This window comes from Zingiber officinale, chromosome 2B, assembly GCF_018446385.1.
Source record: "Zingiber officinale cultivar Zhangliang chromosome 2B, Zo_v1.1, whole genome shotgun sequence".
In the NCBI taxonomy this organism is placed as follows: domain Eukaryota; kingdom Viridiplantae; phylum Streptophyta; class Magnoliopsida; order Zingiberales; family Zingiberaceae; genus Zingiber; species Zingiber officinale.
In genome coordinates, this window is record NC_055989.1 from 142,581,079 (window position 1) to 142,725,257 (window position 144,179).

General features: G+C 37.3%; 5 protein-coding genes, 1 long non-coding RNA gene and 1 pseudogene across 36 annotated transcripts; 4 read left to right on the forward strand and 3 right to left on the reverse strand.

Annotated features, from left to right (window-relative positions):
• Window positions 1–8,800: 8,800 nt before the first annotated feature.
• Window positions 8,801–14,157, reverse strand: LOC122048796 (annotated as a pseudogene).
• A 7,658-nt stretch (window positions 14,158–21,815) lies between these two features.
• LOC122048797 (exopolygalacturonase-like) lies at window positions 21,816–31,064 on the reverse strand. The gene is made up of 7 exons (XM_042610321.1): window positions 30,981–31,064; window positions 28,137–28,264; window positions 26,674–26,859; window positions 23,161–23,239; window positions 22,792–23,097; window positions 22,193–22,711; window positions 21,816–22,052 (listed from the first exon to the last, which is right to left on the reverse strand). Exons 1-7 carry the CDS (start codon window positions 31,062–31,064, stop codon window positions 21,816–21,818), a joined length of 1,539 nt encoding a protein of 512 aa, XP_042466255.1.
• Window positions 31,065–31,207: 143 nt separating this feature from the next.
• On the forward strand, window positions 31,208–34,304 carry LOC122048798 (exopolygalacturonase-like). The gene is made up of 5 exons (XM_042610322.1): window positions 31,208–31,308; window positions 32,871–32,949; window positions 33,013–33,318; window positions 33,398–33,916; window positions 34,068–34,304. The coding sequence occupies exons 1-5, from the start codon at window positions 31,208–31,210 to the stop codon at window positions 34,302–34,304; spliced, it is 1,242 nt and encodes a 413-aa protein (XP_042466256.1).
• Window positions 34,305–34,880: 576 nt separating this feature from the next.
• LOC122047524 lies at window positions 34,881–36,456 on the reverse strand. Of its 2 annotated transcripts, XR_006130555.1 has the most exons (4): window positions 36,318–36,456; window positions 35,577–36,243; window positions 35,229–35,333; window positions 34,881–35,130 (listed from the first exon to the last, which is right to left on the reverse strand). It is a non-coding gene; the product is annotated as an uncharacterized LOC122047524 (long non-coding RNA). The 2 variants fall into 2 exon arrangements; XR_006130554.1 differs by having other exon boundaries at window positions 34,881–35,333.
• Window positions 35,305–36,942, forward strand: LOC122047522 (protein IQ-DOMAIN 13-like). The gene is made up of 5 exons (XM_042608872.1): window positions 35,305–35,438; window positions 35,515–35,724; window positions 35,809–35,997; window positions 36,096–36,230; window positions 36,331–36,942. The coding sequence occupies exons 1-5, from the start codon at window positions 35,370–35,372 to the stop codon at window positions 36,784–36,786; spliced, it is 1,059 nt and encodes a 352-aa protein (XP_042464806.1). The 5' UTR covers window positions 35,305–35,369; the 3' UTR covers window positions 36,787–36,942.
• A 3,943-nt stretch (window positions 36,943–40,885) lies between these two features.
• Window positions 40,886–81,887, forward strand: LOC122049618 (uridine kinase-like protein 3). Its single transcript, XM_042610984.1, has 16 exons — window positions 40,886–41,036; window positions 51,113–51,204; window positions 57,259–57,328; window positions 66,349–66,464; window positions 67,256–67,352; window positions 67,447–67,526; window positions 68,531–68,725; window positions 68,896–68,979; window positions 69,051–69,111; window positions 73,256–73,316; window positions 76,111–76,204; window positions 76,273–76,345; window positions 80,889–80,971; window positions 81,088–81,303; window positions 81,526–81,568; window positions 81,761–81,887. The coding sequence occupies exons 1-14, from the start codon at window positions 40,889–40,891 to the stop codon at window positions 81,235–81,237; spliced, it is 1,404 nt and encodes a 467-aa protein (XP_042466918.1). The 5' UTR covers window positions 40,886–40,888; the 3' UTR covers window positions 81,238–81,303; window positions 81,526–81,568; window positions 81,761–81,887.
• Window positions 81,888–82,877: 990 nt separating this feature from the next.
• LOC122047525 lies at window positions 82,878–106,899 on the forward strand. 30 transcript variants are annotated; one of them, XR_006130571.1, is made up of 7 exons: window positions 82,878–83,248; window positions 100,607–100,659; window positions 103,383–103,570; window positions 103,638–103,725; window positions 103,808–104,528; window positions 104,659–104,722; window positions 104,799–104,899. XR_006130571.1 is itself a non-coding variant. In XM_042608875.1 (3 exons), exons 1-3 carry the CDS (start codon window positions 83,173–83,175, stop codon window positions 106,756–106,758), a joined length of 231 nt encoding a protein of 76 aa, XP_042464809.1. In that variant the 5' UTR covers window positions 82,878–83,172; the 3' UTR covers window positions 106,759–106,899. The 30 variants fall into 30 exon arrangements, 3 of the variants coding, with proteins under 3 accessions (XP_042464809.1, XP_042464807.1, XP_042464808.1); XR_006130566.1 differs by having other exon boundaries at window positions 103,638–104,528; XR_006130569.1 differs by lacking the exon at window positions 103,383–103,570.
• Window positions 106,900–144,179: the final 37,280 nt, after the last annotated feature.

Sequence of the window (144,179 nt, forward strand, 5' to 3'; positions counted from 1 at the left end):
CTGAGTGGCTCTTCCCCGAGCGAAATGACCAACTTAATCTGACCGACTGGTTGAACCTCGTTACCCGTGAATCCGAACAAGGGTGTGGTCATCGGTAGTAGCTCCGCCCTGTCGATCTGGAGCTGGTCGAAAGCTTTCTTGAAGATGATGTTGACCGAACTCCCTGTGTCAATAAAGATGCGATGGATAGTGTAGTTTGCTATTACCACTTGGATGATGAGGGCATCATCGTGCGACACTTCGATTCCCTCGAGGTCGCCGGGACCAAAGCTGATCACCAGCCCGCTCGCCTTCTCTTGGCTGCATCCTACAGCATGTATCTCCAGTCGTCGGGCATACGACTTGCGGGCTCGGTTGGAGTCACCACTGGTTGGCCCACCTGCGATAATGTTGATTTCCCCCCAGCGGAATTACTTCTATTTTCTTCCTCCCGAGCAGATGGTCTGGCTTGCTCGCAGGAGACTCAAGGGTTGGCCCTTGGCTGGTGCTGTTGCTGCTGATGGAGGTGCTGCTCGGGTGAACGCCTAACTATTCGTCGCTCAGCGTGCTGATGATGAGCTCGCCTGTCCGGTGAAGGTGACCAGCGGCGATAGATCCTCGGCTCAGGTTGGCTGACCGGGGGGAGACTCCGACAGTCTCGAGTGTTATGGGTGGCTGATTGATGTATTTTGCAAAACATGGGCATCCATACCTTGCCTTTTTGTCAAGGCCGCTCAGCCGTAATGTGCTGAACGGCTGGTGCCCTGGAATCTTAAGGTGGTCTCATCCCCTCGGCATGCGGTCCTTTTGGCGGTTGCTGGTTGATGTGTGTTCTCCATTCGGTTTGGGCTGGCGGCTCGCCCGGCGCTTCCTTCTTTCGGGCCGCCTGCGCTTCCTCCATATTAATATACTCACTTGCCTTTTTCAGCATGTGGTCGTAATCGCGAGGCGGCTTCCTGATGAGCGAGCGGAAAAAGTCCCCGTCGACTAAGCCTTGTGTAAAAGCATGCATCATTGTCTCAGACGAGATCGAGGGGATGTCCATAGCTGCTTGGTTGAAGCGCTGGATGTAGGCTCGGAGAGTTTCTCTAGACCCTTGCTTCATGGAAAAGAGGTTGACACTAGTCTTCTGATAGCGTCGGCTGCTGGCAAAGTGATGGAGGAATGCCGTTCGGAAATCTCTTAAGCTCTTAATTGATCCGTCCGGCAACCTCCGGAACCAACGTTGAGCCAAACCGGACAATGTAGTAAGGAAGACTCTGCATTTGACTCCGTCGGTGTATTGATGAAGAGTGGCAGCATTATCGAATTTACCGAGATGGTCGTCTGGATCGGTTACACCACTATACTCCCTGATCGATATTGGAGCGTAATGCTTTGGGAGAGGGTCTTGCAAGATCGCCTCAGAGAACTGGCGATTGATCCGTTCGGGGGATGACTCCGCGCGTGGCGCTTTCCCCTTTCTGGCATCCCACACGGGTGCTTCATCGGACGATCCCTGGTTGGCTAGGGCCAGCTCCGACGGAGTCTGGAACAGTGCCCGATGGAATGGAATAGGGGCGGCCGACGCGTCTCCTAGTGTGTAGGTCTGCCCCTTGTTCTGAGCTCAGGTAGAATATTGTTCCGATCGGTCCTCCATTGCCGCTCGGCCTCCAGAAACTGAGGCGGCCTACTGCGCTATCCTTTCGTCTTGGGCCTTCTGCTGTTGCTCAACCATCTTTGCGGCTCGCGCTTGGATGAGTGCCTCGAGCTCCTCGGGAGAGAGCGTTATCATGAGTTGGCGCCCAGCTTCTTCCATCTTCTCGGCTCGGATTCAGGTGTGTTCCCACAGACGGAGCTAATTTGATCCTGTCCATGCACTGAGTCGATGGAAACTGGGGACGTGGCGCTCTCTACTGCTCCCAGGTGATCTTCACAGTGACGTAAGCCTTCGATGAACCTACAACAAAGTCGGGCCGGGAAAGGTTCCCGGCGACGACCCTCTGACGCTCAAGTCAGGCGATGGCGAGAAGAACCAAAGGCAGAATAGAGACTGCGGCTACAGTAGATCAGGTGAAAAATCATACCTCCGTCGAAGTCCGGGGGTCTTTATATAGGACCCCGGAGAGGCGCGTGCACGCTTCCCAAGGTGTGCACGTTCCTCCAAGCATACCTTAGAATGGTTGTATCAGAAAAGCGTGTCTGACGCCATACCGCAATTGTCCAAGCATATCTCTGTCATGGCAGCGGAAACTTCCTCCTTACGATCCTTGGTACGGTCCGGCCGCCGACCATGCTGCTTGTCGGCGGCAGACGTCTCGAGGATGATATCACTAGCTGCCCCTTTTGTCCTCTTCTAAGTCCTTTGTCTCTAATTGGGCCTGACGGGCTGATTGCTCATCCTCCAGGGCGCCCGGGTATACATGCACCCCAGACCGGGCGACACAGCCTCTCGATCACATACTCGGATGGGGCACCGACTAGTTATTCTACAGTTCGGCCAAGCAGCTTACCTACTCGGCCTAGCGGTTCCTCTATAAAGGAGCTTGTGAGTGTCGGAAGCTCAACCAGAGGTCGAGCTGTCTTCGTGCCGGCCCGGGGTCTACTCAGGCCGGTCGGCCAGGAGACTTCCTCCCTGCTCGACCGGACCTTTGACTCTCCCGTGTCATTGACCCCTTCCTCTGTGGGCCCCCGATCCTTACCACCGGATCAGTGCCAATTGAAATTAAGAATTAAATCCTCAAAATTTTGTTTGGCACATGTTACTCTCTCAAGGAATAATCTTCTTAGATTTAAGACTTAGGTTTGCTCTTAACTCTTAAAGAAGTTATCTAAGTCCTAACGTGATATTTCTTTTGCTTTCCCAAGTGTGCCAAATTAACATAATTTCAAATCCTCAAAACTTGACATCTTTTTACTCTTCGAGGCTTAATCACATTTGATTAAAGCATGGGTAATTCCTTAAGAAAGTATCAAAATTCTAACTCAATTTTTCTTATACTTTTCTTAAGTATGCCAATTTAGATTAAGTTCAACTCTTCAAATTTTGGCACATATATCACTCTTTCAAAGAGTAACCCAATAATCCTTTTCATTTTCAAAGGTTAACAATAACCTTGAAAATGCTCTCAAGTGTCAACTTTACCAAGGTTGGGTTAACTACCTTTCCAATTGGAGTTGATACTCTCTAAACTCATCTAGGGTGTAGAAAATATGCTTCTAGGAACCCAATACCTATTGGTGCTCCTTGGATGCTCTAGATACTCACTAGGGATAACTTCCTTAGATACCTTCCTAAGGACCTTTCTAGGCTTCTTAGAAGCCTTAGTCACTTCTACTAGGTCACTCCTAGGGATAACTTCCCTTGTAACATTCTTTGTGACTTTGTTAGACTTCTTAGAAGTCTTAGTCACATTGGTCTTGCCAAAAGAACCTTTAGGGATCCCTTCCCTAGTATCCTTGACTTGACCTTTACACCTAGGGTTGGTCTCATAGCTATATGGAACCCTATGAAAAGAAGTCACATCCTTCTTGACTTTAGGTTTGTATCCCTAACCTCTATAGCCATTGGATGACTCTTGTCTAGTTTTTCCTAGGTTATGCTCATTTTGACCCCTAAGCATGTTTTCCATTCTTGCTAGAGTCCTTTCTAAATTATCAAGTCTTGACCTCAAGACTTGGTTCTCCGTCATTAAATCCATAGATTTGGATTTTTCCATAAATTCTTGAGCATTTCTATTCTTAGGCATATATCTAAAGTCCTTGGTGTTATTGTCTAAGTTGTTATTTACCTTCATAATCTTAGGTGTGGTAAATCTAGCATGAGGAGGAATATATTTTCCCTTAACGCTATCATGCTTCCTATTCTCATGATAAATAGCATTAAGATGATAAGAATTATTTCTATCATGCTTTTTATCATGTGTCAAAGAAATAGATTCATTAAATGATACCTTGTTTTTTACCTTGGAAGCTCCCCCTAGACTTGTGCTTCCTCCTTTGACTTTAGTTGTTTTCTTTCCTTTTGGACATTGGCTTCGATAATGCCCATTTTGGTTGCACAAGAAACACACAATGTGTTCCTTGCTTTTCTTTGTTATGGAGATTGTCTCCTTGGGCTTCTCCTTGCCCTTGAGTACTACTTGGCTCTTCTTCTTGGCCAACTTGGGACACTTGCTCTTGTAGTGCCCATGCTCCCTACACTCAAAGAAAATGATATGATTTTTATTTTTTACAATTGAAGTTTCTATACCTTTGCTTGTAGGGATGATGTTTGATTCTCCATTTGATGTAGCTTGAATTGTGGAGGTTGCAACATCATCTTCTTCTTCTCCTTTTGAGGATGTGGGTGCTTCCACCTCTTCAACCCTTGAGGATGTGGATGCTTCCACCTCTTCCTCTCTTGAAGATGTGGATGATCTTTCCTCATCTTCCTTCTTCTCCTCTTCTTTTTCTTCCTTGAATGTTGCACTCTTGTCAACATCTGATTGGTCCTCCTCTTCTTAGACCAATGAGTCATTCTCCTTAGGCTCATCCACTCCTTGAAATTGAGTGGGGTTCTCATGATAGGCAATGACATTTTTCCAAAGATCACATGCACTTGTGCATTCACCTACACTCACAATGATATTAGAAGGTAATAAATTTAACAAGATTTTTGTTATCTCCTTATTCGTCTTCGCTTGCTCCCTTTGTTCCTCGGTCCAAAGTCGAGGTCGGAGGTGCTTCCCCTTTTTATCCTTTGGAGGCTCAAATGGATCTTCCAAAGCACCATTGGTTGCAATCCATTTGGAACCAAGTTTCCAATCTCGTCCTCCAATAGTTGAAGTCGTCTTTGTCATACGGAGGTGGACTTCGGATATCCCATCCGAGCGGTCCTTCGGACTCCATCTTCTTCCATTAGCTTCTTGCTCTCTTGGTGGTTAGTCCGTAGAAGAGCGACCTCACTCTGATACCAATTGTTGGGACCGATGTGCCCGCTTGAGGGGGGGTGGATAGTATTTCATCGCGCTTGCATCGGTTTGCTTCATCTTGTTGTTGTGCAGCGAAATACTCAAAGAAAAACACTCACAATGCTAACACCTAGGATTTACTTGGTATCTACCTCAAGAAGAGGTGACTAATCCAAGGATCCACACACGACACGCTATCTCCACTAATAACAACTCCTTCTCGGTCGCAGCCGGAGGCAAAGAAGCCTCGTACAAACTCACACACAACACAAACATAAATATAAGAAGAAACTCTAAGAATACAAGTGAATACACCTTTCTTCTTGCTACTTATTGTTGCCTTTTGAACCTTGAAGATGCTCCTCAAGTGCCTTCAAGAACTGGCGTGAGTGCTGAAGAAATCGCTGTGAAGATCGCTGTAAGCTCGCAGGAAAAGATCGTAAAGATCTGCGAAGAAATCGCTCTGCAACGGCTATATCCTATGCTCTCAATCGATTCAAACCATCCTCAATTGATTGCCACATCGGTACTGCTCCATCGCAGCTGTCCATCACCTGCATCCTGCGCAACGGTCGAATCCCAATCAATCGGCCAATCTATTGAGACAGTCTGAATCGATCCACCAATTAATTTAGATGCTTTCTGTGTTCTCGTGATCGCGCGAGAACTCCTAGCTCTAATCGATCGACCGATCGATTGGAGATTCCCAATCGATTGCCCGATCGTTTGGGAAGGCCTCTGTGCTCACGACTCATGCTCCCAATCGATTGGGCCATTTCTTCCTTCGCAGCACACTCCAATCGATCTACTGGTCATTTGGAACATGGTTCAATCGATTTCCCAATCGATTGACCATCCTGGACTTGACTCAATCTCAAGTCCAAAGCCTCCAACCCAACTCCCAGTCAACCGTGACATGTTGGGTCTCCATGCCTAGCATTTGGTCACACCCGACCAACCACGAACTAGCCTTCTAGCCTGCTCCATCAGCCTTGCGCCCCTCAGATATCTCCCCATCCTTCACACCTTGCTTTCAGGAGCTTCCTTCGGCCTCATCCTAGTTGTCGGATTCTCCTTGCCAAGTCACACTAGGACTTACTTTGCCAAGACCACATGCTTGGACTTACAACCTTTGTCAAGATCACACTTGGACTTTCCGTTGCCTGGCTGTTCACCAGGACTTCCCAATTGTCTGGCTCCTCACTAGGACTTTCTCCTTTGCAAAGATTACACTTGGACTTTCAGTTGCCTGACTCCTCACCAGGACTTCCCAAATGCCTGGCTCCTCACCAGGACTTCCCAAATGTCTGGCTCCTCACCAGGACCTTCTCCTTTGTCAAGATCACACTTGGACTTTCCAATTTGCCTAAGCTCCGGTTAGGACATCCACCACTGCCTAAACTCCAGTTAGGACTTCCATACGCCTAACCTCCAGTTAGGACTTTCCCAGTCAAGTCTCCTATCAATCTTGACCTACTTGACTTGTATTCTCATCAACCCTTTGACCATCTCCATAACCGGATGATTGCTCCAACAATCTCCTTATATTGTCAAACATCAAAACTCAAATCCCGACTCAAGCTTAGTCAAACTGGTCAAACTTGACCTAGGGAAATTGCCCCCAACAGCTTCCAATGTGCGAAGTCCCCCATGAATTTTGGTGGAACGATGCTTGGTCCGACCATCTCGTTGCTTCGATCGGCGGTTAGTCCTCCTGAAGCGTCCTTGCTCTGATACCACTTGTTGGTCCCTTTGGTGGCCAGCAAGAGGGGAGGGGTGAATTGCCCTACAAAATAAAATAACCCTTTCTTGAATTTTCAACTTAAATAAAAGCACTTGTAATTAAAATAAAGAGACTAAGTAAAAGAAAATAGACACAAGAAGGTTTACTTGGTTTGCAATCAGGAGATTGCTAATCCAAGGAAAATAGGGCGCACTATCTGATGTCTCCTTCGGGCGGAGTAGCCTCTTACAGCGTTAACAACACAGACAGAAGTATAAAGCACAGAGAAATGGATTACAAGTGAATTGAATAAACTGTGCAGAACAGTGCTATATTTATAGTACTGTTCGGGGTGCCCCGAAGGGTCCGAGTGCCCTTGGGGGGATAAACTTTATCCCCTAATGTTCAGATCGAGTCAAAACTCGATTCGGTCAAAAGTCCGGTCCGGGCGCCTGGACAAGGAAAGTCAACAGGATTGACTTTTCTCAGTCTGGGACCTCTGCTCCGGTTCAGCTCGTCTCGGTCTGGGCCTTGCGCTCCGGCCCCACTAGCTTGGGTGATCTTGGCCTTCCGGAATAGGGCTCACCTGAACCCAAGTTCCGGCCTTCTCCTCGAGCAGCCTTCCTCCCCAGTTTCTCATCCCTCGAACGTTGTGTACGTTCTTCTTGTCCACCGGTGTACTCTTCCGCGGTCACCTCCTCCCTCGGACGCACCGAGCCCGTCGGCTCTCTCCCGTGTTGTCCTTCTCATTAGCCGCGTCTTCCGCTCGACTTCCTGTGCTTCTAAGCTCCTGCACACTTAGACACAAGGGTTAAAATAAACAGGACCTAACTTAACTTGTTTTATCACATCAAAACACCTTGGGGTTCCAACATATATATATAAGGTTAAGTATCTCTAGGTCTATCCGAGCTTTACCCGGTCGGGGGTTCATAGAGAGAACTATATATATATATAAAGTTAAGTATCCATTACAACAAAAACTGCAAACGACAACGGATATTATCCGTTGTCGTAGGGTCAAAAAATCGTTGTAACTGAGGGCGTTGTAGAATGTATTGCCCTACGACAACGGTTTTAAATCCGTTGTCTTTGTAGATATTTGACAACGGTTTTTATCCGTTGTTGTTTATATGCTCAAAATGCGTTTACGAAGGATACGACAACGTTTTAAAACCGTTGTGGTAGATAATTTCAACAACAGAAATAAACCGTTGTGGTAGACTTTTTTTACAACAGATATAAACCGTTGTGGTAGATAATATTTACTCGTTTTACTTTTTTTAATATAAGCAAACCACCAATACAAAACTAAACATTTACTACATTAAATCCAAAATAAACATCCATATATAATTCATCTTGTAGCCACACATATACAAAAATATACAAAAATGAGTTGTTACTCATCAAAATACACATGTTTTCCATTACTGTTCTCTATATACATTAAATCACATGTTTTCCATTTGCTGTTCTCCATATGGATTTTAATTTACAAATTAGCAAGGCAAGCTACATCCTAACAAAGCTCACTTCTTGAATAAAAAAAAACTCAAGCCTCACGAATTGCCTGACCTGCAAGAGAAAAATTTAACAAAACTTATCAAATTTCAGAATTCCATATTATAGTCTACATGACAACACAAATTTCTGGAATTTCTGGATTTCCATATCAAATTTCAGAATTTCTGGAAAACAAGAAATACAAGATAGAACAGATATTAGGTGTTGTTTCATGCTACACAAGTCAAACAAAACGATACAAATCAGTGTGTATCAAGAAACAATCGGCAACATCCATTCACGCGGGACAAAATTCCATTATACTCAACACAAAAGAAGGAATGATCTTTTCTTCCTTGAGAATTATACCTCGTTGTCACTCATTTGACGAAACTAACATGCAGTATATAGAGCGAACTATTAAGAAATCAAACTGCAGTATATAGATGTTTTCTATATCAATATACTATGGATCATACACGAAATGCCTTTACAAGCTCTTCATTTCATTCTCAAGCAATCACTAACATGCATAGGGCAAGCTCATAGGGTAAATCAAGGTTTCACATCTGCCTCAGAACATGCTTGTTTAGTGAAAGGTATTTCATTTGGTAAAACATGCTTGCTATAAATCTCTGTGAACAATAATATTTTAATATTATCATGCAGAACACTGTGAAATGCAGATCTCAGTATTAGTGGAGAGAGAAAAATGGCAATCCAAGTCATATTCATGCCACATGAACAAAATGACATTTAGTATTATAACACTATGATTCTCTATATAAGTTCCATCGGATTTGAAATTCTTTGTTCAAATCAAAATATTTTTTAAAAAAATATTATTTGTCCTACATGGAGTATATATAATCAAATCCAGCATAAATATGCACAAGTATAGATAAGATCACCTTAAGAAGAAATGAATCAAGTTTAAATGACATCCAGATAAAAATGAAATAAACTTACCTGTGGGATTAGACTCTTAAGATGCACTTCCCAAATTTCTTCTCCTTGTGCAGTCCATGCTGCAACATTTCCATGAGTGTCAACTGTCACTATTTCAATTTTGCCATCATCATTAATATCAGCTGCCACAGCTGGTGCTTGAATCTCAGCCATCTCAAGAGAAAATTTGTTTCTCACTTGGCCTACACGAAATTGCTTTCAAAAATAAAATCAAGAAATCGAAGCTTTGTGCTCGGTTCTGATAATTTAAGATTACATAATTACATATTTGAGATAGAGAAAGAGCAAGAGACATGTAAATAATATCCTTTAAATTTACATTGTCTTCTCTTTTTGAAAATGAAATACAAGAGATATTAATGTCACATAAGTGTCACATATAGGAAAGTCTTAAGTAAATAAAGGCACGAGTTTGCCATTAGACCTAGTCCATTTCAGTTCAAGATTAGTGAAACTTGGTGAGGACCCTAATTCCCAAACATATACCACAAACTCTAATGTCAGCAACTAAACTAAATCCACCCTTAGGATACACAACCACAAAATTTGATCTCATGTCAAATTCCTATTTCTGCTAAATAATTCACTGGCTTCTATTAAGAGAGGTTTCAGTTTGTATTCTAAATTTCTACAAGTTCTAACAAAAAATCCTACTCAAACTACAAAATTTACCACAATAGTAAAGATGCAATTCCTCCAATATATATTGGGTAAATTGCAATATATAAACATGAAGATGTTGCAGTTAATAACATTACAAAGAACACATTGACTTACCAAAGATAATAATTACAACTATAAAATGAAACCAAAAAAAATTACCATGATGATCCAAAATATAAAACAAGCCATAGGAAGTGCCAACAAGAATGTCCAATTTTCCATCACCATCCAAGTCAACCACAGTAGGAGAAGAATAAACATATGCACGGAAATTCCCCGAATCGACACTTAAATCAAGATCTTGAATCCATTTGACTTGCTTTGTATCAAGGTTGAAAACTACAATCCCACTTGCTACATATTTTTCAATGTTGATACCCCCTAACTCAGCTGAATGCTCTGGATTATCATAATACCTTCCAACTTATCAACTATAATAAGAAAGAATTGAATGCACAAACAACCTTAGATATATATGACATTCACCAAAAAAACCAGTACAAATGCATTAAATATACAAGAACAAAATGATAGTAGTATCTCAGTTGAATACAACCATAGTTTGGGCAGATGAAGAATCAATTAGACAAGCCAACATTGTGAGAATCATGACCTAAGACTAAGACCGATAAGAATAATTACACACGGTTCGCATACAACCATTAAATTTCTGAAAATTGCATGAAAAGCAGTGTAAAAAAGTATGATGATTCTTCCTGTAATAAACTTCCATCAATATTGAGTTGTTATTGTAACATTGTAACCTACATAAGATTAATATATCATATATCAGATGTAGAAAGTATCAAATTAGTCTATGACTTTGGCACCAATTTTCATTTCAAGAAACAGAATGTCTAGGAAGATGATATCATCGTACAAGAAAACTTTTTAAACAAAAAACAGAGAAATTGCTTACCACAAACTTTTCCACAGAATAATTACATCCAAAAGAAAGTACCAGAAATAGTTTTCGTATCATTATGGGCAATTTTTCATGTAAAAAAACCACAAATGTATAAAGTAAAAAATTCTTACTCGCAGTCAAAGAAGTATGAAACAACCACAACCATTTCTTTAGTGCCATCATTATCTATGTCAGCAATTACCTTCATAGAATATTAAAAATGTGAGTCAAGCTTTTAGGAATTAAATTCCCTGATTTTTTCCTTTTTCTTTATGATCAACTCCAATGGAAGTTACTGGAGTGCAAAGTATGTGTGAATCTATGCTAACATAATCTTCTGCTGTCTCATGGCTCTCTTCTGTTCAATTTTCATCCCCCCACATTGATTCATCAATATAATCATCCTAGTCATAATTATACTCATCAGCTAACTCATCTGTATCTCTAAACAAATCAAAAGATGAATCAGCTTCTTCTTCCAGTTCTTAGTCATTTTCCACAGTTGCTCCTTGCACTCCATCACCAGTGTTATGGTCTTTCGAATGCCCATCGTGGGCCCCTTGATTATCAATTTCTTCAAGAAGCCTTCTTTACGTTTGTGTTTGATTTTCCTCTGTACCATTTTCCAATGAAGCGTCCCTTTTGATTGTGTCATTAAGATTGCTTGACACTCCATTGTATTGACTAGTTTGGGCAAAATCAAGTTTTCCTCTGTCCTCAAGCTTAGATGTATTCATTGAGAGGTTGTTCACAATGTTTGTAGAATCATAATTATTTGACCCATTCATGCTCCCATTTATATCTAGATAAAAAGCAACAGAATTTTCCTAATTTGATTCATAATCAGAATTTCAAAAAGGAATATGTGATACTTGGAATATTAGTTTATAAACCCATATGCTTATTTCTCAATCATCATATAACATACTTACAAAATTTGACATGTTAATCCTAATATATTTACCATAGCAAAGCTATTCAAGACATCTTAAATATGTTACAGGAGTTGCAAAACACAGTGTTTCACATTTAAATATGTATAAAAATGCAAACGCAAATGCAAAAGGTTCACGAACAACAACAATCAGCACAATTATAATATGGCTAATTGGCCAACATCCTCAGGAAAAAGAAATAAAAGCAAAGGTGATTGCAGTTGGGTTGTGATCACATACGAGATATTGAGTTCTTAGCAGAAGCCTCCTTGGAAATTGAATCATCATGGACATCTGGATGTGAACGATCCACTGGATCTGGATCCAAGCGAGCATACCAGTTTTTACGAACCTTTCTTCGAGGTACTTCTAGTTTATCCATCATCAGATAGCCAGAGACCCTATTATAGCCACCAGATTTATGTCAACGTGCAGCAATCCACCAAACAATTGTTGAAGCTACTTACCTGAAAAAATTTACAACTCCATCATAGGTAGCTAACGCTATTTCTCTTGTACCATCCTTGTCTATATCATATAAGAGAGGGCTGGAATGGACTGTCGACTGGTGAAAAGCAGGCCATCCTGATGAATTTGGAATTTTCACATCAATGGAAACTATATGCTATTATGTGTTGAGTAACTACAAAAAGCATGCAAAGGAGCTACCAACAAGATATTGAAATTTATAGATAAATGACTAGATAACAGAAATAACATTAAAGAGATACCTGACATTTTATCACCATCAGAACCCTCCAATACTTCGAGGTAATGGACAAATGATGGTACCACTATCTCTAGCTTGCCATCACTGGAGTTGCAAGAATACAACAATAAGTCAACCTCTCAGTTAGCACAGATACGATTGTGTCCACTATTCCAATAAAAGTGGCGAGCCGTGCAAGACCTAGAAAACCTATCCAAACACACTATTTCGACCAATAAAAGTGAATAATAAACAAAAATCGATGCTTAAAACCGACACCTTCAGAGATCAAACACCACAAACTTTGACATATGAGCAGGTAAAGGGCATGATGAAACAAATCAAAAGCTAAAAAGAAGAAGAAAAGAGAATGTTGCGCTTGCAAATATAAGCATAGTGGAATCAAAAGTAGGTTTCATTTTTTGAGACAAAATTTATGAACGGAGACAAGACCTAGGTTATAAATCTACCTTGACTATGGCTCTAGCACAAATCCAAAGAAGACAAGACCTAAGTTATGAATTGACGGAGTAGGAGTGCCACCTTTGGTGAAGAAATACACCTCGTCCGATCAAAAGGTTCCACGAGTGAAAGAAGCAGCAGTGGAAGGTCAGAGGGCCTTGTCGAACTCAGAAACTCGCTCACCAAGAAACGAGAGGAGCACATCGTCATGGAGGAAGATCCAGCGGAGGCTTGAAGAGATTGTATGAGGAGAGGGAAAGAAAATTGCCTTAGGTTCGGGAGCGCGAAGGAAAAACACGGCGCCGAAAAGAAAACAGCGAGGGAAAGGAAAACAGCGAGGGGGGAAAATGACCAAATTCAATTACAATGGTTTTTTCAAAACTGTTGTCATAGCCGTTAAAAATGCGGATAAACACAACGATTTATAAAACCATTGTAAAAAGTGTTGTCGTTTTAAAAAAAATCGCTCAATGACAACAATTTTTCCAAAACTGTTGTCTTTTATATTTAATGGGGAGCTCAAAGACAACGGTTTTGGCAAAAACCGTTGTCTTTGAGCAAATACGCAACGCTTTCTCTTAAAACCGTTGTCGTAGGGGTGTTGTCATTTGCAGTTTTTGTTGTAGTGATCTCTGGGTTCGTCTGGGCTTTGCCCGACCGGGCGTTCACAAAGTACCATATATTCGTTTAGCATTTACCTGGCTAAACGCGTATTGAGAACTATATATATGAGGTTAGGTATCTCTAGGTCCGTTTGAGCTTTGCCCGACCAGGTGTTCACAGAGAATCTTATATTTGTTCAGCCTTTACAAAGCCGAACACGTATCAAGAACTATATATATAAGGTTAAGTATCTCTGGGTCCGTCTGGACTTTGCTTGATTGGGCGTTTACAGGGAACCTTATGTTCATTCAGCTTTTACCCAACCGAACGTGTATGTTAAGAGTTTTATAGGGCCTTTTATATGACTAATTGCCTTTAGGCCTGCCTGGTCGAGCGCCCATATAAAGCCGTACATTCGATTGAGCTTTGCCCGACTAATTTCTTCTAAGTCTGACCGACCATTAGCTGACCAAGCACCCTATTTCTCTTTTTCATCATAAAACCTTACAATTCTTATATTCTATCAAGCTTACAACCGATCAACCCTATATAAGCGTTCCGCTTGGGAGCTAACCAGACAAGATTTAAGGACTTCGAGGTCGATCAATCAATAGAACCGAATACCACTCTATCTCCACTTTGACCCCCACTTCATCTTGACTTGACCTCCACGTCATCTCCTGAACTCACTCGTCATAACCCGTATCATCCTCCAATATGTCTTTTTCCATGTAGAGGATCACTAAGTCATTCAATCTCTCTTGACTCATTGTAGTTCTCAAATAAGATTTTAATAATTTTAATTTTGAAAAGCTTCTTTCAGATGATGATACAGTCACAGGAATAGTCAATAAAATTTGATAGGCAACCATAACCATAGGGAAAACATCCATTTTCAATGCAAACTCTAAAATTTTAATGGTTGTCCAAGATTTATTTATGTCATATGCTTCCAGAGGTAGCATCTCTTGTAACATTCATAATTCTAAAACTAGATCATCTACATCAATATCAGATACATCATTCTTTTTTAGAGCAGATTCAAGATTCACACAATATTTTCTTAAATCATCTTCATCCAATGTCATCAAGAATCCAAATATCTCTTCAAAAGTATTCAATTGCTCAACCTACTCCCAACTCCATAAGAACAATATCTACCACAACAAGAAAATAATTAGTCCTGAAGTGTAACGACCTGCCTCCTACTAACTAAGCTGCGAGGCTGGACCGTCACAATATTCTGTGCTAAGCTATATTTTAAGGTGCGGAACGTGAACTAATTTAAAATTTACTAAACTCATGCCAATTGCTACTAAATCTGAACTTATGCTTTAAAGTACCTTTTAAAAGTTGTACCTTTACTCAAAAGAGAAGATCTAGCCTTCACATATGATTAAGGACTGAACTTAAGGGTTTCCAGCTGAAACAGGCATTTCAATCGATCAGCTGATCGATTGGGATGTTCGGATCGATTCACTGATCGATTCAGATGGCTACTGTATACAAAAGCTTTGTTTGGATCGATCGGTTGATCGATCCAGCCTTGTTGATCGATCCAGTGATCGATTCAGCACGCTACTGTGCACGAAAAATTTATGGATCGATCGGCTGATTGATCCAGCTATGACTGATCGATCCAGTGATCGATTCAGAAGCTCTCTGTTCGCGAGGCTAATTCCCCAGTCGATCCAGTGATCGATTCCATAGCTTACTGTTCGCGGAAATCAGCTCTCAATCGATCAACCGATCGATTGAGGTTCCTCCAATCGATTGATCGATCGATTGGAGTTTCTGATTTCGCTGCTGAACTCTGATTTCAGCACTGTTTCGTGCCAAATCACATACATTAACTCTATAAACAAAAAAACAAGCTACTAGACCTACCAATACGTATGATTTACTGTCTAACATCGAGATACTAGTGGATTAACCATAATCTAGTGCATACTTCCATAACTCATAATATTAAACATTCTAAAGATATGAAGAAATAGGAACTATAAGAAACTCAATTCTTTAACACTTGCTAATCTCCAAGAATCTTTATTCCAAGTTCCTGCCACACACATCTTCACTGCATTGACCTCCAGCCTCCGCTAGTCCATCTTTCTTTTACCTTTATCTGCAGTATAAGGAAAAGAAGTATCTGTAAGCTTTCGCTTAGTAAGAAACCATCTACCTCACAAAACATGCATACGATGAAATCATGCTTTTTAAACATGCTATTTGATATACATGCTGACATGCTGAAATTTAAATACTGAAGTTACTAATCATGTATACTAAAACATGGCATCCAAACTAGTCATGGAATATCCGGAGTTAAGCATGAAACTATCACATGTATCAATGGAAAGAAGCTAAACTGATACAACACTGAGCTGAACTGAATTAAGCTAATACTGAATTTAAATCATGTTCACATAACTGATTGTGAGATTTTGAAAACTATTTATAATAATAGATCAAAATACTAATCATGCTGCTGATGGACCCGGCAACTGTACTTGCTATACGCGCGTTCCTAACTAAACCCGAGGTAGCTAGTCCCGAATCTAGTAGGGTTACTAGGTTATCTAAACCTAGGGACGACTATGGGAGCCCAGCCCAATGGACATCTAGTCCAGTACAGTGCCACTGCTGAAAATAAAATACTGGATATAGCTGAATTTTCTTATCTTGTTATTTCTAGGTTATCTGAACCTAGAGCTAGGTTGTCTGAACCTAGAGGCGACTGTGGGAGCCCACCCATTGGACTGTAGTCCCATAAAAGCTGTAATAAACTGGACATGTTGTAAAAATGCTTCTATTGCATTTACTGAGCTATTAAAATGCCTACGGTGGCATTTAACTGAGTTACACATTTCATCAAACATATGGTGTGCACTAGTTCACACCCTACATACCAAAATTCTGCATACAACTAAACTAATGCGTAAAACCTCGAAAAAACTACTTATACTGCAAGTGAGGGGTTTCTTACCTCCTGCTCGAAGTTTCTTACAAATCTAGATGCTAAGGTTCCGGTGGAGAGATCCCTTCGGCGATCTCCTTGTGTCTACGTTTTCCTCTCGTGGAGAGGAGCGTCCTCGTGCCTTTGATGTTGCCGGAAGATACTCCTATGGCCCTAGGGATGGAACCCTAGGTCTTCCTCGGCTTGGGCGCCGAGAGGATGAGGGAGAGAAGAGGGTTCGTCGGAATTAGGTTGAGGAGAGGAAAAGTCACGATCCAAAATAACTCCTCACTTAATTATTTTTCCCTGTTTATATTAAGTGGTTAATTTGCCCAACTTAAGTATAAATATAATTGATTCTCTTTTCTTTCAGCATGGCCTTGCTGGGTTCACTTGGTTATTAGAGCTCACTATAAGTCGTAGGACCCAATAGGTCTTGGGTTCAATACTCGCGTAGGCTATTTTACTTCCCTATTTATTTTTACTACTTCCGCTACTCTAAAAATTCTGTAAAAATATCCTAAAATTCCAGAAAAATCATAGAATATTTCTAATATAATTTTGAGAATTTTTTCCTACATGAAGCATTCTTCAGCTTTTTATGGTTCTCTTTTAGTATTAGCAATCTCATCAAATTATCTTTTTTTTTTTAGAAGTTTGTCGTCGCTCAGGAAATACAAGGTCAACTCCTATATAGGAAGCAATTTATTTAGCAGAATTTATAGCTGATGCAAATCCTTTTTCCCTATAATTCTCAAAAAAAAGAAACAAGCCCTTTCAATTGTTTCACCACAACATCAATTCACATCGTTTTAGATTTTCACTTCCCTATTTGTTTTTGCTACTTCCGCTACTCTAAAAATTCTGTAAAAATATCCTAAAATTCCAGAAAAATCATAAAATATTTCTAATATAATTTTGAGAATTTTTTTCCTACATGAAGCATTCTTCAGCTTTTTATGGTTCTCTTTTAGTATTAGCAATCTCATCAAATTATCTTTTTTTTTAGAAGTTTGTCGTCGCTCAGGAAATACAAGGTCAACTCCTATATAGGAAGCAATTTATTTAGCAGAATTTATAGCTGATGCAAATCCTTTTTCCCTATAATTCTCAAAAAAAGAAACAAGCCCTTTCAATTGTTTCACCACAACATCAATTCACATCGTTTTAGATTGTAAGCATTTACTGACCAAGTTGATGTTGTAGAGAATATCATATCAAATTACCAAGCTTAGCAAAAATTTAAAGCTGCTAAGTTCATGTGCTGCTAAGAATCTAGTATCCCTTGATAATCTTGCATCATCTGTTAAATCAGCTACCTTAAGTAAAGCTTCTCTAATTTTCTTGACTTGTGATTTAATGACTTTGACACTTTCGATATGACTTTCCCACCTCATGGTGCATAATGACTTAAATGTCAAATTATCCAAACAATCAAGTAGAATACTCCAACGTTTTGTAGAATTGGAGAACATTACATGCATGCATTGACATGCTCCAAAAAAAAAAGATTTTGCTTTAACACGGGAGTTTATCATATCACAAATCACCAAATTAAGACAATAACTATCACATGGCATGTAAAAGGCTCTTGGATTTATATCAAACAATCTTTTCTAAATGCCTTAGTGTTTGCCTTTCATGTTGGAGCCATTATCATAACCTTGTCCTTTGATATTATCAATATCAAGGCCAAGAGAGTCTAATGCATCACACAATTCATTGAAAAGACTCAAGTCACTCGTATTTCCAACATTTAAAAATTCTATAAAGTACTTCTCAATTTTTATAGGAACACATGACACATCAACACACTGTAATATTAAAGTCATTTGTTCCTTATGGCTTATATCAAGAGTACAATCAAGTATCACCGAATAATACTTTTCTTTCTTGACCTTTTCAATGATTACACTTTTCGCTTTCAATGACATATTTGTTATCAACTCATTTTGAATTTATGACTGAGGTAATGATGATGAATTTCTTTTCCTTTAATAAGTTGAAGATGTTCTTGCATTATATGATCAAACTCGGCAATCATCTCAATCAAACCCAGGAAATTATCTTTTGAATCATCTTCCAAGTTTTCATTCTCTCCATGGAATGCCCATATTTTTAGCCAAACATTTTACCACTACTACAATTTTTGTCAAAACCCCTCTCTAACGATATATTTCATTTTAATCTATTCTTACAATTCTTTGTCAATTGTTTCATTTTTCCTCAATCTCAACTATAACTCCACCATGGATCTTAAATTAGCAAGATGTTCATAACATTGTTCATGCTCTCTAAGCTTCTCACTTAGATGTTTCCAATTTCTAGATCCCTCTTTTGCTAATTGACTTCGTGATTGTAATATTTTGAAAAGCTTACAACAGAAACAAAATACTTTAACTAACTTTTTTGAATAAACTAGCCATTTTCTTCCATGATTGGTTTTTGGAATCACTCTATTATAATGCTTTGAGGAAAAATGTCTACCAAGTTCATCATGAGGGTATTCAAAATTCACCTCTCTAATTGGGTCTTTTTTAACGAGTAAATCCCTCATTTTTGTATCAAGATCATCCCAAACTCTTGGATCAAATATATTTAGAGAATGATCTATGTTTTCATTTCCCTCATTATTATTTTTGTCTTGATCCATATCCTTAGTATTTGCAACATACATATCTTTTATTTATTCTTCAGAATGATTTTGTTGTGTGCTTTGATTATTTAAATTGTTAATAAAATTTTCTTGCTCTGTTTTTGTTTCCTTTAAAATAAATTTATCCATAAAACCTTTCATTGATTGAATCATCTTCTCTTTTGTTCACTTTTTTTTTCCTTTTAACACTTCCAGAACAGTATTTTCTAGGCATCATTTTTCTTTAAGTTCTGCTACACCAAATACAAATACAATAAGACAAAATTGATAATTTAATTTCCAATATAATACAGAAGCAAAACAATACAAATAAATCGCTAAGGAATTTTAACACAGATAAAACTTAAAAGCAAGAGTAATCATGTAATTTCTAAAAATAATTAACAAGAAAAAGCATATACGAAACTATATCATAGATTAGCATTCATAGAGAATTGAAATTTGCAACAAACAATATAATCCAATCGAAAACAATAGAACCATGTTATCTGCTGGTATAATACAGATCCAAAAGACCAAAACAATAGAAAAAGCAAGAGTAATTTCTAAAACTAATCACTTTTGCTGGTAATGGAGCTTCGTCGCAGTGAGGGAGGACGCAACGGGGAAACCCTAGCTTCAGCGCGGTGTGTGAGGGTAGCTTGGAGTTCTGGTGTGACGAGGGAGGCCATGCTCGCACGACAAGAGAGGACTGAGATTCACAAGAGGGCGGAGAGAATGAGAGCTTATTTCACTGAGGGAGGGCACCGATAAGGGAGCTCGTGGTGAGGAGAATCACTGAATTTGCAATCGGTGAGAGAGGGTTGCGAAGAGGGGATTCGGCAAGAAAAAATAAAAAGGAAAAAATGTCCAGATTTTTTTATAGTATACTAAAATAATTTAATTGGGGCCCCACACAAAGTGGGGCCCTGAGCAGGTGCCCTGCCTGAGCGACACGCTTATGTGGTGTTGCAAACTCGATTTTTTTACATTATTAAATTTCTTCTATTATCTCTCCCCTTCCTCCCTCTATTCAAAACCTGTGGCTTGATTTTTTTCTAAATCTAAATTTCCCTCGCTCTTGCTCTCGCTCCTTCCTTCGTTGTCGTCTTCCACTCCTACCTGCAAGCAAACCAAAGGCGATGCAAGCTAAGCATAACTTATGGTCGCATGCTTGTTCTCGAGCTGGCTGGAAGCTCCCTAAATTGGCACTTCAAACAAAGTCGACGCTATTTTGCATAGCATCTCTCTCCATCATTGATCGTAAATCTTTCCACTTCACTATCTATTTTTCAGCTCTGTATAATATTTTTTTATTAAGATTTATGCTACAACGTATAAGTTCTAGCTGCTATAACATGTAGTAGCTACTTGGACAATTAACTGTTTCAACGTATAGCAGCTATAGTGTACGAGCCTTAGTTGCTACAACGTATAACAGCTACTTGCACAATCCAAAAAAACTTTTTTTAAAATAATAAAATAAAGAATTTTTCTTGATAAATCTTAAATTTTTTAGTTATAAAACTTGTAAGAAACTTGACAAATACCATTTCTCACATTTCATAACCAATAGAAAGTCATTTCATTTTAATTTGTAATTCCCTCTTATTCTAATATATTGCTTATAAGTGATTCTAAATAATCTATTTAATATAAGGGAAAACATATGTTGTATTTATTGGGCATCAGCTCGGTGTTTATGACACTTGAATAGAAGTATCTATACAAGTTAATCATTTTAACATCACTAAACACTAGTCCTTCGAGAGTAAAGAGCAAATAATAATAACTTTTGAAGCATACAACGTACAATTTTACAATATTAATAATCTTTTTTGATAATTTTTTTTACTTATATAATTTACAGAAAAATTGTCAAATATTATTTCCCATAATTGATTTGATGGCAAGTCATTTTAATTTAAGTTGTAATTCTTTTTAATCCTAATATATTATTAGGATTTATATTACAACATAAAAGCACTAGCTGCTACAACGTGTATGCACAGTCCAACAAATCTTTTCTTACAATTTTTAAATTATATAATTTATAGAAAATTTGTCAAACATCATTTCTTATAATTGATTCGATGATAAATCCTTTCAATTTGTAATTCCTTCTAATCTTAATATATTGTTTATATATGATTCTAAATAATCTATTTAATATAGGGGAAAACATACATTGTCATTATTGAGCGTCATCTAGGTGTTTATGATACTTGGATAAAAGCATCTATACAAGTTAATTATTTTAATTCAGCATGGTAGCATTGATCGATAGAATATTTATTGATTATAAATTCATTAAATCCAATTGGATTAAGAGTATAATCTCATTCTTTTATAGAATATAATGAGATTAATAAATTATTTTGATTAATTAGGAGTTGACTAAGTTAAAAATAATTTATTAGGGCTTGATTTGATTATGTTCTTTTGGTGGCGAGATTTGGATTAATTATAAATACGTTGGATTGATATTGATGCATGTGAGAGAACACCCATAAAGACTTGAGGTTTAGATGTTAAAAGTATGCTTTAAGGGTAACTTTAATTTTTTTTTTATATGTTTCATTAAATCAATCCGTATACATAGATAACTAATCAACATCTTGTAATGAGAGAGGTTCAAATTATAAAAATTAAAATTTTATAATTGAACTTTCTCATTGAGTCCCAACAAGAATCACCATTTCATTATTATAACAAAGTATCGAACAACAATCAGACTAAATTGAATTCAATGCAAACTCGGAATGAATAATCAATGCTTAATTAGTTACGAAAAATGTATACAAAAAATTTGGAGTATGTCGATTTTATGCTTGAACTTAAATGCAAGAGCTAGGTTTCACATTGCCATTCGATCTTCCTTGAATATTAAGGCAAGTTGATGTCGCAATTGCGTTCCCGGTCGCATCGCCAGTGTAATGCAGGTCGATGTCGTTTAACTCCACACTTGCACATGGAACCGAACGGCTGCATACAAATTTTATGGCTTCTCTTGAGGAAGAAGTTCCCCTCACATTTGTGAACTTGATATCGTGAATTTGAACCCGAGATGGATCCTACAAAGCACATATATAATAACAAGGATCTTAATTATCACAGTGAGCATTCAACAGCTTCAAATGACCCCAGTTTTATCGACTTGATATATAATTGTTATTCTTGGATCAATTAGTAATCTTAGTCTAAGAGGATTTACCTTTTCAACACATGAAACATAGGGGCAATACTCTTGGTCTATGATGATGGGGTTGTAGACATTGTGCATGATGATGTTCTCGTAGACAAAGTGAGCAGCCGTCAAAGGAACCGGAGAAGATTTCCATGTCTTGATCCTTAATCCATTGGTTGTGCCATTGAAAGCGCAATTTCTAACCGTCAAGCCAACCACGTCTTTCTCATTCGAGTTCTTGCCAAGACTTCCAACGCTGATGCCATGGCCAGGACCGCATAACACATTCAAGATTGTTAAATTGGTGTTTCCCGGTCCGATGGAGATGCAATCGTCGCCGGTGCCGATGATCGCATTCGCAATGGTGATATTGGTGGAATCAGCTATGTGGATGCCATCCGTGTTAGGGCTATTCCCCGGAGCACTAATCTTCAAGGACTGAAACTCCAAATTCTTCGATGAAAATATATGTATGTGGAAGAGCTTACTATCGATTGAAGAAATGTTCTTAACAACTGCATTCGAAACGAAACTAAACACCAACGACTGCAAATCGCAAGACGGACAAAATTAAGTAAAAAAAAAAGTTGAAGCCAAATAATAATTTAAAGAAAAAAGTTGTGTACCATAGGAAGGAGCTTGCAACTCCATTTCTTAGGGCATTCATTGTGAGGCCATGCCAAAGCTCCTTGCCCATTGAATATTCCACCTCCGTAGACGATTAGTCCATCTATATATTGGAAATCAATCCAATTATTTGTGTAAGCATTGAGGTTAGTCGATGCAAGTAGTTGTCCTCTCAATTCCAACCTCTTGACACCCTTGCAAGGCCCTTTAAAGGCCAGAGGACCAACCAAGTACGATCCCTCCGGAACTAGCATCGTCGACCACCCGTTAGCCGCGCACGAGGCATTCCATGCCGCTTGAAAAGCCTAAGATTATGCCAACACAATTTAGTATGTTTACAAGATAAGTTTACACGGAATCCTGCTCACCTTCGTGTCATCGGTTTGGCCATTTCCCGTCGCTCCATGATCCTTCACATTGTAAACACCGTTCGATTGAGCAACACACCTAATGTACCAAGTCGAGAATAATAAGGTGAATTTAAAGATAGCGTAAACGGAACCCATTTTTCTATAGGACTTTACAACTAATGGATGTTCCTATTGTTGTTTTCCTTCTCGATCTTTATACAGATAAACAGCTTGAATTCTCTCTCCATGTTTGTGGTCAATGGAGATCGAATCCATATTTAGTATATAGTTTACTTATTTGTCGTCTATTTTAAATAGAGAAATAACAAGCAAAGAAAAATTAGAAAATAAAGATTTCATGGTCTCCTAAGTGTTAATAATTGACATTTAAATAAATCAACCTGATATCTTAATCACCACTCACTAATATCAACAAACTAATCCCGATACATTTATAAGATTAAATTCAAATCATGTAACACTCATATTGGAATGAATGTCCGATCTCATAGAAAATTTTCATTAGTCATCAGAATAAATTGAGAAACGCTTATGGTGAGTGACTTAGAAGCCCAGTTTCTCATGGTTGTATATTCCATTTGGAGGAAAAATCTTGTAAATTTTTATATTTCGTTAATTCTCCCAAATATATATATATATATAAACTGCCGATGATTCACTGTGAAACGATCTGTGATTGTATTTTTAGGGTGCATGAATTGATCTAAGTATCCCAATTGAAATACATAGTTGCGTGTTTTTTTAACTTTAAGATTAAGCCAATTAGATTTTATCCTTAGTGTTTGGAGGTTAAGTTATAGTGTTTAAGCTAAAAAAAAATTAAGTGCTCATAAGGTATAATATATGTATTTAGGATGCCACTGTTTACGATTTAATAAATTTTTTATTTTTTAAAATTTTAAAAAATGGAGGTGCCTGGATCAATTCGAGGCACCCTGGCAACACAATCATGGACTGTTCTGCAGCGAATGGTCTGCAACATATCATGACTATATCTAGACTTTTTATCCTACATGCACAACATGAGCGACACTTAAGTGTCGTCCATGGTAATTTTTTTTTATTTTTTAAAAAAGTTTTTAATTATGTCGATAAGATTTTGCCTTTAGAGTTTAAGGGTTAGGTTATAGTATTAAGCATAAAAATATTTTCAAATTGAAAAAAAAATTGATGTGCACGAGATGTGTATGATATCAAAACCTTTTATATATATATAGGCTCGAGATACCCTGCTCATCCACATTGGGCGGCCAACGTGGGCGACCAATAAAAAGCTAGTATATATATACACACACATATAGAGAAATAATATGTTGTTCGACACCTCCTGCGTGATCGTGAGTGACGCACTTATGTGGCATTGCCAGCTTGATTTCTTTATATTATTAAATTCCTTTTATTTTCTCTCCCCTTTCGTCCTCTATTTAAAACATGTAGCTCGACTTTTTTCTAAATTTAAATTTCTTTCACTCTCGCTCCTTCCTTTGTCGTCATCTTCCACTCCTGTCGAGAAGCAAGGCCAATGCGTTGCAAGTTAAGCACAATTTACAACTGCATGCTTATTCTCATGCTGGCTGGAAGCTCTTTAAACTGTCATCGTAAATAAAGCCGACGTTGCTTTACTTAGCACTCCTCTCCATTCTCGATCATAAGTCTTTTTACTCCAATGTCTGTTTTTTAACTCTATATAATATTTTTTTCTTAAAATTTATGCTACAACATATAAGCCCTAGCTGCTACAATGTGCAGCAGTTGCTTGGACAGTTACTTGCTTCAACATGTAGCAACTACAACATACGAGTCATAGCTGCTACAATGTGTAGCATTTACTTGGACAGTCCAAAAAATCTTTTTTTTCAATGAAGTATGAATCTTTTTTGATAAATCTTAACTTTTTTAGTTATAAAATGTGCAGCAAACTTGCCCAACATCATTTCCCACATTTCATAATTAATGGTAAGTCGTTTCATTTTAAGTTATAATTCCCTCTAATCCTAATATATTATCTATACATGATTCTAAATAATCTATTTAATATAGGGAAAAACATATGTTGTCTTTATTGGATGTCAACCGAGTGTTTATAACACCTAGATAGAAGCATCTATATAAGTTAATCATTTTAAGAGTGTTATATACCAGTCCTTCGAAAGTAAAGAGGAAGTAATAAGAGCTTTTAAAGCCTACAACATACAATCTTACAATGTTAATAATATTTTTTGATAAAATTTATTTATTTTTGGTTATATACTTTGTAGGAAACTTTCCAAACATCATTTTCCACAATTGATTTGATGGTAAGTCGTTTCAATTTAAATTGTAACTCCTTCTAATCCTATTATATTATTAGAATTTATACTACCATGTAAAAGTCCTAGCTACTACAACGTGTAGTGGCCACTTGGATAGTCCAAACAATATTTTCTTACAAGTTTTTGGCTAAATAATTTATAGGAAACTTGTCAAACGCCATTCCCACAAATGATTCGATGGTATATTGTTTTGATTTAAGTTGTAATTCCTCCAATCTTAATATATTATTTATACATGATTCTAAATGATCTATTTAATATAGGAGAAATATATGTTGTCTTTATTGGTCGTTAGCTAGATGTTTATGATACATGAATAGTAGCATCTACATAAGTTAATTATTTTAAGAGTGCTATACACCAGTCCTTCGAAAGTAAAGAGGATGCAATAAGAGCTTTTAAAGCACACTTTGATAAAAATTTAGCATTTACCTCCTTTACATCGAGAGGAAAAGAAAGCTCATGTGCATCCTCAAATATAGTATCAAGTTCAAACTCAGAATGAAAACTATAGAACACTGAAAAATTTTAAAAACTAAAAGATGCATTGGAAGAGATAGAGCAACAGTTAGATTCTCTATAAATTGGTGATGAAAAATATATATCGTATTTGAAGTTGTAGTGTTTATAAGTATTTTGGCTTTAAATCTTCCACAATGTATTAATTCTTTAACAAATTAGTTACGATGATAGACATTTATATTTGTCTTGTTGTCATTTTTTATATCCAGTATTATAGTTCGCATGTTTGATATATTTTAATGTATTATGATTAAAGTTGTATTTGGCTTTCTTTCAAGTTGTAGCAGCTACTCAATAGTAGTTGCTATAACGTGAAAGTGAAAGTATATTCCATATTGTAGCAGCTACTAGACAATAACTACTGCAATATGTAGCAGTTAATCGCAAGTAGCTGCTATAATGTGAAAATCACTAGACTAGCCCGTTGTAGCAGCTATTAGACAATAGTTGCTACAATGTCAAACTTATGTTGCAGCAGCTATGTAATCGTGGATGCTATAACGTGTTTGTACAAGGCTGAGATAGATCAATCCACGGTTCAACATTAAAAGTAAAAGTTACTAATTCTATTAAACAGACAAAATATGGAAGATAGTCATTATAAGACACTAATAAAACAAAAGGAACACCAACACAACAAAAGGAAGAGCTACAAAATAACTCTTCTCTAGCCTACAGACTTATAAAGCGGGCCTCTAGCATTCTATGCTTTCCAACAGATCGATGACCACTTTCACAGTTGTCTCGATCTCCACTAGTGTTTGAAGGGCTCCGTTCGAGTAGCTCATCGTTTGATCCCGCTTTTACTGCAAGGTTGTCTGTGGCTTGGAAGGGAGGGAGGCCGAAGAGTATTCCTAAGACCCTAAAAAAGAGGGAAATATCGATTCATTGATCAGTATCATGGGACCAATATAAGGTATTATTTTCTTGGCTCCCAAAGGATAAGTCATTATCAAAAATTGAAGGGTTTAGTATAATGAAGGGTAAAAGCTTTAGGATGTTGCAAGTACCCCTGAGGTAGTTTTGATGTGGTCAACGAAGTTAAGTTAGGTTCTGTTATGTTTTGATCCTTGTGTCTAAGTGTGTATGAGCTTAGGAACATAAAAAAGTTGAGCGGAAGAAGCAGCTAGCGAGAAGGATGACACTGGAAGGGAGCTGACGGGCTCTGTGCATCCGAGGGATGAGGTGTCGCGGAAGAGTACACTGGTGGACGAGAAGGTCGTTCGTGACGTTTGAGGGATGAGAAGCCGGAGCGGAAGCTTGCTCGAGGAGAAGGCCGAAAAATGGGTTCGGGTGAGCCCTATTCCAGTTGGCCGAAATCACCCAGGTGATTGGAGCAGCAAAAGAGCAAAAGGTGGCTATAAGTGCTGTTAGAGGCGCCTTCAAAGGGAGTTGAAGGCACCCCCGCACCTCGCTATGGAAGGCGCCTTCGATGAACAGTATAGGAGATGCCTTCTTTGACTAGGTTGATGTTACTGGTGCCAAGGGATAAAGCTTTATCCCTTAGCACCTTGTTGAAGGCGTCTTTCAGCTCTGGATAAGTTTTCCTAGGGGCTATAAAAAGATCCTTGGACCTAGAAAATGGGGAACAACTCCTATATTCTTTTCCTAGCAATAGTTTGAGCAATTAATGAGTGTAAGAGGCTTCTCTGTCTTCACCGAAGGAGTTTTTTTGAGCTTTCATTTGTCCTTGGATTAACAACCACCTAGGTTGTAACCAAATAAATCATGCGCCTCTTCCTTTATGTTCTTATTGTTTATTTTAATTATACTATTGCTGTTAATCTAAGTTAAATGATCGAGAAAGGTGTCGCTTTACTTTTTGACATATAAACTCAACCCCCTCTTGCCGGCTCTGCTGCGCCAACAGATGTTATCTTTATAATGGCGTGATTTCTTTAATTCCATAGATAAAGAGCGAGGAGTGGTGAAATTTATTTGAGTGAGTTGAAATATCATTTCGAGATAGCACATTAAATGCAACGGGAGGAGTTGATGAAATTTAATTTTAATTAAGGTGATGGTGTAGCAGTTATGGGTCTGTAATTGCTACAGCACAGACTTTATGTTGTAGCAGCTACATAACTGTAGCTGTTCAACACAGAGGAAGCCTCCTCATTATTACTTCCATTTCATTACTCTTGTCCTGGACACCCGACCTTCACTGTCTTCGTCATTCCTTCCATTTCATAACTATATCGCAAAAACCATAATCGTTGTTGTTTGGTAAACGTCCATTCATTATTCAAAGGGCGTGTTGTTAGAATCTGTAACAATAAAGATAATTATAAACTTTAATTTCTCAAAGAACCAAATGATATTTGACAAGTTCCCTACAAATTATATAACAAAAATTAAAATTTATCAAAAGAAAAGATTATTCACCGCATTGTAAGAAAAGCTTATTGCATGTTTTTTTTATTAGGGGTTAAGGCTTGTTAGTAGCAACTGCACAGTTGCTGCTACAACGTGTAGCAGATTAAAATTTATCAAAATAAAATAATATTCACCTCATTGTAAGAAAAAATTGTTGCATACTTTTTTTATTAGAGTTTAGCGGTTGTAACCTTTTCTTTTTATAAATTTTAAGCTGCTACACATTGTAGCAACTAGGGATGCAAACGAACCGAATCGAGCCGAATATGTAGAAAAATTTAAGGCTCGAATTTGGCTCGAAATAAGTATATTCGAGTTCGAGCTCGATTCGAAGCTCGAAAAATTCAAAATATTTGATTCGAGTTCGGTTCGAATTAGGGTTCGAGTTCGGCTCGAAATATTCGAACATGTTCGCGAACTATTCGAATTATTGTTCAAAAATAGGTTCGAAAGGCTCGAAATTTATTTATTTAATATATATTTAACTTATATTAATAAATATTAAGGCTCGCGAGCGGCTCGAACAATATCATTTGGGCTCGAGTTCGGCGCGAAAAAAAGTTCGAACATGTTCGAATTCGGCTCAAATTCGATAAATTCGAATACGAATCGAATATTTTTCGAACTGGCTCGAAAAGCTCGCGAGCCGGCTCGATTCGTTTGCAGCCCTAGTAGCAACTATTATACAGTAGGTGTTGGTTATCCTTGTCTTTATTTTTTGTCCTATCTTTTCACAGATTTTGAGGAGTTGTAACAAGTCTTTTGATAACCTTTTTTATAGTTTTGAAAAGTTGCTTTAGTTTAAGTTGTCTTTTCTCAAGAGTTAATGTTGTTAGAACCATTTTTCCTATAAATCATTTATCAACCTAACTCACTCTTTCAAGCTGCCTAGCCCTTCTTCCTCTTATATAGTGGTTTTAGTTGAACTCTTCAACGATCATGTCTTTCTTTAGCAGGAAGATGAAACCCACTGAGGTTGGTGTTAAAGAACCCCTATCGATGATGATTCAAGCTCCATGTCTTTTGTCTTTGAAAGACTATCTCTATCAGTAAACTCGTTTGCTTCTCGGTATGTACTATCATTCTTCTCTTATATCTTTCTTTCCTTATGAATTTATGAATTTGATAAACTAATCCAAGCGGGTCTCAGTCAATCCATGGATCATCATATAACTCATGACCATATTAAGATTCTCATAGAATAATGGAACCAAGCAAGGAAGGAGTTGGATGTTGCCCTTTTATGAGAGAAAAAGAATTAAACTGAACTTGTGCAACTACGACGACAACTGTCCCAAGTTAATGTAGCATAGAGGATGTTATAAATCAAATGATTGAGTGAAACATCTTTCCTTGTGAAGTTCATTGATACTGTCCTTTTTAATAGGAAGAACTCCCTATCGATGCTGTCATTTTACGAGAGAAAAAGAATCAAACTAAACTTGTGCAACTGCGATGACAACTATCCCAAGTTAATATAGTATTAGAGAATGTTATAAATCAAATGAATGAAGTCTAGCTATAGCCCTTTCTAAACATTAGTGTTCGTATTAACTTTTTGTGTAAAGATCTTTTTCTTTGTCCTCTGTTATTATCTTTGTTTATTATATTAATATTATTCCCTTTATGTATCTCAACCCAGCAAAAGTTTTCAACTCTTTCTTTTTTTATGTTCAACAAGATGTTACTTTGTATTTTTACATGAGAATAGATCATATCAATCTCAGCTTTTTATCTAAATCAAATCAAGTAGTTGCTACATGTTATAGCAACTACTGTCCAAATAACTACTAGCTGTTATACGTTGTAAAATCTAGTAGCCCTAAAGATCATTTTAACATAGTCAAAATTATTTTAAAATTACTATATACAGTAGCTGCTGCAATGTGTACAAATATTTTTGATATTTTAAAAAAATTGGTAAAAAAATATTTAAAATCATTTTAAATTAGTCAAATATTTAACATGTAGCATTTATTGCAACACGTTGTAGTAACTAGTTGGTAGTAGTTGCTACAATGTGTAACAACTTCTCAAGAGCAGCTATTACAATGTGTAGTAGCTACTGTCGGTTAGCTACTACACATTATAACAGTTACTCCTGAGAAGCTGCTACATGTTGTAGTAACTACTGCCGATGTAGCTAACAAACCCTAAACTCTAATAATAATTTAATCGCCACTTATATAATTTGAAAATAATAAATTTATGGAGACTCATCAATTAATTTATGGTGACCTACCTAATCAGATTTATTGATCTGTGACTTCCATAGAATGACTACTTATAGCTCTCATAAACCATGGTCTGTGAATACCGACAAAATCCAACTTTGTTAGAAGTGCATGATATCCAAAGGTAAATGAGTAGCATAACTATGGATTGACGTCATCTTCCCGACACCACTTTTGTCATTTCTTTCATGTCATCCACTGTCTTTTTTTGAAATCTGGTAGTGTTTCTTCCTCCCAAAGTGGGAATGACAAAGTGGTCATGTTGTCTTCCGTGGCGTAGTGTAAGCTTCCATATGGAAGTAGGCAACTTATTTGGGGTTCAAAAAGGAATATCTTTAATACAGATACGAGCGTCTAGCCCCGATCAACATACGTTGATCAAGTTGGACCACTCATGGAGTGGACCCTGATCACTCAAACATCCTTTGGTCAGAATTAAGAGCCTCAGGAATACCATGACGAATGCTCATGGAGTAGCCAAAGGATGATCACTTCTACGAACGTCTCCTATCCATGACCAAAGTATGTGAGTGAGATGCAAAATAACAGATGTTGTTTGAGGTTTAGAATATTGTGTAAGTTGATCAAGGATGATCGCTCATGGAGAACACTGTGGATTTTGATCAGCTAAAATTCTCCTTTCCCAAACCAACATACGCGAGGGAGATGGAGAATAACAAGGGGCACAGACTCTACAAATGGTGTGATTATTATGTATTTGTGTTAAGCATGGCGCTTGAATTATATTCTCATAGTAGCTGATGTAAATGTTGTAGCAGCTACTAGACAGTAGCTGCTACAACATGAAACTAACATTGTAATCAAAATGTATGTAATAGAAATGTATTTTTATTGATAAATTTTTGTTAAGTTGGTTTAAATGTATTGTTAAACTGCTATAAAAACTGGTTAAATCCATTGTACAACACATGTAAATGTATTGGTAAGATGGCTAGTACACGTTGTAGCAGCTAGTCGGTAGTAGCTGCTATACCATGTATGCCAGAGTTTAATGTACCGAAGATTAACATATGGTATGATTATTATGTATTTATGTTAAATCTGATGCTTGAATCTCTTCTCCAATCTTTTTTATCATCTAATAAAATTAATTTTTGTATATATTATTTCTATTTTATTTCTTAAATTTGTTCTCCAATTGTGATGTGGTAAATTAAATAGGGCTCATGAGTCACGATCTAGCTCATGAACAACGAATGTGATTTTCATGTTGTAGCAACTACTGTGAGGTAACTACTACAATGGTGTAACGGCTACTGTGGGGTAGGTGCTACACCATTGTAGCAGCTACCCCACAGTAGCTGCTATAATGTGGACCTGACATTGTAGTAGCTACCGTCAACAGTATAATAGTAGCTAATATGATAACCTCACAAGTCCATAATATTTTATCTCTGAAAGTTTACAAGAATTTAAGTACAATGTAATAAACAAAAAATGTTACCGACAACAAGTAGAGTATAAGCTTGAGTATTGGTTATTAGAGTAGCTTTTCGTTATCGTTGAGAGCTTCTTGGAGTAGCACGTGAGAACAAAAGTCGGAGTGAATGCCCTTCTAAGGTTGTTGTTCAAAGTTTCTTTTATAGTAAACTTTGAGCGCCTAGACCACCCCCGGACGACTAGATTTATAACGTGGTAGTTCCTCAGCAAAACTTTATCTCTGAAAGTTTATCCTTCTTCTACACTCTACGTATTTGGAGAATTAACGAAATATAAAAATTTATAAGATTTTTCCTCCAAATGGAAGATACAACCATGGGATACTGGGCTTCTAAGCCACTCACCATGAACGTTTCTCAATTTACTCTGATGACTAATAAAAATTTTCTATGAGATCGAACAGTCATTCCAATATGAGTGTTACATGATTTGAATTTAATCTTATAAATGTATCGGGATTAGTTTGTTGATATTAGTGAGTGGTGATTAAGATATCAGGTTGATTTATTTAAATGTCAATTATTAACACTTAGGAGACTATGAAATCTTTATTTTCTAATTTTTCTTCGCTTGTTATTTCTCTATTGAAAATAGACGACAAATAAGTAAACTATATACTAAATATGGATTCGATCTCCATTGACCACAAACATGGAGAGAGAATTCATGTAGTTTATCTGTATAAAGATCGAGAAGGAAAACAACAATAGGAACATCCATTAGTTGTAAAGTCCTATAGAAAAATGGGTTCCGTTTACGCTATCTTTAAATTCACCTTATTATTCTCGACTTGGTACATTAGGTGTGTTGCTCAATCGAATGGTGTTTACAATGTGAAGGATCATGGAGCGACGGGAAATGGCCAAACCGATGACACGAAGGTGAGCAGGATTCCGTGTAAACTTATCTTGTAAACATACTAAATTGTGTTGGCATAATCTTAGGCTTTTCAAGCGGCATGGAATGCCTCGTGCGCGGCTAACGGATGGTCGACGATGCTAGTTCCGGAGGGATCGTACTTGGTTGGTCCTCTGGCCTTTAAAGGGCCTTGCAAGGGTGTCAAGAGGTTGGAATTGAGAGGACAACTACTTGCATCGACTAACCTCAATGCTTACACAAATAATTGGATTGATTTCCAATATATAGATGGACTAATCATCTACGGAGGTGGAATATTCAATGGGCAAGGAGCTTTGGCATGGCCTCACAATGAATGCCCTAAGAAATGGAGTTGCAAGCTCCTTCCTATGGTACACAACTTTTTTCTTTAAATTATTATTTGGCTTCAACTTTTTTTTTACTTAATTTTGTCCGTCTTGCGATTTGCAGTCGTTGGTGTTTAGTTTCGTTTCGAATGCAGTTGTTAAAAACATTTCTTCAATCGATAGTAAGCTCTTCCACATGCATATATTTTCATCGAAGAATTTGGAGTTTCAGTCCTTGAAGATTAGTGCTCCGGGGAATAGCCCTAACACGGATGGCATCCACATAGCCGATTCCACCAATATCACCATTGCGAATGCGATAATCGGCACCGGTGACGATTGCATCTCCATCGGACCGGGAAACACCAATTTAACAATCTTGAACGTGTTATGCGGTCCTGGCCATGGCATCAGCGTTGGAAGTCTTGGCAAGAACTCGAATGAGAAGGACGTGGTTGGCTTGACGGTTAGAAATTGCGCTTTCAATGGCACAACCAATGGATTAAGGATCAAGACATGGAAATCTTCTCCGGTTCCATTGACGGCCGCTCACTTTGTCTACGAGAACATCATCATGCACAATGTCTACAACCCCATCATCATAGACCAAGAGTATTGTCCCTATGTTTCATGTGTTGAAAAGGTAAATCCTCTTAGACTAAGATTACTAATTGATCCAAGAATAACAATTATATATCAAGTCGATCGATAAAACTGGGGTCATTTGAAGCTATTGAATGCTCACTGTGATAATTAAGATCCTTGTTATTATATATGTGCTTTTTACGTTGTAGGATCCATCTCGGGTTCAAATTCACGATATCAAGTTCACAAATGTGAAGGGAACTTCTTCCTCAAGAGAAGCCATAAAATTTGTATGCAGCCGTTCGGTTCCATGTGCAAGTGTGGAGTTAAACGACATCGACCTGCATTACACTGGCGATGCGACCGGGAACGCAACTGCGACATCAACTTGCCTTAATATTCAAGGAAGATCGAATGGCAATGTGAAACCTAGCTCGTGCATTTAAGTTCAAGCATAAAATCGGCATACTCCACATTTTTTGTATACATTTTTTGTAACTAATTAACCATTGATCATTCATTCCGAGTTTGCATTGAATTCAATTTAGTCTGATTGTTGTTCGATACTTTGTTATAATAATGAAATGGTGATTCTTGTTGGGACTCGATGAGAAAGTTCAATTATAAAATTTAAATTTTTATAATTTGAACCTCTCTCGTTGCAAGATGATGATTAGTTATCTATTTATACGGATTGATTTAATGAAACATATAAAGAAAAAAAAAACTAAAGTTACCCTTAAAGCATACTTTTAACATCCAAACCTCCAAGTCTTTATATGAGTGTTCTCTCACATGCATCAATATCAATCCAACGTATTTATAATTAATCCAAATCTTGCCACCAATAGAACATAATCAAATCAAGCTCTAATAGATTAATTTTAACTTAGTCAACTCCTAATTAATCAAAATAATTTATTAATCTCATTATATTCTATAAAAGAATGAGATTACACTCTTAATCCAATTGGATTTAATGAAATTTATAATCAATAAATATAACAAGAATAAGAAGTGAATTCTTTGGATCAATGCTACTATAACCGAAATAATGCTAAAGACAATTAGATTGTGAGAGAATTTCTCACTATTATATCGATGACATCAGTGGAGAATTTGACGAATCTAAAGGTTCGTAAACTAACCATACTTAGTCAAATCCGACACGATTTGGATAAGATAACCACCCTACTTTAGAGTAGCTTATAAGCAACTATCCATGCCACTTTCCAATTTGTTGGCCACTCTCTAGCTAAGAGTTGTTGAGCCCTATTATAAATCATTCAAATCAAATTAAATCAAATCAAAATCATATACAAAAAATACTTTTAAACATTGAAGAAAAAAAGAATCCAACTTAGATCTACTTTGATTCATCAGATACCAGCCACCAACCCACTGTTGCAATCTTCCCTAGGCTTTCTGCTGAAGCAAAGTTGAATTGAGACCATCACCATCCTCTTCCTGATCATCTACAATCAATCCAAAAGAGCTTGTTATAAACAGAAATGAATCTCATTTTCCCTAGTGATGACGAGGAGATGGGCGAGAAGGAGGAGGCTCCTGATCCTCCTCGAGTAAGTGAAACCCTAAAGTCCTAAACTCCTCTGACGTAGAGGAAGATTTCATGGTAGTTGACTGACATTATTGCAGGGCCGGAGAGTGATGAAGAAAAGATGGGGTTTTGGGATGTCGAAGCACGGCCAGATCAGTACCTTCATTCATGGAGAACCGAGCAGCATTGAGAAGATACTCGAAGATGCAGAAAGTGAATGCCGCCGTCGGAGAGTTCAGACAACGATCGAGCTCGACCATGCTCGCGTTTCAGCAATCAAGATTCAAGCGGCGTACAGAGGTTACAGGGTAACGATTAATCTGAATGTTCATTGTTCAGGAATGAAATTGAGAGGAGATTAATGGAACTGTACGGTGGTTCTCGTGAGGCAGGCGAGGCGGAGGTACAAGGCGCTAAGGGGGATGATGAGGCTTCAGAGGACGGTGAGGGGGCAGGAGGTGAAGCGGCAGATGGCCAACACCATGCGCCACATGCAGAGGCTCGTCCGGGCGCAGTCGCAGGTGCAGGCGTGGAGGTCGCGCATGGCGGAGACCAGACGCCTTCAGCTTCTCCGCCACGCGGAAAGAAACCTTCCTCCCCAAGCGATTTCTGTTCTAAAGATTGAATCTGGTTTTGCTTTAGGGTTTCTGATCCCCAAATTTGCGAATCTATGTTCCAGGAGGAAGCAGTGGGCGGCCATGGCGGATGGGACGACAGCTTGCTGGCGAAAGAGCAGCTGGAGGCGAGGATGCGTAGGAAGGTGGAGGCTGTCGCGAAGAGGGAAAGAGCGCTGGCCTACGCTTACTCCCCCCATGTACGACATATAACTGTTGATCTAGATTTAGGGAAATCCGTACAGATTTAGGGTTAAATTTCTGTGTTGATTCGGGTAAGAACTTACTTTGTCGTCGCAGCTGTTGGAGGCGACTCACGAATCGACCGAGGCCATGCTGACTGGGGCGGCGCCGCGGTGGTGGACGTGGCTTGAGCGGCAAGCACCGCCCTCCGAGCCACCGGCGGCGGGCCACTCGCGGCCGAAGCAGGCGGAGGCGGACGCGGCCAGCCTCACGAGTTGCCCGCCCTTCGCCGCCCCGAACTACATGACTCCGACTGCGTCGGCCAAGGCCAAGGCGAGGGCGGCCCCGAACCCGCAGCAGGAGCCCAGGAAGAAGAGGTTCTCGTTTGGGCTGAGCCAGAGCATCAGCTCTCTGTTCGCCGGCAAGGAAACCGCTGCCGCCGCCGCCGGAACAGAGAGGAGCGGAGGAAGGCAGAGGAGGCACAGGCCGACGCGCTCCGTGGGGAGCGTGAGCATGGACTCCGCCATGTCGGTGCCTGTGGGAGCTGTCGCAAGGAGGAGCTTCGTCAAGTAGTTTGGCTTGCTGGTTAACAATTGTAACGCACTAATTTCCCAACGTTCTTATTTCTTGCAAGGAGTGGGCTTCGTATGCTTGATGACTGTTGTAAATCAGACGTGTTGGATTGTTGGATAGTTCATTACGAGCACTTGTAAATTTAAATTTTGGTGAGACTCAGCTGGTCATTCCTATGTTCAATCGAATGTGAAGGAGCTGGATATCTACTCCTAGTTAAAAAAATTAAGGAAAAATGATGCTAACATTAAGATGTAACAAAAGTAAAAAAAAAAAAATTAAGCAGAAATAAGAAGGGTATTTTATTTATTGGAATGAGCTCCTCATTCATTTATTATCAAAAGAGCATTTTATTCCACAACTGTGCATTTTATTTTTCAAACGAAAAATGATATATCTAAAAAAAATATCAATGAAAAATTTAAGGATAGACACATAAAATGATGGAACCCATAAAAAATGAAATAATATGTCATAAATTTATGTATCTATTCTCAAATTTTTCCTTGAAAATTTTTACTTGAATATATCATTGCTTTTTTCAAAATTATTCTTACTTTTAGTATTGCTATAAGTAGTAACTATGAATTCATAATTACTATACAATTATGATAGTTACAATTTTATAAATACTACAACTAGGTAATAACTTTGTTTTAGTAACTATAGTATATAATTACTACGATATAAATACTTTATCTCTCTTAACATTAGGTTTAAGTATATTAATTATAACAATACTTTAATTCTTATCAATATTAATAACACTGTGATCTAATAATTATATAACTATCATAACTATCATAATATGAGAACTTTAATTATCTTGATCAATATTTGTTAATAATGCTTAACGTTGATCAATATTATATTATTATAATTATAAATCATAGTTGATACTTTATTTCTGATTAACATCCTTCAACATTGTATTATAGATGATGCGGATATGCTGAATGGCCCAAAGGAGGGATTAAGGGGAAGAAGAGGGGTGTTTTGGTCATTGCCCATGGGGTAGGGTTTTGCCTTAAAGGAGTGCACTGTTCATGGAAGAAAAATTTGTGGGGGAGGAGCCGTCGACACCCCTTTTTGAGGTTGATCCCGCCCTCGACACCTCTTCTCCTACTCCTCCATGGCGCCGATCACCTCCGGCCAACAGGGGATTATCCCTGCTCTTCTCATCCTTCTCCTCGTCCTCGATCCCGGCCACAGTCGGCTGAGGCATGTCGCCGCCGCGAGGGAGGCACGTACACCACCTCCTCCTCCCTCACTAGATGTACGGCACAACCGTCTCCTCCTCCTTCCCCCGACGCCGACACTGTCGAGGAGCATCGTCGTCACCTCTAGCAGTTGCTACAGCCACTTCCAGCAGCAGCCGCCTCCAGCGTCCAACGCCACTGCCTCCGATGTCTAGCTTCGCCACCTCCGGCGGCCAGCGGCACTGCCTTCGACGTCTAGCTTCGCCACCTCTGCCGGCCAGCGCCACTGCCTCCGGCGGCCAGCGCCACTGCCTCCACCATCTAGTTTCGCCACCTCCGGCGTCCAGCTTCGCCACCTCCCGCGTCCAACGCCATTGCCTCCCGCGTCCAGCGCCACTGCCTCCTGCGTCCAGCTTCGCCGCCTCTGGCGACTATTGTCGCCACTGCCTCCGGCGACAACGAATGCCGCTGCCGACATCTCCAGCAGTCGTCGACACTGCTTCCAGCGCGCGTCGCCTCCGGCGACAACCACCGTCACCCTTTGGGCACCCGTCGTCTGCATGCGCAAGTTTCGTACTATTTGTCTGCTCTTGCCTGCGAGCCGATAGAGTATTTGGCCTCCGTGCCATTATTGTATTCCGACCTTCATGCCCCTATTTTGGTCTGCGAGTCGACACTATAGTTAGACCACGTATTATCATACGGATCCATATCGCGTTCAGCTTGGAGCCACAGGAGCAGTTACTCATCTGGTGGGCGTCTATCTACTCTTCACGGCCGTGACGACTCGACCCGTGCCGCAGCCAGCTCATCCATCCATCCGAGGGCGCCCCCTCGGGGCCAGGATACGTCATCATATTCATCTTGTATTTGTTTAGTTGTCCTATCATTAGCCAGCTGCTTATACATTTATGGGACCCACCCCGAGCATCAGAGTCCCAGGGACCAAGGCAATCGGGTCGCTGGATACAGGTACTGTTAACTAGAGGACCTCGAACGACTTGGTCAACGCGGAGGACAGCTCACCATCCGGGTCATGGGGATGCGGTCAACCTTCCAGATACGTCATTCTGATAGGTTCATCTTCTCAGCTTTCCGACAGGATCAATAGAAATTACGATTCCGTAAGTACTATAATTATATAATTATAATAATTATAAAATCGTAATTATTATATTCATATAATAACTATGAACACGTAACTATAATAATAATAATAATAATAAAGAAATACAATTTACAAAAATAAAATATACAATGATGAAATGAGACGTTGTTTTAATATTAAATGGAAGAGTCATCCTTGGATGATTTTAATAAAAAATGACATCATTTCATTGTTTTTATCCAATAATTTCCCTCTGATTTATATATTAATAAAGCCAACCTCTAAAAAAAACATCCTATTTAAAATTCTCTTATTATTTTTCCAACTGTTTTACTATTCTATCATACCGATAGAAGGCCGCATCCTTAGTTTTTAAGTTATTGGAATGATTATTTTTTTTATGAGTTTGATTTTTTTTCAAGTTTAGTTTTAGTTTTAAATGTTATCGGTTTGAGAATTGAAAATTTGTATATATTTAAATTTATTCTATCGGTTGATGAATTTACCATTGTAAATTTATTTTTCCAGTTTATTATTTATGTTAATTAATGAACATGATTAATCACATTTTTAAAGACATTATTAATAAATAGAAAATTATGAAAGTCAGTCAATGAAATTTCTTCATTTAGTTTCCGGAAACAATCTTTTATAAAAAATAAAATAAAACTACGTACAATAAATTTTTTTGCAAGAACGCGCATAGCAATAGTTTCGTCGAACAATCCTTTTATTTAGTTTAATAAATTATTTAACTTTTTACAATTTAATTATTGTTTTTATATATTAAAGGAATATAAATAAATTTTCACTAAATAAATATTAAATTTATTCACAAATATACACCAAATATTTACAACTCGGAACGAGACCCTAGCTAGGTTAGGTTGACTAAGTTCAAATAATTTTAATATTTTTTTTACAAAAAAATAATACTTCTTATATAATAATTTTTATTTATATTAAAGTTGTCATGGCTATATAATATTAAAATATTTATATTCTTAGATAAAAATATTGTTTGAATGTTTTTTTTTTTAAAACATAACGGATGATGATGGCACAGGTATCGCAATTCACGCTCGACTCGTTGCTGGGGAGCAGGCAAGAGACTCTTTTCTTTCATCATCTCTCTACTCGAGTTTAGATGGAATTTCTAGGGTTTTGATCGGTTAGCGCCTCCCTGATCTGCTGTCGCTCCGCCGTAGGAGGCATTGCCGCTGGGATCCTCTTCGGTCCTTGCTTCGATCACCATGGTGATGCTAATCTGCTTTTGATTATCGACGCATTTGTTGTTTTTTTTTTCTTCTGGATTTGGTTGTTTGTGCCAAACAAAGAGTCGCTTTATTTATTTGTTATTCGATCCATTTGCTCCGTTCGTCTCCGTTTCAACAAACTCAAGTGATTTGGTTGAGAGTAAGTTAATTGAAGGTCATGAATAGGGCTCGGAGTTATTTCCTTTCATTTTGAAAACTGGATTGTTGGTTTTGACGATGTTCTGAAATCTATGGAACCCTTGAGCGCGAAGATGAATATGCCTATTGAAAGTGTTGGCGGTAACCAGTGTTCAGGATGCTCATGGTAGCACTATTTTATTTTTTTGTTTCAATTTCTATCGTTAGACTTACAGAATTTCGTTAGACACAAAGATAAGTATATTTTTTTGTACTTCTCCATACGGGATGTTTCAATTTTGTTTTATTGAATTAACATTGAAGCAAGTTTCTCTGATCTTTGAAATTCTGCTGATTAGTTCATCTCATTACACCCTTATGGTTGTTTATAGGCTGCCTACATGGGTTCTAATTCAGTCAAAGAAGTGCTTGAGAATTCTGATGAAATCCACTTCTATGGACACCACGTTGATGATGGAAAACTGGGAAATCGAATGTTGCAAGCAACTTCTGAAACAGAGAATGGCAACAGAGAACCATTCATAATAGGTGATTTAACTACAAAAGCTCATATTAACTTTTTATGGAGGGTTCTAGTGCGTCAGTCTTGCATCACATTTTTGCAATAACTATTGTTTAGCGCATATACATTTCTTAGTCCTTTCTTATCTACAAATCTTGCAACTCTATTTCTTTGATTCAGAGGCGTAAATTGTTTACTTTGAGTATTTATTCCTGTCTCGTTTGGACTTGACATTCAAAATTTAAATGACTAATTAATGATTATGTTAGTTGGGTAGCACTCTAGTAGATTATTTTTGTATCACCTCACCTTTTTAAAGTTCTAACAAACATTGTCAGGGTCTTTGAACTTTTGCTGGCCTAGACTAGGCAAATCTTATAAGAGCTTACTATTTGAGGTCTTCTTGAAAGCAATTATAGATACATAGAGCTTAATCAATCATGCATCAATCCAAGATCTAGCTATCATCAAGCGTTAAGGCAAAACTGAAATTCGAATACAACGGAAAGCGAATGTCTAACTTGAATCCATTGCATTAGCCATTGATTTTACTTGTCGTTGGAGTTCCTGCAAGCGCGGAATGATCTTCTATTGGAGTGGGCGGCAATCCGTAGTCCTCAAAGGGAAGAGAGGAGGAAGATGAAGAAGCTCTATTTAATCTCAGATTCAATATGATGCCCAAATCAAGAGACTTCTTCCCTTGTATACCTTGGTCCATCCTGTAAGGACCATTTACATAAAGCCCATACATCATTAACAACCCATTAATGTCAATGAACTGGTAATGGATCTAAACATTGAATTTACATCCAATATCTTAATACCCCTTTCATGTTACAAGCATTAGATCACTTAATTGATGTTTAATTTCCTTAATGACAATTAGTTGTGTGGGTGTGTTTCAAGTGTAAGCTCACCTTATGGAGATTAAGCTCACCCATGTGGACTTAATTGGATTAATGTGGACTTAATCGGATTAAGTCCATCCATGTGGACTTAATCTTTCAATCTTCTACTTGAGCTATACTTGATCCTTTATACACTACACAATCCTTAGTCGAGTTCAACATGCCCAAAAAATTTTATGGGTTAAATACCTCTTTAAACAATTTGGTCCATTAAATCAATTAATACATGACTAAAAAAGTTAAGAGTTACTATAACTATAACAAGAATCAACAGTAATAATAGTTTTAATATCATTAACGATTTATATTAAATGTGGATGGGTAGTATAAGAATGACATGAAATGTGATCCATAAATACTAATTCTCAATAAGTTCTCTTTATGACCAAACCGGGTCCAAATCATATTTACCAAAGTCCAAACCTTATGTTAAACCGCAGTGCTAAATCATGATTCAACCTTACGACTCAAAATTGAGTCCTACTTCACATTTACAAATATCGTATACAAAATCTCAATAGTAAATCATGATGTCCTCATGTTCAGAGAGTCACAATCATATACACATGTAAAACTTTAGTATGTACAATAAGTTGAAAATACATGTGTTCATTAATATAGAGCATTATACAAAATACAGATTCCTACGAAATGGTACTTCATCAAAAGAAAGAACCTCTATATTTAACACATGATGATAAAACACCTTGGGTGATAAGCCCTTGGTGAGCGGGTTTGCTAACATAGAATTTGATTTGACTAACCACTAGAAACTTTATGTCGATGTGTTTAGACTTCGACGAATTGTGATTATTCTTGTAATACAATTTTGCGGCTTTATTATCACAGTTGATACTCAATGATATGTCAATCCCCCCAATGATATGTGAACCGGTGATAAGGTTTCACATCCATATCCTATAATTGGATGCTTCATAGTATGCTATAAATTCTACCTCTATAGTGGGAAGTAGCTACTAGCGTCTGTTTGATGCTTTTCTATGATATACTTGATCGGATTAAGCCCACCCATGTAGACTTAATTGGATTAAGCCCACTCATGTGAACTTAATTTTTCAATCTCCCACTTGGGCTATACTTGATCCCTTATACACTACACAACCCTTAGTCGAGCTCAACATGTCTAAAAAAATTTTATGGGTTAAATACCTCGTTAAACAATCTAATTCATTAAATCAATTAATACAGGACTAAAAAAAGTTAGAGTTACTATAATTGTAACAAGAACCAACAGTAATCACACTATTAATATCATTAACGACATAGATTAAATGTGGATGTGTAGTATAAGAATGACATGAAATGTGATCTATAAGTGTCAATTCTCAATAAGTCCTCCTTATGACCTAAATCGGGTCAAAATCATATTTATCAAAGTCTAAAACCTTATGCTAAACTGCAGTGATAAATCATGATTCAACCTTACGACTCAAAATTGAGTCTTACATCACATTTACAAATACCATATACAAAATCACAATAGTAAATCGTGATGTCCTCATGTTCAGAGAGTTAAAATTATATACACATGTAAAACTTTAGTACGTACAATAAGTCAAAAAATACATGTGTTCATTAATATAGAGCATTATACAAAATATAAATTCTTACAAAATGGAACTTTATCAAAAGGAAGAACCCCTATATTCAGCACATGCCAATGAAATACCTTGGGTGACAAGCCTTTGGCATGTGGGTTTGCTAACATAAAATTTGTCCTTATATGTCTTATCATAATTTGACTAACTGCTAGAAACTTTATGTCGATGTGTTTAGACTTTGACGAACTGCGGTTATTTTTGTAATATAATTTTGCGACTTTATTATCACAATTGATACTCAATAGCATGCCAATGCCCCAATGATGTGTGAACATGTGATAAGGTTCCGTATCCATATCCTATGGTTGGAAGTTTCATAGCACGCTATAAAATTTACCTTTATAGTGGAACTGATTATTAGTGTCTGTTTGACGCTTTTCTATGATATGACCCCTCCCACTAGCATGAAGACATAACTTGAGGTGAACCTCCTGTTATCTAAGCATGCAATAAAATTGTAGTCTGAATATTCAATAATCTCCAGATAACCTGATCTCGCATATGTGAGCATGTAATAATTTGTTCTTTGCAAATACTGCATGACCCTTTTTACAGCTTTTCAATGCTCTACTCTAGGGTTACTCAAATATTTGGTCAACATCCCTACAATGTATGCAAGATTCAGACGCGTACATACTTGAGCATACATCAAACTTTCTACTGCTGATGCATAGGGGAATTGTTGCATTTCCTTAATCTCAAGTTCATGACGTGGACATTGTTGTAAGTTAAGTTTACCTCCCTTTGACATAGGTGTGTCGCTAGGAATCCAATTATGCATATCATACCAATGAGCATCTTTTTTATATAGGTCTTTTGTGATAGTTCAAGTGTGCACCTTGAACGGTTACGGACAATCTGTATGCCTAAGATAAAAGATGCATCACCAAGATCCTTCCCAAACGCCATTGCCCACCATAGATTTCATCTCTTTCCTCATGACTTTGATCCATTTTTTAGGAAGAGGGCATTCTTTGACTTCTTGAAAGGATGTGAGATCATCTTCCAACTATATGTCAAACTCATGCTCTTGGAGATATACATAATCACGAGACATCGTTGATCTTTTTTCTCTAATGGATCTCATTAAGGACACTTAATCTTGTGGTGGTTGGGAATAATGCTTAAATGTAGGAGGGAATACCTTAATTTGAGCTGATATACCTTCCAATTATATTGGAGGGGATATGGAAATATAGTAGTTAACTACCCCTTCCGGATGTGCAACTTCTACATCAATAGTTACTATATTAGGATCATCAATATTCTTCTTAAATAATATTTCCCTAACTTTATCACTCCCACCATTCTCAATAAATTTGACATTACCTGTAAAGAAAAATGATCTACTCAAGGGGTTGTAAAACTTGAAACTTCTTATCCTACAAAATGACAGCTAACGGTTCTTGAGTCCAATTTCCTTTGTTAGGCCTATAAGGCCTAGCCTCAGCCGGACAACCCCAGATATGTAGATGCCTAAGACTAGACGTTCTACTTGTCCACAACTTGTATGGGGTTTTTGTTACCACCTTACTATGAACTCTATTGAGTAGGTAAACCATAGTCTTAAGTGCCTCACCCTATAACGACTTCGACAGAGAAGAAAATGCAATCATACTTCTCATCATATCTTTTAGGGTTCGGTTTCATCGCTCTGCTACACCATTATGCTAAGGGTCCCAGGCATGGTGTATTGCGCCATGATTTTGCACTCTGTAAGCTGATATGCAAATGACCTAGGACGTTATTTATCTGATTTGTCAGATCTTCTATAGTATTCACCATCACGGCCTGATCTTATGACTTTAATCTTCTTACCATCTTGATTTTCAACTTTGGCTTTAAAAGTTTTGAACATGTTTAGGAATTGCTATTTCTCGTGAATAAGGTACAAGTATCCGTATTGGGAATAGTCGTCTGTAAAGCTTATAAAGTATGCTTGTTCATTCCAAGAAGCCTTATGGAACGATCCACATAGGTCCATATATATAAGCTCGAGACACCATTACTCCGCCTTAAACCTTTATTACTCTTGTTAGTCGTTTTCCCCTTGATACACTTAATGCAAATTCCAAAATCTGACATATTAAGGGAATCGAGAATTCCTAGTGACATTAACCTTTTTGGGCGTTATTTAGTGATACGTCCTAAACGCTTATGCCACAACATGGATGAATTTTCATTTGTCACACCACACTTCACACCTATACTATGCATCACAATATTATCTGTTTTAATGTCTAATTTGTATAGTTTATCAGTCAAGGGACCAATATCACACAAGATAGAATTTCGAAAAATAATTAACTTTCAATTTCTAAATGAACAAGTGTATCCAGATTTGCCTAAACATGAAATATAAATTAAGTTCCTTCTAAATGACATCGCTACAAATGTATTTTCCAATTAAAAAAGTACATTATTCCCTAAACAAATTCTAAAGACACCTATTGCCTCTAATTTCTCTTTCTTGCTAGTTTCTGTATAGATGAATCTTTTATCATTAATTGACATTCGGCTCATGAGGCAACTCTGCATAGTTACATTTCCGTGAGTAGTTGCACCAGTATTTATCCATAAGTGTTATTAGGTACAGTAGCTAGGTTGACTTCTAAACTAATAAGTTGAGAAATTTAACTTTCTTGACACGCTAGTTGATGTATCTTGGCAATCCTTCTTCAGATGACCTTTCTTTTACAAAGAAATAAGTTGGGTTCAAATCTTGTTGTTTTTGCTCCTTATGCACGTCACTGCAAGTTGTTTACCCTTACTTTTACTTTTATCCTTTTTCTTCTTCTTTTTCAAATACTGAGATGAGGATGCAAAATGAGCACAGTGAGATATGCCATGTCTTAATCTCTCTTCTTCCTATACACACTTCTCCTTTTGAGTGTTGTAGCTTATTTTAAAGATGTAGGTAGAGAGATTAGGATGAGGTTCACAAGGATGCTTGCAGACATATTTAACTTTAGTGTCTTAAGCCTTGTAACCAAGTTTGATATCTTCTATGTACTCCCTAATGCTATCATTCCTGTTATACCATATGGACACTAACTTCGTGAGAAGTGTAGTAGTTTTGACTTTTTCGTTTGAGGCGAATCGGTCTACTAACTCTCTAATGAAGGTTTTATCATCTTTATTTTTAGTAATCGAACCTCTAAGTGATTTTGGAATGGACATTTTTATGATACTCATGTGATTTGATCGCTCCCACTTGTCAAAGATTACCTTTTGACGGTCATGCCTAAATACAAAGTCTAGATCTATGTAGCTATTATATGCTCTTTTCATTGCCCAAAATTTATGCTAGTTAGCACAGGAATGTTGTTCAGATTAGTAAACATTGAGAGTACTACATAAACAAAAGCAAAGAATTTAGCTTAATTTATTTAAACAAACAAGGCATGTATCTTTATAGTTGTGCAATAACAAAATGCAACAATCAAACATGTAACTTTATGGGCATGAATTAAGATACCTAGTACAACATTATATTAAGTCTTTGAATAAATTGTCATTTGCCAGTGGTACTCTCCAAATAACTCATACCTACCTCTATCTGCCACACAACGCGCCTTCCTTTGGGCCGACACGCCATGCACTTGATTAACTTTATATGTGAGCTTCGAGTTAGCTTATGTTTTCTAGTATCTGTCACAATACCCTTGATCGACCACATAATGCCCCTTTGGATCGACGCACTACGGGCATGATCAAGAAGTTTAATTTAATTTGTGAGCTTCTTTAAATATATATCTGACATAAGAATTATTTTCCTTTAGCCAATCAGCCTTAGCATGAATATACATCCCTCTACGTTAATACTTCTAGTCTCCCCAATAGTTCTTGCTATGACGATGGTATATGTTTGACTAAGCAGCAAGAGCGAGAAAGAATACATGGAAAAATTGCTAAAAAATCGAGTTAATCAGATATCAATCGATCGGTGTCAGCTACCAATCGATTGACAGATATTTCGTATGTGTCAATTCTTGGACATGCCAAGGGCAATCAATTGGTACACAGTCGAGTTCCCAGATCGACTCGGAAACCTTATATGGACAACCCAATGAACTACAACCTTCTGTATTTGACCTAGGATTCTCTAATCGATTGATCTTTTAGCCAATCAATCGCCCAATCGACTTGGAGACCTTTTGTGCACTATCCTAAGTCGATTGGTCATCATGGCAATCAATTGGTGAACATCAATCGATCACCCAATTGATTCCAGAACTTTCTATGTGCAATTCTAGGTATCCCAATCGATTGGTCCTTATGACAATTGATTGGTGAATACTAATCGATCGCCCAATTGACTTGGGAACATTCTGAACGCACAGAAAGGAAAATCATTGATCTTCACCAATCAATTCTGAATGCAACATCAATTGATGAACATTAACTAATCTGGGCATCCCAAATTTGCACTTACCAATCAATTGGTGTTGATAGTTGAAAACTTGGTTTTCTAAACGCTATTTTTCAGCTGAAAAACGCTAATCGCTTAGTCGATCGCATTCTTCACTGATAATGTAAAAAATTTGATTCATAGGTTAAATCCTAACCTATACATGCTACATTTGATGGATATGCATCAATTTTGTTCATCCAAATGGAATCAAATGCAAAATTGATGTATATATGCCAAATCGTCTACGATCATCAAGCTTTAAGGCAAACGGAAATTTGAATACAACGAGAATCCATTGCATTAGCCATTAATCTTACTTGTCGCTAGAGTTCCTGAAGCGTGGAATGATCTACCGAAGTGAGCGGCAAGAGTCCTCAATGGGGAAGAGAGGAGGAAGATGAAGAAGCTCTATTGAATCTTAGATTCAATATGATGCCCAAATCAAGAGACTTCTTCCCTTATATAGTTATATACCTTGGTCCATCCTATAGGGACCATCCACATAAAACCCATACATTATTAAATTATTAATAGCCCATTAATGTTAATAAACTAGGTTAACGGATCTACACATTAAATTCACATCCAATATCTTAAAACCCTCCTTTCATGTTACAAGCATTAGATCGCTTTTCCTTAATGGCAATTAGTTGTGGGTGTGGTAATCAAGTGTAAGCCCACCTTATGGAGATTAATCCCACCCATGTGGATTTAATCCTTCACTTCTATCGTTATTAATTGTTGTCCAACTTGATTTGCTCAACCTTTCTGGAAAAACCTTATTTGTAGACAAATTTTAACCCCCCAGAATTTTCTTGCCAGCATCTTGCAAAATGTTATCCATCACGATTCTTCAGCACTTGAATAGGCTAAATACATTTGAGGCACACTTAACAATTCTCCCTTTTCTTGGCATATCTGTGTCTGATGTATAAATATCATCACTCTCTTGATAGCAGTTCCCCACGAGGCAATCTTCTACAACAAGCACTTGCTAATTATGAAACCTTGAACTTGAAACAACAAAGGATCTTCATAAACGCATGAGCACAATGTATGCCTATATAAGCAAGTAGATAATTTTGCAACCAACAACCCTCCAAGCATTCAATTGAACAAACATTTGGACATTTCATGGTTCTCTTAATTATCAGCAAAAACTGCTTCTTTAGGTTTATTAAATAGTTACCAATCGCTTGTGCAAATTAGGTTGACCACAAAACATGGCATGCCACACATACACAAAATATTCAATGAAAGGACATATGCTGTTTACTCAATCTCTTCTACAAAGTTGATTGGCATCTATCTGCTTTGTCTTTAAATTTCCAATAACTTCCACAATCAATAATACTATTAAAGTAATAAAAGATATATAAAAAAATTAAAAGTCACGTGTCTATATTTGATTAGATATGAATACTATAAAATATAAATTACAGAAATCTTATTTCGTTCTGAGTCACTTTAAAATTATCAATTTGATTCTATTTTAATCATTCAGTTCTGATTAAAACTTTAACAAATTTACTAAATTTTGATTAACTAAATCATCCAACTTAATTTTAATTATTTCTTGTTAATTTATTTTTAATTAGTCCTTATTAATTTAATTTAATTATTCCCATTAATTTAATTTAATTCTATTCAATTAAATTAATTTTAAAATATAATTAAAATAAATTTTAATCACTATATTAGTTATTTAAATTATATTAAAATAAAAATTAAATTAATTATATTAATTAATTAGATTAAGTAATTTAATTGTACTTAGATTTATTAAGTTTGCTGACTTAATTTAAATTAATTAACATAATTAAAGATAATTAAGATTAATTAAATCTAGCTATTTAAATTAAATCTAATTATTTCAAAAAAAATTTGAGTTGGGAATTTTTAGCTAATAATTAATTAATCAATAAAATTGCCTTTAGATCACAACTGAAACAATGACAAAGTACTGCAGATTTGTTGCATGCCTTCCTCCTCGAGAGAGCCTAACAAAGATGAGATGAAGACAAAGAAGACACCTCTCGTCGTCCTCCTCCTTGAGTGTGATCGAGAACAGAGGTGTCGACACTGGCCTATTTGTGTCTGGTCTCTCTCCTTGTGCATTACACTGAATCACTTTTACTTCTCTCAAAAATTCAAAATCATGGATAAGACTTCTCTAAATTTAGACCCACAGATCTATTCCCATCTCGTTGATTACTCAAGAAAGATTCTCGAGTGAGAAACGGAGGGTTGTCTTATTTTTTAGATGGAATTGGATTAGGTTCAGTCGATCCTGATCCCACTCAGTCAATTCTGTTCACCATGCTTGTAAGTGTATTATTAGTGAATATCTTATTTTAGCACTATGTGAAATATTGATCTAGACTACTCCCATTTGTAATATTTATATGAAACATTGCCAACCAACATGATATCACTATATTCAAAGAGCTCATAAGTACAGATCAACCTATATTCGGTGTCATGCAGAAAGTATACAAAATCAAAAATGTACTCACAACTGATACCATAACAATTCTGATAGATCAGCATGTTTTGGTTCTCAGCCAATGACAACATCTTCAAAGAAAATACAAACTTTCCTGTAAGCCAAATACTCCAACACTCAAACCCTTCTCTATATCTAGAGCATCTTTCAAACTAAATTACACAAAAATCTCTTTCATAACTGAATGTACATTTCGGCTCAACACTTCAAAAATAGTTCATTGTTTTTTTCTCAACATCTAAACACACATTTGATCACACTTGCAATTAATAGTCTCCCTTCAGCACAATTTCTTGAAAGTATATAAACTTTTGTATTTAACTTTTTATTCTGAAATTTGGATGGGACCCGTTTTGTCTTCCTTTAAAAATTAAAAACTCACATGTAAATAGAGTAATCAACAAATTCCAAAAATTAAGATAAGATGATGAATCAATAGTCTGGATGGGATCAATGTATCAGTAATCAATCTAAGGAAGATGCCTATGATGTAGTTCAGGCAGCAACATGTGACTCATTCTGCAACAAAGTTTACATTATGGTGTTTGCAAATGTTCTCCAGGCTCTAATAAGAAGTCATATTGATCAATCTGTATGCATAGACAAGTGCTTTCTAGTTACTTAACTAGATAGAGAGATGTTGTCGCTACAGGTGTTGCTGGAGGTGCAGCTTCTGGAAAAACTACTGTTTGCAATATGATTATTCAGCAACTCTGTGATCAACGGGTTGTCCTTGTGAATCAGGTAGGTCTTCAAACTTGCAAAATTTCTTTCAATTTGATTTTATTTGAAAAATCCCTTTACCGACTCATCTGGAACCAACCATATGGATTCCTATGCAGGAATTGGAGATATTTACAATCTTTTGTATTACTCATGTCTCCCACTTTTTAAACCTGAATAGGTAACAAAAGGAAAATAAAAAATTTGTTTCATAAAATTATGTCTACATAATATTCCCAGACCAATGGTATGTAGTATCTATGTTTATACTATTGTGGACTACATCTTAGCTAACAAATACAAATATAAATATTTTTGTGGAAGAAAAAGAAATCTTTCAATTATAGTGGCATCTCATCATTCTATGAAGCACAACCATAGTCCTAGTTCAGTTTTCCAGAAGAAAAAATATAGGTAGATTATCAAATAAAATTACAATGTTAGAAACATTAATTAGTGATTTTTAGTTGCCAGAAATTAAAATTCATTAGCATCCAATTTACTTGCATATAAACTTGGACAATAAACCATCCGTACGAGCTAGTAGTTCCCTGACTCACTTTGTGCCATCTGTTGAAGCAACCAAGTTCTCCATCAATAACCTTTTGCTGATAGCAATTTCTCGGGCACCTCTACTTTTGTTTTGCTGGGAACAAGGTTGCAGTTGATCTGCCACACGCCTCACACGAGCTAGGCTTGTCACGAGGTAGGATTGTTTACTATGCACGAAGTGCAATAATATCAAAGCAAAAATATAGACAAATGTCAACCAAACTAACTAAATGCATATCTCTCAAAAAACTCTACTAGTACTTTGTACAAAAGTCAACTGATAAAAAGTGTATATAAGAGAGAAGTAAATAATGTAAAATAATATTTCTCATGATAAAATCTAATGAGAAGTAAACAATCACATTATCGTTTTTAGCCAATTTAAGAACATTAGTCTCTTATCACAAATTTCTCTTAGACAATTTTTATTATTTCTTGTATTTCCTCTTCTATGCTCCTATTTAATTTAATTTATTAATGAATTCACATATATACCTATTATACAGGGGTAAATGACCCACAATCTGCTTACTAAAAAATACATCGTATATAGGGATGAATGACTATCAATCCATCTAGAACGAACTACACATCATAAACCTATATGAATATATAGGGTGAACAACCCACAATCTATCCGATAAAAATATATCGTATATACATGGGATCAATAATTCACAATCTACCAAATACAAAAATGTATCATATAAATTATATATATAAAGGGTGAACGTTCTACAATTCACCTAGAGATGCATCTCACAAAACAAAGGGTGAATGACTCACAATTCACCTAGTGAGAAAGTATCTCATGTAAAATAACTGAAGCCTACAAATGTATGAAAAACCCTTTTTGAGTGTGGCTCCATTACTATATAATATAAGTAGTTTATTCCATTTATTAATTTAGCATAAGTAATCACGCAACTCCTTTAGAGCGCGGAGTTGAAGCTCTATAGTATAAATGATGCACTCCTTATTTTGTAAATTTGTATAAATAATGCAGCTCCTATAGAGTGCGAAGACGAAACTCTCTAAGAAATAAGTAATGCATTCATTGTTTTGTTAATTTACTATAATTCAATCACATAACCCTTTTCAGAGCGTAGAGCTGAAGCTCTACAATGTAAGTGTTGCATTCATTATTTGTTAATTTAGTTTAAGTAATTACACCACTCATTATAAAGTGTGGAGCCAAACCTCTATGATATAAGTAACGGATTCATTGTTTCATTGTCACTATGTGAAGTTATTCTTAAATTCATAGATTTCCATTGTACATGTTATCTCTTGTTATTTAACTTATCATCAAAGGTGTTATTAAAACCTGCCAAGATAGATAAACAACTATGAATATCAAAGGGACAAGCAATGTGGAAGCATATATCAAGTAATAAGAATAGACACAATTATGAAAATGATTCTCTTTTTTAACAATTTTATAATTATATCATTTACTTTCATAAATTAATCATGCAAAAGCTAAATGTAATGAAACAAGTAGAAATCATCCACCTCAAAGAAAAAATCCTCATCTCATACAAGTTGACTCTAAACATGTTAGGTTACTCTAGCAATTGGATGCAGGATGTCAATGAGAACATATTATTTTTTTTAAAGCAATTATTATGATAAGGAAACTTACCTCACTTTGGATTAACATCAAAAGGGACAAACTACTCAAATTCTTAAGCTTTACAAAATACACAACGTTATGTAAAAAGAGTTGTCAATGCTAGGTTGTTTCCCGAAAGGAACGCGTTGCAAGGTCCGACTATAACGTCTCGGCAAGGACCGCTACATCTCCAGAACTCGGTGTAGTGCTAAATATACAAGAGTTGTAACGTATCAACAAGGACTGCTACATCTTCAAGAAAATTTGGGTGTAGTGTTAAATAGGTAAGAGTTCTCACACCATAGGTTGGATAAGAATAAATATGATAGGAAAACTAATAATCTAAGATTTGGAACATGGAACATAGGAACCCTCACTGGTAATTAATGGAGGTAGTAGATACGATGATTAGGAGAAGAATTAGTCTTTTGTGTGAACAAGAGACAAAATAGGTAGGCGAGAAGGCCAAGATGATGGAGAACTCAGATTTTAAGTTATGGTATACTGGAAAGAGTAAAACAAGAAATGAAGTGGGTATTATTGTAGATAATTCGTTAAAGGATGAAGTTGTAAGTGTAGTTAGAAAAGAGGATAGAATTATAGCCCTTGAGATAATAGTGACGAAAGAAACTATGAACATAATTAGCGTATATGCATCGCAAGTATGATTAGATGAAACTACCAAATCAAGGTTTTGGGATGACTTAGATGAAATGTTACAAAATATTCCACTAAATGAAATGATTTTAGTAGGAGGTGATCTAAATGGTATGTCAGAGTAAAAAAATGAGAAATATGAGAGGGTACATGGGAGTTATAGTAGCTAATACATTTTTTAAGAAAAGAGAAGAACACTTAGTCACGTTCAAAAGTGGGAATAATAAATCGCAAATTGACTTTCTTATGGTTAGGAAGAAGGATAGAAATATTTGTAAAGATTGCAAAGTCATCCCTGAGAAAGCTTAACTATCCAATATAGGTTAGTAGTGTTGGATATACGCCTCAAATATAATATTAACAGAAAGAACATATATACGACTTCTAGAATTAAGTGGTGGAAGTTAAAGGATGGAAAGCAAAATATATTTAAGAAGAATGTAGAAGTACAAGTATTAGGTGAAATATACGATGACTCTAATACAACCTGAGATAAGATGATATCAAAGTTGAAAATAGTAGCTAAGAGTGTACTCGGTGAGTCAAAGGGACATGCACCACTAAGTAAGGAATTTTGGTGGTAGAATGAGAAAGTACAAGAGAAAGTGAAGGAAAAACGAATAGCTTATAAGGAATTATATATTTGTAAGAACGAGGAAAACTTTAAAATATACAATAGCCCAGAAAGAAGCTAAGAAAGTAGTGAGTGAAGCAAAAAATGAAACTTTTGAATGATTATATCAAAAATTGAATAAAAAAAAGGGGAGAGAGACATTTATAGAATAGCTAAAGTGAGAGAAAGAAAACAAGAGATCTTATCCAAATAAAATGTATTAAAGATGAATGTAATAGGATATTAGTAAACGATGAGAAATAAAAGAACGGTGGAAGAGGTGTTTTCATCAAGTTTTAATAAAGGTTTAGGTGATGCAAATAATTTAAGTAGGTCAAATGAGCAGAGAAATTTCAATTTTTATTGTAGAATTCAAACTTCAGAAGTAGAACAAACTTTAAATGGGATGCATAATGGAAATGATAGAGGTATGGAAATGCCTAGAGAAACAAGGTATTTAATGACTTATAAAATTATTTAACATGATATTGAAAAAAATATCTGATTAATGGAGGATAAGTACTCTAGTTCCCTTATATAAGAATAAGGGAGACGTATAAAATTGTGCAAACTATAGGAGTATTAAACTAATGAGTCATACCATAAAACTTTGGAAAAAATAATAGAAAAAGGATTAAGGAAGGAGATCACAGTGATCGAAAATTAATTTGGATTTATTCATGAAAGGTCGACAATAAAAGCTATACATTTTAGATAATTAATTAACAAATATCGGGAGCAAAAATAAGATTTACACATGTTATTCATTGACTTAGAAAAAACTTATGATAGAGTCCTAAGAGAAATTATATGGAGAATTCTAGAAAGAGAGGTGTTAGCATAATATATATTGAACTAATTAAGGATATGTATGAGGATGTAACAACCAGAATAAAGACTTCAGGCGGAGTAATTAAAGCATTTCCAATAAAGATAGGATTACATCAAGAATCAACTTGTAGTTTCTATCTTTTTACATTAATTATGGACGAACTCACTGTGTACATTCAAGACATAGTACCGTGGTGCATGTTGTTTGCAGATGATATTATTTTAGTAGATGAAACACGTGAAAGAGTAATGCTAAACTAGAATCTTGATAACAAACACTAGAAGGGAAAGGTTTTAGACTTAGTAGATTAAAGACAGAATATATGAAATTTAAGTTTAATAATATTAGAAGTAATGAGACAATTGTTAAGATAGGAGAGGACGAGTTGCCCGGAACCGAGAGTTTTAAATATTTAGGATCATTTTTGCAAAACAATGGAGGAATTGAGAGAGGTGTCTTACATAGAATACAAGCAGGATGAGTTGAAATGGAGGGGAGCGTCGAGTGTTTTATGTGATCGTAAAGTACTTCTAAAATTTAAAGGAAAGTTCTATAAAACCGCAGTTAGACCTGCTATGTTATATGAAGCTGAATGTTGGACTATAACTTGAGCACATGAACAAAAGATGAGAGTTGCAGAGATGAGGTTGTTAAGGTGGATGTGTGGACATACGAGGATGGATAAAATAAGAAATGAGAGCATTAGAGAGAAAGTCGGAGTTGCATCTATTGAGGGAAAACTCCGAGAGACACGTTTGATGGTATGGACATCTATTGAGTGATTAGGATATTTATTTGCAAAAATTCATTTATTTTAAAGTTACAATTATGCCCCTGTAACAAAACAAATACTATAACATGATTACCTCTCAATTTTGTGTTCGCTGTAGTTGAGAAACCATCCACTAGAGTTTTCTTTTAAAAATAGAAATTTGGAAATCTCGCAATGTATTGCCATAAACTTGAGGTTGATGTTGCATTTTTAGGGCGCAATCTCCGCAAAGGTGTTCTGAAAGTCTAAAAGCATGTAGTAGAAGCATATGCTTTGTCCTCAATGATATTGTGTCTTTATGTCTAACCCCGATGCAAAAGAAACACCTACTCTGACCTCTTGTCAATGATGCAAGTGTCTGACTCATAGGGTTTGTCCGGTGGGAGGATCTTTGAAATGCGACAAATGAGCCTATATCCATCATTTTTGGTTGAGACTCCTCTAGTTTGAGAGTGAACCCCAAAACTTAATCCATAAAGCTAGCGTCAGTTACCTCAACAATTAGAATAAAGATTAAATTTTTTTTTTTTGGTATATTTTCTTAGTTTTCTCTATTTTATTTTATATTTAAATGTCAATTGCTTAGGCCCTAGTCTGCCACCTGTGTTATGTAGTAGCTCGACCATCTACTATCATGCACCTCCTTTTAAAACATTGGATATACTTTTATTGTGGATGCCCAAAATATTGTTCTTTTATCTATGGCGACCTTGTTGAGATGGTAAATATTGAGCAACTTCCGGGGATATATCACTAGTGGGATGATAAACTATGTCAATATACACACACATATAATTTTGGTTGGTAGGTAAGTTGACAATGCATGATTCCATAGCTTTATTGAACCCTTTTCAAACAATTTAAATTGTAAATAAGATAAATATGAATTATGGTCTTGTTAGTTGAAACTATATACTGCATTTTTTATGAATGATGTAGTGTTGTCGAATGGATGAAATATTTTTATTGCTGGGTTAAAGTAAATTATATTAAATTGTTATATTGTGTTGAATTAATTGGGCATGATTTGGCAGGATTCATTTTATTATGATCTGACTGAAGAGAAGATGAATCATGTGCATGAATATAACTTTGATCACCCAGGTACTTGCCTTTTATGTTGAAAGACTATTGAGAAAATGATTGTCAAATTATTGCTTAGCTCATTTATTGTAAATGAATGGGTTTGCTACTGTGATTTTTAGTCTATTAGTTTTGATAGTGTTTAGGCTTTAGATCTCATCACTCATTTACTTTTCTAAAGTTCTTCAAATATGTGGAGTATAATGATCCATCATAAAAGGTGAAAAAACTAAATTGCATCTTTTATAACTTGAAAAGGGAGGAGGTTGACACATATGCTATGTAGAATATTATAAGACGCACATAAAGATAATAGGTAAAAACCAATACAGAGAATGGTAAGTGAATATAGAAATTAATAATTCAACGCTCAGTGAGTGAAAGTATTTCCTTAATTACTCTTGGCAGAGAGCTATCAAAATGACATACAATTTAACCTATACATCTCCTGACAATGACTAGTAGAATTGGTAGTTTCCAGTTATTTTTATATGAAATACATGAACACTTTAGTTGATCAACTATATATATATTTTTTCATTCCTTGCTTTGGAATTCACATCAAGGTGGAGATTATTAGAGTTTGTGGTCCAAATTTTGTTAGGCTTCACCTAAAAAGTAATTATGATTTTGCGCGCACACACACGCATATGTAATTAGCCTTTTGTTGTGAGTGATGTTATGTCATGTAATGCGGTCGTAATAGGTCTCCTCTCTTGAATTAATTTCTATATAGTGAATTCTTCTCCTATACACGTAGGTTTCACTCGTCTAGGGTTTTCATATAAATCTGTGTTGTTCTTATTTTGTATTAATTGTCTATTTTATATCTTCTTTGATACCGGTTTGTAACAATAATATCAAAAATAGGCAACCAATACAAACCAAGTAACACAAATTTCTGTGGAAAAGCCTAGACAGAAATTAAGGAGAAGAATTCACTATATTGAAATTGGTATAAGAGACAAGAGTTGCGACGACTTCGCATTACATGATATAATATCACTTAACGATAAAACCCTAGTATATATGTGTATATGCCATGGCTTAAAGTGTCATGCCGAGACGGTCGAAACGTCTCGTTCCGCTTGACGACCGACACCGACATGAGCCCGACACCAGACCCTCAACAGCTGCGACAGGTTGCGCGACCCCGTGTCCATAACGGAGAGGTTGCTCGACCCCGCAATAGCAATGGAGGGGTCGCATAACCCTTCTGTCACTACAGAGGCATTGCGTGACCCTGTGGCCGCTGCAAGGGGGTCGCACAACCACCGCAGTTGCGCTTGAGGAGTCACACGATCCTCGCGGCTATGGCTGAGGGGTCGCGTAACCCCGTGACAGCGCCGAAGTCGCGCGAGCTCGCTGGTTGTGTCAGATTTTGAATTTTTTTTTAATTAAACTTAGGTTAATTATTTTAATCAACTCTTAACTATGATGGAGATAATCTAAAGAGACTTTATTAAACCTTAATAAAATTATCTAATTAATTTTATATTTAATTTATTTTAATTTAAAAAGTATAATAAAAATTTTATTTATTTATTTATTTATCTATTTTCATATCTTTTTCTTTTTTTAAGATTAGTTTTTATATTGTTTATTTTTAAAAATATTTATGTTAAATATTGTATTTTTTAATTAATATATTTTATATTTAAAAAATACCGAAACTATATCGGCACGGCACGATACGGTACCAAAATCGTATCGTTCCGATCTAGGACCGAAACCTCGGCATGGGTCGAAATTTTAAACCTTGGTATATGCAACCCCCTAATTACTTTTTAGGCTACACCTAATAGAAATCATTCCACAAATTCTAACTGTATATAAAAAAATTAACTACTAATTATTGAAGACGAACCACTTAATGTAATTAGCATAGTTATCAAAAGCGCTCGCTTTGCTCGCTTAAGCGCAAAGCGAAGCGAGGCGCAGACCTTGCGCTTCCGAGAACTTGGAACTTGGAAGCGCAACAGGTTTAAGAAGCGCGCGCGTCGCGCAGAAGCGAGCGAAGCGCAGCGACCTAAAAGATTCCTTTTTTGTTTTAAATTTTATTTAAAGCCCTAATTAATCTCTTTAAACCTGTCTCTTCGTCTCTCACTGCTGTTCGTTGCGTCTGCTGCTGCTGCAACTAGACGGATCTGCCGTGGCTGCTTCTTCACGTGTGCTGCTGCTTCTTCATGCGTCGCCTGCAGGTAAGTTTTCAATTTCTGTTACTTAAATTCAGTTTGAAGCATCCTGACCATTCTGCGATCACCTCCGGCGACGTCGCGGGATGCCTCCGGCGGCGTCGCGGGAGGCCTCCGACGCCTCCAGAGGCGTCGCGGGAGGGCCCCGACGCCTCTAGCGACGTCGCGGGAGGGACCCGACGCCTCCAGCAGGGTCGCCGGAGTTCTCCGATGCCGGAGGCTTCCCGCGACGCCTCCGGCGATGTCGGTGGCCTCCGGCGACGGCTCTGGCGGCGTCGCGGGCATCACGATGGCATCGCCGTGGTCGCGACTCGCGTGAAACAGTAAAAGGAGAAAAAGTTTGATTTTATTAAATCAAATTTAAATATAAAACAAAATTAAAAATATAAAAAAATTGATAAAGTTTATTAATTCATATAAATTTAATTTAAAGATATAAAAAATAAATTAAAATTTTAAAAAACTTAATAAATTGCATTAATTTATATAAATCAGATTTAAATATATAAATATTATTTAAAATAAACAAAAATCTAATAAATATTATTAATTCTAATTTCTAAATCAGATTTAAATTTTAATTAAATGTATCAAAAATATTTAAAAAATCTAATAATATTTAAACTAGATTTAATTATTTAAATTTTAAACATAATATTTTAAAAAGAATCTAATAAACTTTATTAATTATAAATCAGATTTAATTATTTAAACATATAAAAAATATATTTAAAATAAAAAATCTAATAAATTCTATTAATTCATATAAATCAGATTTAAATATATAAAATATATATAAAAAATAAAAATCTAATAAATATTATTAGCACATATACATCAGATTTAATCATTTAAATATATAAAAAATATATGTAAAATAAAAAATCTAATAAATTTTATTAATACATATAAATCAGATTTAAATATATAAAAATATATATATTTAAAATTAAAAATTGTAATTAATTCGTATAAATCAGATTTATATTTTGATATTTTTTTACTATTTTATATTGTTTTACTTATTGATTGTTTATTACTAATTGCAGCGCTCTTGACTCTTGATTCTTGAGTTAACCATGTCAAATATAACAATTTCATCCACTCGAAAAGATATTGCTTGGAATTATGCAACATGTTCAGATCCTAAAAATCCAAATATTGTCAGTTGTATTTTTTGTGGTAAAATAACAAATAGTGGAATTTATCGACACAAGTTACATTTAGTTGGGGGCAATAGAAATGTGAAAGCTTGCCCGAAATGTCCTGAGCATGTTAAAGAAGAAATTAGAGAGTTTATGCAAAAAAAGAATAATTTGAAGAATCAAATGGATGAAATTCCTCATTCTGATGATGTTGATAATTTGGAAGATTTGGAAGAAGATGAAGAAGATGATCATCAAACTAAAGAGAAAGGGAAACGACCAATATCATATTCAAGCAACCATCCTACGACCCAAGGTAAAAAGTGTAAACAAACTGGGCCTATTAATCTTTATTTTATGAAAGATGTCGATGAAATTGTCAAACAAAGACGTGCAAAAAGCAAAGGACAATTTGATGAAAATAAAAAGAAGTTAAGAGATATTGCAGTTGAGAAATTTGCAAGATGGATGTATGATGTTAAATATGATTCTTTTGAGCTTTGTATTGAAGCTATTGGACAATTTGGATCTGGGATGAAATCTCCATCATATCATGAAGTGAGGGTTAAGTATTTGAAGAAGGAGTTGGCAAATACGAACTTACTTCTCAAATCCCATGAAGAAGATCATGCTAAGTTTGGGTGCACAATCATGGCAGATGGATGGACAGATAAAAAGGGTAGGACTCTTATAAATTTTTTGGTAAATGGTCCCAAAGGAAGTGTATTTGTCGAATCAGTTGATCCTTCAGGCTATTCTCACACAGCGGACAAAATGTTTGAGTTGCTTTTTAAATTTGTGTATCGCATTGGAGAAAAAAATGTGGTTCAGATTGTAACAGATAATGCAAGTTGCAATGCCAGTGCAGGTAATATTTTAAATTTTTGTTAATATTAGCCTGTTATTTCCAAGTTCCAATTAATAATTGAATTATATTTTTAATTTTTTTGATTAAATGTTTTTGTTTTTTTAGGTCGTCTTTTGGAAAACCGATTTCCACACTTATACTGGACTCCCTGTGCAACTCATTGTTTAGATTTGTTGCTTGAGGATATATTCAAAATTCCTCATCTCAGAAAATTGCATGAACGGGCATTGATGGTGAATGGTTATATTTACAACAGACCGCAAGTATTGAGTATGATGAGAGAGTTTACTGGACAGAGAGACATGGTAAGAACCGCAAAGACACATTTTGCAACCGCTTTTTTGACTTTAAAGCGGTTTCATGTACAACAAGCAAATCTGAGAAAGATGTTTACATATGAAAAGTGGGCAAATAGTCGATTTTCCAAAGAGGCCGTAGGAAAACGTGTAGCAGAAGTGATATTGATGCCTTCTTTTTGGAAAAATATGGGTCTTGCATTAAAAGTTGGTGGTCCATTGGTGAAAGTATTACGGCTGGTAGACGGTGAAAAACGATCTCCTATGGGTTATATTTATGAGGCAATGGACAGGGCCAAAGAAGCTATCGCTGCGTCATTTAACAATAATGAAGAGAAATATCGTAACATTTTTGAATTCATTGACAAAAGATGGAACATTCCACTGCATCGACCTTTGCACGCAACCGGATATTTCTTGAATCCAGAGTGTTTTTACTCAAACCCTGATATAGAAAATGATATAGAAGTGATGGAGGGTTTGTACAAGTGCATATCTAGATTGGTGAGAGGTGAGAATTTACAAGATAAGATCACGAATCAATTGGAAAAATACAAGAAAGCAGAAGGACTTTTTGGTTTGCCAATGGCTATCCGACAAAGAACTTTAAAATCGCCAGGTAAATTTATAAATAATATATTGTGCAATAATCAATATCAATATTGGATGGTAATAAAGTTAATCTTATAATTTATATGTTTTTGTTTTTCAAGCTGATTGGTGGTCTTCTTATGGTGCATCAACGCCTGAATTAAAAACATTTGCAATGAAGATTTTAAACTTCACATGCTCTTCTTCATGCTGTGAACGTAATTGGAGTGTTTTTGAACATGTAAGTTGGATTTTTTTTAATACATATTAAAATTTATATTATGAACTTAACCTTTTACTTTTTAATTTTTTTGTAGATACATTCTAAGAAAAGAAATAGGTTATCTCAACAATGATTGAATGATTTGGTATATATCAAGTATAATAGAGTTTTGAAGAGAAGATATGACATGCGAGATAAGATTGATCCTATTACTTTGTCAGAGATAGATGATAGTAATGAATGATTGTTGGGAAAATTGGATGACAGTGATAAAGACAATGATAATGATTTTGTCTTTGAAGGTGAAGATTTGCGTTGGAGTGATGTAGCACAAGCATCTGGGGTTGGTGAAAGTGCATATGATTTTCGATCTCGAAATGCGTCTTCTTCAAAAGGGACATCATCATCTGCATTAGCAAAAAGAAAGCAGTCTTCAGCTCAAACTAGTCTTGTAAATGAAGAAGAAATTAATCTTGATAATGAAATTGAAGAAGAAGATATTGATGGATACAAATCAAGCGATGGAGCTGATGACATAGATTTGGACAATGAAGATGAAGAAGATGATTATTTTGATATTTGATATTTCATGTATCATATTTTCAAAGACTTTTAATTTTCAGTAATCTGCAACTTCATCAAAGAATATTTTGTTTATGGTTATTTTGGATTTTCAAAGACATTTTGAAAGTTTTTTTAATAGATATAATAGCCCTTTTGTTTATTATGTTCTTTTCCGTAAAGCCCGTGCTTCGCCTTGCGCTTTGCGCTTTAAGCCCCAAGACCCTTGAGCGCTTTTTTGCGCTTTGCGCTTTTGACAACTATGGTAATTAGTCAGGAATGCATAATGAAAAGAGGCAAAAAATTAAAATCATAGGAAATGAAAAACAAAAGGTTACATAGATCAACGTGTTGGTGGGATGAAACGTATTTTGTAATAATTAAAAGCAGATGAGCACTTAGTGAGACTAAATGTCCATCTAAATCATTAAAAGCACATAAGCACGAAGCATGAGTTACTACATATGTAGAATTTAAAAAAAACTAAAATATCCTAAAAAAGGAGAATGTAGAAAATTCCTCCATTTTAGTGTTATAGATAGTTCCCCTTCAACATTTATTTATAAAAATAAGACTAACAATTAATTTAAGTTTTATTATGTTATACAATATCTATACTTGATGTATTTGTGCATGTGTTAAGCATGTCGAGATGAAACCAAATGAGTTTATTCATTTATCTTTTGTTACTTAATTTTTAGTAATATATACCAATTAATAATTGAATTTAAAATAATTTTATTCATTGTTTGTTGTATGTTGAGATGAATTCATATAAGATTTACTCTTATAATCTTCTTCCACTCAACTTATTTATAGATAAGAATTAGATGATCAATTGATCTAGAATTTTAGAGAAATAAAGTAGAGAAAATAATAAAAATTACTTGAGTTTGTCTATACCTGTGTCTTAATGTGCCAATGCGTGTCATAATGTGTTAGCATGTGTCATAATGTGCTAACATGTTCTGAGTGTCAATATGGCATAATACCCATTAGCACGATCGATACAAGCAACAATCAACATAGCAGAGATTACATGTGCTGATCAAAATTAGGCTTCAATAAATTAGCACATGGTATATAGATAATTTACCGCATGGTATGAAATTCAAATTATGAAATTAAATATATGCCTCAATGTGACTTGTGATGATGTAATGTGGGTGCAACATCACCATCTATTTTACGTGCATGTATTGTGGATCATATCGCTCATATGTATTAGGGGTGAATCATCATTTGGTTCGCACAACTCTACCATTTGTTTTGTAAGGTGTTTCAATTTTTTTTTTCAAGATAACATTTCGCTAGATGCTATACTTAAATGATTTAATTTCCCTTCAAAAGCTAAATGTTAGACTAAAGTTGCCGCATAAGCTTCCCATGAGCTCTAAGAGCTCTTTTTTCTTCTTATCATTTCTCCATGTTGTGAAAATCTTTTTGGAAACCTTAATTTCTTGAAAACAAAATCCAATAATCCCCAATAATTTTCAAAATAAATATAATTTTAAAATGTTTGTCTGCCCTCTACGTAGACTTAATATCTCACAACTTGAATATACTTAGTGAGTAAATTTAAAGTTAGATGAAGTCTTATAGTGAACACATATCTTGAATTAGTTAGCTATTCCATATGTCTAACCGTAGAATACTTACTTTTGCACTGAATGATTCTCTAAATTTGATGTTTAAAATGCTACCCAATACTATTTTGGCCATTTGTTCATATCCATGAATGTTTAGGATTACATCCTTGAATCCTTGGAGCAACCAGTTCCTATATTCATATAAAGTAGAAGTATCTCTGTAAATGTATGCTTGAGATATACTCCAGATTGTTAAGTGCTATTTACTCAATTTCAGTTGCTCCTTTTTTCTCCTACGGATATCTAAGCACCTTTACCATGGGATAGTAATCATTAGATGCCTTTGTTTTAGAGTATTGTCACTCATTAAACTTAAGACATGAAGTCCTTTCAATGTCATTTCTTGCAAGACTCTTTGTTACTAGATTCAAAATTTTTAACTATATCTAACACAGTTATTGGTAATTGTATCCAATGTCTAAAATTTCAAGTCGTGCCAGAGTTTTAGTTTATGTATCGTAACGATACAGTTTCAATACTTTTTAAAATATAAAAATATATCAATTAGAAATAATTTTATTAATATTTGATTGTTATAGATGCTTTTCCTAATAATTCGTCTCCATTTTCATCCTTAAAAGGGAAGGAAACAAAAGAAATGAATGAAAGAGGGAAAGCAATTAATTGTAAAAAAATAAAATAAAATAATGAAAGAGAAAAAAAAATTGCCCTAAACCTCTAAACCCCAAGTGAAAATAGCCCTAAATCCTTAACTAAGATGAAATAAACTCTAAAAGGGGAAAGAAGAAAGGAAAAAATAAAATAAAACAAAATAATTGGCGGCCTACCTATGGCTAGGTGAGGCCGTCGTGAGGCCACTGTCGCTTTACGGTTCCGCCCATGCTGGTGCTGGTCAAAAGGTAAATTTCGCACATGCCGACCCACACGGCTCGATATCTCGAATTATGATCATACCATTTTGAATTAACCTTCTCATGTAGAACTTTGAGGTCGAATAGTTGAGTGGCATGCGGTATAAATCATCCTAGAAATGGCTTGTTGAATTTCGAAATCTATAAATGTTGAGAGGTTGATTTTAGAAAGTAGTAATATATATAAGAAAATAATAGATTTGTAGCGAATTCTTGTAACCAGGGAATGCCAGAATTAGTGGCCATTGAATAAAAACCAAGATCTATCCATGTTAATAATGCCCGGTCATAGGGAGTATAAGTAGAGAATTGTAGCTAATGTAAATGGTGGGAAATATAGCTTGGAAGCTGTCTAGTTCCAAATGATAACATGACCCTAAAAGTGGTCAGTCTATATAATAGATAACATGGTCTAAGATTTGATGCATCTTTTATTTATTATATTCATACTCAATCATTGATTTAACTTATGGTTTAAGGTAAAGAAACATTTAATTGCATTATGAAAGAGAACAATAAACCTAAGGCCTGATGTGAGAAACTAATAGAGTAGTAGACTAGTACCTACCTCTATTTAAGACCATCTATTTTCTTTTAACTCATCTTTAGTCATATTTAATGATTGATCTTTTCTGACTCAGATGCTTTCGACATTGAGCATTTGCTTTATTGTATGGAGAAATTGAGACATGGCCAGGCTGTTGATGTTCCAAACTATGATTTTAGAACTTATAAGAGAAATTTATCATCAAGGAAGGTATATGTTTTACAAAGACGTAGTATTTTTTTTTGCTTTACACAACAATGGAAAATTTTAGCTTAATTTCAATTCTTCACCAGCACAACTTGTCATTTTCATACATGTATTGCTAATTGCATAGCTTCATCAAATTTTGTGGACTGGGCTTGCTGTTCAACTTATTATTTTATTCCTGTATATTCTCAGATTGTTATGCCTTATGGGTGCTATAATGTTATATATATAATTATGACTACTAATTATGTTAATGAGGATTTTGCCTCCTAATTCTTCTTGAATCAGAGTCTAGATAGAGAAGCTGTAGGAAAATATTGATATCTCAGGTGCAAAATTAAACCACAATTAACATCATGAATGAACAGTGGAGTGTAATCCTACCGTAAGGAACATTAATCTTTGAATGGAACCAATCCTGTGAGGAACTTGGTTCTAATTTTTTCTGGTCAAACCTCCAGCTCGATCAGGATTTAATAACTATGATTGTGTTAAACCTCTGATAACTTTTTGTTGTTCAAGTTAAATAAGTAAATAACAAGCCGAGCATGATTGAATCTGTGCTCTATCTAGAATGGACAGCATCTTCACCCCCCTAATCTAGAGGTATTATTTAAGGTCAAATGTTTCTTGTCTTCTACTTTTTATATTGTTTTTTTTTGCATTGTAACAATTTAATTTACTTCGTTTATTATTGCGCTAAAAAAGTTTAATACGACCTTCTCTTTAAGATATTTTCTCTCCTTTTTCATAGAAAGTTAAGATGTTGAACTGACCTTCATAATATGTTTCAGGTTAATACTTCAGATGTTATAATTTTGGAAGGGATTCTAGTATTCCATGATCCTTGTGTTCGAGAAATGATGAACATGAAGATCTTCGTTGATGCAGGTTCTGCTTTGTTCACAAAAGTGACATGGATAAAATTAGTTCTCATTTTCACATATTTTAGTTATCGTTCTTAATCATAGAAATATCTATCCAGATGCTGATGTACGGTTGGCCAGACGGATAAAACGGGATACTCTTGAGAAAGGTAGAGATATCAAGACAATATTGGACCAGGTTGGCAATTAGACAGAAGAATTGGTACATTTGTATGGGTTTAGTAATCTAGTTATTCCTTTACTGTTTAATCATGAATTTAGGAGGATGCTAAAGAAGTCAAACATTCTTGAGTAAGCATAAAGCTCAACTTGATGAGGCTCGTGTATTTACTTTCAAAGCTATAAGTGAATGAGCTTAAACACTCGTTTTAGGCACAACTAATAAACAAGTTGGACATGAATATGATTGAGGTCAGCTTATTTGATATTCAGGAACAAAATTCATGAGTTATTAATGATAAATGTATTTACCAAGCACTTATATAAATTTTTTTACAGACAGTAGGAATTCAACCTGAAAGAATATGCACTGAGTTCTATTTGAAAATTAAATATATATCAGCAAGATATATGCACCAAAGCTTTTGCCACAGGATTCATTTTAATCCTTGCACTTGGAGCTTCAATGATGGGTACCTTATTAGATCTGTTTCAGGTCTTCCTTTGGCCAATTGTTTCTGTAAAAAAGAGTTGTCTTATTGGTTCCACCAAAAATAGTTGCAGCAAGAAATATTATAGGGTACTCAATTTTTTTACTTGCTCCCTCCTAGATGCAAGCAGATAGTACAAATGAAGGAAATCATGTGAATCCTGTGGGATTAAAGTTAAGATTCATGATGCATAGTGGCATGCAAGGAATTTATAGTTCATGTTGCTATAGAATTTCCAAAGTTACAAATGCAAAAAAATCTCAGTTTCTGATATGACATAAATGAGCTTGACTGTTGAAGCTTCTTGATATTGGTAATCGTTGTAGACTTGTAGTGAACCCTTGCTGTTGTTGAGGTATATGATTTGTTCCTTTGTGGAATTCTCAAATGCATAAGTTCCGGATTTAATATTCCATGGAACTCATTGTAAGTTGTAAGATGCAACATCATTTTGTGGAACATATCATTTATATTTCTTTTTGTCATATCATAGTTATTTTCTTTTCTATAACCATGTAATTCTTTGATGCAGTACTCAAAATTTGTAAAGCCTGCTTTTGATGACTTCATACTCCCAACAAAGAAGTATGCTGATATCATTGTGCCCTATAGTGGAGATAATTATGTAGCAGTCAACTTAATTGTGCAGCATATCCATACAAAACTTGGTCAACATACTCTGTGTAAAATATATCCAAGTGTTTTTGTAATTCAGTCAACTTTCCAGGTAATCATATATGTTGATGGATCCACTGTATTCAAGGAAACAAACATAAGTTCTAGTATTTGTTTTAAAAAATTTCTTGAAACTGAATACCTATCTATCTTGTACAGTTTGCAAATATGTGAATGCCTCGCTGCCAGTCTACTTAGCTCTCTTACTATAATATCTTGCAGATCCATGGCATGCATACGTTGATACGTGATGCCAAAACATCAAAACACAATTTCATATTTTATTCAAATCGGCTGATTCGCTTGGTTTGTGAAACTTTTCCTGTTGTTGCATACTCTTAATATTGTAAGTCAATTTATTTTTACAATTGCAACAGGTTGTTGAGCATGGTCTGGGCCATCTTCCATTTAATGAAAAGCAAATCATAACACCAACAGGTATAATCCTTTTCAAGTATCCTATGGGAGGGAAGAATGTCTTTTTATGGCACAAGAATATTTGTAATTATTTTTTTCTAATAGTTTTAGTTTGCTTATTGTATTTTTTTTAGCTTTATTCATTCATTATGTTTCTTTTCTTTCATTTTATATAGTAGCATCTAACTTTGAAGGGAAGCCTTAGGGCAAATGGTAAAGTTGCTATCGTGTGATCTTGTGGTATGAGTTTAAGTCGCGGAAACAACTTCTTGTAATGCAAGATAATACTGCATACAATAGTGGTCCTATCCTTCCTTGGGACCCCATATTATTGGGAGCTTCGTGCACTTAATTGCTCCTTTAGTGACCGACTTTAGTTGAGTTGAGAATTTATTGTAGGCAAGTGGACTTTGAGGCTACTTGAGTTGTTGTATATGTAGAAGGGAAAATTATCAGGCTATACAGACCTAAGTAGTCATCCTCTTTACCTATGTGCATATTCACTTGAAGTAAGTGTATTCGTCTTTTGCCACAATATTCACTTGAAGTATGTCAACTATAGCTATAAAATTGATATAGGTACTCGACGTTTAGAAAATTTAAAAGTATCGACCACATTAGATAAGTTGGCTAGAATCAGTATAAAGAAATAAAATATATATATATATGTGAAAAATATGAAAGATTAATATCAGTTTTATTTATATATTATATATTAATATTATCAATAAGATATTATAAATGATTTTAACATTATTAGCACTATTAACAAAAAAAAAAAAAAAAGACAACTCGATGCATGAAGTTCCTGCTAATGTAGGGAAGAGTCTATTATACACAACCTTACTCTGCATTATAAGAGACTATTTTCGCGATTCAAACCCATGACCACCACACCAACACTATTAACAACAATATATAATATGAAAAAAATCATTAATACTATTAAATTGATATCAGTAAGTATATTTTTAAATTTTGATCCAATCATAATTATTACTCCCACTTGTTGACATAGATGCAACTGCCTAGGTGAATTTTTAAATGGAACACGTAATTAACACTTATGATATAATTTGTTTGTATGGCCAATTAAAAAATATATTAATTTATTTGAACTAATTGAATAGCTGATTAAAACTGTAACTTTTATTTACAAGTTATAAGCACTGTTAATATGAATATGTATATTTTTAATATTTCAATGTTGACCGCATATGCCCCTAAATAGTGTATATACTTTGTATGGTTAGTCAATCTCATACCACTTCTGTATGTTTTTTAAAAACTTAATCATCATCATCAATCATATTATAATCTGCTGTTAAGTAATAGTAAGATTTATATAGCTTTATGACTAATTGTTTTTTTTGTTAATAATATTAATTATCTTTGTAGTTATATTTATTATTATAACAATAATAATAATAACATATTGTTACTAGAATTATGATTATAATCAATATACTATTATGCATCAATTATTGTTACTTGTTAAGTATCACCATTGATTATGATTTATTAATACATAATCATAAGATTATTATAATTTTGTAATTAATTGATTGTTTTTATTTGTTGAAAATAATAACTATCTTAGTAGTCAATATAATGATTTATTAATTTATTAATATGATTAATCTATTATAATTAATATTATATTTGTGAATAATTGATTGTTATTATAATTCATCATCATTGATATTATAATTTATTACTAAATAATAATAAGATTTATATATTTTTGTCATTAAGAGATTCTTTTTAGTTGATAATAGTATTCATTATTTTTATAGTTGTATTTATGAGTATAACAACAACAACAATAATAATCTATAATCAATCGTTCTAGTTAATATTATGAACTGTTGTTTTTATTATCGTTTTTATTATAAATTATAAATAAGAAATAATAAGATTTATATTTTTGTAATTAATTGATTTTTATTAGTTTCACACAATGTCAATTATCTTAGAAGTAGTAACTACTAACTATAATAATAATTTATTATTAGTAATCTGAATATAAATAATTAGTACTACTATGTACCCACTATTTTTAGTACTCCCGTGATACATTAATACCATCATGATATTGTGTGTATTACTTAGTAATAATGATATATTTTTGATTAATTGATTGTTTATCAATTAATAATATTAATCATCTTTTGGATTAGCTGTATTAAGATATCTTCTGTTCAATGCATAATTGGACAGATGATGATCTTTGACTTCCTCCCCTTGCTCACGTGCTATTAAACTTATGAATCAAATCCTATTTAAGCCCTGTTCAAGCTGAAAGCAAATCCAATTTAATCACGATCCAAATCAACTGTTGATTGAGCTAAATAACCCCTAATTGAACTCAAATTTGACCACAAAAATACTAAAACAGCTTTTAAACATGTTGGTTAGTCCTCTCTTTGATGGATTCAACTCTTAAATCTCCAATTAGCCATCGAAATATCACATTCTCTCCAACATTAAAAATTTGTCTTCAAACTTAAATTGCAAACTCAAAACACTTTGTAAGCCACAAGTCGAAGCCATCATTACAAGATTATTCTTCTTAGAGAAAATTTATATAGGGAAATCGTCACGCTTTCTGCCGTGCCAATCATGCTTTCTGCCGTGTCACTCTAATATCCTAAAGAAACTCAGCATATATTCTAGTAAATGTGGCAATCGAGTTAGATTGCCTATTTGCCTGTGACTCAATGTGACCTAGTTTGTGAATTGTGCTTTGCCAGGCTTAATCTGGAATGTCGTTCGGTTGGGCGGGCACAAGTCCGTGTCTGGCTATGTTGAGCTGAGCAAAACATATAAAGAATAATAAGAAAAAAATAAGTATTTAAAAAAAATGTCTAAGAATTTTATTATAAAAATAAAAATATTTCTGTTTTTTTTTTTTTGCTTTATTTTTTAGATTTTTTAAAATCTCTTTAGTAGTTTATTTTTTAAAAATAAATAAATTAGGAACGACTTAATTGAGCTTAGGCTTGTGCAGGGTTGCTAGCTGTAAAGTCAACAATCTTGCTTGGTGCCTACAAAAAGCAATCAAACACATGCTATGATGTCGACTGCAAGAAATGAAATGTGCTACTAGTTGCCTCCTACATGTAACTCCTAACAATTAGACATCAATCAATAAGGATCTAGTTCTATGATAGAGAAAAGTGGTTTCCCGTATTTACTCCTATACATGTATGACCAAAAAGAGCCCCAGCCCATTGCATTCAATGTATCACATTTGTCAATATGACCAATGAACGGTGGAAGTGATAAGATGAGAATCATTAAATTGTTATAGAGATCATCCTAATAATCTAAAGGCCTCATTTGCAATAAGATCATCATCTGCTATAAGCATCCATATCCATAAGTTATCATGTCCTAGCCTAAGGTAATAAACCTACCTATCTGCAATATGCACCACTATTCAATGAATTCAACCCTCTATATCTACTTTTGGTTACAGTATTAAAGTAAAAAATTCCTTAATTCATCTGTAGAATCAACTCTTGGTACAAGAAGTGGTTTGGACAAAAACTGACAGCCTCGGATCAGGAATTGCTGGGTGCAGCTCCTGTGTTAGAGTCAGGGTAGTATCATTTACAGTTTCTATGACCTGTGAACCTCAAGCATAGGAGAGCACACTTATCCAAAACTGAAGGATTGACCTATTTCTTTGGTTTGATAGCCTCTTCTTGCCTATACATCCTTCATGAATGGACATGAACTTTGTGTTTCTCACACATCTAAATTGTATGGTGGAAGACAAGGACCATGGCTGTCATAGTTCCTTTTAGGGAGACTGTCTGACTGTTTTTTAAGCCATTTTTAATAACTGATCATAAGGAAGCAGGAGCAAGCAGAGGTGTCCATTACCTAGTTATTTGAAACATCTCAACCGTGGTGAGACAAGATGATGAGCAGTCCAATGCCGACTGACAATTGAATTGGAAGAAAAGAAGTTAGGAAGAGAGAGACAAGCTTGCCCTTATTTTGCTTATTATTTCAAGTTATGGTTATTTTCATAAAATTTTGACATGGAATTAATGCCATATAAGTAGCCTCGTAGATTTGATATTTCTCTGTCATCCTGACTGTCAATTGAACTTTTAATGTTAAGGTAAATCATTGACTGTTTTCTTTTCTCCAGGTTCTATTTATATTGGGATAGAATTCTGTAAAAAGTTATGCGGCATTTCTATCATCAGAAGGTATGATCTCATATGGCCTTAAATTGTAATACCTAATTATTTTTGTCATATGCAATTCACACATTATTGCTGCTTAAAGCATTATCTGTGGCTCAATAAAATAAAGTCAGTTAGTACAATGACAAATTTGATCAGAGAAAATTTATAATATTCTTTTGGCTCCAAATGATATGTATGTCTACAAGCATGTCTATGTGCAACTGTGTTGCTCAGGAAAATTTCTTGCACTATTTTGAGGAAAATGATGTAGCTCATAAATTCATTTCCTTGAGCAATAAAATAAATAAGAGGTAAAAAGGAAATAGAGGAAAGAGGTGATAAGTGTAGGTCCCTTTGGAGGCCGGCAAGAGGGGAGGGGTGAATTGCCTTACAAAAATTAAACCAAAATCTTTCTCGGATATTCAACTAATTTAAGGAACTTGTAATTAAAAAGAAACAGAGACTAAATAAACAGAATCTAAAACAGACGCAGAGAGTTTACTTGGTTTGCAATTAGAGGATTGCTAATCCAAAGCAAAGATGACGCTCTATCTGATTCTCCTCTGGGCGGAGTAGCCTCTTACAGGGTTGACAGTACAAAAGAAAATAAAGCACAGAGAAAAATGAATTACAAGTGAGTTGTTCTGACTGTGCAGATCAGTGCTATATTTATAGCACTGGTCGGGGCGCCCCGAATGGGTTCCGGGCGCCCAGGGGGGATAAAATTTTATCCCCCAACGATCAGATCGCGTTTGACGCGATCCTGGTCAAAATCTAGGTCCGGGCGCTCGGAAGGGTTCCGGGCGCCCCGGAGGGCTCCGGGCGCTCGGAAGGGTTCCGGGCGCCCCGGAGCCCAAAGTCAACAACGTTGACTTTTTCGCCTTCGGTTCAGCTCGTCTCGGTCCGGGTCTTGTTCGCTTCGGCTCCGCTAGTTTGGGTGATCTCGGCCATCCGGAATAGGGCTCACCCGAACCCAAGTTCCGACCTTCTCCTCGAGCAGCCTTCCTTCCCGGTTTCTCGTCCCTCAAACGCCGCGCACGTTCTTCTCGTCCACCAGTGTACTCTTCCGCGGTCACCTCGTCCCTCGGACGCACCGAGCCCGTCGGCTCTCTCCCCGTGCCGTCCTTCTCGCTAGCCGTGTCTTCCGCTCGACTTCCTGTGTTCCTAAGCTCCTACACACTTAGCCACAAGGGTTAAACAAACGCAGGACCTAACTTAGCTTGTTTGATCACATCAAAACACCTTGGGGTTCCAACAATAAGTGCCTTACAGAAAAAGTCCACTAAAAACTACCATGGATGCAAAGTTACTAGCAGGATTCTGTCTTGACAAATCAGCATGTGTTCTGCATCTAGAAATTAGAAATGTCCAATCACCATTTTGTAGCCATTCTCCCTTGCTCATCTTCACCTGGTACTTTCAACTACTGTGGTATTATCCAAGCATTCTAAAAAATGCTTGATGCTATTATATTCAGACCTAGATTCTTGTTTTCTGGTTGTAGCACAGCTCATTTTGCTCTTCTTCATATGATCAAGTTCTTTTCTCTAAATGATGAAGATTCTCCTTGATTGATGATGTTTGATGACCCACCAACTTAGACAAAGCAAATAGCCAAATGTTACAATGCAAAGCTTGCTATCTTTTAAGGGGAGCACCTTATTCATAGTCTTAATAGATTTGAGTGCTGACAACAGACAGTAGACAAACATGCTCCAATATGTTTTACTTATTCAATGAAGTAGGCAGTTCATAATTTTTCAAAGGCTAACTGAAAGAAATTTATCCAGTTTTGCCAATGGATAGTAATGTGATATTTTAACTAGGTATATTTGTCACTCTACAGAGGGGCATCTTTCATCTTTTATCTACATGATTAGATAATTTCGTAGTACTCCTGATATTCCCATGGACTTAGTCTTCAATTGTCTTGCATTGTTTGGGTTTGAACTACCCTACAATCAGACAATTTAAGGTGTACCGTATGAAAACTTAAAAGCTCTAATTGTCACAAGTATCTCTTATGCCATAGCTATGTTCATATCCTTCAAAAGATGCAGAAAATCTACGTCACCCTATCCATTTATCTGCTTCCCCTGTAAAAGGGTTTTGGAAGAGAATGACAGTAACTTGTCTTAATTAATCTTAAAATATAATAACGGATAATAGGAGAGGAAGTTGGTGGAGTATGGAACAAAATATCAGCTTGGCATATGAGGAAGATTTCCAACTTGAAGATTATCATTGTTGAAATAAGCTTGAGGAACACCTATGCTTTTAAAACATGAATATCTTTTTCTTTCTCTCTTTAGATGAATCGATGCAATGTGACCTCTAAATTTTTAGACCGAATGTTAGAACTTTCAATTTTCCTACCTGCCTTATTTGCAGACTTCATAATTCCAGTTCAGGGGTGTTAATGAAGAAGATGATACCCTTTATTAGCTGCCTGATTACTAGAACTCTCCCAAATCTACTATTGATTAAAGAACAATTAGTGTTATATTATTTTTTATCATTTATATGATTTCTTTTTCATTGTTGGATGTATGTGTATTAATGGGATCTATAGAGTATTGTTTAATAACGTTGACTATTATTCTATTGTTAACACTCTCAGCTTTCTGGAAACCCTAACACTCTACTGTTGAGATAGATACAATGAAATTGATAATGATGCAATAGATTAAGAAAAAAACAACATACTCACATGAGTGCAAACATTGTCTACCTCAATTTCTCTGTTTCACATAAATGCTCAGTTATCCTGCTGTTGGACCTGAAACATCAATATTTCAATATTAATGTTCACTAGTGGTGAAAGTATGGAGACTGCTCTACGGGAATGTTGCAAAGGCATCAAGATTGGCAAGATCCTCATTCATAGGCAGGGGGATAGGGATCAACAGGTTTGCCTATTCCTCTAAATCTTCTAATGGATATTTTCTGATGGATGATTTGACATTGTCTCTTTTAGTTAATTTACCACAATCTCCCAGAGGACATTGCAGATAGGAATGTGCTTCTTTTGGATCCTATACTAGGCACAGGTAGGTTTCTCTAAAACTAAAGGGTATCAACACAATGCTAAATATTATTTACAACTTATTTTTAGGCATAGTAGTCACTTATTCTTAGGCATGGTAGTCGAGAATTTTATTATGCTTTTGATTTTTTTTCTTGCTAGGTTTGTTTGCAACAATTGATGGTTTGATTATTCTTCATCCAATTGTAGTAAATATCTTGATAGCTTTTCACTTCTCAACTTGACTAGATTTGACTATGAATTTTGTGGTTTAGTTTCATGGTTTGTTTATTCATAGGAACTCGAGAAATGTATTTTTCATAGTATGAAATATTGTACCATGTTGGGTGGTACGGTCCAAACATATAATTCCAATAAATTAACAAATTCAATATTACTCGTTATAGACAATGTCTCTTATATCACCGTGTCATATCTTGTCTATGAGTCCTACTCGACATAAACAATGTCTCCTGTATTGTTGTGTCAATCATGTCTATGAGAATCATTTTATACCAACACTCGATGCCCCTTGACATGCCTATAATACAGGTTAAGATGGATTGAAATAATACTAATATTTTTTTATAGCTCCTGCCCATACAAGAAATGTCAAAATTACATCATTTTAGATGAAACACAAAGTCTAAACTTAAGTATGTAGTTGTCTTATCTTTTTTTTCATCTCTTTTCTCTTTTTATCGCGTTAGGTTGCTAACCAGCGTTAAACTATGACAAATGTTTAATAAATGAATCCATTAAACTATTGTTCTAATGCTAGGTTGTTTCTCGAAAGGAAATTGTTGCAGGGTCCGACTGTAACATCTCGGTAAGGATCACTACATTTTCAAAACTCGGGTGCAGTGATAAATATGCAAGAGTTCACATTGCAGGTCCGACTGTAACATATCGACAAGGACTACATCTCCATGAAAACTTGGATGTAGTGTTAAATAAGCAAGAGTTCTCACAGCATATGTTAGATAAGAACAAATATTATAAGAAAACTAATAGTCTAAAATTTGGAACATGAAATATAGGAACTCTCATGGGTAAAACAATTAAGGTAGTAGATATGATGATTAGGAGAAAAATTAGTATTTTGTGCGTTTAAGAGACAAAATGAGTAGGCGAGAAGGCAAAGATGATAGAAAACTCATGTTTTAAGTAATGGTACATAGGAAAAAGTAAAACAAGAAATGAAGTGAGTATTGCTATAAATAATTTATTAAAGGATGAAATTGCAGTAGTTAGAAAGGGGATAGAATTATAACTCTCAAGATAATAGTGATGAACGAAACTATGAACATAATTAGGATATATGTACTTTAAGTAGGATTAGATAAAGATGCATTATCAAGGTCTTGGGACGACCTAGATAAAGTATTACAAAACTTTCTGCCAAATGAAATAATTTTTATCTGAGGCGAACTAAATGAGTATGTCAGAGTGAAAAGTGAGGAATATGAAAGAGTGCATGAGAATTATGAGTTTGGAACAAGAAATAAAGAAGGGAAAACTGTATTCGATTTTGTGATAGCATATGATCGTATACTAGCTAATTGTTTTTTAAGAAAAAAAATACTTATGACGTTCAAAAGTGGGAATAATAAATCACAAATTAACTTTCTTATGGATATAAAGATTTGTATCGATTGCAAGGTCATCCTTGGAGAAAACTTAACTATTCAACATAGGTTATCAATACAAGAAAAATATGAACGACTCCTAGAATTAAGTGGTGGATGCTACAAGATGGGAAACAAAACATATTTAAGGAGAATATAGAATTATAAGCATCAGGTGAAATATACGGCGACTCTAATACGACTTAGGATAAGATGATATCAAAGTTGAAAATAATAATCAAAAGTGTACTCGGTGAGTCAAAGGAGCATGTACCACCAAGGAATTTTGGTGGTGGAATGAGAAAGTACATGAGAAAGTCAGGGAAAAAACGAAAAGGGATCATATATTTGTAAGAACGAGAAAAACTTTTAAAAAATACAATAGTCAAGAAAATGCTAAGAAAGTAGTGAATGAAGTAAAAAATATGAAATCTTTGAACGATTATATCGAAAATTGAATACAAAAGAAGGGAAAAAAGACATTTACAAAATAGCTAAAGTGAGAGAGAGACCAACATATAAATATATTCAAATAAGATATGTTAAAGATGAATGTAATAAGGTACTAATAAATGATAGAGAAATAAAAAAGCGGTAGGAGATATATTTTTATCAACTTTTTAATGAACATTTAGATGACCAACTTAATTTATGTAATTTAAGTAAGTCAAATGAGTATAAAAATATAAATTTTTATCGTAGAATTCAAATTTCAGAAGTATAACAAACTTTAAATAAGATGCAAAATGGAATAGTCGTTGGACCAGATAATATTTTGATAGAGGTATGGAGGGTAAGTACTATGCAAACGGGTATTAAATGAATTAGTCATATCATGAAACTTTGGAAAAAAGTAATAGAAAAAAAATTAAGGAGACCATGGTGACTGAAAATTAATTTGGGTTAATTCTGGGAAGGTCGACAATAGAAATTATATATCTTCTACAACTAATTGAAAAATATCGGGAGCAAAAACAACATCTACATATGGTATTTATTGATTTAGAAAAAGTTTATGATAGAGTTACAAGAGAAATTATATCGAGAATTCTAGAAAAGAGAAGTGTTAGCGTAATATATACTGAACTAATTAAAATATATACGAGAATGTAACGACCAAATTGAAGACTTCAAGCGGAATAACTAAAGCATTTCTAATAAAGATAGGGTTACATCAAAGTTCAACTCTAAGTCTCTATCTTTTTATACTAATTATGGATGAACTCACCTGACACATTCAAGACACAAGATCACTGTGCGTGTTGTTTGCAGATGATATTGCTTTGATAGATGAGACACTTGAAGGAGTAAATGTTAAACTAAAATCTTAGCGTGAAACATTAGAAATGAAAGTTTTTAGACTTAGTAGAGTAAAAACATAATATATGAAATTTAAGTTTAGTAATATTAGACGTAATGAGACAATTATTAAGATAGAAGATGACAAGTTGTCTAGAAGTGAAAGCTTTAAGTATTTAGAATTATTTTTACAAAATGATGGAGGAATTAAGAGAGATGTTTATGAATATGAGCAAGATGTTTGAAATGGAGGTTAGCGCCGGGTATTTTATATGATCGTAAAGTACCTCTAAAACTTAAAGGAAAGTTCTACAAAATAGGGGTTAGACCTACTATGTTATATGACGTTGAATGTTGGGCTATGATTTGAGCACATAAGTAAAAAATGGAAGTGTAGAGATAAGGATATTAAGATAGATATGTAGACATACGACGATGAATAAAATAAGAAATGAGAACATTAAAGAGAAAGTCGTAGTTGCATCTATTGATGAAGATCTCCGAGAGACGTTTAAGATGGTAAAGACATGTACTTCAGTTAGACGATATGAAACTATGACAAATACACACATCAAACGAGGACAGGAAGACAAAAAAACTTGGTTAGCAATAATAAAATAAGATAAAATTTATTTAAATAAAGATAATGATATAGTAGGGGATAGAACGCAATGACGTAGAAAGATCCATATTGTCAACCCCACCTAGTGGGATAATGCTTGGTGTTGTCGTCATCCTTCTCTTTCTATTTGCACTTCATTATTGATACCATATATTAAAAATTGGAACTCCAACCGTTTGAGATTTTGAACATTAACATGGTTTGAAATCTCGTGTCGCGTATCAAGTGGCACAGTCAAAATGTATCATTCTAATAAATTACCAGAATTGAATATTGTTACCACAACCTAATACTATTCAACACAAATAATCTATTTAGTGTCCTTTTGTAAATCATGTCAATAAGTATCGTGTTATACTCACATTCGACACTCTTAGACATGTTACGAGATGTGTCCAGCTAAATTAAATAATATCTATTAGTTTTTGTAAATTTTGTCCGCGCAATAAAATATTAAAATTGTAATATTCTAGATGAGATACAAAGTTTGAAGTTAGCTATATAATTGTATCCCCCCTCCCTCCCCCTCCCTCATTAATTCTCCACCAGCATCATATGTCAAAACAGAAAAAATATTATTCTGGTCAAAGTGTAGAACTTTCTCACGACTCAAGATTTTAAACATTGTTCTAGAGCTTGTTCGGTAATATATCCTTTGGATTGACACAACCACTGATTGGCACATCTCAAGGAGAGAAGTTCAGCATACCATTAATTCAAGTAAGCTGAACTCTAAGAAGGGTTGCTAAGCTAGGACATCTCGTACATGCCCACGGTTTAAGTTCTTTAACAACTTAGTCTGCTATGAACCATCCATTCTATCTGAATTCTTTTGTAATTGATGAATGAGTATGCTTCCGCTACTAATCTTACCACAAATGGCTTGTTACAAGTACAGTTGATCTTCAAGATGATGCAGTTTTCTTGTATATTCCTTGATATTTTTTGTTATCTCTTCTTTAAAACTATCGAGTTCATTGTGGTTCTTCCTCATCTCGTGCTGTACTTTATGATTGAAGGGAACACAGCTGTTCAAGCCATCTCCTTGCTACTGCAGAAGGGGGTACAGGAAAGTAACATAATATTTCTCAACCTCATATCTGTGAGTCAGAGGATTGGTGATTAGTTCATATAATCCACCTATCCTTCCGCTGATTGCTCTGTTTGTTCATATTTACGTAGTACATCACATAGTCGTTAACCCGCAAATGTTACCAGGCTCCTCAAGGATTACATGCTGTCTGCAAAAGATTCCCAAGAGTCAAAATTGTGACATCTGAGATAGAGTTGGGTTTGAATAGCAATTCCCAAGTTGTTCCTGGAATGGGAGAGTTTGGAGATCGGTATTTTGGCACAAATGACGACTAGGAAGCAATCTTCTCTAATAGAATCAAGAAGAGGCTCACTCAGAACCAAGAAAACTTCCAGTAAATGGTAAAACTTATTATCTTCTTTTCATTTTGCTTAAAATATCCTCTCAATTTTAAATACCAGGAGATACTGTATAAATGTCAAACTACTTAAATGGAAAAATCTTTTGATATATAAGTATATCTTAAGATAATCGTAGATGTGAAACTAAATGGTAGGATTTTATCTTCTTCACTTAGATTTTAAAGATGTACATTAGTATGATGCAGCTGATATCTTTTGCAGGTACCGTAATTATTTTCCTTTCAAGTTCGACAATAAAAGAGAGGTACCCCACATTCTCTTTGCACCTTCGTGGCATTTCATATATTTATAGTAATTGATAATTGTAATGAATTTAACTATTGATCTTCTAGTCGATCAATTTTCTATCTGTATTTTATCAAGTTTCATGTGGATTTTTTTTTTATCAAGGTTCATGTGGATCTTATTTAAGTCTATGTGAATGTGCCTTTGTCAGGTAATCGAGTGTCCTGTGGCCTTGAGAGAAATTTCACATTAAAAAAATCCATCTCTCTCTCTCTTCAAGAATTTGTTTTTTCAATATTTTTTCAGAATATTTTTTAAATTTTTAGAAAAGTGCAAGGATACTGTAAAAATATGAGTTTTATTATATAATAGTGTTGAATTTTCTAGTTTTCTTTCATATATGTGAAAGACTTTATGTGAAGTTGAGTTTTGTCAGCAATAGTAAACTGCTATCAGATGAGTTTGAGGTCATAAGTTTAAGTTGTGAAAATAGTTTTTTTTTTAATGCAAAGTAAGATGGTGTATAATAAATTTAATGCGGTCTTTTTTTTCTCGTGATTTTACATCAATGGAAGTTTTGTGTACTAGATTGTACTTTAATGTGTGAAAGACGGGCTATCACATGGCACAAAGACCAAATGAGGCTTGCAAGGCACATACAAGGGCAATGTAACACTATGCTTCTTTGTAACCTTTAGTTGCTTGCTCTTTCATGGTCTCTGGTCACTAACTTGCAAGCCACTCATAAACTTTGTTAATAAGTATTATTTATGATTATGATTTAATTTAATTAAATAAATTATTTAGGATTATTTATTTAATTGAGATATATATATTGAAGGATGCGAATACAAAACTTATTTATCAACGTTTAGGTTACGTTATCCACAGTCAAAGGCTCTAAGTTTGAAAGATATGTGACCTAGGCAATTGTACAAGTGTAAAATACTCAAATAATTTCCTAAATACTTAGAATTCGAATCATAGCTACAGTGTACTACAATATTTTTTTTCCAAGTGGAATAAAAAATATGTTGTTGGCCGGGAAGTCACTCGTATTTTTGGATTTGCCTGATGACTGAATGAGGAGTCGTTGTACTTTTGAATTTACCTAGCCACCTCTGGATACCTAGATTTTTTTTTTAAAAAAAAACTCACTCATGAGAATTAGAGGATAAAATGAAATTTTCTAATTTTTTCAGGACTTCCTTATGATTTTAAAGCTAAAGGGTGGTTTGGAAAAAAGCAAACATTTTAGGGTGAAAATGAAAAATTTGGTACTCGTATTTTCGGTAAAAAAAAAAAAAAACATAAAAAAGGTTTGCCGATCGATCTTCTCCCCATCGCGCTCGTTTTCTCGCTCTCCTCTCCGGCGCTCCCGGCGATCTCGTCTTCCAATCCTTCAGCCTTCCTTTCTAATCGCTCATCGAACGCTCCTCCCTCTCGATCTCAATCTCCTTCCACTGATCTCCAATACCTAAACCTTTATCCTACTCTATTCCTTTGATCTCCGTAGAGATCCCTCGGTTTCCTTTCGATTCGCTGGCTCTTTCGCCCTCGGAAACGCTAATCCGGCCTCTCGGGTCCGGATCTCTGCTTCTTACTACATCAGGTGCTGTGCGGATGGCGAGCGGCAACGTGGATCTGCCGGATGATCCCTCCATCACAAAGCCGGTCGAGGAGGTGTGGGCCGGCAAAGGTGATCCCCAAACGCTCCATTTTCTTTTAGGTTTCCCGATTTTTGTTAGCGGCTTCTGATTTCTTACATCCAGCCGGAAGTGTTTTTTTTTTTTAAGTTTAAAATGTTCTGCGTGTTTGAATTTCGTTGTCCTCGTGCATCGTTGATTTATTGTGTTTTATTGAGTATTCAGGAGCAAAAAAAGTGTGATATATATACAAAAAGTCAAAAAGAGTTACTTGTTTGAGTAACATTCCTTAGAGTTGCGCGTCTGTTTATAGCAGTAAATTAAGTGCTAATAGTTGATGCCTATCTTTTGAAGTATATTTTTGTTTTTGGCTATTTTGTGATGTTTCTGGATTTTATTAGATGGTTGTGTTTATGGATCCATTATTTTTCTCTTGTAGATTCTCGTATTAATGGAAATGACCAGAGAAATAGTCATATGGATTTTATCAGATTTTGTATAACTGCATCTATTATGAGTTTGATCATAGAAATGTATGCATAATCTCTATAAATCTTGTGTTTAAGTATTATTTATTCTTCATATTTAGTTCTAGTAATTAATAAGATAGTGAGTTACTGACCATATAGTTTACGTACTCGGAGCAGTTCGCTTTCTCCGGGGAGGCTACTTGGCATCCTAACAGTATTAGATTGCTAGAGACCATCCAACTTGATTGGTTGAAAGACCTAATGTAGGTCAAACATTTATGCTCATTGCAGAAAATATGATTAGAAAAACTTAGTTTCTTTAGTTATGTTACACTACAAAAAAACAGTGTATTAGGGACGACGGTTTGCAACGAATTTAAAATTTGTTCCAAACTTTACAACAAAATTTGCAACAAAATAATAAATTGTTCCGAATTAGCAACAAATTTACCAACAAAATAAATTCGTTGCAAATTAGCAACAAAAGATAATTTGTCGCTAATTTTGTTGCAAGTTAACAACAAAAAATAAAATTTGTTGCAAATTTTCCAACGAATATTTAGTTCGTTGCAAATTTTGCAACGAATATTTTATTCGTTGCAAATTTTTGCAACGAATAGTATATCCGTCGCAAATATAGCAACGAAAGTATTATTTGTTGGAAATTCCCGACAAATATATAATTCATCGCAAGTTTATAGCAAAAATTTGAGGGTAGAGTTTCCAACAAATCTTAAATTCGTTGGAAATGTTTCCAACAAAAAGGCAGATTCGTTGGAAATATTTCCAACAAATCTGCTAATTCATTGGAGATTTCCAACAAATTTAGGATTCGTTGGAAACATTTCCAACGAATCTGCCAATTCGTTGGAAATTTCCAACGAATCACAGATTCGTTGGAAAGTATGCTATGATTTAAAAACACGTTTGACCGACCTAGAGACCTCGGAATCGGATGAAACAAGTTCCTATATGCTCCTCTTGGTCTCCTGATTCTATAGATGACCTCAAATATTTTTTTTGAATTAAGATAAATTTTTACATCAAGGTCAATTGGATGAATTCGAATTTGATCATGAATGTGTTAGTGTTTTAAATCAAAATAGAGTTTAGTTGAACTTGGTGGATTTAAAAAATGATGTTCGAGTGCTCAGAACGAGAGAAAATCAGTTTGTTAGGGAGCGTAAGGTTCTCGTGATTATATCCATGAATTAAAAATAATTACGGAGCTAATTTATTTTGATTTGTGAATTTTTAAACTTAAATTTAATTTTTCAAACACATTGGGGGTTGAAAAAATAAAATAAAAAATATATAAAGTAAAAAAAATATTTGAGGGCACATATGAAGTCAGGATAAATAGAGGAGCACACAGGAACCGGTTTCATCCAATTCGGAGGTCTCTAGGTCGGTCAACCGTGATTTTAAGAATAGGAAGGGTTTCCAACGAATCTGAAATTCGTTGGAGATTTCCAACAAAATGGCAGATTCGTTGGAAACATTTCCAACGAATCTGCCAATTCGTTGGAAATTTCCAACGAATCGCAGATTCGTTGGAAAGTATGCTATGATTTAAAAACTCATTTGACCGACCTAGAGACCTCGGAATCGGATGAAACAAGTTTCTATGTGCTCCTCTTGGTCTCCTGATTCTATAGATGACCTCAAATATTTTTTTTGAATTAAGATAAATTTTTACATCAAGGTCAATTGGATGAATTCGAATTTGATCATGAATGTGTTAGTGTTTTAAATCAAAATGGAGTTTAGTTGAACTTGGTGGATTTAAAAAATGATGTTCGAGTGCTCAGAACGAGAGGAAATCAGTTTGTTAGGGAGCGTAAGGTTCTCGTGATTATATCCATGAATTAAAAATAATTACGGAGCTAATTTATTTTGATTTGTGAATTTTTAAACTTAAATTTAATTTTTCAAACACATTGGGGGTTGAAAAAATAAAATAAAAAATATATAAAGTAAAAAAAATATTTGAGGGCACATATGAAGTCAGGATAAATAAAGGAGCACACAGGAACCGGTTTCATCCAATTCGGAGGTCTCTAGGTCGGTCAACCGTGATTTTAAGAATAGGAAGGGTTTCTAACGAATCTGAAATTCGTTGGAGATTTCCAACAAAATAACAGATTCGTTGGAAACATTTCCAACGAATCTGCCAATTCATTGGAAATTTCCAACGAATCGCAGATTCGTTGGAAAGTATGCTATGATTTAAAAATCCATTTGACCGACCTAGAGACCTCGGAATCGGATGAAACAAGTTTCTATGTGCTCCTCTTGGTCTCCTGATTCTATTGATGACCTCAAATATTTTTTTTGAATTAAGATAAATTTTTACATCAAGGTCAATTGGATGAATTCGAATTTGATCATGAATGTGTTAGTGTTTTAAATCAAAATGGAGTTTAGTTGAACTTGGTGGATTTAAAAAATGATGTTCGAGTGCTCAGAACGAGAGGAAATCAGTTTGTTAGGGAGCGTAAGGTTCTCGTGATTATATCCATGAATTAAAAATAATTACGGAGCTAATTTATTTTGATTTGTGAATTTTTAAACTTAAATTTAATTTTTCCAACACATTGGGGGTTGAAAAAATAAAGGAAAAAATATATAAATTTAAAAAAATATTTGAGGACACATATGAAGTCAGGATAAATAGAGGAGCACAGAGGAACCGGTTTCATCCAATTCGGAGGTCTCTAGGTCGGTCAACCGTGATTTTAAGAATAGGAAGGATTTCCAACGAATCTGAAATTCGTTGGAGATTTCCAACAAAATGGAAGATTCGTTGGAAACATTTCCAACGAATCTGCCAATTCGTTGGAAATTTCCAACGAATCGCAGATTCGTTGGAAAGTATGCTATGATTTAAAAACTCATTTGACCGACCTAGAGACCTCGGAATCGGATGAAACAAGTTTCTATGTGCTCCTCTTGGTCTCCTGATTCTATAGATGACCTCAAATATTTTTTTTGAATTAAGATAAATTTTTACATCAAGGTCAATTGGATGAATTCGAATTTGATCATGAATGTGTTAGTGTTTTAAATCAAAATGGAGTTTAGTTGAACTTGGTGGATTTAAAAATGATGTTCGAGTGCTCAGAACGAGAGGAAATCAGTTTGTTAGGGAGCGTAAGGTTCTCGTGATTATATCCATGAATTAAAAATAATTACGGAGCTAATTTATTTTGATTTGTGAATTTTTAAACTTAAATTTAATTTTTCAAACACATTGGGGGTTGAAAAAATAAAATAAAAAATATATAAAGTAAAAAAAATATTTGAGGGCACATATGAAGTCAGGATAAATAGAGGAGCACACAGGAACCGGTTTCATCCAATTCGGAGGTCTCTAGGTCGGTCAACCGTGATTTTAAGAATAGGAAGTGTTTCCAACGAATCTGAAATTCGTTGGAGATTTCCAACAAAATGGCAGATTCGTTGGAAACATTTCCAACGAATCTGCCAATTCGTTGGAAATTTCCAACGAATCTCATATTCGTTGGAAAGTATGCTATGATTTAAAAACCCATTTGACCGACCTAGAGACCTCGGAATCGGAAGAAACAAGTTTCTATGTGCTCCTCTTGGTCTCCGATTCTATAGATGACCTCAAATATTTTTTTTGAATTAAGATAAATTTTTACATCAAGGTCAATTGGATGAATTCGAATTTGATCATGAATGTGTTAGTGTTTTAAATCAAAATGGAGTTTAGTTGAACTTGGTGGATTTAAAAAATGATGTTCGAGTGCTCAGAACGAGAGGAAATCAGTTTGTAAGGGAGCGTAAGGTTCTCGTGATTATATCCATGAATTAAAAATAATTACGGAGCTAATTTATTTTGATTTGTGAATTTTTAAACTTAAATTTAATTTTTCAAACACATTGGGGGTTGAAAAAATAAAATAAAAAATATATAAAGTAAAAAAAATATTTGAGGGCACATATGAAGTCAGGATAAATAGAGGAGCACACAGGAACCGGTTTCATCCAATTCGGAGGTCTCTAGGTCGGTCAACCGTGATTTTAAGAATAGGAAGGGTTTCCAACGAATCTGAAATTCGTTGGAGATTTCCAACAAAATAACAGATTCGTTGGAAACATTTCCAACGAATCTGCCAATTCGTTGGAAATTTCCAACGAATCGCAGATTCGTTGGAAAGTATGCTATGATTTAAAAACTCATTTGACCGACCTAGAGACCTCGGAATCGGATGAAACAAGTTCCTATGTGCTCCTCTTGGTCTCCTGATTCTATAGATGACCTCAAATATTTTTTTTTAATTAAGATAAATTTTTTACATCAAGGTCAATTGGATGAATTCGAATTTGATCATGAATGTGTTAGTGTTTTAAATCAAAATGGAGTTTAGTTGAACTTGGTGGATTTAAAAAATGATGTTCGAGTGCTCAGAACGAGAGGAAATCAGTTTGTTAGGGAGCGTAAGGTTCTCGTGATTATATCCATGAATTAAAAATAATTACGGAGCTAATTTATTTTGATTTGTGAATTTTTAAACTTAAATTTAATTTTTCAAACACATTGGGGGTTGAAAAAATAAAAGAAAAAATATATAAAGTAAAAAAAATATTTGAGGGCACATATGAAGTCAGGATAAATAGAGGAGCACACAGGAACCGGTTTCATCCAATTCGGAGGTCTCTAGGTCGGTCAACCGTGATTTTAAGAATAGGAAGGGTTTCCAACGAATCTGAAATTCGTTGGAGATTTCCAACAAAATAACAGATTCGTTGGAAACATTTCCAACGAATCTGCCAATTCGTTGGAAATTTCCAACGAATCGCAGATTCGTTGGAAAGTATGCTATGATTTAAAAACTCATTTGACCGACCTAGAGACCTCGGAATCGGATGAAACAAGTTTCTATGTGCTCCTCTTGGTCTCCTGATTCTATAGATGACCTCAAATATTTTTTTTGAATTAAGATAAATTTTTACATCAAGGTCAATTGGATGAATTCGAATTTGATCATGAATGTGTTAGTGTTTTAAATCAAAATGGAGTTTAGTTGAACTTGGTGGATTTAAAAAATGATGTTCGAGTGCTCAGAACGAGAGGAAATCAGTTTGTTAGGGAGCGTAAGGTTCTCGTGATTATATCCATGAATTAAAAATAATTACGGAACTAATTTATTTTGATTTGTGAATTTTTAAACTTAAATTTAATTTTTCAAACACATTGGGGGTTGAAAAAATAAAATAAAAAATATATAAAGTAAAAAAAATATTTGAGGGCACATATGAAGTCAGGATAAATAGAGGAGCACACAGGAACCGGTTTCATCCAATTCGGAGGTTTCTAGGTCGGTCAACCGTGATTTTAAGAATAGGAAGTGTTTCCAACGAATCTGAAATTCGTTGGAGATTTCCAACAAAATGGCAGATTCGTTGGAAACATTTCCAACGAATCTGCCAATTCGTTGGAAATTTCCAACGAATCTCATATTCGTTGGAAAGTATGCTATGATTTAAAAACCCATTTGACCGACCTAGAGACCTCGGAATCGGAAGAAACAAGTTTCTATGTGCTCCTCTTGGTCTCCGATTCTATAGATGACCTCAAATATTTTTTTTGAATTAAGATAAATTTTTACATCAAGGTCAATTGGATGAATTCGAATTTGATCATGAATGTGTTAGTGTTTTAAATCAAAATGGAGTTTAGTTGAACTTGGTGGATTTAAAAAATGATGTTCGAGTGCTCAGAACGAGAGGAAATCAGTTTGTAAGGGAGCGTAAGGTTTCGTGATTATATCCATGAATTAAAAATAATTACGGAGCTAATTTATTTTGATTTGTGAATTTTTAAACTTAAATTTAATTTTTCAAACACATTGGGGTTGAAAAAATAAAAAAAAATATATAAAGTAAAAAATATTTGAGGGCACATATGAAGTCGGATAAATAGAGGAGCACACAGGAACCGGTTTCATCCAATTCGGAGGTCTCTAGGTCGGTCAACCGTGATTTTAAGAATAGGAAGGGTTTCCAACGAATCTGAAATTCGTTGGAGATTTCCAACAAAATAACAGATTCGTTGGAAACATTTCCAACGAATCTGCCAATTCGTTGGAAATTTCCAACGAATCGCAGATTCGTTGGAAAGTATGCTATGATTTAAAAACTCATTTGACCGACCTAGAGACCTCGGAATCGGATGAAACAAGTTTCTATGTGCTCCTCTTGGTCTCCTGATTCTATAGATGACCTCAAATATTTTTTTTGAATTAAGATAAATTTTTACATCAAGGTCAATTGGATGAATTCGAATTTGATCATGAATGTGTTAGTGTTTTAAATCAAAATGGAGTTTAGTTGAACTTGGTGGATTTAAAAAATGATGTTCGAGTGCTCAGAACGAGAGGAAATCAGTTTGTTAGGGAGCGTAAGGTTCTCGTGATTATATCCATGAATTAAAAATAATTACGGAGCTAATTTATTTTGATTTGTGAATTTTTAAACTTAAATTTAATTTTTCAAACACATTGGGGGTTGAAAAAATAAAATAAAAAATATATAAAGTAAAAAAAATATTTGAGGGCACATATGAAGTCAGGATAAATAAAGGAGCACACAGGAACCGGTTTCATCCAATTCGGAGGTCTCTAGGTCGGTCAACCGTGATTTTAAGAATAGGAAGGGTTTCTAACGAATCTGAAATTCGTTGGAGATTTCCAACAAAATAACAGATTCGTTGGAAACATTTCCAACGAATCTGCCAATTCGTTGGAAATTTCCAACGAATCGCAGATTCGTTGGAAAGTATGCTATGATTTAAAAACTCATTTGACCGACCTAGAGACCTCGGAATCGGATGAAACAAGTTTCTATGTGCTCCTCTTGGTCTCCTGATTCTATAGATGACCTCAAATATTTTTTTTGAATTAAGATAAATTTTTACATCAAGGTCAATTGGATGAATTCGAATTTGATCATGAATGTGTTAGTGTTTTAAATCAAAATGGAGTTTAGTTGAACTTGGTGGATTTAAAAAATGATGTTCGAGTGCTCAGAACGAGAGGAAATCAGTTTGTTAGGGAGCGTAAGGTTCTCGTGATTATATCCATGAATTAAAAATAATTACGGAGCTAATTTATTTTGATTTGTGAATTTTTAAACTTAAATTTAATTTTTCAAACACATTGGGGGTTGAAAAAATAAAAGAAAAAATATATAAAGTAAAAAAAATATTTGAGGGCACATATGAAGTCAGGATAAATAGAGGAGCACATAAGAACCGGTTTCATCCAATTCGGAGGTCTCTAGGTCGGTCAACCGTGATTTTAAGAATAGGAAGGGTTTCCAACGAATCTGAAATTCGTTGGAGATTTCCAACAAAATGGCAGATTCGTTGGAAACATTTCCAACGAATCTGCCAATTCGTTGGAAATTTCCAACGAATCTCATATTCGTTGGAAAGTATGCTATGATTTAAAAACCCATTTGACCGACCTAGAGACCTCGAAATCGGAAGAAACAAGTTTCTATGTGCTCCTCTTGGTCTCCTGATTCTATAGATGACCTCAAATATTTTTTTTGAATTAAGATAAATTTTTACATCAAGGTCAATTGGATGAATTCGAATTTGATCATGAATGTGTTAGTGTTTTAAATCAAAATGGAGTTTAGTTGAACTTGGTGGATTTAAAAAATGATGTTCGAGTGCTCAGAACGAGAGGAAATCAGTTTGTTAGGGAGCGTAAGGTTCTCGTGATTATATCCATGAATTAAAAATAATTACGGAGCTAATTTATTTTGATTTGTGAATTTTTAAACTTAAATTTAATTTTTCAAACACATTGGGGGTTGAAAAAATAAAATAAAAAATATATAAAGTAAAAAAAATATTTGAGGGCACATATGAAGTCTGGATAAATAGAGGAGCACACAGGAACCGGTTTCATCCAATTCGGAGGTCTCTAGGTCGGTCAACCGTGATTTTAAGAATAGGAAGGGTTCCAACGAATATGAAATTCGTTGGAGATTTCCAACGAATTTCAGATTCGTTGGAAACATTTCCAACGAATCTGCCAATTCGTTGGAAATTTCCAACGAATCTAATATTCGTTGGAAAGTATGCTATGATTTAAAAACCCATTTGACCGACCTAGTGACCTCGGAATCGGATGAAACAAGTTTCTATGTGCTCCTCTTGGTCTCCTGATTCTATATATGACCTCAAATATTTTTTTTGAATTAAGATAAATTTTTACATCAAGGTCAATTGGATGAATTCGAATTTGATCATGAATGTGTTAGTGTTTTAAATCAAAATGGAGTTTAGTTGAACTTGGTGGATTTAAAAAATGATGTTCGAGTGCTCAGAACGAGAGGAAATCAGTTTGTTAGGGAGCGTAAGGTTCTCGTGATTATATCCATGAATTAAAAATAATTACGGAGCTAATTTATTTTGATTTGTGAATTTTTAAACTTAAATTTAATTTTTCAAACACATTGGGGGTTGAAAAAATAAAAGAAAAAAATATATAAAGTAAAAAAAATATTTGAGGGCACATATGAAGTCGGGATAAATAGAGGAGCACACAGGAACCGATTTCATCCAATTCGGAGGTCTCTAGGTCGGTCAACCGTGATTTTAAGAATAGGAAGGGTTTCCAACGAACCTGAAATTCGTTGGAGATTTCCAACAAATTGGCAGATTCGTTGGAAACATTTCCAACGAATCTGCCAATTCGTTGGAAATTTCCAACGAATAGCAGATTCGTTGGAAAGTATGTTATGATTTAAAAACCCATTTGACCGACCTAGAGACCTCGGAATCGGATGAAACAAGTTCCTATGTGCTCCTCTTGGTCTCCTGATTCTATAGATGACCTCAAATATTTTTTTTGAATTAAGATAAATTTTTACATCAAGGTCAATTGGATGAATTCGAATTTGATCATGAATGTGTTAGTGTTTTAAATCAAAATGGAGTTTAGTTGAACTTGGTGGATTTAAAAAATGATGTTCGAGTGCTCAGAACGAGAGGAAATCAGTTTGTTAGGGAGCGTAAGGTTCTCGTGATTATATCCATGAATTAAAAATAATTACGGAGCTAATTTATTTTGATTTGTGAATTTTTAAACTTAAATTTAATTTTTCAAACACATTGGGGGTTGAAAAAATAAAATAAAAAATATATAAAGTAAAAAAAATATTTGAGGGCACATATGAAGTCAGGATAAATAGAGGAGCACACAGGAACCGGTTTCATCCAATTCGGAGGTCTCTAGGTCGGTCAACCGTGATTTTAAGAATATGAAGGGTTTCCAACGAATCTGAAATTCGTTGGAGATTTCCAACAAAATGGCAGATTCGTTGGAAACATTTCCAACGAATCTGCCAATTCGTTGGAAATTTCCAACGAATCCCATATTCGTTGGACAGTATGCTATGATTTAAAAACTCATTTGACCGACCTAGAGACCTCGGAATCGGAAGAAACAAGTTTCTATGCGCTCCTCTTGGTCTCCGATTCTATAGATGACCTCAAATATTTTTTTTGAATTAAGATAAATTTTTACATCAAGGTCAATTGGATGAATTCGAATTTGATCATGAATGTGTTAGTGTTTTAAATCAAAATGGAGTTTAGTTGAACTTGGTGGATTTAAAAAATGATGTTCGAGTGCTCAGAACGAGAGGAAATCAGTTTGTTAGGGAGCGTAAGGTTCTCGTGATTATATCCATGAATTAAAAATAATTACGGAGCTAATTTATTTTGATTTGTGAATTTTTAAACTTAAATTTAATTTTTCAAACACATTGGGGGTTGAAAAAATAAAATAAAAAATATATAAAGTAAAAAAAATATTTGAGGGCACATATGAAGTCAGGATAAATAGAGGAGCACACAGGAACCAGTTTCATCCAATTCGGAGGTCTCTAGGTCGGTCAACCGTGATTTTAAGAATAGGAAGGGTTTCCAACGAATCTGAAATTCGTTGGAGATTTCCAACAAAATGGCAGATTCGTTGGAAACATTTCCAACGAATCTGCCAATTCGTTGGAAATTTCCAACGAATCTCATATTCGTTGGAAAGTATGCTATGATTTAAAAACCCATTTGACCGACTTAGAGACCTCGGAATCGGAAGAAACAAGTTTCTATGTGCTCCTCTTGGTCTCCGATTCTATAGATGACCTCAAGTATTTTTTTTGAATTAAGATAAATTTTTACATCAAGGTCAATTGGATGAATTCGAATTTGATCATGAATGTGTTAGTGTTTTAAATCAAAATGGAGTTTAGTTGAACTTGGTGGATTTAAAAAATGATGTTCGAGTCCTCAGAACAAGAGGAAATCAGTTTGTTAGGAAGCGTAAGGTTCTCGTGATTATATCCATGAATTAAAAATAATTACGGAGCTAATTTATTTTGATTTGTGAATTTTTAAACTTAAATTTAATTTTTCAAACACATTGGGGGTTGAAAAAATAAAATAAAAAATATATAAAGTAAAAAAAATATTTGAGGGCACATATGAAGTCTGGATAAATAGAGGAGCACACAGGAACCGGTTTCATCCAATTCGGAGGTCTCTAGGTCGGTCAACCGTGATTTTAAGAATAGGAAGGGTTCCAACGAATATGAAATTCGTTGGAGATTTCCAACGAATTTCAGATTCGTTGGAAATTTCCAACGAATCTAATATTCGTTGGAAAGTATGCTATGATTTAAAAACCCATTTGACCGACCTAGTGACCTCGGAATCGAATGAAACAAGTTTCTATGTGCTCCTCTTGGTCTCCTGATTCTATATATGAACTCAAATATTTTTTTTGAATTAAGATAAATTTTTACATCAAGGTCAATTGGATGAATTCGAATTTGATCATGAATGTGTTAGTGTTTTAAATCAAAATGGAGTTTAGTTGAACTTGGTGGATTTAAAAAATGATGTTCGAGTGCTCAGAACGAGAGGAAATCAGTTTGTTAGGGAGCGTAAGGTTCTCGTGATTATATCCATGAATTAAAAATAATTACGGAGCTAATTTATTTTGATTTGTGAATTTTTAAACTTAAATTTAATTTTTCAAACACATTGGGGGTTGAAAAAATAAAATAAAAAATATATAAAGTAAAAAAAATATTTGAGGGCACATATGAAGTCAGGATAAATAGAGGAGCACACAGGAACCGGTTTCATCCAATTCGGAGGTCTCTAGGTCGGTCAACCGTGATTTTAAGAATAGGAAGGGTTTCCAACGAATCTGAAATTCGTTGGAGATTTCCAACAAAATAACAGATTCGTTGGAAACATTTCCAACGAATCTGCCAATTCGTTGGAAATTTCCAACGAATCGCAGATTCGTTGGAAAGTATGCTATGATTTAAAAACCCATTTGACCGACCTAGAGACCTCGGAATCGGATGAAACAAGTTTCTATGCGCTCCTCTTGGTCTCCAGATTCTATAGATGACCTCAAATATTTTTTTTGAATTAAGATAAATTTTTACATCAAGGTCAATTGGATGAATTCGAATTTGATCATGAATGTGTTAGTGTTTTAAATCAAAATGGAGTTTAGTTGAACTTGGTGGATTTAAAAAATGATGTTCGAGTGCTCAGAACGAGAGGAAATCAGTTTGTTAGGGAGCGTAAGGTTCTCGTGATTATATCCATGAATTAAAAATAATTACGGAGCTAATTTATTTTGATTTGTAAATTTTTAAACTTAAATTTAATTTTTCAAACACATTGGGGGTTGAAAAAATAAAATAAAAAATATATAAAGTAAAAAAAATATTTGAGGGCACATATGAAGTTAGGATAAATAGAGGAGCACACGGGAACTGGTTTCATCCAATTCGGAGGTCTCTAGGTCGGTCAACTGTGATTTTAAGAATATGAAGGGTTTCCAACGAATCTGAAATTCGTTGGAGATTTCCAACAAAATGGCAGATTCGTTGGAAACGTTTCCAACGAATCTGCCAATTCGTTGTAAATTTCCAACGAATCGCAGATTCGTTGGAAAGTATGCTATGATTTAAAAACCCATTTGACCGACCTAGAGACCTCGGAATCGGAAGAAACAAGTTTCTATGTGCTCCTCTTGGTCTCCGATTCTATAGATGACCTCAAATATTTTTTTTGAATTAAGATAAATTTTTACATCAAGGTCAATTGGATGAATTCGAATTTGATCATGAATGTGTTAGTGTTTTAAATCAAAATGGAGTTTAGTTGAACTTGGTGGATTTAAAAAATGATGTTCGAGTGCTCAGAACGAGAGGAAATCAGTTTGTAAGGGAGCGTAAGGTTCTCGTGATTATATCCATGAATTAAAAATAATTACGGAGCTAATTTATTTTGATTTGTGAATTTTTAAACTTAAATTTAATTTTTCAAACACATTGGGGGTTGAAAAAATAAAATAAAAAATATATAAAGTAAAAAAAATATTTGAGGGCACATATGAAGTCTGGATAAATAGAGGAGCACACAGGAACCGGTTTCATCCAATTCGGAGGTCTCTAGGTCGGTCAACCGTGATTTTAAGAATAGGAAGGGTTCCAACGAATATGAAATTCGTTGGAGATTTCCAACGAATTTCAGATTCGTTGGAAACATTTCCAACGAATCTGCCAATTCGTTGGAAATTTCCAACGAATCTAATATTCGTTGGAAAGTATGCTATGATTTAAAAATCCATTTGACCGACCTAGTGACCTCGGAATCGGATGAAACAAGTTTCTATGTGCTACTCTTGGTCTCCTGATTCTATATATGACCTCAAATATTTTTTTTGAATTAAGATAAATTTTTACATCAAGGTCAATTGGATAAATTCGAATTTGATCATGAATGTGTTAGTGTTTTAAATCAAAATGGAGTTTAGTTGAACTTGGTGGATTTAAAAAATGATGTTCGAATGCTCAGAACGAGAGGAAATCAGTTTGTTAGGGAGCGTAAGGTTCTCGTGATTATATCCATGAATTAAAAATAATTACGGAGCTAATTTATTTTGATTTGTGAATTTTTAAACTTAAATTTAATTTTTCAAACACATTGGGGGTTGAAAAAATAAAATAAAAAATATATAAAGTAAAAAAAAATATTTGAGGGCACATATGAAGTCAGGATAAATAGAGGAGCACACAGGAACCGGTTTTATCCAATTCGGAGGTCTCTAGGTCGGTCAACCGTGATTTTAAGAATAGGAAAGGTTTCCAACGAATTTGAAATTCGTTGGAGATTTCCAACAAAATGGCAGATTCGTTGGAAACATTTCCAACGAATCTACCAATTCGTTGGAAATTTCCAACGAATCTCATATTCGTTGGAAAGTATGCTATGATTTAAAAACCCATTTGACCGACCTAGAGACCTCGAAATCGGAAGAAACAAGTTTCTATGTGCTCCTCTTGGTCTCCTGATTCTATAGATGACCTCAAATATTTTTTTTGAATTAAGATAAATTTTTACATCAAGGTCAATTGGATGAATTCGAATTTGATCATGAATGTGTTAGTGTTTTAAATCAAAATGGAGTTTAGTTGAACTTGGTGGATTTAAAAAATGATGTTCGAGTGCTCAGAACGAGAGGAAATCAGTTTGTTAGGGAGCGTAAGGTTCTCGTGATTATATCCATGAATTAAAAATAATTACGGAGCTAATTTATTTTGATTTGTGAATAAAAACTTAAATTTAATTTTTCAAACACATTGGGGGTTGAAAAAATAAAATAAAAAATATATAAAGTAAAAAAATTATTTGAGGGCACATATGAAGTCAGGATAAATAGAGGAGCACACAGGAACCGGTTTCATCCAATTCGGAGGTCTCTAGGTCGGTCAACCGTGATTTTAAGAATAGGAAGGGTTTCCAACGAATCTGAAATTCGTTGGACATTTCCAACAAAACGGCAGATTCGTTGGAAACATTTCCAACGAATCTGCCAATTCGTTGGAAATTTCCAACGAATCTCATATTCGTTGGAAAGTATGCTATGATTTAAAAACCCATTTGACCGACCTAGTGACCTCGGAATCGGATGAAACAAGTTTCTATGTGCTCCTCTTGGTCTCCTGATTCTATAGATGACCTCAAATATTTTTTTTGAATTAAGATAAATTTTTACATCAAGGTCAATTGGATGAATTCGAATTTGATCATGAATGTGTTAGTGTTTTAAATCAAAATGAAGTTTAGTTGAACTTGGTGGATTTAAAAAATGATGTTCGAGTGCTCAGAACGAGAGGAAATCAGTTTGTTAGGGAGCGTAAGGTTCTCGTGATTATATCCATGAATTAAAAATAATTACGGAGCTAATTTATTTTGATTTGTGAATTTTTAAACTTAAATTTAATTTTTCAAACACATTGGGGGTTGAAAAAATAAAATAAAAAATATATAAAGTAAAAAAAAATATTTGAGGGCACATATGAAGTCAGGATAAATAGAGGAGCACACAGGAACCGGTTTCATCCAATTCGGAGGTCTCTAGGTCGGTCAACCGTGATTTTAAGAATAGGAAGGGTTTCCAACGAATCTGAAATTCGTTGGAGATTTCCAACAAAACGGCAGATTCGTTGGAAACATTTCCAACGAATCTGCCAATTCGTTGGAAATTTCCAACGAATCTCATATTCGTTGGAAAGTATGCTATGATTTAAAAACCCATTTGACCGACCTAGAGACCTCGGAATCGGAAGAAACAAGTTTTTATGTGCTCCTCTTGGTCTCCTGATTCTATAGATGACCTCAAATATTTTTTTTGAATTAAGATAAATTTTTACATCAAGGTCAATTGGATGAATTCGAATTTGATCATGAATGTGTTAGTGTTTTAAATCAAAATGGAGTTTAGTTGAACTTGGTGGATTTAAAAAATGATGTTCGAGTGCTCAGAACGAGAGGAAATCAGTTTGTTAGGGAGCGTAAGGTTCTCGTGATTATATCCATGAATTAAAAATAATTACGGAGCTAATTTATTTTGATTTGTGAATTTTTAAACTTAAATTTAATTTTTTAAACACATTGGGGGTTGAAAAAATAAAAGAAAAAATATATAAAGTAAAAAAAATTTGAGAGCACATATGAAGTCAGGATAAATAGAGGAGCACACAGGAACCGGTTTCATCCAATTCGGAGGTCTCTAGGTCGGTCAACCGTGATTTTAAGAATAGGAAGGGTTTCCAACGAATCTGAAATTCGTTGGAGATTTCCAACAAAATAACAGATTCGTTGGAAACATTTCCAACGAATCTGCCAATTCGTTGGAAATTTCCAACGAATCGCAGATTCGTTAGAAAGTATGCTATGATTTAAAAACCCATTTGACCGACCTAAAGTCCTCGGAATCGGATGAAACAAGTTTCTATGTGCTCCTCTTGGTCTCCTGATTCTATAGATGACCTCAAATATTTTTTTTTGAATTAAGATAAATTTTTACATCAAGGTCAATTGGATGAATTCGAATTTAATCATGAATGTGTTAGTGTTTTAAATCAAAATGGAGTTTAGTTGAACTTGGTGGATTTAAAAAATGATGTTCGAGTGCTCAGAACGAGAGGAAATCAGTTTGTTAGGGAGCGTAAGGTTCTCGTGATTATATCCATGAATTAAAAATAATTACGGAGCTAATTTATTTTGATTTGTGAATTTTTAAACTTAAATTTAATTTTTCAAACACATTGGGGGTTGAAAAAATAAAAGAAAAAATATATAAAGTAAAAAAAATATTTGAGGGCACATATGAAGTCAGGATAAATAGAGGAGCACACAGGAACCGGTTTCATCCAATTCGGAGGTGTCTAGGTCGGTCATCCGTGATTTTAAGAATTGGAAGGGTTTCCAACGAATCTGAAATTCGTTGGAGATTTCCAACAAAATGGCAGATTCGTTGGAAACATTTCCAACGAATCTGCCAATTCGTTGGAAATCTCCAACGAATTGTGGATTCGTTGCGAATATCCAACAAATAATATTTTTGATGGAAATTTGTTGGAAGGTCCCTAATTACATATCCTTACCCGGCCCGATTTCTTCTCCTCACATCTTCTCTTGACCTAATTTTGCTTACGGCGGCTGCGGCAATTTTTTCACCTTCTCTGGACTGGTAAGCCACTCTCGTTCTAGCCCTTCTTTTTTTCCCGTTCTCCCGGCGTCTCCTTTTTTCCCCATCTCACGGCGTCGCCTGGCGGCTCGCGGCGTCGCGTGGCGGCTCGCGGCGTCGCGTGGCGGCTCGCGGCGTCCCGTGGCCGGTCGCATTCGCGCCTTGCCAATCGTGCCATCATCTGGCCACGAGCGGCCGCGCCTGGATGCGAGCGGCCGCTACTGGCCGCGAGCGGCCGCGCCTGGCCGCGAGCGGCCGCGCCTGGCCGCGACCGGCCGCGCCTGGCCGCGACCGGCCGCGCCTGGCCGCGACCGGCCGTGCCTGGTCGCGTGTGGCCGTGAGTGGCTGCGAACAGCGGCGAATGGCAGCTCACGGCGGTCCCTGGTAGCTCAAGGTGCTGTCTAGCCCCTCGCGCTGGCGCCTGGCCTTAGCGCCGCTGCCTGGCCGCTCTCGCAGCTTCCTGGTTGCTCTCAACGGCGCTGAGGTTGGCCACTAGCAGCATCCCTGTCCACTGTCGGCATAGGATGGCTGATGGTGGCCTCACTTAGCTGTTGTTTGGCGTTGGTGATCCCGCTGGCGGCGTAGGCTGGCCACTGGCGACTGATGCTGTCCGCCAGCTGCTGATAGCATTGGGTGACCTCTGTTTGTAAACTGACAGATCATTGTTTGATGTCAACTAGTTGTTCTCAATCTTGATTGGTCGTGGGCTGTCTGTGCGTTACAGTGGCACAACTGTCTGGGGGTCAATGCGTTGCCGTTGGGGCCAAGAATATATTTGATAATTTCTAGACTTTTTTATTTTATTGTAAATTTAATATTATTGTTTTTGCAGGTTTGGATTTGACGTGGCTGGGAGAGACTTTCGGTTTTATTTACCTTTGTTAGGTATATTTTTTTACACCTGATATTTTAATAATGATTGCATGCTTTTATTTTCCTATATTATATTTTATTTGTAGTTGTATGTGAGCTAAGTAATATTGACCATTAGTATTTGTGTTCTAGGAGTTTTTATTACTATATTTTATTTGAAACAGGCAACATGCAGAATGAAAGAAGTTGGATGTATAATAAAAATTTACCTGACCGTGGGGGTTTAACTGATGAGTTTATTACTGGGTTGAGACAGTTTTTAAATTTTGCATCTAGTAATGTTGAGTTTATGGATGGTAATCAGATACGATGTCCATGCAGAAAGTGTCATAATGGAAAATTTTTACCATCTAATAAAGTTTCAGAGCATCTTTGTAGATTTGGTTTTACTCCGAATTACTATAATTGGACATGTCATGGTGAACCATTCATATCTGATGAGGATTGTTATGGACACAACATACAAGTCTCTAGGGATCAAAGTTATTATAATCAATTAAATCCATATCAAAGAATGATATTTGATGCAGCGGCTCCGAATTTAATTCCTGAACCACATGGTGCCAGTTCTAGCTGCCCTCCAACAGTTGAGCAAATGTTTACAACATATGCATCACCATTAGAAGAGGTACAAGTGCCAGGTGTTGATGAAATTGTGAATAATGAAACATATCTTAAATTTCAGGAAGTGTTAAGTGCTGCAGATGAACCTTTATGGACTGGTTGTGACAAGCATACTAAATTATCATTCACTGCAAGACTGTTGAATATCAAGGCAGAGTCTAATTTGTCGGAAGATAATTTCAATAAGGTTGTTCAAGCTATTGAAGAGGCATTGCCCCAAGATAATATACTGCCTAATGATTTTTACAGTATGAAAAAACTTACGAAAGAATTAGGTCTTCCGGTGGAAAGAATTGACGTTTGCAGAGACGGTTGTATGCTATATTGGGGAGATGATGCAGATGCAAATGTTTGTAGATTCTGTAATCAAGATAGGTACAAGATCTCTAGGAGTCAACAACGACGTAAATCATACAGTCAGTTATTTTATTTGCCATTAACTCCTAGGTTACAAAGACTTTATGCATCAAAGACCACTGCTCAACACATGACTTGGCATGCAAATCATCGAACAGAGGAGGGATTAATGTGTCATCCATCAGATGCAGAGGCATGGAAAAATTTTGATAGAACATATCCTGAATTTGCGAAGGAGACTCGAAACATTCGGTTAGGTCTTTGTGCTGATGGTTTTGCTCCATTTAGTAAATCAGGAAGACAGTATTCTTGTTGGCCAGTTATATTAACTCCATATAATCTTCCACCTGGGATGTGCATGAAAACACCGTATATGTTTTTAACATTAGTTGTGCCTGGCCCGCAAAATCCAAAGAAGTTAATAGATGTTTATATGCAACCACTGATTGCAGAGCTAAAACAACTATGGGATGAAGGGTTTCCTACATATGACGTCCATACTAATCAGATGTTTGTTATGAAGGCTGCTCTTCTTTGGACCATTAATGACTTTCCAGCTTATGGAATGCTATCTGGTTGGAGTACTGCGGGAATCTTAGGTTGCCCAATATGTATGGAGAGATCAAAGTCGATCAGATTGAAATATGGAAGAAAGCCGAGTTATTTTGATTGTCATAGGCAATTTTTACCATTAAATCATAATTTCAGAAGGAATAAAGATGAGTTCACTAGGAATAGAATTGAAAGAACACCTCCGCCATTAAGATTGACAGGTCAAGATATTTGGTATAGAGTGTGTCACTTTCCATCTGTTATTGAAGAACCACATGGTACAACATATGAATATGGAAGCACTCATAAATGGACTAAGCGGAGTATATTTTGGGATTTACCTTATTGGTATAGTAATTTAATTCATCATAATCTGGATGTAATGCATATTGAGAAAAATGTTTTTGATAATCTCATAAATACAGTGATGGATATTACCGGAAAAACAAAAGATAATTTGAATGCAAGAAAAGATATGCGACTAATTTGTAAACGACCCACTCTTGATGTGGATGAAAGTAGTAGGGGACCAAAGCCAAAGGCAATTTATACATTGAATAAAGAACAGAGACGTGTTGTTTGTGAATGGTTGAAATCATTGAGATTTCCTGATGGGTATGTCTCTAATCTTGGGAGATGCGTCGATATGAAGGAATTCAAATTGATTGGTTTGAAAAGTCACGATTGTCATATATTTATGGAAAGACTTATTCCAATTGCTTTTAAGGAACTCTTACCAAATTTTGTATGGGGTACAATTACGGAGTTAAGCATTTCCTTCATGATATTTCCTCAACAGTTTTGAGATATTCACAGATGGAGAAGTTAGAAAGAGACATTCCAATTATTTTGTGTAATTTAGAAAGAATCTTTCCACCTTCATTTTTTGATTCAATGGAACATCTTTTGGTTCACTTGCCATACGAGGCCAAAGTTGGAGGACCAGTCCATTTTCGATGGATGTATCCATTTGAAAGGTATATTTTGTTTTATCTTATATACTTCGTTATTAATGCATTGTAAATTTATAACTTTTTTATATATATTCCTCTAATACAAATTGTTATATTTCAATCAGATTTTTATATCATTTGAAGAAAAAAGTAAAAAATAAGGCACATGTTGAAGCCTCTATTGTTAATGCATACATTGTGGAGGAAGTAACAACTTTTGCATCGTATTATTTTGAGCCTCACATTCAGACCAAAAGACGAAGACCTGGAAGAAATGATGAAGGTCCTATTGATCCCAATACGAACATATTCTCAATTTTTAATTATCTTGGTCGACCGAGTGGACAATGTAAGCAAAGATATTTAACTGATCAAGAATGGCGAGCAGCCCAGACATATGTTTTACTTAATTGTCTAGAAGTATCACCATATTTCGAGTTAGTATATCTTTCCTATTGTTTTTATCGTAACTTTTTGTTATTATAATTCAATTTTTTATGATAGGATTTTTCAAAACTTGTATTCTGATATGCCAACACTAGAGTTTGATCGTTTCTGCGATCAAGAATTTGCACCTTGGTTCAAATCATATGTAAGTAATTTTTACCTTGTATTCTAATTTACCGTATTGGTATAGTATATTTTAACTGAATAACATATTCATTTGAGTTTAGGTTTATGATAATCAAGCTCATCTCGAACATCAAATGTTATTTCATCTATCTTGGGGTCCAAAAGCAATGGTACGCACTTGGCCAGCATATTTTATAAATGGATATAATTTTCATACTCAAGAATATGGAAAAGGGAAGACTACAATGAATAGTGAGGTATGTGTTCAGTCATCCAATGATGGAGGTGTAAGCACTGATTTTTATGGTCTACTGGATGAAATTATAGAGATAGAATACCCTGGTCCAGAAATGCGAGTTATCTTATTTGTGTCGCTGGTTTGATCCTATCAGAGGGATGAAGGTGCATCCATGTTATAATTTGGTTGAAATAAATCATAAAAGATTATATAAGAGATATGAACCTTTTGTTTTGGCACAACAAGCGATTCAAGTGTTTTATGCTTCATACCCTAGCTTGAAACGTGATAAAATGGATTGGTGGGCTGTTTGTAAAACTAAAGCACGGAAAAAAATAGAGGAACATTGGGAAGACATTGCATATCAACAAGAGGAGGTTGTAAATACATTTCAGACCGAGGAATATATTATTCCAACATTATGAGATCCTAGCGGAGTAGTGATAAATGTGGATGCTAGTGAATTTCATGAGGTTGATGATAATGATGAAGATGATGATGAGGAGGAGGAGGAGGAGGAGGAGGACGAGGACGAGGACGAGGACGAGGACGAGGAGGACGACGACAACTTTGATTTTTAACATGTACGATAAGTTTTTTTATATTTAATTTTAATTTGTAAATTTATAAAATTCATAGTTTAATTAATTGTCTACATAATATCTCATTGTTAAATTTATATATGTTATATTTGTGCTGTTTTTTGTTCTATAGGTCATTAGAGGTGAGACATTATCACTGCAGATTCTCGCTCTCTGACTTTTATATTATGGATATTGTAAGTTTTTCATATTTCTTCAGCAAGCATTAAGTTTTTTATTTCTTTTATTTTAATTTTGATTTTTGGTTGACAGTTTCGACGGGCACGCCATAGACGACACCATTCAAGCATTGGCCAGATTGATTCACCATCTGATAGGATGGTACCTACGCCCTCCCCTCAGGCAGGACCTTCACATGGCCAGCAGAACCTTCTCATGGCCAGTCGCCGGCAGGACCCTCACGTGGACCGTCCCCGGCAGGACCTTCATGTGGCCAGTCACCGGCAGGACCTTCATGTGGCCAGTCACCGGCAGGACCTTCACATGGCCATTCACCTTCCCCACTTGAGTCGCCGATACCTGCCAGACACTCAACCGTTGATATTGCCGACGCTCGACTGCATATAGTCCCTCTTGGAGACTCGTAAGTATTAAAATTATTATATTTTAACTATCTTAATTATTTAACGTTGTTTATTGTAATTTTATGATAGATTTGAAAATTCAGTAACTGTTGTTCGTGAGATTAATCAAATTGTGAATAACTTTTGGAAAGGAGACTCAATGTCATACTCAAGCACTCCAGCACCCACAAAAGAACTCTGGTGGTGCGAGTTTAAGGTATAGTTAATTTATTTTATATATAAAACAATTACGTTCATGTATAATCTATTGTTTTTTTCATTTCAGCGATTATTTAGTTGGGACCCTTATTTTGAGATGGAAGTTAAAAGAATTTTCAAAAAGAAATGTGGTGATCACATTCGCCATGTATTAAACCATGCCAAAAGTACTGGAAAAAAGCCTCCCTTTATCACGACGGACAATTGGGTTAGGATCTGCAATTTTTGGCAAACTGATGAGTGCAAAGAAAGGAGTTTGCGGAATAAAATAAATCAAGCTTATAATTCTGGAAACTCACGTGCAATATATGCAGGAGGATCTATAAATATCAAGGAGCATTCACGTAGATTGGTAAATTTTCAACTCTACAATTAGATTTTTAATATATTTGATGTTATTATATTATTTCTAACCGTATTATTTTTAGTCTAGGGATTTGGGAAAAGAGTCCGATTTTATAGACACTTTCGTCCGCACTTTTCAAAAAAAAGACAAGACTTGGAGTGGAGATAGAGCTAGAATAATTAAGGTTTGATTTAATCTTTAATCATAATTTTAACTTAGATTTTATTACTTATCTATTTGCTCTAATTAAGGTTTTAATTTTTCATAGGAGAGATATGATGAACTATCATTATCTCAAAGAAGTTCAGGTGATGCTGATAATATTGAGGGATCTGAGCCGTCTGTTACTAATAATTTAGATTTATGGTTAGAGGCCAGTGGGGGAGTCAAAGGGGGAAGGATAATAGGTATGGGTTCTATGAGTAGAATCCATAATGTTTCTCGAAGATCTTTATGTTCTTCTACCCGACCCACAGTAACAGCACAGATTCATAGCTTAACTGAAGAGGTTGACAATTTGAAAGACATAATATCTCAAAGGGATCAGCAAATTTTAGAAATTCAAAAACAAAATTCACAAAGAGATCTAGATATGGTTGAAATGCGTAAACAGCAAGCCTTTCTTTTACAACAATTTCAACAATTTAGATCGGGTTCAAGCTATATTCCTCCTGGTATTGGTGATGATGCTAATGACGATGATGATGTCGATGATGATGCCGCCGATGATGTTGATGATGATGCATGAGTGTTTGTAATTAGAATTTTTGACTTCTTTTATTTTATCGCTTTTATAAATTCTTAATTTTTGTATTTTGATTAGTATTCTTATTTTTGTTTCAAACAGGGTTGGTAGGTGAAGATGATGGTGATATTGATGTAAAAATATGTAAGTCTTTACCTATTTACTTTTGTGTTGGTTTATAAGATTTTCTTTTTCTTTGTTTATCTTTTGATGTAGGTAGAAGAAGGATTTGGACTGAGAAGGATCTCCATAAGATTATCTTCAACTCTATCTTTTTCATGTTCTTGTATGATATTGGAATTTGGATACTATGACATGTTTGTTATAACTTTATTGTAGTGCTTGGTTTAGGGTGTTAGTTGTAGTTGTATATTGTTGTAGTTTGTATTGTTGGATGATGATGTGTTGTATTGTTAGTTTTATGCTCTTAGTTTAGGTTGTATATGGAACATGTTTTAATGGTGCATGTGTTTGGGTTTATATTATTGATGTTTGAATTTATTTTGTTGTACACTAATATGCTTGTTGATTTATGATTTATATTTGTGTTATTGTGTTTAGTGGTGAATATGTTGAATATGTTAATGTGTTTATAGTGCTGGATATGTTGAATCTGTTTGAATCTGTTTAGTGTGTTATATATGTTGAATCTGTTTGAAAAAAATTGTAATAGGAAAAAATATTGAAATTAAATAGGGCTGGATATTTTTTTTTATTTTTGGGACAAATTTTGCAACGAATTTAGATTCGTTGGAAATATCGTATTTTATCAGAACATTGCAACGAAAATATAAATTCGTTGGAAATTTCCAACGAAATATAAATTCGTTGGAAGTTTCCAACGAAATAAAAAATTCGTTGGAAGTTTCCAACGAATTCTAAATTCGTTGGAAGTTTCCAACGAAATCTAAATTCGTTGGAAATTTTCAACGACTATGATTTTTGTTGTAAATTTCCAACGAAAATATGGATTCGTTGGAAGTTTCCAACGAATTTAGAATTCGTTGGAAACTTCCAACGACAATATGGATTCGTTGGAAATTTCCAACGAATTTTTATTTCGTTGGTGATTTCCAACGAATATGAATTTCGTTGGAAATTTCCAACGAATATGAATTTCGTTGGAAATTTCCAACGAATCTGAATTTCGTTGGAAATTTCCAACGAAAATATGAATTCGTTGGAAATTTCCAACGAATATAAATTTCGTTGGATATTTCCAACGAAAATATGGATTCGTTGGAAATTTCCAACGAAATTGTATTATCGTTGGCAATTGCCAACGAATGTACATTTTCGTTGGTAATATTACATTTTTAAACTTTTCCAACAAATAATTATTCGTCGCAAATCTGTTTGCAACGAATACGTTTTTTAGTTGCTAATTTGCAACAAATTTAGGGTTCGTTGGAGTTTTTTTCTGCTGACATTTCCAACGAATATTTATTTTCGTTGCAGTTTTCCAACGAATTTTGCAACGAATTTTAATTTTGTCGCAAAGTTTCTAACGAATTTTGCAACGAATATGATTTTCGTTGCAAAATTTCCAACGAAATATTAATTTTTCGTCGCAAAGTTTTGGGACGGCAGATTTCCAACGAATTTTTTTTGTTGCATTTTTCGTCCCAAATCCAATTTCCAACGAATTTTTTTCTAAAATTTATTACAAATTTTGTCCCTAAGTGACAGTTTTTTTGTAGTGTTACTTCGTGTCCATCATAGTGGCAGGCCTTTTGATAGTGTCCCTCTTAGAAACATCTGCCTTATCATCCTCTTGTTGACAAATTATTGTGCAATGGTTTTCATGTTTCTTCCCAGATAGTTTGTATTGCATAGGCTTCATATGCTTTCAAAACAGAAATTCCATAAGAACTTTTGGAATTAGAATTCATCTTCCCTGATGTTTACAATTGTTTTCACTTTCTTCTCCACACTGGAATGTATTCTGGTTTTTGAATTTCTATTTTTATGACTTGTTTTTGTAATACTGCTGCATCAACTGAATGTGCTTGAATGTTGCAGATCAGGTGAATCCAGAAAAATAATATTCCCGTCTCCTCAGTGGCTATATGCTAAACATGGTGACAACAAGGTTAACTTTTCAATTACTTTGTCAGTATTAACATTCCTTTACATGTTAGTCATTGATTTTTTATTTCTGGGATCATGATTAATTTTATTGTATTCTAGCCAATTCAATCTCTCTCTCTCTCTCTCTCTCTCTTTTTGTGTATTTTTGTTTCTTGCTAATACTTTTTGGATATTTTTGTTTCTTGCTAATACTTTTTGCTTTTATGATTCTCTAATCAATCCTGTGATTGCTAAACACTATTAGCTATGCAGTTGTAATAGCTATATCATCGTAACTGCTACCATCTTATAGCAAATACAAACTAGTAGTTTCTGTAACAAAAAAAAAAAAAAACTAAGAGTAATTTCAAAAAACAATATATACAGCAGGTGAGATGAGATGCTATTTTGATAATAAATACATAACAGAGTTGTCCTTTACCATTCTAATAAAAATGACATCCTTTTACTTTTTACCCGATAATTTTCCTTCTGATTTGTTTATTAAATAAATTAGGAACACAACTTAGGCACACTTAGAAGCCAACCTCTAAAAAAATCATCCTATTTAAAATTTAAACTTTGATTCTCTTATTATTTTTCCAACTGTTTTACTATTGTATCACACCTGTGTTAGAAGGCCACATCTTTAGTTTTTAAGTTATTGAAATGGTTATTTATTTTCTATGAGTTTGAATTTTGTTTAAGTTTAGTTTGAGTTTTAAATGTTGTTGTTTTCTCAATTTGAGATTGTTTGAGTATTTGAAACTTTTATATATTTCAGTTTATTCGATCGAATGATGAATTTAATATTGTAAATTTATTTATTCATTTTATTATTTATGTTTATTAATGAACACGATTAATTAATTTTTTTAAAGACATTATTCATAAATAAAATATTATGAAAGCCATTCAATTACATTTCTTCATTTAGTTTAATAAATTATTTAACTTTTTAAATTTAATTATTTTTTATATATATTAAAGGAATATAAATAAGTTTTCACTAAATAAATATTAAATTTATTCACAAATAGATTTGACAAATATATATAAAATATTTACAACTCGGACCGAGACCCTAGCTAGGTTAGGTTGACTAACTTAAAATAATTTTAATAAATTTTATTTTTTTTTGACAAAAAATAATACTCCTTATGTAATAATTTTATTCTATATTATAGCTGTCAGGGCTATAACAATATTAAAATATTTATATACTTAGATAAAAATATTGTTTAAATGTTTTTTATAACATAAAGTTTGATGATGGCAAGCACTCGACCATTGCAGCGGTTGCTCGACACGAGTCTCGTTTTCACAGCAAAAGGTGAATACACTTGTCCAACGCCCTTGTTAACCCTTCTCAGGACTAACACGGAGGAGGTAAATCACGATGACTGAGCCGGCAAGTGGTGGGGGGAGAGCAGATACGGGGTGCAGGGATTTTCCCCCCGCTAGCCCCGAGAATCGACCCAAAACCTTTTACGACAATCAACCTGTCACTTACCAACTCAGTTATGTCCGTGGGGGTCAGGTCTCGCTATTCATGCTTGACTCGGTGCTGAGGTTCAGGCAGCAAACTCTTTTCTTTCCTCATCCGATCATCTCTCTACTCGACTTTAGATAGAGTTTCTAGGGTTTTTATCGGTTAGCGCCTCCCTGATCTATTGTCACTCCGCCGTAGGAGGTATTGTCGTTGGGGATCCTCTTCGGTCCTTGCTTCGATCACCATGGTGATGCTAATATGCTTTTGATTATCAACGCATTTGTTTTTTTTTTCCTTCTGGATTTGCTTGTTTGTGCCAAACAAAGAGTTGCTTGATTCATTTGTTATTCGATGCATTTGCTCCGTTCGTCTCCCTTTCAACAAACTCGAGTGATTTGGTTGAGAGTGAGTTAATTGAAGGTCATGAATAGAGCTCTGAGTTATTTCCTTGCATTATGCATAATGGATTGTTGATTTTGACAATGCTCTGAAATCTAAGGAACCCTTGAGCGCGAATTGCGAAATGAATATGCCTGTGGAAAGTGTAGGCGGTAACCAGAGATCAGGATGCTCATGGTAGCACTAATTTATTATTATTATTAATTTTTTTTTCAATTTTTATCGTTAGATGTAAAGAATTTTGTTAGACATAAAGATAAGTATATTTTTTGTACTTCTCCAAACGGGGTGTTTCAATTTTGTCTTATAGAATTAACATCGGAGCACGTTTCTCTTATCTTTGAAATTCTACTGATTGGTTCATCCCATTATACCCTTATGGTTATTTATAGGCTGCCTACATGGGTTCTAATTCAGTCAAAGAAGTGCTTGAGAATTCTGATGAAATCCACTTCTATCTATGGACACCACGTTGATGATGAAAAATCGTGAAATCGAAGGTTGCAAGCAACTTCTGAAACAGAGAATAGCAACAGAGAACCATTCATCTCATTACACCCTTAGTCGAGCTCAACATGCCCCCCAAAAAATTTATGGGTTAAATACTTTTTTAAATAATTTGTTCCATTAAATCAATTAATACAAGACTAAAAAAGTTAGAGTTACTATAACTGTAACAAGACTCAACCCTAATCATAGTGTTAATTGTAGGACCGTTGGGCCGGCTAGAAGGGGGGGTTGAATAGCCCTGCAGAAATCAAAACACAAACCAACCCTTCTCGAACTCTTAAACTGACACTTGTAAAATAATCAAAGCAATAAACTAAGATCAGAACAGAAAACGAGGCACCAGGTTTTGACTTGGTTACAACCGGGGAGGTTGTTAATCCAAGAAAGATGATCGCACTAGAATTTCTCCTTCAGGCGGAGAAGCCTCTTACAAAGTTGAAGCGCACAATAGAAGCTAACTACAAAAAGCGTACAAGTGTTTGAAAGAAAAGCGTGAGTTCTGAATTGATGAAAAGCTTCTGGACCAAGGCTATATTTATAGTCTTGGTCGGGGCGCCTGGAAGGGTTCCGGGCGCCCTGGGGGGGATAAATTTTATCCCCCAACGTTCAGATCGAGTTTTGACTCGATCTGGTGAAAATACTGGGTCCGGGCGCCCGGAAGGGTTCCGGGCGCCCCGGGCTGCTCCGGGCGCCCCGGGCTGCTCCGGGCGCCCCGGAGCCCAAAGTCAACAGCTGTTGACTTTTTCGTCCGGGACCTCTTCTCTGGTTCAGTCCCGCCTCGGTCCGGTTCTTCTCCTCCGGATCCGCTCACTTGGGTGATCTCTGCCATCCGGAAAAGGGCTCACCCGAACCCAACTTCCGGTCTTCTCGAGCGGGCTTCCCTCCGGCTTCTCGTCCCTCGGAATTGCCGCGTGTTTCCTTCTCGTCCGCAAGCGTACTCATCCGCAGTCTTCGTTCCTCGGTCGTCGACCTTCTCGCTAGCTGCGTCTCTTGCTCTCCGAGCAATCTTCCGCTCCAGCTTCCGTCCCTCGGAACCACCGCGCGCTTCCTTCTCGTCCGCCGGTGTACTCTTCCGCAGCACCTCGTCCCTCGGACTGCCGTCCTTCTCGCTAGCTGCGTCTTCCGCTCGACTACCTGTGTTCCTAAACTCCTGCACACTTAGACACAAGGTTAGAAACACACAGGACCTAACTTAACATGTTGATCACACCAAAACAACCTTAGGGTTCCAACAATCTCTCCCTTTTTGGTGTGATCAACCTAAGTTAAGCTAGGGTAAAAATAGACATAGAATAAAATTAAGTAAGTTAACTTAATTTGCAATTTAAGTACAAAAGATCGAAAAATTAAATTTATCTACCTACCTCCCCCTAGACTTATACTTTTCCTTCTCCCCCTTTGATCACAAAAAATGGGGTTCCAAGAAAAATAATCTAAGGGTTAAAGACTTAGAAAAAATTATTTTTAAAAAAAATTTGTAAGTTTTTTTTTTTTTAATTTAGAGAATTTTTCTAAGTAATTTAAGTTGAGATTTCTTGATTAAAAAGATTCTTAAAAAATGATTTTTGAGATTTTTTTTTTTAAATATTTAGGTAAAAATATTTTTGAAATAAATTTTTCAAACTTTGAGAATTTTTCTTAAGTAAGAATTTGACTTAGGCAAAAAGTATTTTTCTAAGTATAAAAGTATTTTGAACAAAATATTTTTAAAGGAAAACTTTGAGCGCATTATTTAATTCTAATTTTAATGCTTAGAAAGTTAATTAAACATTTATTTCAATATTTTAGCTTCTAGGTCGTGGTGAGACACTGGGCCTTCTTGGTTATTGGAGCAACAACCACTTCCTTAGACAAAGCCTTATAGAGAAACTTATTGTTTAATTTTCTCACTGAAAAGCGCTAATTTTAATTATAAAATTTAGATTAAGTAAGATTTAGGAACCCAATAAAGGTTCCAGCCTACTGGATTAATTAAAAATTTCTTAGGGACATATTTTCTAGAGATATTCTTAATTTGTCCCGGGTGATATCTATAATACCAATTTAAATTTTTTATTTTTCTAGAATTAGATGAACAAGCATAATTTTTCAAGTTATCTACTTGAATTTTCAAATCATTATTTTCAAGTTTCAATTTTTCATTTTCCAAATTTGATTTATCTAATTCTTCTAGAGGGTAGGATTTAGCTAAAATTATTTTTAAATTTTTTATTTCTCTTTCTAATTTACAGCAGTCTTTAGTTAATAACTTAACATATTTATAAAGTTTATCCGGAGGAAGAGAACGTACCTGACTTACCTTGTCGAGTTCGTTGTCCGTATCTCCCCCTGAACTGCTGCTTTCTTCTGACGAAGCTCCCCCTTCATCGATGCTCTCGATGCTCATTTCGGAAGAGGTCGACTCGCAGTCTTCGTCTTGATGACTTGCCATTAGAGCAAGTCCGGAGAATGCCTCAACTTCCGACTCCGACGACGTATCGTCCCACGTCGCCTTTAGGGCTTTTCGCTTTTGGATAGGCTTCTTACCCTTTTCCTTGTTCTTGTTTTTCAGTTTGGGGCAATTGTCCTTGACGTGCCCTTCTTCGTCGCAGTGGTAGCAGCGGATCGTTCTTTTCTTCTTTTCCTGCGGATGGTTAGTAGATCTGGATTTACAAAGTTTCTTGAATCTTCTTACCATCATTACCATTTCCTCGTCGTCGAGAGAAGATTCCGACTCGGGTTCGTCTCTTGAAGCTTTGAGGGCGACGTTGTTCTTGGGCTCCCTCATCCCTGCACATCTTGACTCATGCACTTCAAAAGTTGAAAAGAATTCTTCTAATGAAGTCTTTTCTAAATCTTTAGAAATGTAAAATGCATCTACTAGTGATACCCATTTTGAATTTCTAGGGAAGGAATTTAAAGCGTACCTGAGCGAATCTCGGTTACTTACCTCTTCTCCGAGATTCGTGAGTCCGGTGATGATTTCTTTTATTCTGGAGTGCAGATGTACGACTATCTCGTCTTCCCCAAGTCGCAGGCTGGTGAGCTGATTGCGAAGCAGATCTCGTCTAGCGAGCTTGGCTTCGGACGTACCTTCATGCAGCTCAAGGAACTTCTCCCAAAGTTCCTTTGCGGAGTTATATTTACCGATCCTGTTGACTTCTTGAGGCGGAAGGACACTTAGCAGATGGTACTCTGCTTTGCCATTCGCCACGAAGTCGGCCTGCTCCTTTTTTGTCCATTTATCTATTTTGTTGTCCTCTGGAGCTTCAAAGCCAAATTTCATTGTTAAAAATAATTCAATATCTGTAGTAAGAAATACATGCATCAGTTTTTTCCATGTGGTGAAATCCCCTTCGAATTTTGGCGGGTGGATGCTTGGTCCGGCTATTTCGTTGCTTCGTTCGGCGGTTAGTCCTCCTGAAGCGCCTTGGCTCTGATACCACTTGTAGGACCGTTGGACCGGCTAGAAGGGGGGGTTGAATAGCCCTGCAGAAATCAAAACACAAACCAACCCTTCTCGAACTCTTAAACTGACACTTGTAAAATAATCAAAGCAATAAACTAAGATCAGAACAGAAAACGAGGCACCAGGTTTTGACTTGGTTACAACCGAGGAGGTTGTTAATCCAAGAAAGATGATCGCACTAGAATTTCTCCTTCAGGCGGAGAAGCCTCTTACAAAGTTGAAGCGCACAATAGAAGCTAACTACAGAAAGCGTACAAGTGTTTGAAAGAAAAGTGTGAGTTCTGAATTGATGAAAAGCTTCTGGACCAAGGCTATATTTATAGTCTTGGTCGGGGCGCCTGGAAGGGTTCCGGGCGCCCTGGGGGGGATAAATTTAATCCCCCAACATTCAGATCGAGTTTTGACTCGATCTGGTGAAAATACTGGGTCCGGGCGCCCCGGGCTGCTCCGGGCGCCCCGGAGCCCAAAGTCAACAGTCGTTGACTTTTTCGTCCGGGGACCTCTTCTCTGGTTCAGTCCCGCCTCGGTCCGGTTCTTCTCCTTCGGATCCGCTCACTTGGGTGATCTCTGCCATCCGGAAAATGGCTCACCCGAACCCAACTTCCGGTCTTCTCGAGCGGGCTTCCCTCCGGCTTCTCGTCCCTCGGAATTGCCGCGTGTTTCCTTCTCGTCCGCAAGCGTACTCATCCGCAGTCTTCGTTCCTCGGTCGTCGACCTTCTCGCTAGCTGCGTCTCTTGCTCTCCGAGCAATCTTCCGCTCCAGCTTTCGTCCCTCGGAACCACCGCGCGCTTCCTTCTTGTCCGCCGGTGTACTCTTCCGCAGCACCTCGTCCCTCGGACTGCCGTCCTTCTCGCTAGCTGTGTCTTCCGCTCGACTACCTGTGTCCTAAGCTCCTGCACACTTAGACACAAGGTTAGAAACACACAGGACCTAACTTAACATGTTGATCACACCAAAACAACCTTGGGGTTCCAACATTAATATCATTAACGACATGAATTCAATATGGATGTGTAATATAAAAATGACACGAAATATGATCTATAAGTGTCCATTCTTAATACATCATTATTCAACCTTATGACTCAAAATTGAGTCTTACATCATATTTATAAATATTGTATGCAAAATCGTAGTAGTAAATCTCGATGTCCTCAAATTCAGAGAGTCAAAATTATATACAAATATAAAACATTAGTCCGTACAATAAACCAAAAATATGTGTTCATTAATATAGAACATCATTCAAAATACAGGTTCCTACGAAATGGAAGCTTTATCAAAAGGAAGAACCATATATTCAGTAGCACATGCTGATAAAACACTTTAGATGACAAGCCCTTGGTGAGCGGATCCGTTAATATAGAATCCGTCCTCATATGCTCTATCATAATTTTACCACTCTTTCTTTTTAATTGCCAAACACTTTATGCTGATGTATTTAGATTTCGACGAATTGCGATTATTTTTGGAATACAATTTTACAGCTTTATTATCACAGTTGATCATTAATGGTTTGTTAATGCCTTTAATGATATGTAAACCTATGATAAGATTTTGTATCCATATCTCATAGTTGGAAGTTTCATAGCAGGTTACTATTAACATCTATTTGACGCTTTTCCATGATATAGTCCCTCCCGTCAATATGAAGACATAATTTGAGTTGAACCTCCTATTTAAGCATCCAGCAAAATCAGAGTCTGAATATCCAATGATCTCCAGATAACCTGATCTCTGATATGTGAGCATGTAATTATTCATTCTTTGCAAATATCGCATAACCCTTTTTATAGCTTTTCTAATGTTCTAGTCTAGAGTTACTCAAATCACTATCCAACATTCTCACAATGTACGCTAGATTCTGACACGTACATACTTGAGCATATATCAAACTTCCTACTACTGATGCATAGGAGAGTTGTTACATTTCCTTAATCTCAAATTCATAGTGTGGACATTGCTGCAAGTTAAGTCTATCCTCCTTTGACATAGGGGCGTTTCTAGGAGCACAATTCTACGTGTCATACTAAATGAGCACCTTTTATAAATAGACCTTTTGTGGTAGTCTAAGTTGTTGGTGCTGAAAGTACTAACTAATCAAACATATGTTTTGATATTGACAAAGATACAAAGTTAAGGGTTGTTGTGATCTAACACGTTTAGTGTGCAGACAAGTTCTAGTTGAGGCTAGACAACGAAGTCCTCGTCAAGGGATTGAGCATGAAGTCCTAGTCGAATGGATTGGGTAGAAGACTTAGCTGATCAAGGACATTGGGTGGAAGTCTTGGGGGGGGGGGGTCATATACACTAGGTCGAAGTGTAGGCGGATCAAGGATCAGACGTCTAGCGGAAGTCCCGGAGGTCAAGATTGGAGTCTGAGCAAAAGTTCAAATAGGTGTTTGGCAAAGGTAAATTTCTTGAGAGGAGTAGGTAAAGATGTGTTCCTCGTTGAGGGAACAATAGGCATCAGTCCAACTTAGGGTTTCACGAAAAATCTGAAAGTCAGGACCGAACAGTCTGAGACTATCAATTTATGTTATTTCATTTATATATATTTGTATGTGCTAACTTTTTTTTATACAATTAACTAAGCCTAGAAAAGCTAATCCAGGCATCTGGACAGATCTAGGCACCTCACGCCTGTTGGCGCTACTTGGAATTCCGTTTTGTTTCCCCTGTACAAAAATTTGTACAAGCACAGAACTTTTTCTAGCAACCCATGTGTTCTTCAGAAGTTAAACTTGGATTGAAAACGAAACTTAACATTTGTAATCCAAGTTCAATCCGTGTGTTCTTTAGAAGTTAAACCATATTACAGAAGTTGATTAAATATCTATTTCAAGGATTGACTTCCAGGTCGTGGCGAGGCACTCAGCCTTCTTGGGTATGAGATCATCCACCACTTCCTAGTCAAAGCCTTTCAATGAAATTGAATATTTAAACTCCTTACAGTAACCCCTAGGTTTAACTACAGAGACTACAATCGAAGTACAAGATCGCTAGCCTCTTGTGTTGGTATTTCAGGATCCATACAAAGAACACAAGCTAACTAATACGCAGCGGAAACAATAAACTAGTTATACCTTTCTTTGTAACTTAAAAACCTCTTGATCTTCTGTTGTATTCCTCCTCCTCTTGAACATCGTGTGGGTGACAATCTACCAAGACAACACCACCCAAGCTCCTTCTTTGCTTACAAGTTTCGGCCACCGAGGAATCAAAGAGCCGCCGGCCACCAAGGATATATAATATAGAATCCCTCTTCTTCTTCTCCTTCAAGCAACCGACCACCAACGAGATCAAAAGTGTGCCGCCGACCCTAAGCTTGAAGAAGAAAAGAGAGGAGTCGACCCTTAAGAAGAAAACAAGAGAGGAATTGTGTAGATGATTAATCCCTCTAAGGTACCATCTATCTTCTTTTTATAATCCTTGGTAATGGCTAAAAAGAAAATATTTTAACAATAATTAAAATTTCTCTTTTTTAAATTACCTAATATGGTCGGCGCTTATTAGGGCAACAAAAAAGGAAAGATTTAAAATTAAAATCTCTCTTTTATTCCTTGTGGATGACCACAAAAAGGAAATATTTTAAAATTAAAATATCTCTTTTAAATCATGGTTATAAAAAAGGAAAGTTTTAAAATTAAAATATCTCTTTTAAATCATGGTTACAAAAAAAGGAAAGATTTTAAAATTAAAATATCTCTTTTAAATCATGATTACAAAAAAGGAAAGTTTTAACAAAATTAAAATCTCTCTTTTAAACCATTGTAGATGGCTATAAAAGGAAAGATTTTAAAATTTAAAACTCTCTTTTAAAATCATGTGGATGACTTCTGATCCTATCCGAACTGTGAGTTGATGAAAGCCGGGGACGTGGCGCCCTCTACTGGCTCCGTGTATACGCCGGGATGAGGTATGCCGCCGGCGAACCTGCAACAAAGCCGGGCCGGGAAGGGGTTTCCGGCAACGACCCTCCGACGCTCAAGTCAGGCAAGAAGAAATCTGAAGCAAAATGAGGAGAACTATAGCTACAGTATCGTTGATTGCATACCTCTGTCGAAATCTGGGGGTCCTTATATAGACCCCCGGGGAGGTGCGTGCACGCTTATCAACGCATACGCGCTTCCCCAAACATACCTTAAAAATGGATGTGTCAGAAAAGCATACCTGGCGCCATACCGCAATCGTCCGAGCATATCTCTGACATGACAGTGGAAACTTCCACTGTACGATTCTCTGTCTGGTCCGACCGCCGACCATGCTGTCTGTTGGCGGCACATACCTCGAGAAGGATATCCTTGGCCGTCCCCTTTGTACTCTTCTGCCCCTTCTGTCTCTTACTAGGCCGAGCGGGAGAGACGCTCGGCCATGTTGGTCGGGCCGAGCGGGACCACGCCTCGGTCATACTGGTTGTCCGAGGGACGCAGGCGGGGCCGAGCGAGTAGGTCGCTCGGTCACATGCTCGGATGAATAGCGCCTATGTTGGCCTACTGCCCAGCTGAGCGACCGCTCGGCCCGATCAGCTGTCGTATGAAGATTCCTGAGCGTTGGAAACTTGGCCCTTATCCGAGTTATCTCCTTGTCGACCTAGCCTTCTGCCGCGGTTGATCGGCAAGGTGGCCTCCCGCTCGGCTCACCTTTTACGTTGATCATCTCGACCTTGACCTCCACGTGTCATTAACTTCTGTCCGTACGGGACCCCTCCTTTGCTACCGGATCACGTGCCTCCCCCTCAAGTCTAGTCGAAGGAGGCTGCAAGTCCGACTGACTGGACTATCGGCTTGGCGACATGACGACCTTTCTGTATCAGATGAAAATGTCGCTCGGCATGGAACCCACTGACACTTGGAGAGTTCGACTTGCCGATGGCTGTCTTGCCGACCCAACGTTGGTCAACGCTGATGTCCTCCGAATTTCCTCGGAATTCGTACAAATCTTCGCCATTAAGGCCGAGCACGCGCCCTTGTCTACGTAATGGGGGTCATTAAATGCGCCCAATGGGGTGATGCCATGTGGCCAGGTGGCCGTCATCGCCTGCTCGAACTGTCAGGCTCGATGTGACCCTTGGCGCTTTGAATCCAACGGGTGGATGCTCTCCTCGGATCCCGTGCCCTGGATCGGGCCTTCCCCGCAGCTCGAGCCCAACCTTTATAAGGCTGCTTCCTTTCCTTCCGCCGCTTCCGCTTTATCGCGCCCGTGCTCTTGAAGGTTCCTGCTCCATTCCGCGGCGAACCGATTCTCGACATTCCGACCATTCGCTCTCCTCTCTAACCATCCTTTTTTCTATAAGAACTCTCTGCTCATTCCCTTTTTTTTTTTAAAAAATTTTCTTCGTGCTTTTTCTTCGCGCTTTTTCTTCGCATTCCGGTGGTGTCTGTGCTTCGCAGGCACTGTTCCGTTCATCTCCTCCGTTGCCTTTTCTGTTTTCCCTTTGCTTTGCATTCCGACTGTAATGGCTAGTTCTTCTGCCCCTCTCCCGGTCTTTGGTATCAAATCATGGAGAGTAGGTTTGTTTCGGGAGATGCCTTCAAACTAATCAACACCTATGACATCCCTTCTGACCATAAACTTGTTTTGGCCGAGTCGTCTGACCGGCCCCATGACCCGCTGGCCGGGACTATTACCTTCTTCCGCGACCAATTCGTAGGTGAGCTTAGGTTTCCGATCCACTCATTCATCTTAGAGGTGTGTAACTATTTTCATATTCCGCTCGGCCAGCTCGTGCCAAATTCCTTTAGGCTGCTGTGCGGCGTAGTTGTGCTCTTCCGGGTGCACAATATTCCCCTTAATCCTCAAATCTTTTATTATTTTTACTACCCCAAGCAGTCCGAGCTGGGCACGTTCTTGTTCCAAGCTTGGATCGGTCTAGTTTTCTTTGATAAAATGTCTACCTCCAATAAGTATTGGAAAGAGCATTTTGTCTTCTTTCGTTTCCCCGAGCCACCGCCTTTCCGGACTAAATGGCAAACTTCGTTGCCGACTCCTCCCGACCTGAAAAGGTACCGGATTGAGCCCACTTTTCTGCACGCGGCGAACTTGCTGGTCGGGCTGAAGTTGGACATCCACAAGCTGCTGCCCAAAGGGATGATGTACCTATTCGGATTAAGCCCGATCCGAACGGCCCGGGTAAGGAATAACCCTCTCTCCTTTTCTTGGCATCTAACTGATTTCTTTTCTTTTTCTTGCAGCCGAGACTATGATGAGATCGGTGGTGCTCGGCATGCTGAAGCGTAAGGCCGCTGAGATAGAGGCAGCTGCAGCACAGGAGGCGGAGCAACTCGGCCTAACCCCGATCGGCTCGCATGAAGGTGAGAGTGACGAGGCGCAGACGGCGGGCGAGACGTTTGCCACTCGGACGGTAACCCCCGAGACAGTCGAGGAGACCACCCCTTCAAGCGTGCCACCGGCCGCTAGACCTGAGGGAGCCAAGTTGGCTGAAGATGAAATTCCATTGGCTGGGAGCAAACGCCGTCGCACGGGCACCCCAACCCGCTCGGCAACCTCTGTCGTTCACGTATCCGAACAGATGGGCGACCCTCCTCTGGCGCCAGCGTCTGTGGAAGCGCTGTCGTCCGACCGGTCCCTATCTCAAGGAGACTGACCTTCCGACCCCGTCGTCGCTCAGCATCTTAGCTCGCTCCCTCCGGCTCGCTAGATAGTCAAGCGCTCTCTCATCCGCTGTGAGCCAGTCAGGCAAACCTCTTCTCCTTCCACGTCCGCTCAGTCTACTCCTGGTTGGCACAGGACTGTCAAGGCTTTGCTCCACCTGCCGACAGAGGAATATTTGCAGAAGGCTGACCAGCCGTCGAGCGCCGAACACTTGATAACAATTCGGGGGCCCCTCGCAAAAGTCTGGGAGGAAGCCCGAGCATGCGTAGGCGTGATGCCACCTGGGCTGCTCGGCAACAACTATTTGCAACAAACTACCAGGGTAACTCTTAGAAGCCTTTTCCTTTTATCCTCCGCTCGGTAGTGACTATTCTTTTATGTTTTTAACTGAATCGCAGCATTGGGTGGAGAGTATAGCAGTCTGCAACCGATTACTTTCCTCGAGGAGGAATTCAAAGAGCTCAAGGTTTTCGGTGGGGCTCCCTCTCAAAGCCCTTCTTATGCCGAGCTGAAGGCCGATCTGGATAAGGTCCAAAAACTGCTGGAGGCCAAAGGCAGAAAAACTCGGGTTTACAAACAAGGGTCGATCAGCTCGAGAAACAGGTCAAAACGTATGATAAGAAGATTACTCTGGCCACCAACAGAAAGAACTAGACCGTTACCGACCTGGAGACGAAGAACGCTGAAGCTCGGGCGCTCGAGCTGAAGGTTAAGGAGCTGACCGACCTTCTTGTTGTAGAGAAGGCCGGCCGTTCAGCGGAGGTGGCTGCCCTTCAGGCTGACCTGAATGCCTTTCAAGATGCGCTGGAGGCTTCTCGCGTTGCCTTCAAAGAATATCAGGATGCCGAGCCGATCCGGGCTGATGTTATGCAGCGGAATTACATCCGCTCGGAGAAGTTTGTAGAGAAAACCTGCGCTCAGCTCGTCCGCGCATTCGAACTGGCTATCACTGCCACGTCCGACTATTTGAAGACCAGGGTCGGCTTCCTGAGGACTTCATCATTCCTGTCCGTGATCATGCTGACCTTATGACCGCAATTATGGATGAGATTTTTGATTATCTAGAGTGAAGTCTTGGATGTATGTTGGCCGTCTGACCCATATAACCCTTTTGTAATCGCCGTTCGACTAGATTTGTTGAATGGATCTTCCAATGCCCTTGTTTTCTTGTCTAATCATTGTGCGCGTTTGGACCCTCAGCCGATTGCCAGATCTCCGTGGGTTTTCGTGGGCTTTTGTGATGTCAAGGCTGGGCCCCCTAATTGCCGTTCGGCAATCTACAAGTCATGTTTTCAATCGCCGCCCCACGACCCCAAAGTTTAACGTCGCTGCTCGACGGTCTTCCGATCGGGATATTTATGGTCGCCGCTTCGACCCTAGAGTTTAGTTGCCGCTCGACGGTCTTCCGGCCGGGGGGTTTATAGTCGCCGGTCCGACTCTAGAGTTTAACGTCGCCGCTCGACGATCTTCCGGCCGGGGGGTTTATAGTCGCCGATCCGACTCTAGAGTTTAATGTCGCCGCTCGACGATCTTCTGAGCGGGATGTTTATGGTCGCCGCTTCGACCCTAGAGTTTAACGTCGCCGCTCGACGGTTTCTGGCTGGGGGGTTTATAGTCGCCGGTCCGACTCTAGAGTTTAACGTCGCCGCTCGACGATCTTCCGGCTGGGGGGTTTATAGTCGCCGGTCCGACTCTAGAGTTTAACGTCACCGCTCGACGATCTGAAGAAGCTTGGCCGTTCGACGCACATTAGTTAGGTCGTGGTGTGTTCATAATCTTGTTCCTGCATTCAAAGGATAGTGCAGAACGGGAATACACGCAATTAATTACACAGGCGCACCTTTTACCCAGCTCGATAAGGCTAGAGGTGATTAGCGCTCCATGGTCGCTCCAGCCGTCGTCCTTCCTGATCTTCAAGGTAGTAGGCGCCCGATCGGAGCTTCTCGACGACTTTGAAGGGTCCCGCCCAGGGAGCCTCCAGCTTGCTCACATCCCCGACTGGCTTCACCTTCTTCCATACTAGATCGCCAACCTAGAATGCTCTGGGAATCACTCGCCTATTGTAATTTTGCTTCATTCTCTGTCGGTACACCATTAGTCGAACAGCTGCTTTAGCTCGTGCCTCATCCACCAGATCCAGCTCCAGGTGCCTCCGCTCGGTGTTATCCGCGTCGTATTGCTGCACCCGATCGGATTCGATCCTGACTTCTACTGGTACGACCGCCTCTCCTCCGTACACCAGGTGGAACGGCGTGACCCCTGTTCCTTCCTTAGGAGTCGTGCGGAGTGCCCATAAGACGCCGGGGAATTCGTCCACCCAGCTGCCCCCGAGATGGTCGAGCCGAACTCTCAGAATTCGAAGAATTTCTCGGTTGGCGACTTCAGCTTGTCTGTTACTCTGTGGGTATGCCACAGAGATGAAGTGTTGCTCGATGTCGTACCCTTCGCACCATTCTTGGAGCTCCTGTCCGACGAACTGCCGCCCATTGTCGGACACGAGCCGCCTTGGGATGCCGAACCGACATATGAGATGCTGCCAGATGAATTTTTTGACCATCTGTTCGATGATCTTGGCCAGTGGCTCTGCCTCAACCCATTTGGAGAAGTAGTCCACCGCTACTAGTAGGAACTTCCTCTGCCCGGTCGCCATAGGTAAGGGTCCCACGATGTCCATACCCCACTGATCGAACGGACAGGATACTGTAGATGCCTTCATCTCTACCGTCGGTCGGTGGGAGAAGTTGTGGTATTTTTTGTTGAATTTTTCGGGCCACGAAAATCGCTTTTTCGCGTCGCGGAAACCTCGAAACTTCCTAGCTAACGGATCCGTGTAAAGAAAAATTTCGTAAACTACGAGTACGAGTTTCAAATCTCAATCTACTCCTAGATCTACATGAAAAAGATTCATTACCCTTGATGCGTAGCCCTTCGCGTTCCCGCTCGTCCAAATGGTGCCGGATCTCGAAGTTGTCAACGTAGACAACACTCTAGAAGTATCCACATGAACAAGATGTGTTCTCTAACACATGAGGATGGAGAAGAGAACACCACAAGTGTGCTAGCACTTCTTGGTGCTCTCGGATGGGATTGGAAGAAGAAGAAAGGAAAAATAAGAGAATACACTCCTCTAAAATCTCTATGTGACTTTCACTAACCTTTCTTCTTGGATTAAACTCATTCACCTTTTCTCCCTTGCTTGAAAACTCTCGGCCAAGAAGAGGAGAAGGAGGAGGAAGAGAGCTAAGGAGGAAGAAGTATTCAACACCACCAAATCAATTATCACAAAAATGAAAACTCCTTTTCTTTATGTGGCCGGCCACATCTTGTAACCCCTCCATTTAATATGGCCGACCACATTAAATGGAATGGATGTGTAACCTCACTGAGGTGACACACCATGATGAGGTGGAGATGATGTGACAAGGTTAGTCATGCCATGTAGGATGAGTCAACCTTCATAATGTGGCAATACATCAAGTCAAACTTGATGTTTCAAATTCCATTTGGTCAAGTCAAAATTGACCAATTTTTCTTCCTTGTTGAGTTAAATCCAACCTTTGATTCAAGTCAATTTTAATTTAATGAATCTCAATTCATTAATATAAATTGACTCAATGAATCAAATTTAAATTAGACTCATTCAACAATTGAATCTAATTGAGTCTAACTCAATAAGTCTAATTTGAATTAATCCGAATCCAATCTTTGGTGTGTCATATGAACCTAATCCAATTGGTTCATCATATGAACCTAATCTCCATCCACTTATTTTTTGTGTGTGACCCAATAGGTTCTTGTAACGTTGGCAATGATTCTAAACTCCTTTAGAAACATAAGCAATGAGCGGCATCTAGCAATACATCATTGCTACCCAAGTTACAAGAATGTTGAGATCCAACATCACCTTGTGACTACTAATTGTGACTCCTCACAATATATGACAAGTGTCCTTCTATCCTAGATATCTAGATTGATCAATACGAGGTATAGACCGTGTTATCCTCTAATCAATCTAAATCTTGAATTCCAAGTAGACTCACTAAATCAAATGAGCTCAATATCCTATATTGACTCATTTGGGCATGGTCATGCACTTCGTGGTCTCACTCTATCAAGAATATCGATGTCTCTCCCGTCATATAGGAGGGATAGATCCCATCTACATCACTCACATCCCTCCGCATAATTTGTTACATACCCAATGATCCTTTATAGTCCACGCTGATTCGACGGACGCTTGTGAAACCAAAGTACATAACTCCTTATGTAGGGAACCATGGTGACTTCAGGTCTAAGGACTAGTAGTCATACTAATAGCCACATGAGAAAGTATATGACACTCATATAACGATCCATGATACTTTCTCATGGCGGGTCATTCAGTATACATTCTCTAATGCATACTCATGTGTCAACTTGATATCTCCATATCCATGACTTGTGAGATCAAGTCATCGAGTTGACCTACATGCTAGTCTTATTGCATTAACATTGTCCCTGAATGTTAATACTCGACTAGGAATGATTAAGAGTAGTGTTCCCTATATCATCTCACTATCGGTTCAACTAACCGATTGATATAAGTAAAAACCTTTTACTCAAGGGCGCTATTATACTTAGTTTATTTGGCACTAATACAAGTAAGTATAATAACCAAAAACTAATGCCTTTATTTATATAAAATATGATACAACAAGTCCAAAATACAATTATCAAATAATTGGCTCTAGGGCTCTAGCTAACAATCTCCCACTAGCACTAGTGCCAATCAGTGTAGGCTCTTAGCCCCAATGACCTAGTGTGACCATCATGCTTCCTCTGTGCCAAAGCCTTGGTCAAGGGATCTGCGATGTTAGCCTCTGTAGGTACTCTGCAAATCTTCACATCTCCTCTCTCGATGATCTCTCGAATGAGATAGAAGCGCCGTAGTATGTGTTTGGTCCGCTGGTGTGAGCGATGTTCCTTCGCCTGTGATATAGCTCCATTGTTGTCACAATAGAGCTCAATAGGGTCAGCAATGCTAGGAACCACCCCAAGTTCAGTGATGAACTTGCGAATCTAAACTGCCTCCTTTGTTGCCTCTGATACAGCAATATACTCGGCCTCTGTCGTAGAATCAGCTACTGTGTCCTGCTTTGAACTCTTCCAGCTCACAGCACCGCCATTAATGCAAAACACGAACCCCGACTGTGATCTATAGTCATCCTGGTCGGTCTGGAAGGTAGCATCACTGTAACCCTTTACAGCTAGCTCATCATTGCCTCCATATATCAAGAAATATTCTTTAGTCCTTGTTAAGTACTTAAGAATATTCTTGACTGCTATCCAGTGACTTTCACCTGGATCTGACTGGTATCTGTTCGTCATGCTCAAAGCATACAAGACATCAGATCGAGTACATAGCATGGTGTACATGATAGATCCTATGGCGGATGCATAAGGGATCTGATCCATGCGGTCTCTCTCCTCTCTAGAAAAGGGAGCTTGAGTCTTCGAAAGACTCACGCCATGTGACATCGACAGAAATCCCTTCTTGGAGTTCTGCATGGAAAACCGAAGGAGTACCTTGTCAATATATGTACTCTGACTTAGGCCAAGCAATCTCTTAGATCTATCTCTATAGATCTGTATCTCTAGAATGCGGAATGCCTCACCTAAGTCCTTCATTGAGAAGCAACTCCCTAGCCAGGTCTTGACAGACTGAAGCATAGGGATGTCCTTCCCAATGAGTTGTATGTCATCCACATACAATATGAGGAAGACAACTATGTCCCCTACAACCTTCTTGTAGACACAAGGTTCATCTTCGTTCTTGATGAAACCAAACTGTTTGATAGCATTGTTGAATCGAAGATTCCAGTTCCGAGAAGCTTGCTTTAGTCCCTAAATGGACCTATGCAGCTTGCATACTCTGCTAGTATGCTGTGGATCTACAAAACCCTCAGGTTGTGTCATGTACACATCCTCGAGTAGGTTTTCATTCAGAAACGCGGTTTTGACATCCATCTGCCATATCTCATAGTCATGGTAGGCTGCAATAGCAAGCATGATCCGAATGGACTTAAACATCGCTACTGGAGAAAAGGTTTCATCATAGTCAATACCATGAATCTGCTTGAAACCTTTAGCTACCAAGCGACCCTTATAGATAAGTCCATCCATGTCAGTCTTTCTCTTAAAGACCCACTTACACCCAATGGGTTTTACCCCTTCAGGTAGATCAACCAAAGTCCATACTTGGTTGGTGTATATGGATTCTATCTCGGATCTCATGGCCTCTAGCCATTTCTCGGAATCTGGTCTCATCACAGCTTTCTAATAGGCGGTAGGCTCATCCTCTATGAGCACAACGTCATCATGGTCAGACAAGAGAAATGAGTATCTCTCAGGCTGATGACGTACCCTATCAGACCTGCGAAGAGGTATGTCTACTTGAACTGGTTGTTGTTCCTCAACTCTTTGTGGAACAACATCATCCACAACACTTTATGGTTCCAGTTCAACTTCCATCGAGGCTTCAGTGTTAGGATCCGCATCTTGAACTTCTTCAACATCGAATATACTCCCACTAGTCTTTCTAGAAACAAAGTCCCTTTCTAGAAAGATTCCAGTCTTTGCCACAACTATCTTGTGCTGATTGGGAATGTAGAAGTAATATCTCTTAGTTTCCTTGGGATATCCTATAAAGTAACACTTGTCGGATTTAGGTCCTAATTTATCTGAGACTTAACGTCTAATGTAGGTCTCACATCCCCAAATCCTCATGAAAGACACTTGGGCATCTCCCCCAGTCCATATCCTATATGGTGTCTTTATCACGGCCTTGGATGGAACTCGATTGAGTATAAAAGCTGCCGTATCTAGAGCATAACCCCAAAAGTATGTCGGAAGATCTGTGTGACTCATCATAGATCGTACCATATCTAATAGGGTACGATTCCTCCTTTCGGATACACCATTCTACTGTGGTGTTCCAGGAGGAGTGAGTTGGGATAGAATTCCACACTCAGCTAGATAGCCACGAAACTCATGGCTAAGGTATTTTCCACCTCGATCTGATCGAAGTATCTTAATACTCTTGCCAAGCTGGTTCTGTACTTCATTCTTGAATTCTTTGAATTTTTCAAAGGATTCTGACTTATGTGTCATCAAGTACACATAACCATATCTACTGAAGTCATCAGTAAATGTGATGAAGTACCTATAACCGCCTCTAGCAGCGACATTGAAAGGGTCACATACATCACTATGTATAAGTCCTAACAAATCAGTCGCTCTCTTGCTGTGCCCACTAAAGGGAGTCTTGGTTATCTTGCCTAGTAGGCATGACTCGCACGTCTCATAAGATTCAAAATCAAATGAGTCCAGCAAACCATCCTTATGGAGCTGGGATAAGTCTTGTCATTTATATGACCTAAGCGACAGTGCCAAAGATAGGTTTGGTTCAGGTCATTTGACTTGAACCTCTTGGTATTTATGTTATAAATAGGGTTTTCAAGGTCTAGAATATAGAGTCCGTTTATCAGAGGGGCACTACAATAGAACATATCATTTAAATAGACGGAACAACATTTATTTTTTTTATTGTAAACGAAAATCCTTTCTTGTCCAAACAAGAAACTGAAATTATGTTCTTAGTTAAGGCAGACACGTAACAACAATCATCTAATTCTAGTACAAGTCCAGAGGGTAGAGATAAATAGTAAGTTCCTACAGTAATAGCAGCAACCCATGCTCCATTGCCTACTCGTAGGTCTACCTCACCCTTCGTTAATGCCCTGCTATTTCTCAGCGCTTGTACATTAGTACAAATGTGCGAAGCACATTCGGTATCTAATACCCACGATGAAGAAATAGAGAGGTTGACTTCTTTAACATGTATACCTGAAGTAGAAATCTTATTTCTCTTATTCTTAAGATCTTCCAGGTATTCTTTGGAGTTCCTCTTCCAGTGCCTTGCTTGTCCTTGATATAGGTGACAAAGATGTTTAACCATATCGTAAGCGCCCATCAACTCATGTTGCTTCTGAAGCTCAGAGTTCATGGTCGCGAGCATAAGACAGGACACATCTAATGCATCATCTTGATGCTTCTTGTAAGCATCTCGGTCTATTCGCGTGGCAGTGGCAGGAGGAGCCTCTGGAATGGGCTGCTCCAGAATGTACAGTTTACGTTCTTGGGTGAGAACTATTCTCAGGTTCCTGTATCAGTCCAGGAAATTTGCTCCGTTGAGCTTGTCCTTCTTAAGGACAGAACGCAGAGAGAAGTTGTTCATGTTTGACGTTATGGAAATTCTACAAAAGAAATAAATACAGAAATAAATATCATATTCTTTTAAATCATTTAATTAGGCCTTCAACTAAATGATGCTCCCACTGAATTCTATAATTCATGTGGAACAAGATCCACATCATACTAACCCTTGAGTTAGCTTTCGCTAATATGCCCAAGATTTAGTACGATCGGTAGGTAACGATTTACCAATTACATCCCTATGCAACTCTTGTTTATAGGATCATTATCGGCAGTTATATTAAAACTTGAGTTATCTTTGGCTAATACGCCCAAGAATTAATATAAATGGGATCTATGTCCTATCTTTCCAACCGTTGGAAGAATGTCTATAGTTGTACTCGATCCAATTGAGTTAACTAGGAAGACTCGGTAGTCGATGCCTACAAGTTTTGTATGACCAAGACTCCCTTTAGTGGGCACAGCAAGAGAGCGACTGATTTTTTAGGACTTATACATAGTGATGTATGTGGCCCTTTCAATGTCGCTGCTAGAGGAGATTATAGGTACTTCATCACATTTACTGATGACTTCAATAGATATGGTTATGTGTACTTAATGACACATAAATTTGAATCCTTTGAAAAAGTTCAAAGAATTCAAGAATGAAGTACAGAACTACCTTGGCAAGAGTATTAAGATACTTCGATCAGATCGAGGTGGAGAATACCTTAGCCATGAGTTTCGTGACTATCTAGCAGAGTGTGGGATCCTATCCCAACTCACTCCTCCTGGAACACCACAGTGCAATGGTGTATCCGAAAGGAGGAATCGTACCCTATTAGATATGGTGCGATCTATGATGAGTCACACTGATCTTCCTACATTTCTTTGGGGTTATGCTCTAGACACGGCAGCTTTTATACTCAACCGAGTTCCATCCAAAACCGTGATAAAGACACCATATAGGATATGGATTGGGAGAGATGCCCAAGTGTCTTTTATGAGGATTTGGGGTTGTGAGGCTTACGTACGATGTCAAGTCTCAGACAAATTAGGACCCAAATCTAACAAGTGCTACTTTATAGGATATCCCAAGGAAACTAAGGGATATTAATTCTACATTCCCAGTCAGCACAAGATAGTTGTGGCAAAGACTGGAGTCTTTCTAGAAAAAGATTTTGTTTCTAGAAAGACTAGTGGGAGTACATTCGATCTTGAAGAAGTTCAAGATGCAGATCGTAACACTGAAGCCTCGATGGAAGTTGAACTAGAACCACAAAGTGTTGTGGATGATGTTGTTCCACAAAGAGTTGAGGAACAACAACCAGTTCATGTAGACATACCTTTTCGCAGGTCTGATAGGGTACGTCGTCAGCCTGAGAGATACTTATTTTTCTTGTCTGACCATGATGACGTTGTGCTCATAGAGGATGAGCCTACCACCTATCAGGAAGTTGTGATGAGACCAGATTCTGAGAAATGGCTAGAGGCCATGAGATCCGAGATGGAATCCATGTACACCAACCAAGTATGGACTTTGGTTTATCCACCTGAAGGGGTAAAATCCATTGGGTGTAAGTGGGTCTTTAAGAGAAAGACTGACATGGATGAACTTATCTATAAGGGTTGCTTGATAGCTAAAGGTTTCAAGCAGATTCATGGTATTGACTATGATGAAACCTTTTCTCCAGTAGCGATGTTTAAGTCCATTCGGATCATGCTTGCTATTGCAGCCTACCATGACTATGAGATATGGCAGATGGATGTCAAAACCGCGTTTCTGAATGGAAACCTACTCGAGGATGTGTACATGACACAACCTGAGGGTTTTGTAGATCCACAGCATACTAGCAGAGTATGCAAGCTGCATAGGTCCATTTAGGGACTAAAGCAAGCTTCTCGGAACTGGAATCTTCGATTCAACAATGCTATCAAACAGTTTGGTTTCATCAAGAACGAAGATGAACCTTGTGTCTACAAGAAGGTTGTAGGGGACATAGTTGTCTTCCTCATATTGTATGTGGATGACATACAACTCATTGGGAAGAACATCCCTATGCTTCAGTCTGTCAAGACCTGGCTAGGGAGTTGCTTCTCAATGAAGGACTTAGGTGCCAAAGCCTTGGTCAAGGGATCTGCGTTGTTAGCCTCTGTAGATACTCTGCATATCTTCACATCTCCTCTCTCGATAATATCTCGAATGAGATGGAAGCGCCGTAGTATGTGTTTGGTCCGCTGGTGTGAGCGAGATTCCTTCGCCTGTGCTATAGCTCCATTGTTGTCACAATAGATCTCAATAGGGTCAGCGATACTGGGAACCACCCCAAGATCAGTGATTAACTTGAGGATCCAAATTGCCTCCTTTGCTACCTCTGATGCAGCAATGTACTCGACCTCTGTCGTAGAATCAGCTACTGTGTCCTGCTTCGAACTCTTCCAGCTCACAGCACCACCATTAATGCAAAATATGAACCCTGACTGCGATCGGTAATCATCCTGATCGGTCTGGAAACTGGCATCACTGTAATCCTTTACAGCTAGTTCATCATTGCCTCCATATATTAAGAAATATTCTGTAGTCCTTCTTAAGTACTTAAGAATATTCTTGACCGCTATCCAGTCACTTTCACCTGGATCTGACTGGTATCTGTTCGTCATGCTCAAAGCATACGAGACATTAGGTCGAGTACATAGCATGACGCACATGATAGATCTTATGGTTGAGGCATAAGGGATCTGATCCATACGGTCTCTCTCCTCTCTAGAAGAGGGACCTTGAGTCTTCGAAAGACTCACGCCATGTGACATTGGCAGAAATCCCTTCTTGGAGTTCTGCATGACAAACCGAAGAAGTACCTTGTCAATATATGTACTCTGACTTAGGCCAAGCAATCTCTTGGATCTATTTCTATAGATCTGTATCCCTAGAATACGGGATGTCTCACCTAAGTCCTTCATTGAGAAGCAACTCCCTAGCCAGGTCTTGACAGACTGATGCATAGGGATGTCCTTCCCAATGAGTAGTATGTCATCCACATACAATATGAGGAAGACAACTATATCCCCTACAACCTTCTTGTAGACACAAGGCTCATCTTCGTTCTTGATGAAATCAAACTGTTTGATTGCATCATTGAATCGAAGATTCCAGCTCCGAGAAGCTTGCTTTAGTCCATAAATGGACCTATGCAGCTTGCATACTCTACTAGAATGCTGTGGATCTACAAAACCCTCAGGTTGTGTCATGTACACATCCTCAAGTAGGTTTACATTCAGAAACGGGATTTTGACATCCATCTGCCATATCTCATAGTCATGGTATGCTGCAATAGCAAGCATGATCCGAATGGACTTAAACATCGCTACTGGAGAAAATGTTTCATCATAGTCAATACCATGAATCTGCTTGAAACCTTTAGCTACCAAGCGACCCTTATAGATAAGTCCATCCATGTCAGTATTTCTCTTAAAGACCCTCTTACACCCAATGGATTTTACCCCTTCAGATGGATCAACCAAAGTCCATACTTGGTTGGTGTACATGGATTCCATTTCAGATCTCATGGCCTCTAGCCATTTCTCGGAATCTGGTCTCATCATAGCTTCTTGATAGGTGGTAGGCTCATCATCTATGAGCACAACGTTATCATGGTCAGACAAGAGAAATGAGTATCTCTCTGGCTGACGACGTACCCTATCAGACCTGGGAAGATGTATGTCTACTTGAACTGGTTATTGTTCTTCAACTCCTTGTGGAACAACATCATCCACAACATTTTGTGATTCCAGTTCAACTTCCATCGAGGCATCAGTGCTATTGTTCGCATCTTGAACTTCTTCAAGATCGAACGTGCTCCCACTAATATTTCTAGAAACAAAGTCCCTTTCTAGAAAAACCTCAGTCTTTGCCACAACTACATTGTGCTGACTGAGAATGTAGAAGTAATATCCCTTAGTTTCCTTGGGATATCCGATGAAATAACACTTGTCGGATTTGGATCCTAACTTGTCTGAGACTTGACGTCTAATGTAAGCCTCACAACTCCAAATCCTCATGAAAGACAATCATCAAATCCTAATTATATAAGAATAAGATACAATGAATCCATAATACAATCATCAAATGATTGGCTTTAGGGCTCTAACTAACAATCTCCCACTAGCACTAGTGCCAATCAGTGTAGGCTCTAAGCCCCTATGACCTAGTGTGACCATCATGCTTCCTCTGTGCCAAAGCCTTGGTCAAGGGATCTGCGATGTTAGCCTCTGTAGGTACTCTACATATCTTCACATCTCCTCTCTCGATAATCTCTCGAATGAGATGGAAGCGCCGTAGTATGTATTTGGTCCACTGGTGTGAGCGAGGTTCCTTCGCCTGTGCTATAGCTCCATTGTTGTCACAATAGAGCTCAATAGGGTCAGCGATAATGGGAACCACCCCAAGTTCAGTGATAAACTTGCGGATCCAAACTGGCTCCTTTGCTGCATCTGATGCAGCAATGTACTTGGCCTATGTCGTAGAATCAGCTACTGTGTCCTGTTTCGAACTCTTCCAGCTCACAACACCACCATTAATGCAAAATACGAACCCTGACTGCGATCGATAATCATCCTGATCGGTCTGGAAGCTAGCATCATTGTAACCCTTTACAGCTAGCTCATCATTGCCTCCATATATCAAGAAATATTCTTTAGTCCTTCTTAAGTACTTAAGAATATTCTTGACTGCTATCCAGTGACTTTCACCTGAATCTGACTGGTATCTGCTCGTCATGCTCAAAGCATACGAGACATCAGGTCGAGTACATAGCATGGCGTACATGATAGATCCTATGGCTGAGGCATAAGGGATCTGATCCATGCGGTCTCTCTCCTCTCTAGAAGAGGGACCTTGAGTCTTCGAAAGACTCACGCCATGTGACATTGGCAGAAATCCCTTCTTGGAGTTCTGCATGGCAAACCGAAGGAGTACCTTATCAATATATGTACTCTGACTTAGGCCAAGTAATCTCTTAGATCTATCTCTATAGATCTGTATCACTAGAATGCGGGATGGCTCACCTAAGTCCTTCATTAAGAAGCAACTCTCTAGCCAGGTCTTGACAGACTGAAGCAAAAGGATGTCCTTCCTAATGAGTAGTATGTCATCCACATACAATATGAGGAAGAAAATTATATCCCCTACAACCTTCTTGTAGACACATGACTCGTCTTCGTTCTTGATGAAACCAAACTGTTTGATTACATCATCGAATCGAAGGTTCCAGCTCCAAGAAGCTTGCTTTAGTCCATAAATGGACCTATGCAACTTGCATACTCTACCAGTATGCTGTGGATCTACAAAATCCTCAGGTTGTGTCATATACACATCCTCGAGTAGGTTTCCATTCAGAAATACGGTTTTGACATCCATCTATCATATCTCATTGTCATGATAGGCTGCAATAGCAAGCATGATCCGAATGAACTTAAATATTGCTACTGGAGAAAATGTTTCATCATAGTCAATACAATGAATCTGCTTGAAACCTTTAGCTACCAAGCGACCTTTATAGATAAGTCCATCCATGTCAGTCTTTCTCTTAAATACCCACTTACACCCAATGGATTTTACCCCTTCAGGTGGATCAACCAAAGTCCATACTTGGTTGGTGTATATGGATTCCATTTCGGATCTCATGGCCTCTAGCCATTTCTCAGAATCTGGTCTCATCATAGCTTCCTGATAGGTGGTAGGCTCATCCTCTATGAGCACAACGTTATCATGGTCAGACAAGAGAAATGAGTATCTCTCAGGCTGACAACGTACCCTATCAGACTTGCGAAGAGGTATGTCTACTTGAACTGGTTGTTGTTCCTCAACTCCTTGTGGAACAACATCATCCACAACATTTTGTTGTTCTAGTTCAACTTCCATCAATGCATCAGTGCTATTGTTCGCATCTTGAACTTCTTCAAGATCGAACGTGTCTACCGTGCCGTGAACTCAAATGCCTACAGTGTCGTGCCGTGAACTTCTTCTTGGATTCGGTTTAGATTAGATCTAAACCACGTCAACTCAATTGTCTACCGTGCCGTGATACCTATCACTACCTCGATCACATGTGTTGTCGAATCTGCCAAAGCACAACAACACATATTATCTTGGTAGGGTACGGAGGGACAATCTTGGTCCCGCCTATCAACGCATGGGTGAGTTTAACTCAATTAGATCGAGTAACTAGTTAACTCGGTTGGATCGAGTACAACTATAGGCATTCTTCCAACGGTTGGAAAGATAGGTCAAAATCGTATATATATTAACTCTCGGGCGTATTAGCCAAAGCTAACTCGAGTTTTAATATAAATGTGGATCTTGATCCTATAAACAAAAGTTGTATAGAGATGTAATTGGTAATCGTTACCTACCGATCATACTAATTCTTGGGCGTATTAGCCAAAGCTAACTCAAGGGTTAGTATGATGTGGATCTTGTCCCACATGAAATTCAGTGGGAGCATCATTTAATTAAAGGCCTAATTAAATGATTTAAAGAATATGATATTTATTTTCTGCATTTTTCTATTGTAGATAAACAATGACGTCGAATACGAACACCTTCTCCCTGCGATCTGTTCTTGAGAAGGACAAGCTCAACAGAGCAAATTTTCTGGACTGGTACAGGAACTTGAGAATAGTTCTCACCCAGGAACGTAAACTGTACGTTCTGGAGCAGCCCATTCCAGAGGCTCCTCCTATCAATGCCCCGCGAGCTGACAAAGATGCTTACAAGAAGCATCAGGATGACGCATTAGATGTGTCTTGTCTAATGCTCGCGACCATGAACTCTGAGCTTCAGAAGCAACACGAGTTAATGGGCGCTTACGATATGGTTGAACATCTTCGTCAGCTGTATCAAGGACAAGCGAGGCATGAGAGATTTGAGATCTCAAGGGCACTATTTCAGTGCAAGATGTCAGATGGGGCTCCCGTAGGCCCATATGTACTCAAAATGATTGGGTACATAGAAAACCTACAGAGATTGGGATTCTCGCTTGGCCAAGAACTGACCACTGACCTGATTTTACAATCCTTGCCGGATAGCTATAGTCAGTTCGTTCTAAACTACAATATGAACGAAATTGACAAGCTACTGCCCGAGCTGCTTAGCATGTTAAGAACTTAAGAAGGTTAAGCCCCACTGTTCTGATGGTTCAGAAACATAAGGGCAAGCCCAAAGGCAAGGGAAAGTCCCAAGCCAAGGGCAAAGGCAAGGCACTGAAGCCTAAAGGAGGGGTCGCCACTGCGGTCAGACCGGGCACTGGAAGAGGAACTGCAAGGTATACTTGGAGGATCTTAAGAAGAAACGAAGTGAGACTTCCACTTCAGGTATATATGTTAGAGAAGTCAATCTATCTATTTCTACATCATGGGTATTAGATACTGGATGTGCTTCTCATATTTGTACTGATGTGCAGGCGCTGAGAAATAGCAGGGCATTGACAAAGGGCGAGGTGGACCTACGAGTGGGCAATGGAGCACGGGTTGTAGCTGTTGCTCTAGGGACTTACTTTCTATCTCCGCCCTCTGGGCTTGTACTAGAGTTAGTCGATTGTTGTTATGTGCCTGCATTAACTAAGAACATTATATCAGTTTCTTATTTGGACAAGAAAGATTTCTCGTTTACAATAAAGAACAAATGTTGTTCCGTTTATTTAAATGAAATGTTCTATTGTAGTGCACCTCTGATGAACGGACTCTATATTCTAGACCTTGAAAGCCCTATCTATAACATAAATACCAAGAGGTTCAAGTCAAATGACATGAACCAAACCTATCTCTGGCACTGTCGCTTAGGTCATATAAATGACAAGCGCTTATCCCAGCTCCATAAGGATGGTTTGCCGGACTCATTTGATTTTGAATCTTATGAGACGTGCGAGTCATGCCTACTAGGCAAGATGACCAAGACACCCTTTAGTAGGCACAGTGAAAGAGCGACTGATTTATTAGGACTTATACATAGTGATGTATGTGGCTCTTTCAATGTCGCGGCTAGAGGCGGTTATAGGTACTTCATCACATTTACTGATGACTTCAGTAGATATGGTTATATGTACTTGATGACACATAAGTCTGAATCCTTTGAAAAATTCAAAGAATTCAAGAATGAAGTACAAAACCAGCTTGGCAAGAGTATTAAGATACTTCGATCAGATCGAGGTGGAGAATACCTTAGCCATGAGTTTCGTGACTACCTAGCTGAGTGTGTGATTCTATCCCAACTCACTCCTCCTGGAACACCACAGTGGAATGGTATATTCGAAAGGAGGAATCGTACCCTATTAGATATGGTACGATCTATGATGAGTCACACAGATCTTCCGACATTTCGCCCAACACCACATTGTTGGGTTTTTCGGGCCGCGAAAATCGCTTTTCGCGTCGCGGAAACCCCGAAACACCCTAGCCAACGGATCCGTTCGAAGGAAAAATATTCGAAAACATACGAGTACGAGTTTCAAACTCTATATCTACAATAGATAAAAGTATTACCCTTGTAGCGAAGCCCTTCGCGTTCCCGCTCGTCCAAATGGTGCCGGATCTCGAAGTTGTCAACGTAGACAACTCTCTATACGTATCCACACGAACACGTAGATGGAAAAATCACACAAAAGGTGTGCTAGCACCTTTTGATGATTCGGCCAAGTTGAGCAGGAGAGGGAGAGGGAGAGCTAGAGGAAGGAGATGAAGTGAATGCACATGAATGAAGGAAAAATGAATTCCCTTCACTATGTGTGGCCGACCACTTTCAAAAAAGTGTAACCTCCATTTCCACATTAAGTGCAATTAATGTGGAGCCATTAAGTGAAGAATTGTAACCTCCACGAGGTGGCATCTCACTTAAGTAATCATGATGATGTGGAGCATCATTATTGGTCCACATCTTACCAACTCACTAATGATGTGGCAAAAAGTCAAGTTAAACTTGACTTTTTCTTTTCCTCTCAAGTCAAGTCAAACTTGACTTAATATCTCTCATGGTTGATCTAACCCAACCATTTAATTCAAGCCAATTTAATATAACGAATCTAATTTATTTAATTAAATTGATTCAATGAGTCATAATCTAAATTAGACTCATTGAACACATGAATCAACTTGAGTCCAACTCAATTAGTCCAATTAGGATTACTCTTAATCCAATTTGATTCATCAAATGAATCTAATCCTCTTGGTTCATCATATGAACCTAATCTCCATCTAATTGTCCTTAGTGTGTGACCCTATAGGTTCTTGTAACGTTGGCAATGCCCTAAACCCATTTAGGAGCATAAGTAATGAGCGGTATCTAGCAACACATAATTACTACCCAAGTTACAAGAATGTTGAGATCCAACATCACCTTGTGACTACTAATTGTGACTCCTCACAAAATATGACAAGTGTCCTTCTATCCTAGACATCTAGATTGATCAATGTGAGGCATAGACCGTGTCATCCTCTGACCAATCTAAATCTTGAACTTCAAGTAGATTCACTAAATCAAATGAGCTCAATATCCTATATTGACTCATTTGGGCATGACCATGCACTTCGTGGTCTCACTCTATCAAGAATATCGATATCACTCCCGTCACATATGAGGGATAGATCCCATCTACATCACTCACATCCCTCCGCATAATTTATTACATACCCAGTAATTGCCTTTATAGTCCACCCAATTACGGGTGACGTTTGACGAAACCAAGTACATAACTTCTTATGTAGGGAACCATGATGACTTCAGGTCTAAGGACTAGTAGTCATACTAATAGTCACATGAGAAAGTATATGACACTCATATAACGATCCATGATACTTTCTCATGGCGGGTCATTCAGTATACATTCTCCAATGCATACCCATGTGTCAACTCGATATCTCCATATCCATGACTTGTGAGATCAAGTCATCGAGTTGACCTACATGCTAGTCTTATTGTATTAACATTATCCCTGAATGTTAATACTCGACTAGGAATGATTAAGAGTAGTGTTCCCTATATCATCTCACTATCGGTTCAACTAACCGATTGATATAGGTAAGAACCTTCTACTCAAGGACGCTATTATACTTAGTTTATTTGGCACTAATACAAGTAAGTATAATAACCAAAAACTAATGCCTTTATTTATATAAAATATGATACAACAAGTCCAAAATATAATCATCAAATGATTGGCTCTAGGGCTCTAGCTAACATTTCTGGCAGGAAAGGCAAGTGGCTACGGTCCGAGCGGCGTCTTCCTGGAGAGTTGGTGATTACGGCCCAATTTTGTCGCGAATTGGGCATCAAATGATGAAATACCAAACCTCTCCTACGCTAATGTAGCATAGGAATGACTCGGGTCGTCCGTCAACGAAAGCAACGATAGGATGGTAAACTTAGGATCGTACGTTATTTCTATTTTTGTGATTTTTTTTAATATTGAAATGGGGTTTGGGTTTTTGATTCTAAATTTAACAAATTAAATGCAAGACAAGTAAGAAATTAATCTAATGCGGAATGAAATTTAACTAAGTACGAATGATTAATTCACAACCCATTGTCACACTACGCTATGGTTAATCATCAACACGATTAAACTAAGAATCGAAATAGCGAAGCATCAAATAAAATCTAACCTAAATAATGAAAGACAATACAAGCAAAGAAACTAACCCTAATGAATAAAAGACATTGCAAGTAAAGAAATCCCTATCTAACCTAAAGGAAGCATCTATGAAATTAAGCATGGAAGGAAAACTAAAACATTAAAGAAATCTAATCTATTCTAACATAATTGCATTTAATTGAAACTAGAACTTAACAAAATTGAACGAACAAGACAAAGCAAGAATTAACCGAACTAAAATGCATCAAAATAAACCTAACTATTGGTTGAAGCATTTGATCGAACACGTTGTGTGCATAAAACTAATTAAGCATAATACGTGCAATTTAAACATGGGAAAATCTAGTTAAATACAAACATTCAACCACAAAACATTAACACAAATAAACTAAGCTAATCAACAGTAATAAACTAAGAAAATCCAACCACAATCCACACTTCTTCTTTGATACCAACGACTATCCTTCGTCGTCACACGAAAGACCCGACTCGGAACCCCCAAAGTCGGTGAACAGTAAGCCTACTGTCGGGCGCTGCTTGCTTCGACAACGGTGAAGCCAATCTTCCAACAGAGAACCCCTCTGCTAGATCTTGGCTGGAAATGAAAGGGAGGTGCTGGAAATGGTGGTGGACTGCCGTCACCGCTTTGTCCCCTGTCCGTCCGAACCCCGGAAGGAGAAGAGAGGTCTGAAGGATGCCGTAAGGTGGATGACACACCGGAGAACCCCTCCGGTGAGGTGGATGACTGGAATCGCTGCCGAAGCTAGCTGCTGCCGCCATTGTGCTCACTGCCGTCACCGCTGGAAATCGCAAGGAGAAGGGTGGAGAGGGCTGGCCGGCCGGCGGCAGTGCAAGCAAAGGAATAGAGGCCGCTGGCCGGAGAGAAGAGGAAGAACGGAGAAGAAGAAGGTGTGGGAGGAGCGTGCCCTAGCCCGCGAGCAGAAGAGACGCGAACAGTGAAGGTCCGTTTCTTTGCCGTGCGTGGAGAGAATAAGGAGAAGGGTTTCTTAATGGGTTCGGATTTTGGGTTAAGGAGAGGGATCCGATCCGATTCATTAAGAGTATGAAATTGGGCTTTTGGAATTGGGCTTTAAGAATGGGTTGGGTTTTTAAAATTGGGTTCCTCTCTTATTCAAATTGAATTGAAGCTTTGAATGAACCCTTGGATGTCTTGATTTCTATGAACTGCTCTGATCACTTTAAATTTTGATGGAGGGCTGGATGACTAGATCTGAGTGAAGGAGCAGGATCTCACTGGATCAGGATCAACGGTCTATATTGATTCAGCTTGATCTCCTCCATTTGACCTCCAAATCAAGCCAAATTCGATCCGGCTCGATCATAATCTATGGCTCTTTGAATTTCCTACAAAACCACATAAAAACATGAGATTAAATTCCATAATTATAGGAAATTTATATTTAAGTCCAAAATGAATTCCTACTCACAAAATATAATATAAACACCAAATTAAGCATGTGAGAAGGTAAAAATGCTAAGTCTAAGAGCCAAAATAACCAATAAAAATGCTCATTATCAGTTGGCCAGAAGTACCCTGCCAGCAAGATCTTCCTTGCTAATGATCGACCGCCTGGGTGTCCCCCGCAAGATCCTTGATGCACTTCCTTTAATATATATTCTGCGTCTTCCGAGCTGACGCAGTTTAAAAGTGGCCAGGGAAAAGCTTTTTTGTAAAGTTGGTCCCCGATAAGGGTGAACCGATCGACTCTCCTTCTCAGAAGCTGGGCTTCATTCCGGTCAGACGGAGTTGCTCCTGACCGTAAAAACTCCACTACGGCCGTCCTCCAGTCGTTGGGGAACGTGAGGCCCTCCATCCTGTCAATGTGCGCTACTAAGGATACCTGCTCAATTGCTTGTTGAGCGTCGATCGGTGTTATTGAACTAGCCAGCTTTGCCAACTCATCTGCTGCCTGGTTGTCCGATCGGGGAATTTTTTGCATGACCACCTCGCCAAAGCTGGTTTTGAGCTTTTCAAAGGTCTCCACGTAGAGCTTGAGCCTGACATTGTTGACCTCGAAAACTCCTGAGAGTTGCTGAGCGGCGAGCTGAGAGTCAGAGAAGATAATCACTCGGCTTGCTCCCACATGCAGGGCGGCCTGCAGTCCTGCTATGAGGGCTTCGCATTCTTCTTCATTATTAGTGGCTCGACAGTCCAACCGAACGGACAGGTGCATCCGCTCTTCTTGCGGTGAGATTAACAGAATGCCGACTCCGCTCCCGCGTCGAGTTGATGACACGTCCACATAGATCTTCCAAGAAGTCTTAAGCTCGGGGCTCTGTACCTCTGTGACGAAGTCTACCAGGGATTGCGCTTTAATCGCCGAGCGGGGTTGATATTGGATGTCGAATTCACTGAGCTCCGTTGTCCACTTGATGAGCCGCCCGGATGCTTTTAGGTTTAGGAGTACCCTTCCCAGCGGGCTGTTTGTCATGACGATGATAGTATGCGCCAAGAAATAAGGGTGAAGCCTCCGTGCGGCCAGAACTAGTGCGAACGCGAGCTTCTCGAGACCAGTATAGCGGGATTCAACTTCTTTTAAGATGTGGCTTAAGAAATACATAGGTTGTTCCTCTCCTCTTCCTTTTACTAGCGCCGAGCCGACAGCATGCTCGGTTAACGATAGGTATATATGGAGTGGCTCGCCCACATTCGGCTTGGCCAGTACAGGTAACGAGCTCAGATAGGCCTTCAAGTCCTCAAATGCCCGGTCTCACTCCCTGTCCCACTGAAACTTGGTAGCTCTACGCAGAATCTTGAAGAAAGGTAAGCTCCGATCGGTCGTTTTGGAGATGAATCGTGATAATGCGGTTATCCGACCGGTAAGACGTTGTACTTCCCTCAAGTTTCTGGGAGGCGGCATATCCTGCAGCGCTTTCACCTTGCTAGGGTTTGCCTCTATGCCCCGCTCGGTTACGATGTAACCAAGGAAGCGTCCGCCTTTTGCTCCGAACAAACACTTTTGAGGATTTAGCTTGACAACGTACCTCCTCAGTGTTTGGCAGGTTTCCTCTATATCTGCACAAAGATCCGCTGCTCGGAAAGATTTAATAAGTATATCATCTACGTATACCTCCAGGTTGTGCCCGATTTGTTCCCGGAATACTTTGTTCATTAGCCTTTGATATGTAGCCCCAGCGTTTTTTCAACCTGAACGGCATTACGTTGTAGCAGTAAGTACCGTCCGCAGTAACGAAGCTCACTTTGTCCTGATCTTCCCGGGTGAGCGGCACTTGGTGGTAGCCCTGATATGCATCCAGCATGTATATCAGCTTGCATCCAACAGTGGAGTCTACCAGTTGGTCGATTTGGGGCAGAGGGTAGAAATCCTTCGGGCACGCCTTATTCAGGTCACGGAAGTCGATGTAGACTCTCCATTTATTGCCAGGCTTGGAGACTAGCACCACATTCGCGAGCCAGCTCGGGAATTACACTTCCCGTATGTGGACTGCCTCCAGAAGCTTCTCGACTTCAGCTCGGATGATGACATTCTGTTCGACGCTGAAGTCCCTTTTCCTTTGCTTCACCGGCCGAGCGTCCGGTCGAACATGAAGCTCGTGCCGCGCTACGCTTGGCGAGACTCCCGGCAGCTCGTGAGTCGACCAAGCGAAGACGTCGTAGTTTTGTTGGAGACATCTGATCAGCTTCTCCTTTTGTCTTGCCTCCAGGTCGGATGCTATAAATGTAGTGGCATCCGGTCGGGCAGGGTGGATCTATACCTCCTCCTTTTCTTCATAAACTAAGGAAGGTGGCTTTTCAGTTATAGCGTTTACCTCAACGCGTGGTGTTTTCCGAGCGGCCTTCGCTTCGGACCGAACCATCTCTACATAACAGTGTCGGGCTGCCAGTTGATCCCCTCGGACCTCTCCCACCTGGTCCTCTACAGGGAACTTGATCTTCTGGCAGAAAGTGAAGACAATTGCTCGGAATTCGTTGAGGGCGGGTCGCCCCAATATGACATTGTAAGCGGAGGGGGCATCGACCACTATGAAGTTAGTGGTCCTCATTCTCCGAAGTGGTTCCTCTCCCAGCGATATAGCCAGCCTGGTTTGGCCGACCGACAATACCGCGTTGCCAGTGAATCCGTACAAGAGTGTTGTCATTGGGAGCAGCTCGACACGATCAATTTGTAATTGGTCGAATGCCTTTTTGAAGATAATGTTGACCGAGCTACCTGTAGCAATAAAAATGTGATGAATAGTGTAATTTGCTATTACCGCTCGGATGATGAGTGCGTCGTCGTGCGACACTTCGACTCCTTCTAGGTCCCTAGGCCCGAAGCTGATCTCGGGACCCGTGCTCGTTCTTGACTGCAGCCTACTGCATGAATC

Bases quoted from the DNA above. Each gene is read 5' to 3' on its own strand.
- LOC122048798 (XM_042610322.1), top strand. From the start codon at position 31,208: ATGGAGAACACTGTGGATTTTGATCAGCTAAAATTCTCCTTTCCCAAA. The intron at 31,309-32,870 runs GTGTGATTATTA...TTGGTACATTAG, and splicing joins GGGCACAGACTCTACAAATG to GTGTGTTGCTCAATCGAATG. The intron at 33,319-33,397 runs GTACACAACTTT...TGCGATTTGCAG, and splicing joins GTTGCAAGCTCCTTCCTATG to TCGTTGGTGTTTAGTTTCGT.
- LOC122049618 (XM_042610984.1), top strand. From the start codon at position 40,889: ATGGGTTCTAATTCAGTCAAAGAAGTGCTTGAGAATTCTGATGAAATC. The intron at 67,353-67,446 runs GTTCTGCTTTGT...ATATCTATCCAG, and splicing joins GAAGATCTTCGTTGATGCAG to ATGCTGATGTACGGTTGGCC. The intron at 76,205-76,272 runs GTTTGCCTATTC...TGTCTCTTTTAG, and splicing joins AGGGGGATAGGGATCAACAG to TTAATTTACCACAATCTCCC.
- LOC122048797 (XM_042610321.1), bottom strand. From the start codon at position 31,064: ATGGTATTCCTGAGGCTCTTAATTCTGACCAAAGGATGTTTGAGTGAT. The intron at 28,265-30,980 runs GTATGTTGATCG...TTATTGTTACAG, and splicing joins AGTGGTCCAACTTGATCAAC to ATTCTAACAACACGCCCTTT. The intron at 22,712-22,791 runs GTACACAACTTT...TGCGATTTGCAG, and splicing joins GTTGCAAGCTCCTTCCTATG to TCGTTGGTGTTTAGTTTCGT.
- LOC122047525 (XM_042608873.1), top strand. From the start codon at position 100,817: ATGCAGAATGAAAGAAGTTGGATGTATAATAAAAATTTACCTGACCGT.
- LOC122047522 (XM_042608872.1), top strand. From the start codon at position 35,370: ATGAATCTCATTTTCCCTAGTGATGACGAGGAGATGGGCGAGAAGGAG. The intron at 35,439-35,514 runs GTAAGTGAAACC...ACATTATTGCAG, and splicing joins AGGCTCCTGATCCTCCTCGA to GGCCGGAGAGTGATGAAGAA. The intron at 35,998-36,095 runs GAAAGAAACCTT...TCTATGTTCCAG, and splicing joins TTCAGCTTCTCCGCCACGCG to GAGGAAGCAGTGGGCGGCCA.